At 37.5% G+C, this 144,179-nt stretch overlaps 4 protein-coding genes across 4 annotated transcripts; all 4 read left to right on the top strand.

The window, feature by feature from the left end:
- The first annotated feature begins 40,154 nt into the window (after positions 1-40,154).
- On the top strand, positions 40,155-40,850 carry LOC149934331 (uncharacterized). The gene has a single exon (XM_090153420.1). The coding sequence runs from the start codon at positions 40,155-40,157 to the stop codon at positions 40,848-40,850; it is 696 nt and encodes a 231-aa protein (XP_090009546.1).
- Positions 40,851-43,871: 3,021 nt separating this feature from the next.
- LOC149934329 (uncharacterized) lies at positions 43,872-123,456 on the top strand. The gene is made up of 5 exons (XM_090153419.1): positions 43,872-44,001; positions 122,430-122,551; positions 122,733-123,190; positions 123,253-123,372; positions 123,446-123,456. The coding sequence occupies exons 1-5, from the start codon at positions 43,930-43,932 to the stop codon at positions 123,454-123,456; spliced, it is 783 nt and encodes a 260-aa protein (XP_090009545.1). The 5' UTR covers positions 43,872-43,929.
- LOC149934330 (uncharacterized) lies at positions 58,302-60,298 on the top strand. Its single transcript, XM_090154363.1, has 6 exons — positions 58,302-58,352; positions 58,409-58,475; positions 58,569-58,734; positions 58,800-58,952; positions 59,220-59,658; positions 60,203-60,298. Exons 1-6 carry the CDS (start codon positions 58,302-58,304, stop codon positions 60,296-60,298), a joined length of 972 nt encoding a protein of 323 aa, XP_090010489.1.
- Positions 123,457-131,676: 8,220 nt separating the features above from the next.
- LOC149934328 (uncharacterized) lies at positions 131,677-132,222 on the top strand. The gene has a single exon (XM_090153416.1). It carries the CDS (start codon positions 131,677-131,679, stop codon positions 132,220-132,222), a length of 546 nt encoding a protein of 181 aa, XP_090009542.1.
- Positions 132,223-144,179: the final 11,957 nt, after the last annotated feature.

Here is a 144,179-nt window from a genome sequence, read left to right as displayed (position 1 = left end):
GCCCAAAATAAATTTTCCTCCCAGTATCAAACACCACCAAATGCACCAATTAGGCTTAACGAAAGGGTTTTTCATCAGTTAATTTGTTTAACAATCAGACATAAGCATATAATATTTTAATTAATTTCCAATATTCTGTCGTTAAAATTTAAAGTACTGGTAAGACATTCTAGAAGGGGAGGCTCGCTGATCTACCCTCCACGCATTCTACAGAGGTGCGACTTAAGAATTATTTAACGCTGAGGGTTAGATCACGGACTGTAAATTTTAGAGGACCGGTATTCCCGAGGTATTTTACGCCCCGTTCACCGATCAGGCTGACGGAAGTCGCTCAAGGCCATTAACTAAGCGCTTGTCTTTCGGTCGGCCAGATATCCAGATAACATGCGTGGGGGGGGGACTAGCTCTATGCGTGGTACAAATGACCTTGACGGACTCTCTCTCTCTCTCTATTTCGAAGTGATTGATGCACGGGGAAACCAAAATTCTACAGGGGAGGGCTACGCTTTACTCGTCCTCTAAAATTTACAGTCCGTGGTTAGAGATTTCGTTCTAAATTGAACGAAGGAAAGTTTGTAGAACGAACTGTCTCTCATTTCCTCCCTCGGCAACGGCTTCGTTCATTTTCAACAATTAGCTTTTAACGCCTTTTTTTAACAGTGTGGTCATTTTGCGGTTAAATCGCGCAATCCCGGACATTTTCTGGATCCATTCAATGACCGTGTCTGTCTCCTGATTGGCTCAACTGATTACGTAAAACGCCGAAAGGAACCACCCATCTTAGCCCCGGATGGTTGAAAGGGTAATGATATAGTTCGATATTCATGGTTGAAATGAATACATTCATGGAATTATGTATCACGTAAAATGAAAAGAATCATATTCGGATATGCTCTGGCAAGATTATTTGGAAGAAAAATTTGAATGTAATGGCATGACAGTGTACTCAACCGTCTTTTACAATGATAGTATCATATACACTATACTGTTATGATAGATAACTTTCTGAATATCGGCCGATATAAACGGCCACGAATAGCCGACCCATCGTCTGTACCCATAGACATAGAACTATGTATTTGCACCCCGCCGTTCCGCCTAAGCGCTACAGCGGCCTACGAGACTAATCAGGCCGGGACAACAGTGCACTTTGCGAAACAACGTTCGCCAGCTTTCGTGACTGCCACACAAATAGCAAACAAACGCCCTCATCACGGCCCGACAAAAGGAGACACCGTGGGCTGCCCGGAACCCACCCTCGCGCAGCTGAGGACTTTAGTGGCTTATTCGTCCACCGCAAACTACCTCCCCGGAAGGTTATAGGATGTCGAGTATGGATTGCACCTGGGGATCTAGTGACCCCATTAACGACCGCTCAAATAGAATAGGGACAGTGGGAATGTACCCATAGACATGTGAAATAAAATAGACCCCCAATTTTACACGGAGAGCGTGTGCCAGCAAGACCCATTCGTGAGGTAAAAACTGCGGAAAGCGCCTTCTATCGATGACCAGATTAAATAATAAATTAAATAATCTCACGTGATTTCTCGAAGGTCACGGGTGTCGAGAAAATGATTCTTTGGTAATCTGATAAAGGTGCAATTTAATTTAAATTATGCGAATAAATATATTAATTCGTACAAAATGAAAGTTAGACAAACCGTAAATTATTTTAAAATAAATAATGAAAATAATGTTAAAATATGAAATTAAAATAATTTTAAAATATTAAATTAAAATAATGTTAAATATTAATTTAAAATGTAAATAATATTTGACCGAGGCTTAAAAAGTAGGTTACTAGGTTATAGTAAAATGATATTTCAACTATAAGGTGGAATATCCCTTTAATTTCCCCATTGAAATATTAGATATATAAAATGCACTGCTTGTTACAGTAATTTCCGCAAGGTAGTAGTAGATTATTAATTTAATATTAATTCTTAAACCTACACGAATAGATTCGTGATCGGAGTATAGGTCTGTAGTTTGAGAGGCTTTAGTCCCATTCGACCGAAATCCCATTCGACCGAAGGCGGTTTTTGAGGTGTCCCATTCGACCGAATTCCGTTGAAACGTGCGGTTATTATGTGTCCCATTCGACCGAACGCTTTTATGTGTCCCATTCGACCGAACGCTGCTATATAAATTGGCTTTTGGAATGAGCATGAATTATATTTTTATCTTCACCTAGTCAAGAAAAGTAACTGAACCAAAACTGAAATAGTAAACTTAACCAACTCTAACCTAACCTAACCTAACCTAACCTAACCTAACCTAGCCTAACCTAAACATGGATCTTCGATAGTACATACCTTATAAATAAAATACCAAATCACCCCGCCAATTGGGATACATTTTAAAATTCTTTCGGTCGAATGGGATTCGGTCGAATGGGATTTCGGTCGAATGGGAATAAACGTTTGAGAGACCCAACTTTTTTGCGTCTCTTTTAAGCCTACGTCTAATTTTGAGATTGTTCTTTTCGAATGTTGTTTTTAACCATCAGTAGATGTCGCGAACTAAGTTTTGATAATTTCGAATTGTTATTTCCGGTGGCGCTTTTTACTGAATTTACCTCACGACTGTTAGTTTTTGCTTGCATGTTTATTTTTAGGCACTTCCTATTGTTCACATACAAAAGTTTTACAGAAAGCTATTCACAAGACAGACTGCATTACGGGCTTCGTCGCCGTTTTGCGTCCGCTTACTCCCGCGTCACACTAGCCTTGACAGCGCCTCGCTAGGGGGAGATTTTCATCTTGTGATAACGTTACTCCGTTACTAGCTCTCAGTAAAATATCCCCCAAAGTGACAAACTTATGGAAAAAAATTATAGACTTATGGTACCACAAATAAAATCGCATGTTCCTCAACAAGTAATTTTTTCTTCCCGCACCTGGTTGAAGGTGGAAGATTTAAATTTCATTAGTCGGCACGACCTCTATTGTAGATAATTGTAAAAATTAAACAATGGTGGACCGATTAATTATGAAAATAATTAAACAAGATTTATTTACTTTAGATCACGAGACAAAACACTGCACGAGCCTTGACTGCGTTCAGTAACTCATAATAAGCTCAACGCTGAGCTGAACGGGTCTTTTGACTTCCGGTTTTGACGTCAAGTTGCCCGTCCATTGAGCAGGTTTTTCCGTTGCTCAACGGTCACGTGACATCGCAGCGCGGAGTAAGGCTAGCTGCTGACGCCGCAACAGACGATATTTTACAAAATTGACAACCAGCGTAAAAAAGCGTTCAACAACGGTCTCAACGAAAATAATTTCAACATTGTATATTCCCTTTAAATGCTAATAAATAGTTTAAAATGTTTCATCTGTTGATTAACTTTTCTTATCTATTTGAAAAATGATTATTTCAATGAATAGAATGAAAAAATGCTTCGGGGAATCTCCATCCCGAAAAGCCCTTGAAGTCCAGCTTGTACTTGGAATGTAGGTTTGGTCTTCATGGAAATGTAAAACCGCGTTTATCAAACGTTATTTGTTTGTCTTTCACTCGAACTCTTTCGTTACTGCGCGATGAAAATACCAAAATGTTCGAGAAAATGAACTTTGACACTGTATTTTTAAGAATGGAAAGATTACAACGGACAAAATATAAATATAATAAAAATTATATTATTATAAAAATATAAAATTAATTAACAAGGGTTAAATAAGACCGTTTTAATTTAAATTTAATTTAATTTATTTGACGAGAATTATTCAAAATGGCAGTCTGATCTTCTGTAAAAGATAACTTACTTGTAGGTGTTTTCCGTTCCACGACAGACCACCATGTCCGAATTCGTTCTGTGCCATACTTATGTTTATTTTGTTAATTATGGTATAAATCAATGCATTCTTATTATCAAAGAAGGACTAAAATGGCAAACCCAATGCCATTTTTTTTTTTTTAGATATACACACATCGGTGTCGACCCGAGGCCTTAGACACCAGCACACACACAATAACTGATTAATCAGGGTGAGATATGTGTAACGGCCACGCCAACGGGGGGATACGTGGGGACAGGGGTGGGGACACCCGTGGCGGGAGTATCCCGACCACCCGTTGGGGGATTGGTATTCGTCCTCACACGGCCTTCCACAAACTCTGCCTCCCGGACGCCTGGGATTACAGGAGTGAGCCACTACTCCCGTACCCAATGCCAAATATTTTTATAAATCATATTTTCTAAAATCATCAAGTATTTTCTACTGTTTCGATTGCTAAAAATAAATTAGAGATTCTACTTAATGTAACTTTCTGTCATAGCAGAAAAAATGTACCTACACTAGTGCCATCTCTAAATTCTTTTATGATGCACTTTTTATCTAACATAAGCTATATTTTCAAGAAAATTAATACTTTAGCAATGAATCTGGAGATGGCACCACTAAGGCTGCTGTAATGAGCTCATCGTCGTGACAAGGTGAGATCGGCTTACTAAAGTTATCGTGTAATATGTTACTTTGAAGCTATGTTTAAGAACCTTAAATGACATGATTTCGGTCCTATTTTTATTTCGGTAGAAGTCGATGGCCACTTGAACATGTCAATGTATTTTTATATCATAAATTTGCTGTTGACTATAAAATAATACGAGGGCCGACTTCAAATCGACACATTTACGACTCCGAAATGACTTAAATAATATTAATAATAATAATAATCAGCTAGGCTAATACCCAAGGCACCACCTTAGGCCTAAGTCATCGAGCGACTTTTAAGGCATTAATTTAGGCTCTGGGGATATTTCGATAACCTTGCCTCTGAAGTGGAATATTTATAAAAAACAATTTTCCAAAGAGAGCCCAGCCCGGGGCTACATTAATAAAGTTGAACGAAATTGATCTTCAAAAGCGGAAAGTAGTCGGCACTTGAGCGCTAAACGCGAAGAGCGGGGTGAGCTCAGCTCGGATTCAACGTCAGCCGCCGTTTTGAGATGGTTCGTGGCTCACCTCCTCGCGGCACGAACTGCACGGGCCGTTTTCATTTAGAAGTCGCTAGATTGGAAGCACATTTCGCACAGTCTGCAGCAGAGGTCGTTGGCGGGCTTCTACGCAACGGCATCGCGTATTTCAAAGAATTATTTCAGAACCAACTCCTTTATATTTAATTATTAAGGAAACACATTTTTCCGACGTAAGGTTATGGAATATGATTTAAGCCAATATCAGTAGCGGTATAATTAATTGCTGTTTTACGCACGCCTGATTCTTCAAAACGCTCAGGGTGTTATTTTAGAATAAAGAAAACTACATGAAAATCAACGCCTGAATCTAGATTAAGTAATTTTTCCCATTTTATTTATTTATTTGTGTTTTATGTCACTTATTTGAATTACGTACAAATCAATCTAGTCTTCAATTTGGCTTGTTAATCTGTAAATCAATTAAAATTACAGCAGCATTTAAAGAAGGATAATTATTTATTTATTAAACTTTTTGCGAAGCCAGTAACGTGTGAAAATGACTTTTTTGTTTATTGGTTATAACACACACTCAAAGTAACTAAATTGGTATGGAATATATTAAAATATTTACATATTTTCATATATTTAAAAATTTATTATAAACTAGGCTTAGTTAAACTAGATATTGGACTAGATATATATACAAACATTATCAAAGTTGATATGATTCGTTTATTTGTAAATGTATTCTTTTCGTAAAAATTTTCGGCGTATGGTCCTCGTGGACCCCAGAAAAACTTTCTCGCGTCTGTGGTCCGCCAATTAGAAGGGAGCTCTCACTTTCGGGGGTGATAAGAAGCTATCATCTACTGAAACGAGAGGGGGGTGGATGGTGGTTCAAAGGGTTGCTGGCGCGGCAGATAAGGACTGTTAGCGGACGCGGTCTTCGTATAAAACCAAGTTCGAGAGGCTGGGAGGTCCGTGTTTCCGCATCTTACCATCTTCCAAGACGTCCTCTCGCTCTCTTCGGTCTTCGCCGCTCAACGAAGTTTCTCTTTCGCGACCATCATGGCTCCAGTTTTACACCTCGACCATCACGTGCGCAATCACTGCCCTCCAACAGCCGCTAATCTGCCCCGTCCAACTCCACGTCTTATGTCCGCCTACCCAAATATGACCGAGGACGACTTGCAAGCGGCCATTAATCTGTATTCCATCAGCCGGCAAGGCGCTGTGTCGCTAGTAATCAACGTCGAAACCTGTTCGCTGGATGAACAACTTGCCACAAGTGATACGAGTAACTATATTTATTACATTTATAGTCAATTTCCACTTATTAATTCGGAATGTCCATTTCAGCCTCGTCAACCATTCTGGTTTCCGCGGACAATGATACGTCATTCAGCAGTCCGACGGCACCACAGGGGGCAACATCCTCGAACGAGGTTAATACGCAGACTGAAATGAATAGCCCAAATTCTAAAACCGCGTCTGTGCCGGCTAGGGCTGATTTGAAGGATTTGTGTCGCGAACAAATTACTTGCGGTCATATCGACAAACTTACAAAAATCGTTTGCCGAAAACAATTCAACGACCAGAAAAGTTTCAAAACGCACAGTTTGCGCCACAAAAGTAAAGACGAACAAAAATACAGGTGTGATTTTTGCGGGAAAAGTTTTGTGCATCGTTCTTCGCTTAACACTCATTTACGTATCCATTCGGGGGCTAAGCCGTACGAGTGCACACACTGCGAACAGTGCTTCAGTGACAGCTCAACGCAGAAGAAGCATTCGCGAACCCACACCGGCGAGAAGCCGTATCCGTGTCGGTTTAAGTGCGGGAAGCATTTCAGCCAAAGTGGCAACCGCATAAGACATGAGTTGAACATTCACAAATCAAAGTGAAAAAGATTTAATTTAATTTATATAAAACCACTTTAACAAAACAAAATTTAATTAAAATAAGATACAAAATTATAAATTTATTCCAAATTTAAAAGTAATTTTTAAAATATTGTATTTCATAAATTTTTAAAATTAACTGTTTTTCAAGTATTTTTAATTTTTATTATCTTTTGTACGGTGACATAAATTATTTCCAAATTTTACTTTAAATTTACGACAATTTATAAAATTATACTTTACAGTGTAACTTTGAACCCCCAATGTCTTTCATTTGTACAAAATGCAAATAAAGTGATATTTAAAAATTATTTTTTTCCCTTCATGTTTTCCAAAAGAAAGGGGGGAAAATTCCATCTCGGCCAAATTTGAAATTTATCACAAGTAATAAGTTGCATTTCGTAGGACATTTGAAATAAGCGTGTTCACAATCGTCGATTCCTATTTAGAAAGTGTCATTGACAAATATGTTTACAGCCAGCCGTTGAGGAAAATAGGGTTTGAGCAACTTTCACCGTTTTAGGGTTGGCGTGTTGCGATTCGCAACTTGGGCGTCAGGAAATTGCGCTAAAGGTTTGGCAACACAGAAAAGGATTGCAAACTCTCTTAGAGTGGTCAGAGGTGAATATAGAATAGTAGCAGACCACTAACCTGCTTGACCTGTTTCTAGTGACCCAATGATCCCAAACCTATCTCTACGTTTGTTATTAATGATTATTAGTTTCTTTTGGTATATAATATCGTATTTCTTTGACCTGTTCAGAAACTACTCTTATTTCCCGTTCGGATCAAGTGACGTCATCGCTCCGTTGGAGAACCATTTTCGTAAGAACGTATCAGTGGGGGGCCAAGTGTTTACCACTCTCGCCCAGCAGCCAGAGGGGCCGGTTTTGATCTCAGTTTGTGGCACCGATTGAAAACTCGGAACCAATTTCAATCAACACTTGCTGTAGTTCAGGGTTTTAATTAGTGAAGGCTTTACAACAACCTCCTACGTAATATAACACGGCCACCGGCAATTGGCGTCACAAGTCACTAGTTCATTTAGGCCTTTGCTTTAGCTTAGCTGATTATTATTGCCAATTTTTTTCTGTAGAATTAACAAGATGTATCCGATGACACGATGCAGGCTACTTCGCGCGAAACTCTGTCACCACGTGTTCCATTCGAAATTTTCAAGATCATGAGTTCTGAACTGTCTAAACTGTTTTCTAGTAGAACCCAGGCGTTTGCTGACTACAAGCTGCTAATTATTAGAATTTATTTCTTTTCCGACGTGTTCCTTAAAATAATGCGAATCGACTCTTCAAAATCTCCATGAATCCCTTCCTGAGGAACTGGTCAAACCTGGTCACAATAAATCAATTGCTTAAAAACAGGTGGGGTGACATTTTCCAAATTGCGCCAAAATATAAAAACGGACAATAGATCACGTAATGCTGACCTCCTCCATCTTGGATTAAAGATGGCGGAATTATCGCTTGCTATAGTACAGCCGGTATAAGCTTCTATACGGTAGCTTTCTAATCATAAACAATTTACTGAGGTTAACGGAAGTGAGCTGTCTGCTCGCGTGGCATGAAGGGCTTGCCACCACCATCCTACGCATTGTAACTCAGCCACCGGTAATTTACTTTACCAGTCCCTAGTCGACTTAGGCCTATTTTGGTGCCTTGGGTTTTGGCCTAGCTGATTACTAAAACACCTTGGAAGTAATCTGAATAATTTTCCTTAAATAATTCCAGCCTTACTTGTCTAAAGGCATTTAAGTGTCAAAATAATTAATAATTAAACATATTACATAGGTTTTATGACCAATGTTTTCTTTGGGGATAAACTGCAGGGTTTTTTAAAATAGTATGCATTTCAGGTTGAACGATCAATAAAAAAAATGCGTTTTAACAATATTATTATCTTCTTATATATAATCCTCAATGTTTGTGTCTTTGTGGCTTCCGTGGACCGATCGACGACCGTCCCCTTACTTTTCTCCCCCCCCCTCGCTCTCGGTCTCTCTTCCTCATGGTCGAAGAGAGGCACGGAGCAAACTCAATTGAAATTCATGGCGCCTACACGATTGGTCAAAAAAGTATATGTCGTTACGCGAAATTTGAGTCATTTCAATACCCGTTTCACAAGAAGAGCGGCTAAACTGGATCGAGAATATGGTGTGGGTACGGAGAGAGACACCGCGACGTCAGAGAAACAGTGGAGTCTTCACGTTGCCCGTGATGTCGAGAGACACGCGGAGCTGAAGTGGCGTAATAAGGTGGCGGGACACGGGTCTCTTCAGGTGTATAGGAACAAAACCAAGCCGTGCACGGAGGATTTTTACGATGGCAGTTTCGCAAGTGGGCTTCTCTTTCAGGCAAGGACAGGTGCATTGCTAACTGGTGAACGATGTGCGCAGCTATTTGGTTGCTCACCTAAATGCTTACAGTGCGGAGAGGAGAGGGAAATCTTGCTACACGTTCTTTTGGGGTGTTCAGCGTTGAATGATATCGAAGGGGTTCCGACCTGGAGAGAATCCTGTTTCTACCTACATTTGGAAGATCTTCTTGGCTTTACCGATTCTACTTGGCACCCACCTTTTCTGAAGCACATGTTGACTAAGTGGTACTGGCAGAAACAACGAATATTAAAAGAGGAATAATTTTCAAAATTTTAATGTAGCTATTTAATAATTTTATATCTTAATCTCTGTAATTTCAATATATATTTGATTTTAAAAATGCTGGTTGAGCTCCCCCTGTTGTAAAAGGGTTCGGTTTTATACGAAAACCAAATAAAACCATTCATTCATTCATTTCCTCTGGGACCCGTTCCGGTTGCCCCCTACGTTTTCGCCCTCCCGCAGCCGGTAATTAGTCCCTGGCCAACAATTATTTTTCACCGTATTATTTTTCGGTATTCTTTCGCGTATTGAAAGTTAGCGAGTTTTGCTTTTCGCCCGTATTTTTCACCGTATTATTTTTCGGTATTCTTTCACGTATTGAAAGTAAGCGAGTTTTGCTTTTCGCACGTATTTTTCACCGTATTATTTTTCGGTATTCTTTCACGTATTGAAAGTTAGCGAGTTTTGCTTTTCGCACGTATTTTTCACCGTATTATTTTTCGGTATTCTTTCGCGTATTGAAAGTTAGCGAGTTTTGCTTTTCGCACGTATTTTTCACCGTATTATTTTTCGGTATTCTTTCGCGTATTGAAAGTTAGCGAGTTTTGCTTTTCGCACGTATTTTTCACCGTATTATTTTTCGGTATTCGTTCGCGTATTGAAAGTTAGCGAGTTTTGCTTTTCGCACGTATTTTTCACCGTATTATTTTTCGGTATTCTTTCACGTATTGAAAGTTAGCGAGTTTTGCTTTTCGCACGAATTTTTCACCGTATTATTTTTCGGTATTCGTTCGCGTATTGAAAGTTAGCGAGTTTTGCTTTTCGCACGTATTTTTCACCGTATTATTTTTCGGTATTCGTTCGCGTATTGAAAGTTAGCGAGGTTTGCTTTTCGCACGTATTTTTCACCGTATTATTTTTCGGTATTCGTTCGCGTATTGAAAGTTAGCGAGTTTGGCTTTTCGCACGTATTTTTCACCGTATTATTTTTCGGTATTCGTTCGCGTATTAAAAGTTAGCGAGTTTTGCTTTTCGCACGTATTTTTCACCGTATTATTTTTCGGTATTCTTTCACGTATTGAAAGTTAGCTAGTTTTGCTTTTCGCACGAATTTTTCACCGTATTATTTTTCGGTATTCTTTCGCGTATTGAAAGTTAGCGAGTTTTGCTTTTCGCTCGTATTTTTCACCGTATTATTTTTCGGTATTCTTTCGCGTATTGAAAGTTAGCGAGTTTTGCTTTTCGCACGTATTTTTCACCGTATTATTTTTCGGTATTCTTTCGCGTATTGAAAGTTAGCGAGTTTTGCTTTTCGCACGTATTTTTCACCATATTATTTTTCGGTATTCTTTCGCGTATTGAAAGTTAGCGAGTTTTGCTTTTCGCACGTATTTTTCACCGTATTATTTTTCGGTATTCGTTCGCGTATTGAAAGTTAGCGAGTTTTGCTTTTCGCACGTATTTTTCACCGTATTATTTTTCGGTATTCTTTCGCGTATTGAAAGTTAGCGAGTTTTGCTTTTCGCACGTATTTTTCACCGTATTATTTTTCGGTATTCTTTCGCGTATTGAAAGTTAGCGAGTTTTGCTTTTCGCACGTATTTTTCACCGTATTATTTTTCGGTTTTCTTTCGCGTATTGAAAGTTAGCGAGTTTTGCTTTTCGCACGTATTTTTCACCGTATTATTTTTCGGTATTCTTTCGCGTATTGAAAGTTAGCGAGTTTTGCTTTTCGCACGTATTTTTCACCGTATTATTTTTCGGTTTTCTTTCGCGTATTGAAAGTTAGCGAGTTTTGCTTTTCGCACGTATTTTTCACCGTATTATTTTTCGGTATTCTTTCGCGTATTGAAAGTTAGCGAGTTTTGCTTTTCGCACGTATTTTTCACCGTATTATTTTTCGGTTTTCTTTCGCGTATTGAAAGTTAGCGAGTTTTGCTTTTCGCACGTATTTTTCACCGTATTATTTTTCGGTTTTCTTTCGCGTATTGAAAGTTAGCGAGTTTTGCTTTTCGCACGTATTTTTCACCGCATTATTTTTCGGTTTTCTTTCGCGTATTGAAAGTTAGCGAGTTTTGCTTTTCGCACGTATTTTTCACCGTATTATTTTTCGGTATTCTTTCGCGTATTGAAAGTTAGCGAGTTTTGCTTTTCGCCCGTATTTTTCACCGTATTATTTTTCGGTATTCTTTCGCGTATTGAAAGTTAGCGAGTTTTGCTTTTCGCTCGTATTTTTCACCGTATTATTTTTCGGTTTTCTTTCGCGTATTGAAAGTTAGCGAGTTTTGCTTTTCGCACGTATTTTTCACCGTATTATTTTTCGGTATTCTTTCGCGTATTGAAAGTTAGCGAGTTTTGCTTTTCGCTCGTATTTTTCACCGTATTATTTTTCGGTTTTCTTTCGCGTATTGAAAGTTAGCGAGTTTTGCTTTTCGCACGTATTTTTCACCGTATTATTTTTCGGTATTCGTTCGCGTATTGAAAGTTAGCGAGTTTTGCTTTTCGCACGTATTTTTCACCGTATTATTTTTCGGTATTCTTTCGCGTATTGAAAGTTAGCGAGTTTTGCTTTTCGCCCGTATTTTTCACCGTATTATTTTTCGGTATTCTTTCGCGTATTGAAAGTTAGCGAGTTTTGCTTTTCGCTCGTATTTTTCACCGTATTATTTTTCGGGTTTCTTTCGCGTATTGAAAGTTAGCGAGTTTTGCTTTTCGCACGAATTTTTCACCGTATTATTTTTCGGTATTCTTTCGCGTATTGAAAGTTAGCGAGTTTTGCTTTTCGCACGTATTTTTCACCGTATTATTTTTCGGTATTCTTTCGCGTATTGAAAGTTAGCGAGTTTTGCTTTTCGCACGTATTTTTCACCGTATTATTTTTCGGTATTCTTTCGCGTATTGAAAGTTAGCGAGTTTTGCTTTTCGCTCGTATTTTTCACCGTATTATTTTTCGGTTTTCTTTCGCGTATTGAAAGTTAGCGAGTTTTGCTTTTCGCACGTATTTTTCACCGTATTATTTTTCGGTATTCGTTCGCGTATTGAAAGTTAGCGAGTTTTGCTTTTCGCACGTATTTTTCACCGTATTATTTTTCGGTATTCTTTCGCGTATTGAAAGTTAGCGAGTTTTGCTTTTCGCACGTATTTTTCACCGTATTATTTTTCGGTATTCTTTCGCGTATTGAAAGTTAGCGAGTTTTGCTTTTCGCACGTATTTTTCACCGTATTATTTTTCGGTTTTCTTTCGCGTATTGAAAGTTAGCGAGTTTTGCTTTTCGCACGTATTTTTCACCGTATTATTTTTCGGTATTCTTTCGCGTATTGAAAGTTAGCGAGTTTTGCTTTTCGCACGTATTTTTCACCGTATTATTTTTCGGTTTTCTTTCGCGTATTGAAAGTTAGCGAGTTTTGCTTTTCGCACGTATTTTTCACCGTATTATTTTTCGGTATTCTTTCGCGTATTGAAAGTTAGCGAGTTTTGCTTTTCGCACGTATTTTTCACCGTATTATTTTTCGGTTTTCTTTCGCGTATTGAAAGTTAGCGAGTTTTGCTTTTCGCACGTATTTTTCACCGTATTATTTTTCGGTATTCTTTCGCGTATTGAAAGTTAGCGAGTTTTGCTTTTCGCACGTATTTTTCACCGTATTATTTTTCGGTATTCTTTCGCGTATTGAAAGTTAGCGAGTTTTGCTTTTCGCCCGTATTTTTCACCTCATTATTTTTCGGTATTCTTTCGCGTTTTGAAAGTTAGCGAGTTTTGCTTTTCGCCCGTATTTTTCACCTCATTATTTTTCGGTATTCTTTCGCGTTTTGAAAGTTAGCGAGTTTTGCTTTTCGCACGTATTTTTCACCGTATTATTTTTCGGTATTCTTTCGCGTATTATAGAAAGAACAAACAAACTCAAAGTTAACTCTCGCAAAAGTTATTAGGAAGAATCGTCACAAGGAAATAAAAATACGAAGTTTTCTGAAGACGGTTTTGTTATGGTGCCGTACTTTTATTATGTAGAAATCAGAAAGACCCCGGGCAAAGCCGGGTATTAAAGCTAGTATGTTATAAAAGCACTTGTCAAGTTTTTGGCTACCTGTCCATAAAATCACTTATTGCAATTTCTTTAAAGACAATGGTGTTTATTGTACATTATATGTTACTCTGAAGATGGCCTAAATATGTTAGTTATATAATTGCTATTAAACATTGTACAATAATGTGCATTTTAAATCTTTTGGTGTAACTAAATGGTGCCCAATCGCTTGAACGTTTAGTGAATGTGGATTTCATATCGTTATACTATGCTTAAAATAGCAGTCTTACATGTAGGTTTGGAGTTTTTGTACTTGACGAAAAACGCCAACGAAATTCAGTTTCAAAATTTGGGGAGGAACCAAAAAGTTCGAGTAAAGGACAAATAAATTAAGTGTGATAAACGCTGTTTTAAATTTCCATGACAACGAAACCTTAATTCAATCTAACTTCAAGGAGCTTATCAACGCTGATGTCTTGTTTACTTTTCGCAATCGTTGATTTAAAATGAAAGAGTTCTGGGAATCTGAATCGACGTTTCTGGATGAAGATTCTCCAGGGGTTTTTACTGATGCCCGTTTCAAAATAAGTATTGAAATAATCATTTTGCAAATAGATGATAATAATAATTAGCTAGGCCCAAGACATCAAGAGGCTTTTAATGCCTTAATCAGGTGGCCGGGTTATAATACGTAGGAGGGTGGTGGAAAGCCATTCATGCCACGTGAGCAACAGCTCCTTACATTTACTATTTCCGTTAACCTCTACAAGCTTTTATAGAAAGGGGAAACCGGTTCCAGTTCTTAAAATTTTAATTTATCGGTTCCGGTTCTCAAAATTTAAAAGCGATCGGTTCCGGTTCCTATACGGTTCTAGTGTGTTTAGTCTTAATTAAAGATAAATACACAAGCAATTCAAATGAAGTTAAAGAGATATAAAATCCACCACATTTATTTATTTTTAATATAAAATTTGTTTTTGATAAATTATATTCTAAAAATATTAGCTTTCTCAGTGACGTAGCTATGGGTTCGGGGTCCAACCGCGAAACTGTTTTTGGGGTCCCTTATAATCATTAAGGCCGAGTCGCGATTATCGCCATCTGGAGTTAGGGCTAACATGTATCGCCTTCTACAATTAGATTTAATGCATGTCAAATATATAAAACGCTTAAAATGGCTTTAAGCCCTAAGTGAAACGATTAAGATAAATCACGGCAATCAGCGGCTGGAGCATTAAAAACAAAGGCTCTGGTAGAACTTGTAAGTCTGGAGTTCAAACTCCCAAGTCCGACCATTATATTTGTTTATTCAATAAAGTAGGGTAAAAATTAAATCTTCTGTTTGAAAATTAACACGGTTTCATCGATTCAAGATGGAGGGGGGGATGATGTACTTTCAAGTTTGGGCGAGACATTGCCTTCCCTTCCGCTCCTCATTTCAGGGGCGTAGGAACGTTTTAGAAGTCGGTGGGGGCAAGGAGAAACGAAACGGGGGTCTAGGAGCTTAGCCCCCGATGTAAAGTGAGTAATCGGTCGCGAATGTCATTAAGGCATTAACAGTAACAACAGTTATCATACAAAGTGTATTTTAGTCTTTAGAGTCGTTTATGAATTTAAGGTACACAAATCCACAATAATAAAATGAGAATGGTTTTTAATTTTTAAAGGAGTGTAGCTTCACCGAATGCATATGTTACTGTTTGACTACTATGCAAATTAGCGGGGAAAGACACAGTTGAGCTTCTATAAGCTTTAAATGCTTTTAATTGAAAATTTGAGCTTTTGAAGGGGCAATAACATTAGTTGCCCCTCCCAGCAAAATTCTAGAATTTTTACAGAATCAAATCTGTACAATAAACGAAGTTGTTGTAACAGTTACAACTTCGCATTTTTAATTTTAACAGATGTTGCTCTGCAGAAAAAACAAAACGTTTGTAAAATTTACTACACATGTTCTTTGAAAAGTACTATTAGTTTTTACTGTAAAAAATAAAACCCTTTTACTGTTATCCTAAAAAACCAAAATAAATGGTAAAATTTACAGAAATATTCTGGCATAAATGCTTCCAGAAAATTTCTGTAATTTTAACAGAACTTTTTTCTCTCAGTGTACTCAACTTGGGTGAAAATAGTGTGTGACAGTTCTCTAGGATCTTCTACAAATAACGTCAAACATTTGGTCAAATTTACTGCGTGTGTGGTCCTGAATGAACCAAAGCTTCGGATTTTGAGTATGTACTCGTAAGTCCGGATCCACTTCAATAACACATAGCTTCGAGGGTAACAAAAGTGGCGTAGTGGTTTTGGAATATTGAGTTGGGAATATATAACTAGAGATACGAATACGGAGTTTCAAGGGTCAAAATCTTCACTGACAACAATCTTTATCATTCGGCGGTGGCGCCTTCTATCTTTTAAAAAAAATGAATTTTTGAAAATATCGTCCGCTAATATACTTTTGTTGCGCGGATTCCCACGCATCTTAGTGGTGATTTGTACTTAGATATTTAAATTACTGGGAAAAACTAAAAATAACGTTTAATATTCTGATTATAATAAAAAGTAAATATTGTATTATTCTAAAATAACTCCAAGGTGTTAGAATGAAAATAACTATGGGCCTTTGAACAATATCAATTATCATTAATTAATTAATCGCTATTTTACTGAGTCTTAAGTCGGTGCAAATGTTAATTACTTTAGGGACGGGGAAATTTAAATGATATAGTTCGTCTTGGTCAAACATGTGGTCGTTCAAATCTGGGAAAGGTGTTTCATCACGGTTGAGGCACCTTCGAACAAGCAACTCAGTTGTTATGGTAAGAAGTTTATTTGAGGCCCCTTGATTTTCCAGATTAATGCTTCTTCCGCATTTTTCCTTAATTTGAAGAATTTCAACCACACAATTCCGTATTAAGAATTCGATTTTAAGCAATTATCATGTTGCCGATATTTATCCCTTCTTCCTGCACCAGCTCAAGCAACATTACCAATGAGCAAAATATATCCTTAAACACAAGCTTAATTTAGTTTCATTTTAATTTTTTATAGTGAAAATTACTTTGCCATTTCGGCCAACAGCATTACGATGTTCCCACAAATTGCGTTCAAGTTTCATTATACGGCAAACATTCATAATGAAGGCAACATTTATGTATACAATTTCTTCACTTAAGTGGTTAATTAGACCATTTGGTTTGGGTCTAAATCCATAATTGCCTCTGGTAATTGGCGCCATAACCGATCTCCCAAAATTATTAAGACAATATTTTGAAATTAAAGCTTTCAAAAAGGGCCAGAATGTTTAAGGTACTAAATAATAATTTAAGAATTTATCACAGAACTCTACTAATATTATCTAAATAAAATTTAAATATAAATTTTTGGTTCCTTTACTTTTTACAAATTCTTCCTCAATTTGACTACTGTATTGTGCCTCTATCTGGAGCCTGCGTTTAGAATCTAATAAATTTCAACTCTAAGAAAAACAAAATCGGTTCACAAAACTCACACTAAACTCGATAAACTTCCAGCCCCAGCCCGCTTCAAGTTCTTAATATTCAACTGGGACGCGTACTTGTTAATTCCCAGGTTTTGTAATTTGGTTCATATTTTAATTTTCATTGTGGGTTCCTTTGCCCCGTGCTTTACTATTTGTTTTAAATCTATTTGGCATTCTTTGTTGCAATTTATGCGTCAACATAATTTTTCAGTTTGATCTCATTTACGAATGAATTATTATGTTGCATCTTTTTGGAATGTCTGTACCCAAGCCGGGAACGTCTTCACGGACGAATTCATTTCTTCATTAAATAAATATTTTCCGTGATAAAACGTTCAAGCTTAAAAAGGACACTTTTGGTCCGAGAACTGGCGAAAAGAAAATACCTTTTATTAGTCGCTGTACGCGTTTGGATCACGCGCGATATTTTAGTGAAAGTGTGCGCGCGGGATTTGCAAAAATAAAAGATAAAAATTAACGTGTGATGATGTGGCTGGAAATAAAAGACTGTTGTATAAATATATTTTTCATGATTTTAACGCATTGTATAGATTAAGTGTTATTTTAAACTATCCATGGATTAATTAACTCGGGATAAAATCAAAACTTGTATCCGGTTGTATCGGTAAAAAGGTGATTAGCGCATGAGCGGCTAATATAATTTCGGAACAGTCGCTAACGCTCGCTATGACGAGATTTCTACGGCAAGGCGGTGGAACATCCCTAAGTTAATTAATCCCTGAATTATCCATTACTAGGCCCAGTTATTACGTATATATATTAACTGTTTTATGAAATTATTTAAAATCTTGGTAACCCTTAGTAAAGTTTGGTAATTTTAAAGTATTGTATAAAAATTACCCCTCGATAAAATCGTTTAGTTTATTTAATTTAAAATCCTTTAGACTTAATGTTAATGTTGGACGTGTACCCGGATATTTTCATTACATGTGGCTTGGATATTTATATATATAAATAAGTTACGCTTTCTTCACTACAGTATATTTCCTTTAAATTCTATTAAATAGTTTTAAATGTTCATCTATCGATTTACTTGTATAATCTAATGGGGGGGGCGGGGTGGTTAGCGCTTTCACCCCGCGGCCCACTCGTTTAAGGGGTTTCCCCCGAGTTCTTCGGTTTCCTTTTTCTTTAAAAGCTTGTAGAGGTTAACGGTAATAGTTAGTGTAGGGAGCTGTTGGCTCGCGTGGCATGAAGGGCTTTCCACCACCCTCCTAAGTATTCTAACCCGGCCACCTGACAAGGGCATTAAAAGCCGCTTGATGACTTGCGCCTAGCTGATTATTATTATCATCTTTTTGCAAAATGGTAATTTCAATAATTACTTTCAAACGGGCCTCTGGAAAAACCCTTTGAGAATCTCCATCCAGAAACGTTGATTCAGATTCCCAGAACTCTTTCATTTTAAATCAACAATTGCGAAAAGTAAACAAGACATCATCTTTGATAAGCTCCTTGAAGTTAGTTTGAATTAAGGTTTCGTTGTCATGGAAATTTAAAATAGCGTATATCACACGTTATTTATTTGTCCTTCACTCGAAGTTTTTGGTTCCTCCCCAAATTTTGAAAGTGAATTTCTTTGGGGGTTTTTCGTTAGTACAAAATCTCCAAACACAAACAATTTAAAGCATAGCATAGCGATATGAAATCTACATTCACAAAACGATCAAGCGATTGGGCACCATTGAGTTACACCAAAAGATTTAAATTGCACATTATTGTACAATGTTTAAAAGCAATTATATAACTAATATATTTAGACCATCTTCAGAGAAACATATAATGTGCAATAAACACCGTTGTTTTTAAAGAAATTATATTTAGTGATTTTATGGACAAGTAGCCAAAAAACTTAAAAGGTGCTTTTATAACATATAATATTGTTAAAATGCATTATTTTTTATTAATCGTTATCCCCAAAGAAAACATTGGTCTTATAACATATGTAATATTTATTGTTAATTATTCACACACTTAAATGACTTTATAATGCCTTTAGACAAGTGTGGCTGGAAATATTAAAGGAATAATATACAGATGAATTCCAAGGTGTTTTAGTAATCAGCTAGGCCAAAACCCAAGGCAGCAAAATAGCGCTAAGTCGACTAGCTACTTGTAAAGTCAATAACCGTTAGCTGGGTTACAACGCGTAGGAGGGTGGTGGCAAGCCTTTCGTGCCACACGAACCAACAGCTCACTACACTTGCTATTACCGTTAACCTCAGCAAGTTTTTTATGATTAGAAAGCTATTGAAAACTAGAGTCCGACGCCGCCGGTATACACTTTCTCGGCGCGCCGCCGCCGTAGGTTTTTTCGACTCGCCGCCATTTATTTTCCGATTTAACTCAAACTCAAGTTACTGCTTTTATCGTGAAATTTCTATTGGACTTTATGATACACAAACTATAATTTTTCAACATTTATCTATTTCCTCGATGTACTATTGCTCCTGACGGCGGCGCTACAGTAGCAAAGAAGAGTAAATAAAGACTGAGACCTGGTGAATTTTTGACTACACAGTACGCAAATATAATAATGAATGTTTGTATAAAAGTTTTATACTAAATTAAATAATCGATACTTCAATTGGGAAGATTTTTGAGTGTTATAATGTATATAGATTTAAAATAAAATGCCTTTTTGATATAATTTAATTTTAGGCAACGCCGACAAACGCCGCCGCCACCACTTGAAAAACACTAGCGCCGCCGCGGATAAATAAATGCCGACTAGTCCAAATTTGGGCAACGGCGTCCCCGCTCCAAAATTCGTCGGCGTCGTATTGCTTTCTACCGTATAAAAACTCATAAAAGTGTTTAAAAAGAATTACGTTTAGAATATATAAATTAAAATGGCAAATTACAGGTATTTTAAGGTTGATTTGTTTTAAACATTTCAAGAGATACGTCGCGTAAGTATAGCAAGTACAACTCGTAATTTGTTTACGAAAATAGCGGCCATTTTCGAAATACCGGTTGTGCTATAGCTAGCGATAATTCCGCCATCTTTAATTATGTGATCTATTGTACGTTTTTGTATTTGGGCGCAATTTGGATAATGTCAGCCCACCAGTTTTAGAACAACTGATATATTGTGACCAGGTTTGACCAGTTTCTCATGAAGGGATTCGTGGAGATGTTGAAGAGTCGATTCGCACCGTTTAAGGGAACACGTATCAAAAGAAATAAATTCTAATAATAATCAGCTTTGTATAGTCAGCCAACGCCTGGGCTCTACCAGGAAAGAGTTTTGACAGTTCAGAAGCAGGGCATAAGAACTCATGATCTTGAAAATGTATTAATGGAACACGCGGTGACAGAGTTTCGCGCGAAGTAGCCTGCATCGTGTCATCGGATACATCTTGTTAATTCTACAGAAAATGATTGAAAATGATAATCAGCTAAGATAATACAAAGGCCTAAATGAACTAGTGACTTGTGACGCCAATTGCCGGTGGAGGTGTTATATTACGTAGGAGGTTGATGTTAAGCCTTCACTAACTAATACCCTTAACTACAGTTTTTATTGAAATTGGAAACTGAAGAGCTCGGGGAATTAACAAACTCAACACAGGAAATAGTGGTTCCTAGTTTTCACTTGGTGCCACATGCTGAAATCGAACCAGGCTCATCTTGCTGCTGGGCGAGAGTGGTAACCACTTGGCCACCCCACTGATACGTTCTTACGAAAATGGTTCTCCAACGGAGCGATGACGTCACTTGATACGAACGGGAGTGGAGATTAGTTTCCGAACAGGCCAAAGAAATACGATATTAGACACCAAAAGAAAATAATAATCATAAATAACAAACGCAAAAATAGGTTTGGGATCATTGGGTCACTAGAAACAGATCAAGCTGTTTAGTGGTCTGCTACTGTTCTATATTCGGCTCTGAAGAGAGTTTGAAATCCTTCTCAGTGTTGTGAAACCTTTAGCGCAATTTCCAGACGCCCAAGTTGCGAATCGCAACGCGCCAACCCTAAATTGGTGAAAGTTGCTCAAACCCTATTTTGCTGAAAGCAATATCTCCTTAATGGTTGGCTGTAAACATATTTCATATTTGTTATTGATATTTTCTAAATAGGAATCGACGATTGTGAACACGCTTATTTCAATTTATTACTTTTGAAAAATTACCAATTGACAAGATGGAATTCTTTTTGCCTTTCTTTCGCAAAAAGCATTTTGTTACTTTCGACAAATTTGAATTTTTTTCCCCTTGTTTTAGCAAACATAATAACAAAACATATTTTTAAAAAATTACTTTATTTGCATTTTGTAAAAATGAAAGACATTGGGGTTAAAAGTTACACAATTAAGTAGAATTTTAAAACTTGACGTAAATTTGAAATAAAATTTGGAAAAAACGGTTTAAAAATATATATTACTGTCACAATATAGAATTAAAATTCAAAATACTAGGAAAACCGTTAATTTTAAAAAGTTTTTCAATACAATATTTTAAAATTTACTTTTAGATTTAGAATAAATTTATTATTTTTTTTTTAATTATACAATATTATTTTAAAAACCCAGCCTAGGTCTGCCTTATATTTATAGTGGTCCAATTGTCATCGCTAATTAAATTTTGTTTCGATTTAGTGGTCTTTAATAAATTAAATATGATGTTTTTAAGTTGATCTGTGAATGGTCATTTCATGTCTTATGCGGTTGCCACTTTGGGTGAAATTCTTCCCGCACTTAAACCGACACGGATACGGCTTCTCGCCGGTGTGGGTTCGCGAATGCTTCTTCTGCGTTGAGCTATCGCTGAAACACCGATCGCAATACACGCATTTGTACGGCTTGGCTCCCGAATGTATACGTAAATGCGTGTTAAGCGAAGAACGCTGCACAAAACATTTCCCGCAAAAATTACACTTATATTTCTCATCGTCTTTGCTTTTGTGGCGCAAGCTGTGCGCTTTGAATTTTTGATGGTCGTTGTATTGTTTGCCGCAACGGCTTTTCGTAAGATTGTCTGTATGACCACATGTAAATTGCACGCGACACAAAGCACTCAAATCAGCCGTAGGCTGTTCAGATGCGGTTTTGGAATTTGGGCTGTTCATTACAGTGTGCGAATTTGAATTGGCGGGAAACGTGAACTTGCACGCAATCTCGTTGGTGGATGTTGCCCCCTGTGGTGCCGTCAAACTACTCAATGACGTATCATTGTCCGCGGCTTCGGCGGCCGTCGACTGTTCGGAAACCGGAATTGTTGACGCGGCTGAAATGGACATTCCAAATAAGTAAGTGGAAATTGTCTTTAAATGTAATAAATATAGTTACTCGTATCACTTGTGGCGAATGGTTCATCCTGCGAACAGGTTTCGACGTCGATTACCGGCGACACAGCGCCTTGCCGGCTGATGGAAAACAGATAAATGGCCGCCTGGCAGTCATCTTCCGTCATATTTGGGTAGAAGGACATAAGACGTGGTGTTGGACGGGGCATCGTGAAAGACGTGTTTGGTTGGTAGTGCAACTTATAGAGCGATGAAGATAACTGGTATGGCGCTTGATGGTAGTTTCCGTCTAACACGCGCGACTGGTACCCCGTTGAAGGTTGGGGCAGCAAACACCGGTTGAAATATCTTGGGGAAAATACTTGGCCAGGAACGGAGGCTACTGAATATCCCGCACCAGGAAGGGAAGTCCTGGTCATGAATTCGCGTAGTAAGTCCGATCCGGCTTCGTGTGACGGTGGGTGATGTCCCATTGTTGCCTGCGTGGAACCTGTATTGTAACTGAGGAAGAGCCAGAAATAAGTCTTATCTCCATTTCACGTAAATTAACACATTCAATTGAAACTACCTCTAATGGTCTTCGGTTCATTTACCAATGGTGTTTACCATACCAAACAGAAGTCTTTTAACGCGTGAGATTTAAAAGTTGTTAATATACTCACGATTCCATTACGGCCGGGGGAAGATCTGGGGCCAATCGAAAAGGAGCATGACGTCCAAAAGTAACAAAAGCAGACTGCGCAGGTTCAGCAAGAGGGAGATGACTTGAATTCGAATTTTCCGCCTTAAAAACAAGTCAAATAACATTAATAAAAAAATTGATCTAAAAATACAAGGTTTGATTCCCAGAGGTGGACTGGACACTTAGGCAGGCAGGAAAAATCCAACGGGGCTGTAATCAAAATTTTGCTTTGAGGCTGTTCGCCGTACTACGGAGGCCTGTGGGGGAACTATACTCTAGTGACTAAGACGTGCCCAGTTCACCTACATTTGACCCCCAACACTACTTTCTTCCAACAATTCAGAGACGTTTGAAAAAAGTGAGCCACGAGAAAGTTTTTCAAAACCTATAGGTTTTCACAATTCGTACAATTCGGACCTACGGCTTGAAATAAACTACAGGCTACAGCACTTTTTGTAAACGAGTCGGTTTCAATTTACATGACTACCCAGTACACACTACCCAGATTACAATACGCTTTTCCAACGCGTTCTGTGAAGGCCTCATAATTTCTCATTATGGTAAATTATATTTACGGTCTGTTCGCAAATTATATAACGCAAAACCTATTATTTACCCGCGAAAAATGATTTCTGAAATTGTTTATTTTAGTTGGCGCTTTTTTTTATCTCTAACTATCCCTAATTATTTGGACTAAAAGACACGCTTACGGATCTCAGTCATAGAACTACGCCGACCACAATCAAATGAAAAGGGGTATCTTACCGAAGCCCGAATAGCGCCTGTTGGAGGACAGTGATTGCGCACGTGTTGGTCGTGGTGAAAAACTGGAGCCATGATGTTCGCGAAAGAGACACTTCGTTGAGCGGCGAAGACCGAAGAGAGCGAGAGGACGTCTTGGAAGATGGTAAGATGCGGAAACGTGGACTTCCCAACCTCTCGAACTCGGTTTTATACGAAGACCGCGTCCGCAAACAGTCCTTATCTGCCGCGCCAGCAACCCTTTGAAACCTCTCGTTTCAGCAGATTAAGTTTCTTATCACCCCCGAAAGTGAGAGCTCCCTTCTAATTGGCGGACCACAGACGCGAGAAAGTTTTTCTGGTGTCCACGAGGACCATACGCGGGCAATTTATACGAGAAGCATACAATTACAAATAAATGAATCATATCAACTCTGGTAATGTTTATATATATATATATATATATATATATATATATATATATATATATATATATATATATATATATATATATATATATATATATATATATATATATATATATATATTCCTATATCTTCCTATATCTAGTTTAGCTTAGCCTAGTTAATAATAAATTTTTAAACATTTGAAAATATGTAAATATGTAAATATATTACATACCATTTTAGTTACTTTGAGTGCGTGTTATAACCATTGAACTGTAATGTCATTTTCACGCGTTACTGGCTTCGCGAAAGGTTTATTAAATAAATAATTATCCTCCTTTCAATGCTGCTGTAATTTTAATCGATTTACAGTTTAACAAGCTACATTGAAGACTAGATTGATAAGTACCGTAATTAAAATAAATGACATAAAACACAAATAAATAAATAAAATGGGAAAAATTACTTAATCTATATTCAGGCGATGACTTTCATGTAGTTTTCGTTATTCTAAAATAACACCCTGAGCCTTTTTTAGAATCAAGCGTGCGTAAAGCAGCAATTCCTTTACCGCTACTGTTATTGGTTTATAACATATTCCATAACCTTACGTCGAAAAAATGTGTTTTCTTAATAAATAAATATATGCGCATTAACACTACGAGTTTGTTCGGAAATAATTATTTGAAATACGCGAAGCCGTTTCGTAGAAGCCCGCCAACGACCGCTGCTTCAGACTGTCCGAAATGTGCTTTCAAATCAAGTGACTTCTAAATGAAAACGGCCAGTGCAGTTCGTGCCGTGACTAGGTGAGCCAGGAACCATCTCAAAACGGCGGCTGACGTTAAATCCGAGCCGAGCTCTTCCCGCTGTTCGCATTTAGCGTTAAAATGCCAACTATTTTCCGCTTTTGAAGATCAATTTCGTTTGAACTTTATTAAAGTAGCCCCAGGTTGGGCTCTCATTGGAATTGTTTTTGATAAATATTCCACTTCAGAGGCAAGATTATCGAAATATCACAAACATCCACAGAAAATTGTTGATATAAAAATACATTTACGTGTTCGAGTGGCCATCGACTTCCACCGAAACAAAAATAGAACTGAAATCGTGTCATTTAAGGTTCTTAAACATAGCTTCAAAGTAATATATTACACTATGATTTTAGCCCATTACAGCAGCACAAGTGGTGCAATCTCCCGATTCATTGCTTAAATATTAATTTTATTGAAATTGTAGCTAAATAGTGCTTCAGTAAAGAATTCAGAGATATCGCTAGTGAACGTACAACATTTTGTCTGCTATGAGAGAAAGTTACATTAAGTTGAATCTCTAATTTATTTTTACCAATCTAAACAGTAGGAAATACTTGATACTTTGAGGAAATATGATTTTTAAAATATTTTGCATTGGGATTGCCATTTTAGTCCTTCATTTTTAATAAGAATGCATTTATTTATGCCATAAGTTACAAAATAAACATAAGTATGACACAGAACGAATTCGGACATGGTGGTCTGTCGTGGAGCGAAAAACACGTACAAGTAAATTATCTTTCCCTGAAGCCCAAACTGCCATTTTGAATAATTATCGCCTAATAAATTAAATTTAATTTAAATTAAAACGGTCGTATTTAACCCTTGGTCATTTATATTATATTTTTTATAATAATATAATTTTTATTATATTTATATTTTGACCGTTGGTGGCTTTCCATTGATATAAATACAGTGTCAAAGTTCATTTTCTGAAACATTTTGGTATTTTCATCGCGCAGTAACGAAAGAGTTCGAGTGAAAGACAAACAAATAACGTTTGATAAACGCAGTTTTAATTTTCCATGGAGACAAAACCTGGTTTCCAAGTACAAGCTGGACTTCAAGGAGCTTATCGACGATAGGGTACTTACTTCTTTACTAGCTGCAACAATTCCGGGAATGTTTAAGAGCTTTTCGGGATGCAGATTCCCCGAAGCATTTCTTCAATATAGTCATTGAAATTATCATTTTTCAAATTGATAAGAAAAGTAAATCAACAGATAAAACATTTTAAACTATATAATAGCATTTAAAGGGAATATACAAAGTTGAAATTATTTTCGTTGAGACCGTTGCTAACGTGACGTAGGATCTTGTAGAACACTTTTTACGCTTGTTGACAATTAAATCTTCCACCTTCAACCAGGTGCGGGAAGAAAAAATTACTTGTTGTGGAACACGCGATTTTATTTCTGGTACCATAAGTCAGTATTAGGGTTGTACTGGAATCGAGTTCGAGTTCAAGAACTCGGCTCGAAACTCGATAAGCCTTGCCGCGAAACTCGTCGAGCTTTCGAGTTCAAAGTTTGCCAAGGTCAAACTCGGTAAAACGTGTTAGGTAATTTTTAGAGTTTTTTGTTATCGAGTTTCAATGACATCACAATTCCTATTGTCAATTGGCTCCTTTAAAAATGACGTCATTTTTTCTGCCCACGCTATTGGTCCATGTGACGTATGTTTCACGTGTAGCTTTTAAACAGCTTAAAGTTTTAGTTTCAGCAAACTACAAAGACTTTTTAGATATTAACAGTCAGGCATAGAGCAGCTAACAAGTGTAGTTATTATGAAGTCATGGAAGAATCTGGCGATGAAAAAAAAAATGAAAAATTAAGGAAATAAAATAAGGTTCTGTAATTAAGAAAACAAAGAAATTTGTTTAATTTTTGAAGTTCATTTAATTAGAAAATGTTTAAGACTCGTTATTATTTTATAACTGATCTTTAACTCGAACTCGGTGCGAAAAACACGAGACTCACACACCACTAAGTCTATAATATTTTTCCATAAGTTTGTCACTTTGGGGAATATTTTACTGAGAGCTAGTAACGGAGTGACGTCATTACAAGTGGAAAATCTCCCCCTAGCGAGGCGCTGTCAAGGCTAGTGTGACGCGGGAGCAAGCGGACGCAAAACGGCGACGAAGCCCGTAATGCAGTCTGTCTTGTGAATAGCTCTCAGTAAAACTTTTGTATGCGAAGAATAGGAAGTGCCACACTTATGTAACAATTTTATACACTTATGCTGGTACACGCCGTATTTCAACCTCCTAAAAGTTGAATAACCCTGCTATAAGAATTTTTTATTTTCATACGTAAAATGATATGGAGTCGTATCATTTCTATTGTTCAACTGCTGAGATTGAAAATAAATAGGCTGATGGTACAAAAACTAGGGACAAATCGATATGGGTATAGCCATAGACATATGAAATAAAATAGACCCCCGGCGAAGAGGCTAAGCCTAAAAATAAACATGCAAGCAAGAACTAACACTCGCGAGGTAAATTCAGTAAAAAGCGCCATCTGAAATAACAATTTGAAATTATCAAAACTTAGTTCGCGACATCTACTAATGGTTTATTTTTTATCATCGCCAGATTCTTCCATGACTTACTAATAACTACACTTGTAAGCTGCTCTATGCCTGACTGTTAATATCTAAAAAGTCTTTGTAGTTTGCTGAAACTAAAACTTTAAGCTGTTTAAAAGCTACACGTGAAACATACGTCACATGGACCAATAGCGTGGGCAGAAAAAATGACGTCATTTTTAAAGGAGCCAATTGACAAAAGGAATTGTGATGTCATTTAAACTCGATAACAAAAAACTCTTAAAAATACCTAACACGTTTTACCGAGTTTGACCTTGGCAAACTTTGAACTCGAAAGCTCGACGAGTTTTGCGGCAAGGCTTATCGAGTTTCGAGCCGAGTTCTTGAACTCGAACTCGATTCCAGTACTCGCTTAAAACGAGTGTTCGCACGACCCTAATACTGATTTATGGTACCAGAAATAAAATCGTGTGTTCCACAACAAGTAATTTTTTCTTCCCGCACCTGGTTGAAGGTGGAAGATTTAATTTTCATTAGTCGATTAATTATGAAAATAATTTCTTAAGATTTATTTACTTTAGATTACGAGACAAAACACCGCACGAGCCTGGGCTGCGTTCAGTAACTCTAAATAAGCTCAACGCTGAGCTAAACGGGTATTTCCTACTGTTTAGATTGGTAAAAATAAATTAGAGATTCAACTTAATGTAACTTTCTCTCATAGCAGACAAAATGTTGTACATTCACTAGCGATATCTCTGAATTCTTTACTGAAGCACTATTTAGCTACAATTTCAAGAAAATTAATATTTTAAGCAATGAATCGGGAGATGGCACCACTTGTGCTGCTGTAATGGGCTCATCGCCGTGACAAGGTGCGATCGGCTTACTAAAATCATAGTGTAATATATTACTTTGAAGCTATGTTTAAGAACCTTAAATGACACGATTTCAGTTCTATTTTTGTTTCGGTGGAAGTCGATGGCCACTCGAACACGTAAATGTATTTTTATATCAACAATTTGCTGTGGATGTTTGTGATATTTCGATAATCTTTCCTCTGAAGTGGAATATTTATCAAAAACAATTTTCCAATGAGAGCCCAGCCTGGGGCTACTTTAATAAAGTTCAAACGAAATTGATCTTCAAGAGCGGGAAATAGTTGGCATTTTAACGCTAAACGCGAACAGCGGGAAGAGCTCGGCTCGGAATTAACGTCAGCCGCCGTTTTGAGATGGTTCCTGGCTCACCTAGTCACGGCATGAACTACACGGGCCGTTTTCATTTAGAAGTCCCTAGATTGAAAGCACATTTCGGACAGTACTCTGTAGCAGCGGTCGTTGGCGGGCTTCTACGCGTATTTCAAAGAATTATTTCCGAACAAACTCGAAGGGTTAATGCGCATATATTTATTTATTAAGAAAACACATTTTTTCGACGTAAGGTTACGGAATATGTTTTAAACCAATAACAGTATCGGTATAAGGAATTGCTGCTTTACGCACGCCTTTTTCTATATAACGATCAGGGCGATATTTTAGAATAACGAAAATTACATGAAAGTCATCGCCTGAATCAAGATTAAGTCATTTTTCCCATTTTATTTATTTATTTAAATCAATTATTTGAATTACGGTACTAATCAATCTAGTCTTCAATTTGGCTTGTTAATCTGTAAATCAATTAAATTTACAGCAGCATTGAAAGGAGGATAATTATTTTTTTTATTAAACTTTCGGCGAAGCCAGTAACGCGTGAAAATGACATTAAAGTTCAATGGTTATAACACGCACTCAAAGTAACTAAAATGGCATGAAATATATTTACATATCTACATATTTTCAAATGTTTAAAAATTTATTATTAACTAGGCTTAGCTAAACTAGATATAGGACCAGATATATATATATTAAATAAAAAATGCTTTTATCAAAGGTTGAATTAAGGGGGAGTAGTTGAGATCTATGAAGGCGCAGATATTGAAAATGTTTTAGGTTTAAAGAGTTTTGTTTTTGGAATTTTCAAAAGCGAAATATATTTCTAAAATAATTTCCATCGATTTTCCTCACCTTTTATAATCGAAATATTTAAACAAATTTTAAAATCACACGCATTTAGCCATGGATAAATTAATAGGGAGTGAGGTTCTCCTTCTATCTCCTCTCCATCAGAAGAGCTATTATCATCATTGTCATCATCCTTCGTTCAAAGATCCCAATTTTTAATACAAATTTTTCGAAGAACGCTACAGGCTAAGATGAATTTCGCTATGGTAACCAATTTGTGAAAATCATTTCGAACCAACTGACCTGCAAAGCGGTCAGAAGCATTATAAACATCACAGAGCAACTACCCAATGTCAATGGGATAGAGGTGTTTACTGACGGTTCATTGTCCGGTGGGGTGCCGGGGTGGCATTTGCTGTGTACAGAGATGGTGTGGAAGTGTATAACGAGGTCACTCGCATTAATGGTAAGGTGGATGCGTTTTCTCTTGAGCTCTTAGCAATACATGAGGGTATTTGCTGGTTAAGGACGCATGGTCAACGTCCTGGTGATGGTGCAACGGTTTTTACAGATTGTCTTTTTGCTATAAACGCAATAAGCAATCATAAAAACAATCATGGCTTATGCCATGATATCCGTAGGGTGTTAAAACGGATGGCGACTCAAGTCAACTTTACTTGGATAAAGTCGCACACTGGGTGTGCAGGGAATGAAAGGGCTGACTTTCTTGCAAAGTCAGCAACCGATCTTCCAGAGGAGAAGGAGATGAAGCCAACTAAGTTGGTGATTAAAAGGTGGCTCAATGAGGTGACGACTCAAAGGTGGCAGGAGTCGTGGGATGAGAGTGAGAAAGGAAAGGTAACTAAGAAGTACTTTCCTAAGGTCAATGGTAGCTTCAACACGAACTATTATTTGACGCAAATCCTAAGTGGACACGGTAAGTTCCCACTTTACTTGTACAACTTGGGTCATATTGCATCGCCCAAATGCATATGCGGTGCTCTGTTTTGTGTACGTGTTTTAGGAAGTGTTTCCTATTTTTGTATACAGGTCGACGGCTCGGCCAGTACAAATGATGACTAACCCCTTTAATGCTTTGGCAGTGCACGGGGTATATAAATACAACAATCTGATGTTTCCGTTGGCAAAATAGTTGGTTAGTTTAATGGCGAGAAATACGAGCGTACACGCGTTTGGGTTTTAAATTCGAAAAAAAAAATAACTTCTGTAATGGAACAAGTGTTTATTATAATTATTTATTTTCTGATCAATTCATTATCTTTCAAAGGTAATCTTAACTATTTACAATTTTGAAAAGATTTCAATTGTCAATTAGGCCTTGACTGGTCCGTCCTAAAGCTGCAGGTGGACCGCCGACGATTTTCCGGGCTTTGAAACGCCTCAAGAATTCTGTGCAATTATAGACGATATTTTGGCTCTGTGGAAACACGGAACCGAAAATCGAAATTATTTTTAGTTTATTTTTAGATAACATTAATGACCTAGACCCATGAAAAAATCATAACTTCAGTTTTTAAGAAAATCATTCTCGGTATCGTTACGCCCGCACGCTAAATATCAAATAACCACAGTTTTTCTCTCGTTTATTTTGAGAGCCCACAAAATGTGCCAAAACAAAAGCACTTTAATGAAAAAAAAATTTAATTTCATAACAGCCATTGCTAGAGATAGAGGGTATAAAAATAATTTGATAACACGAATCAGCTCAAAAGTAAAAAGTAAACATTTAATTAACTCCAACACAAATATTCCCAAAAAATAACATAAGAACTCGTCTTTCTCTCTAGTCCCACACCCCCCAATAAGGCACCCCTCCCCCTTTTTCCCATGCGAGAATTTTCGTGGTACCCTTTTCCACATACAGTGGCGCCGATCGCTTTTTTTCCAATGGGGGCCGAATCTCATAAACTTGGAATGAGGCTGCTGGCAACACTTTCTCGCTACGGATGGCGCTACCATAGATATATTAAAGAAATAGATACCTTACGCGGAGTGTTATTCGCCTGAAATGGACGGGAGCGATAACTGCCAGACAACCCCTATCAAGTTCTATAAACCTTGCCCCTATTACTGGTGTACTACGTGTATAGCGCCACCTAACGCTTAACCATATTTATCGAGTTTAAAATCATGCGATGATTTTTTATTATATCACCTACTCGACAGCCGTCGCTTAAACGTAGTATACCCCAGGAAGAAATTGATTGTCTTCTTGGCGTCGCTTCCGTTTTAACCACCCGTAGAATCGTGGGTCTAATTCTTTATTATGTCTATGGGCGCTACACGTTAAGGGGCCTCATTAGAAAGGAATACCAAATTTCACGTATTCTATAGATGTTTTTTAAGCTATTGATTGCCTACTCGAAAAACATAAAAGTCTAAGATCACTTGGTTTTTCATTATATTATTTATTTTTAAAAACAACTGGACTTTAACAAAAAATCAAAATATTTGTTCTATATTTTATAGAAAGTTTTTTTCCTAATTTCGTTGGTTTCTATAAAACAATTAGTAATAGTATCTAAGTCTAAGTTTTCGACTAACGTTTCATAAATGTTAAGTATAGCTAGATCATTTAATCTTTCTTGGCCTACTGTGTTTCTTAAGAAAGTTTTTAGTCGTTTTAAAGCTCTAAACGATCTTTCTGCCGTAGCAGAGCTAACCGGTATTGTCAGTAAAATTTTTAAAGTTTCGTCAGCTCTGGAATAAGAGATTTAAGACCGTGACACTGTCAGTACCTATACGACTGTCTAAAGCAGTTACTAGCCAAAAAATGATATACCTGGCCCTTGACGTAACATAAAGTTCCTTAAACAGGGCTACCACCCCTCGAATAAAGAATCAGAAAGTACAGTTCTAGTTACCTTCTGATTTTTATGACAAACTAATTTTAAAATAATTTTACACTAAATAATTTTATTAGTTTTAATGTTAAACCAAATCATATTAACACATTTTTATAATTATTAAATTAAATTCTTTACACGTTAGATTATAAAACAAAACATATACGCATTAATTACCACGATCGAATTATTCAAATATATATTATCTTCCGTCACTAACCCTACTTCATCGTAAAATTTATTTCTTCCACATTATAGAATTGTGGCAGTTTGATGCTGGTTGAAGTACAAGACTTAAATTCAATAAGGCATAGGATAATTAGGATTTGACTGCGAATGTCTCCGTTCTGGTATAATTATATAATTAATAAATTAAAAAAATGAATAATAATTTGACAACTAAACGGCTCACCTTACTCAGGTACTTCGAACACCAATGCTTAAAAGTAAACGGCCTTTAACATCGGCGGTTTTACCAATGGGGGCAGCGCGGAGTAAGGATAGCTGCAGACGCCGCAACAGACGATATTTTACAAAATTGACAACCAGCGTAAAAAAGCCTTCAACAACGGTCTCAACGAAAATAATTTCAACATTGTATATTCGCTTTAAATGCTAATAAATAGTTTAAAATGTTTCATCTGTTGATTAACTTTTCTTATCTATTTGAAAAATGATTATTTCAATGAATATAGTGAAGAAATGCTTCTGGGAATCTCCATCCCGAAAGCCCTTGAAGTCCAGCTTGTACTTGGAATGTAGGTTTGGTGTTCATGGAAATTTAAAACCGCGTTTATCAAACGTTATTTGTTTGTCTTTCACTCGAACTCTTTCGTTACTGCGCGATGAAAATACCAAAATGTTCGAGAAAATGAACTTTGACACTGTATTTTTAAGAATGGAAAGACTACAACGGACAAAATATAAATATAATAAAAATTATATTATTATAAAAATATAAAATTAATTAACAAGGGTTAAATAAGACCGTTTTAATTTAAATTAAATTTAATTTATTAGACGAGAATTATTCAAAATGGCAGTTTGGGCATCAGGGAAAGATAATTTACTTGTACGTGTTTTTCGCTCCACGACAGACCACCATGTCCGAATTCGTTCTGTGCCATACTTATGTTTATTTTGTTACTTATGGTATAAATAAATGCATTCTTATTAACAACGAAGGACTAAAATGGCAATCCCAATGCAAAATATTTTAAAAATAATATTTCCTCAAAGTATCAAGTATTTCCTACTGTTTAAATTGGTAAAAATAAATTAGAGATTCAACTTAATGTAACTTTCTCTCATAGCAGACAAAATGTTGTACCTTCACTAGCGATATCTCTGAATTCTTTACTGAAGCACTATTTAGCTACAATTTCAAGAAAATTAATATTTAAGCAATGAATCGGGAGATGGCACCACTTGTGCTGCTGTAATGGGCTCATCGCCGTGACAAGGTGAGATCGGCTTACTAAAATCATAGTGTAATATATTACTTTGAAGCTATGTTTAAGAACCTTAAATGACACGATTTCAGTTCTATTTTTGTTTCGGTGGAAGTCGATGGCCACTCGAACACGTAAATGTATTTTTATATCAACAATTTGCTGTGGATGTTTGTGATATTTCGATAATCTTTCCTCTGAAGTGGAATATTTATCAAAAACAATTTTCCAATGAGAGCCCAGCCTGGGGCTACTTTAATTAAGTTCAAACGAAATTAATCTTCAAAAGCGGAAAATAGTTGGCATTTTAACGCTAAACGCGAACAGCGGGAAGAGCTCGGCTCGGAATTAACGTCAGCCGCCGTTTTGAGATGGTTCCTGGCTCACCTAGTCACGGCATGAACTACACCGGCCGTTTTCATTTAGAAGCACATTTCGGACAGTACTCTGTAGCAGCGGTCGTTGGCGAGCTTCTACGCAACGGCTTCGCGTATTTCAAATAATTATTTCCGAACAAACTCGAAGGGTTAATGCGCATATATTTATCTATTAAGAAAACTCATTTTTTCGACGTAAGGTTACGGAATATGTTTTAAGCCAATAACAGTATCGGTATAAGGAATTGCTGCTTTACGCACGCCTTTTTCTATATAACGATCAGGGTGATATTTTAGAATAACGAAAATTACATGAAAGTCATCGCCTGAATCAAGATTAAGTCATTTTTCCCATTTTATTTATTTATTTAAATCAATTATTTGAATTACGGTACTAATCAATCTAGTCTTCAATTTGGCTTGTTAATCTGTAAATCAATTAAATTTACAGCAGCATTGAAAGGAGGATAATTATTTTTTTTTATTAAACTTTCGGCGAAGCCAGTAACGCGTGAAAATGACATTAAAGTTCAATGGTTATAACACGCACTCAAAGTAACTAAAATGGCATGAAATATATTTACATATCTACATATTTTCAAATGTTTAAAAATTTATTATTAACTAGGCTTAGCTAAACTAGATATAGGACCAGATATATATATATATTAAATAAAAAATGCTTTTATCAAAGGTTGAAATAAGGGGGAGTAGTTGAGATCTATGAAGGCGCAGATATTGAAAATGTTTTAGGTTTAAAGAGTTTTGTTTTTGGAATTTTCAAAAGCGAAATATATTTCTAAAATAATTTCCATCGATTTTCCTCACCTTTTATATATTTTAAAACCCTTCCCTTAAATTTGAGCCTTGAAACTGTAACAGTAAACTGAGAATTTTTTTTCTATTCTAATCGAAATATTTAAACCAATTTTAAAATCACACGCATTTAGCCATGGATAAATTAATAGGGCTGTATGACCAAATTCTAGAAAGAAAAAGACAAAAATACGAGGTAGGCTACATTGCTTGATAGTTGATACGGCACCATATTTTTCAAAGCTTATTTCTGGGCTTCTGGCGTTGATTTTCAATCCGATAGACGTCTGCTACGTTGTTGTAACTAGCTCGTGCAGATTTATTTTGCAAATTAGCACTCGTAATGAGTTATAACCTAATTAATTTACTTTTTATGTTAAATTAAAAATGTTGTATGAATATAAAATAAATTAACGGTTAAAGGAGTTGGCAACGTTTTATGTTAGCTAGTTATCTTGATGAATTAAATTGATGTTATATATGTCATATACTTATTTCTATCTATCATAGTCTGCATTTTTAAACTTTTCGTTTAAAGTAGAATCATGAATAGAGTAATATCGGCGTGACGTATGTCGACGTCACCCATGCTTTTTCCTATAGATAAAAAACTGTCCTAAAAATGGCGGCCATAGCCCAAAGCTACAGAGCGATACTACTCTATTTATTACCCTCATTAATCCATGGTAGAATTACACATAACAACACGGAGCTTTATACAGTTTTGGCATTCCTAATGAAAATCTGAAGCTCCACACAAGTCGAGTAAGCGCTGGTAGTAAAAAAAGAGACTTAAGAGTTACATTAAAACGCCACGTTTCTTTCAAGAAAGGCCTATTAGAATTTATTGTTATTGGAAGAAAAACAATGACTTATCTTTTCTAAACCACAGGGCAAGACACACGGCTCTCTTTGCACTTGCAGGCTCTCTATAGGAAGATAATGTCATCTGTTGATTGCGAAAATAGAAGCTATAATTACATCCAAATTTTCTCTGTTAACTTGAACACCGTCTTGATTAAAATTATTGCAAATATCTTTTATTTATGACTTTTTCTAGTTCAGTTTTTGTTATACAGGGTGTCTCAATTTGCTCGATGAGGCCATTTTTCTCAAAAAGTATTTATGCTAGGGTTCTGAAATTTTCAGGGTTTATTTGTTAGGTATAGAAGGCTTTGGTTACTAAATTTCAGAAAAATCAATCGATTTTGTGCCGTTTTGGAAAATTTATTTTTTCACCGGTAGGTGTCACACAAAATGTTTCAATAGAAAAGTTGTAGGGCATAGTCGAAAGTGTAAAAATAATTTTGGTTCGGTTGAAAAAGACCTATTTTTCACTGAGTTTTGAGGTCGGGGGAAAAACAAGTTGTACTAACAGGCAATAGCCTTTAACGTAAACAATCGTACATAATCACAACACACATGTACATTTATTTTAGGGAACTTACGCTTTCAGCTATGTAGTTAATAATCAGATCTGCAAAAAGTTATTGTTAAAGAAAATTATTACGTTCAACACATAATTAGACAAAGTAGACAAAGATCGCGTCTTCCATTTCGACGTGGTTACGAGTAAGATCATCAAACAAAGATTTGTAGACCAAAAATTACACTTATTCTTCTTTTGTTGTTTTTTAACGTGAAATATCAATTGTCCGAGTAGTATTTAAAGCGTTTACATTTCAAAGTTAAAACATTATCTCAGCTTGGCCGATTGTTGTCCAGTATGCCTCTTTACACTCGAGATCAGCGCGCTCATATGCTAGAATTATTTTACGGAGAAGGTCGTCGTAATGCTACTCTAGTAAGTCAGTTATTTAGACGAAGATTTCCCAATTGCAGACCAAGTCATAAGACGGTTCTTAGAGTGGTCCGTGACTTCGACAACTGGGGTAATATCAATCTGAGGTTTCGTGGTCGTGGTCTCCAGGACATCGACATGGAAAACACCATACTTGCCTACTTCGTCGCCTATCCTCGAGCGAGCGTCAGGACTGCCAGCTTTGACTTAGGGTTGGATCGAAACTACGTTTGGAGAACACTCAAAAGACACCATTTTCATCCTTATCGAGTGACACTTCACCAAGGACTGCATGACGGTGATAGACAGCGCCGACTCGACTTCTGCAATTGGTTTTGCCTCATGGCTGACGCACACCAGGATTTTCACGATCAACTACTGATGTCCGACGAATGTTCATTCGGAAGATATGGGCCTTTCAACCGTCAAAACCAACATATGTGGGACTACGAGAATCCACACTGGGGATTTCCTCACCGCCACCAAGTGCAGTTTCGCTTAAATGTGTGAGCTGGTCTGTTAGATGACAGAATTATTGGCCCGTTCTTCCTGCCAAATCGGCTAAACGGTCAAAACTACTTGGAGTTCCTTCAAAATGAAATATCCAACGTGTTGGACGACATTCCTCTGGCCGAGTACAGACGCATCTGGTTCCAGCAAGATGGGGCGCCACCTCACCAATATCGTGACGTGGTTGCATATCTAAACGACGAGTTTCCTGGAAGATGGATCGGAAGAACTGGCCCTGTTCGTTGGCCTGCAAGATCCCCTGATCTAACACCACTCGACTTTTTTCTTTGGGGATTCGTAAAGGACTACGTATACCAAACACCTGTGACGAGCGTTAAAGATTTGCGACAAAGAATCATCGAAGCATGTCGCCGGGTGACTCCAGAAATGGTTCGGGGAGCTTTTCGCAATATGCAATTCGTGCATTTTTGTGCATTGCATCAAAAGGTGGCATTTTTTAAAACATTTTGTAGAAGTCATTAAAAAACATTTGTCACTTGGGCTAATTATTATTTGTTTATTTTTCGAAATCTTATAACTGAAATGCATTTTACCTACAATTCGTTAAAGGCTTCTGCCTGCTAGTACAACTTGTTTTTCCCCCGACCTCCAAACTCAGTGAAAAATAGGTCTTTTTCAACCGAACCAAAATTATTTTTACACTTTCGACTATGCCCTACAACTTTTCTATTAGACATTTTGCGTGACACCTACCGGTGAAAAAATAAATTTTCCAAAACGGCACAAAATCGTTCGATTTTTCTGAGATTTAGTAACCAAAGCCTTCCATACCTAACAAATAAACCCTAAAAATTTCAGAACCCTAGCATAAATACATTTTGAGAAAAATGGCCTGATCGAGCAAATTGAGACATCCTGTATATGTATTTATACAGTGATTTCAGTGTCACGTGATACGATGTCACCCATGCTTTTTGAGTGAAACTACTCTATATGTGTATATAGAAGTTAAATGCTGTCATTTTACACGTAATCCTTCACAATTAAAAATTTTCTCAGTTTACTGTTACAGTTTCAAGGCTCAAATTTAAGGGAAGGGTTTTAAAATATATAAAAGGTGAGGAAAATCGATGGAAATAGGTGGGTTTACAGTGCGCCTGGAAAGAAACTTCCTTTACAGGGGTACAAAATATTCGGATTTTTTATAAGCACCGATCCGTAGATAGATGGCGCCAACGGTCGCGGAAATCTTTCCTCCCCCTCTGCCCAAAAGTTTTTTAGTTCATTAGCTCATGCAAGGTTATATTTTTATGAATTACACTTGTTTAATTTAATTAACATTTATGTGAGGGTTGTCTAGTCATTGTAAGTTATTTTCGATTAAAGACTATCTTAAAGTGTTTTTAAATTAATTATACCCATTTCAATTTACATAAACCTATAAGCCTTTGCTAGCCATGGGTAGGTTTTGTTGTGTACTGAATTGTAAACAGAGAGGTGCTGAAGAAAATGTAAGTGACTTTTTAAAGCTGGCTTTCTATTTTTTCCGTTGTTAAAAATAATTATTTTTTTGAAGGTATCTTATCATGAAGTTCCAAAAAAAAAAATTAAAGACTGTCTGGCTCAAAACAATACGCAGAAGGGACTACTTGTATAAAGATGTTAAAAGTATTTGCGTGTGCTCAAAACATTTTAAGGAAACTGACTTTGGAGAACTGACTCCCAACGGTAAACGTTATTTGAAGAAAAATGTCATTCCCTCTAAATTCCAGTGGAGATTTGCGAACAATGAAACAAGTAACGAAAATGATGCTCAGCACGAAGTTTCAATCTCACAAGAAGATGAAAATGTAGTGAAACAAGTAGAAGAAAACCAATCCACAGAAAATGCAGATGCAATTGTGGATAAAGTAATGGAAATTGAAAATGACACAGCGTTGCCAGGTCCCAAAACTGAAATTATAGTATCGAAGCTCAAAAATTATCGAATTTTCTAGAAAATTATAGTACACAAGTACGGCCAACTTTGATTAAAGCTATAGCGTGGTAGCAGTTTATCATAGTTGGCCGTTACTAACATATTTCGTTTTCGTTAGGCTACAACACGCTTGATTAGTCAAGTCGGCCGTATTTTCAAGTACTAACCAAACACTTCAAGGAGTATAATATTTCAATTCTTAGCCTACTAGGAGTAACATAAGAAACTGGAAACGCCGTTCTTATGTTAAAAGATAGGAACTTTCTAAAATTTCTTAAATTATCGCCCAAATATCGGAAATATAGTAAAATTATAGTACAATGATCGCAAAAAACGTACTATATAGTACGCGATTGAAATTATAGTACGGAAAAATTTTAAAGATAAAATTATCGAAATGTACTATAATTATAGTACGGTTGGCAACGCTGAAATGACACGACATATCGTCTGAATGAAGTGTTGACTGAAAACATGTTACTTAAAAATGAGATTTCTAATTTGAAAAAAAACTAAGCGAGCTAACGTTAACATCGTACATGAAAAGCATCAAATTGCAACAAGTGGAAAAGCATTTAGATGAAGAAATAAAAATAAGAAATAAACTTGAAAATAAAATCAAAAAGTTGATTCCCAGTATCGAAAATATCAAAACGGATGATGAAGCCGTTGCGTTCTACACCGGCTTACCAAACTATAAAAGAGTTATGCAGTTGTACGAGTTTCTTGATCCAGGAATTGATGGAAGCAATATTATATATTGGAAGGGATCGTCAAGCGCTAGCAATACTAATGCCTCCCCTGGACTTCGTAGTATAAAAATTAGTACAGTTGATCAGTTTTTCATGGTTCTAATGAGATTGAGGCTCGGTCTTTTTGTACATGATTTAGCCGACAGGTTTGGAATTTCAAAAGCTTCTGTTAGCAACATTTGTAATACATGGGTCAATTATATGTATTTGCAACTCAGCCAAATTAGTATCTGGCCTACGAGGGAACAAGTTGACGCCCACATGCCGGAAAAATTCAAAACCACATATCCTTCAACGCGTGTCATATTGGACGCAAGTGAGATCAAGTGTGAAGTACCAAGCTCGTTAGTGTTACAATCGGGTACATACTCCAATTACAAATCATGTAACACTTACAAAGCTCTAATCGGAATCAGTCCAAATGGTTTCGTAACGTTTGTGTCAAGCTTATACACCGGCTGCATATCGGATAAAGAACTTACTCAGAGAAGTGGCTTTTGTGAATTAGATTTCGATGAGAATGACAGTGTAATGGTCGACAAAGGCTTTTTAATAGATGATATGCTTAAGGAAAAGAATGTTCGACTCAATATACCACCTTTTCTTGGGCCACGAGATCAATTTGAAAAACACGAACTTGAAGAAACCCAAAAAATTGCAGCTGTTCGAATACATGTAGAGCGCCGAATACAAAGAATAAAAGGATGGCACATTTTTGACCGGCCGATACCGATAAGTTTATCTCCAGTGATAAATCAGTTGTTTACTGTTGCTGCACTTCTCACCAATTTTCAAAAAACAATTATAAAGAAGAAAAATAACAAAAACCCAGCAAATAATGAGAATGATGATTCATTTCAATTCGACGATACATTAGAGTGGCCAATAGATGTATGAAAATATTTGATTGTTTTTTAAAATATAATTTTTAATTCATGATTACGAAGAGTAATTTATTTGTTGTCAAATTTTACGCGTGACTAGAAATGAGCAATATTGAAATAAACATTGAGTAATTAACTAAAATTATTTCGCTACTTTAGTTATTACAAAATATAATTTTCATTCATAATTCATCTTATTAAAATAACGTAAAATATTACTACGGAGTAAGTCAATCAAAGATAATTGCTATGGCATAATAACATGATATCACCCGTTAAAAACTTCATTTAGTAGATAATTCTACTTTAGTAAAATAAAAATAGGAACTTAATTATCATATATCACAGATGATACTTATGAGATTGACTTAAGCAGAGTTTCTGTTTTCGACTAGTTTACACAACATGTTATTAAAAAAAAATCGATCTAATTTTTCTTCCATTACCCTCCACTCGATTGCGTGAAAATAAACTCTTTGAATGATAAGACCTTGAGCGACGTAAACAATATAGTCGCACCACGTGTATCTAGTCAACGCCATTTGACCCATTATTTGGTGGTAATGGTTGTGCATTTTATCGAATTTCAAATTACCATTTTTTAGTTTGATGTGATAATCGCTTGAATTCACTAGTTTCGATGGCTTTTTGTCTCGCAGCGATGAGGGGCATTTTATTTCGATAGTCCCGAAGGGGTTAGCTTCTCTTGGATCATATGCAAATCCATCGGGTGAGGTGCCAAGCCAAAATTTATTTGGGTTGATGACATATCCAGATGGAACTACAGTGACAGCGTGGCCTATGTTGTGCATTTCTTGAACGTACTTGCTTTTAGCTACTGGTTCAAACTTTTTCCCGTACTTTATTGCGTTTAGATGTCCGATATCCTTGGGGTTCACAACATTTTTCAGTCCAGCTTTATTCCATTCTTCCTTTCGTCTTTTACACACAGTTCCAAACGTAGAAGAATTTAGCCTCGTTGACCTCATCTTTTTCCATAAACTCGAATCCGACTGACTTTTTGAGTCTTTTTCTATGTCTTTCGAATCTTCATTAGTTACAAAATTTTTCTGAAAAGGAAATGTAGAAGAATCAGTAAACTTTACACCCTGACAAAAAGCTTGTAAATTACCAAAAAAATATCGTTTTCCTGAAAACCGAGAGGAAAATAAAGGCCAGTGATTTGTAGTATTGAAGAGTTCGTTGAAAAAGAAGGAATTTTAAAATCTATAGCTCTGCTGGACAGTGTCACCGCTGGGTACCTTGTCAGATTATGGACAACTTCAAATCCTGTTGTATTGAATGGCAGTTGAAAACTAAGCGGGGAATTCATGGAAGTGTCTCCCATTTTGGTGTGAACCCATTTTGATGAGTTCGGGAGTGGAATGCATGAGAACATATCATCCTCATCGTCAGATTTAGTACTTTCGAAAGCCGCTTTCAGTTTTAGCAGTGCCAATTCAACTTCTTCCGCAGTCCGAGGGTTTGCACTACTCTCGTAGATACGACAAGGTAGTGGCTTCGTACTTCCACCTTCCTTAGGTGACTGAAAATTTATATCAACAACCGCCAAAGGAGTTATAGTTGAGGTTCGTGGTCTATTCCACTTCTGCGGGAGATCTGTACAGGCAACTTGTTGGGGTGGATCAGATACATCCTTCTGTTTGAATAGCGATAACAACCGCAGTAGTGAAATCAGATGATTGCAAGTTCCAGATTGGCCAGCTTTGCATTCGCAGTAACATCCATCCTTTACTTCTACTTGAAATCCAGAAGTGGCCAATACTACCGCTACTAGATATGGTTTTTCATTTTTCCTTTGACTGCGAAAGCATTTTGCTTTTACAAATACTAGTCCATTTTCCCTAAAATAAATGGAGATTAATAAATATAATATAATTCGACTGTTTCAAAAATAACATAAACTTACTTCAAACCGTTAGAATTTGTCAAAATTGAATCCGAATTAACATATCCCTCGACAAGGTAGTTATAGCTTTATCGGTAATGCTTTGTTGTTGGATTTCTTGAATTGTAATACTTTTGAATAGTCTCCGAGGTTATAAAAGGCACATCTTTAATGGAACGTTTGTAGCCGGTTATGGGAAAAATTATTACACTATTATTTTAATTCATTGTAATTGGTAAAAACAAGCAACTATCACACGAGGCGTCGATGCACACGACAGAATCCCTAAAATGTATAACAGACGGAGTTTATAAGCAGACGACATAGCTTCCTACAACTACTAACGCCACCTCTTGACACCTTCTATCATTAAAAAAAATCCGAACAAATATTTGCCCCTTTGGATTACTTCCCTGCTGGACACTAGTAAACCCACCTATTATTTTAGAAATATATTTCGCTTTTGAAAATTCCAAAAACAAAACTCTTTAAACCTAAAACATTTTAAATATCTGCGCCTTCATAGATCTCAACTACTCCCCCTTAATTCAACCTTTCAACTGCTTTGATAAAAGCATTTTTTATTTAATAGATGTCCCTTTGCTCTGCCTCACAGGGCATATTTTGCCTAAAATTTATGTTTGTAAAAGAAAGCCATAAGTTGGAAAAAAAAGTTTAATTTATAAAAATATTTTAAATAGAACAGATCAATACTTTGCTGTGGGATATTTTACTATATTATTGGATGTAATTAACGGTATTTAAAATAGTTTTAAATATGTTATACTAAACAATGTAGGAATCGTGGAATCTTAATACAAACATTACCAGAGTTGAGATGATTATTTTATTTGTAATTGTATGCTTCTCGTAAAAATTTCCCGCGTATGGTCCTCGTGGACCCCAGAAAAACTTTCTCGCGTCTGTGGTCCGCCAATAAGAAGGGAGCTCTCACTTTCGGGGGTGATAAGAAACTATCATCTGCTGAAACGAGAGGGGGGTGGCTGAGGGTTCAAAGGGTTGCTGGCGCGGCAGATAAGGACTGTTTGCGGACGCGGTCTTCGTATAAAACCGAGTTCGAGAGGTTGGGAGGTCCACGTTTCCGCATCTTACCATCTTCCAAGACGTCCTCTCGCTCTCTTCGGTCTTCGCCGCTCAACGAAGTGTCTCTTTCGCGACCATCATGGCTCCAGTTTTTCACCACGACCAACACGTGCGCAATCACTGTCCTCCAACAGGCGCTATTCTGGCTTCGGTAAGATACCCCTTTTCATTTGACTGAGATCCGTAAGCGTGTCTTTTAGTCAAAATAATTAGGGATAGCTAGAGATAAAAAAAGCGCCAACTAAAATAAACAATTTCAGAAATCATTTTTTGCGGGTAAATAATAGGTTTTGCGTTATATAATTTGCGAACAGACCGTAAATATGATTTACCATAATCAGAAATTATGAGACCTTCACAGAACGCGTTGGAAATACGTATTGTAATCCGGGTAGTGGGTACTGGGTAGTCATGTAAATTAAAACCGACTCGTTTACAAAAAGTGCTGTAGCCTGTAGTTTATTTCAAGCCGTAGGTCCGAATTCTACGAATTGTGAAAAACTAGATTATGTCCAAACTCTATATTTAACTTATGACAGGGAGTTGATGGAAACATCTATTCCAGTACCTTTCAGCTCATTTTTCACGTTTGACCCGTGTTATTCCAATTGATTTAATTATGCTTAAAATTTAACTTGTCGCTTGTGAGAGCCGGTGCGATTGCAATTTGTGTAATTATTTGAAATAATTTTCAATGAAACTTTGTTAGAAATCTACATTTAATAAATTAATGTTATTTTAAATGACTGGTTTTGAAAACATTTCTCGCGGTTCACTATTTTCAAACGTCACTGAATTGTTGGAAGAAAGTAGTGTTGGGGGTCAAATGTAGGCGAACTGGGCACGTCTTAGTCACTAGGGCATAGTACCCCCGTGGCCCCAACGGCCTCCGTAGTACGGCGAACAGCCTCAAAGCAAAATTTTGATGGCAGCGCCGTTGGATTTTTCCTGCCTGCCTAAGTGTCCAGTCCACCTCTGGGAATCAAACCTTGTATTTTTATATCAATTTTTTATTTATGTTATTTGACTTGTTTTTAAGGCGGAAAATTCGAATTCAAGTCATCTCCCTCTTGCGGAACCTGCGCAGTCTGCTTTTGTTACTTTTGGACGTGATGCTCCTTTTCGATTGGCCCCAGTTCTTCCCCCGGCCGTAATGGAATCGTGAGTATATTAACAACTTTTAAATCTCACGCGTTAAAAGACCTCTGTTTGGTATGGTAAACCCCATTGGTAAATGAACTCGCGCACCGAAGACCATTAGAGGTAGTTTCAATTAAATGTGTTAATTTACGTGAATTGGAGATAATCCTTATTTCTGGCTCTTCCTCAGTTACAATACAGGTTCCACGCAGGCATCAATGGGACATCACCCAAATATGACCGAAGACGACTGGCAAGGGGCCATTAATCTGTTTTCTATCAGCCGGCATGGCGCTGTCTCGCCGGTTATCGACGTCGAAACCTGTTCGCTGGATGAACAAGTCGCCACAAGTGAAACGAGTAACTATATTTATTACATTTAAAGTCAATTTCCACTTACTAATTTGGAATGTCCATTTCAGCCTCGTCAACAATTCTGGTTTTCGAACAGTCGACGGCCATCGAAGCCACGGACAATGATACGTCATTGAGCAGTACGACTGCACCACAGGGGGCAACATCCACCAACGAGGTTACGCGCAAGTTCACGTTTCCCGCCGATTCAACTACGCAGACTGTATTGAACAGCCCAAATTCCATAACCGCGTCTGAACAGCCTAGGGCTGATTTGAGTGCTTTGTGTCGCGTACAATTTACATGCGATTATACAGACAATCTTACCAGAAATACATGAACCGAAATTATCAGCGACCTATCCCGCTTATACTAAAGGCGTTTTCCCCGTTTCCCCCTCTCTTTACTCGGTTGTAGTCCCCCCCTCCGCGGAATGCAATCCTCTACGGGTCCGTACAGATTTGAATACTCACCCTGGTGGCCGCCGTGAGAAACTTTAAAAAAACACGGACTAAAAAAATACTTAAAAAGTACCTTTTTTAGTCAGTGTAAAGAATTACAGCTACCATTATATCAGATATCAATTTAGTTCAAATTAAAACGTCAAAATGTCGATTAAGGAGGCTTTTACCCAGTGCAATATGTTTCTAATGAACAAGCCTAAAGTGAAGGATAAATCGGTGGTTTGTAATTTGATTAAAAGTAATATAAATTCAAAAGAATTTACAACATCACAAACTAAGACTGTTAAGCCTTTGACCAAAAGTTCAAATGCGGCAACTCAGTGCTATCTCATGCCTTTAAATTACAATAAAAAGATCAAAACTAATGATAAATTTACAAATACGGTTGCTATTAACCCACCCAAGATTTCAACCAAAGTCGCTTGCACACAAACAATAATTTACAGCTGGCCACCTTTATTCGAAGAAGTTATTAAAACATTAGAGCTTCAGTTTTTTTCAGAATTGTCTTATCAGGTAGGCTTTGATTTCTTAGCTAGTTATCTCAGTGATCTGATTTTTAAATAAAACTTTAATTTTACAATTATTAGATGAAAGAAGACCATAACAACACATCAGTAATCCAAATAACATTAAAATGTACTATTGGCTTACTATCGGAAGATTTTGTGGAAGAACCTATGAATTTATTCATATGGCCAAATGGACACTGCATTTTTAATATTCTTTTCAAAGAACCAGTCAAGTTCAACATTACTAAGGATGGTGAAATAGATTTAGGTACTTTAATTCATACATTTAAAATTATGACGGGTCAATTGGGCCATGTATTTTGTCCCGGTATTAACCCCATGAAGGTTGAAAATGTTAATTGTTTATTACCAAATTGCTTATCTGTAATGCATTATCCATTTAAACGGTGTCAATCACACAAATGCGAAGTATTTTACGAGCATCTGAGAGACCGTAATGCAACTGTTAGAAATTGCCAAAAGATACAATGCAAACACTGCAGGTATGCGAGTCATAGTATCGCCAAATCCAAGAAAAGAAAAGCTATGGAATCGCCGAATCTAAAAAACAAACGGCAAAGGCTTTCCAGCAACTTTCCTATTAAGTTCCTAACTCCAAAGAGCAAAACAGTTCGTGCATCTCGTATACGGAATAACAGATCTTTTTTGAAGCTCAAGGTATGTAAGTTAGAAACTGAATTAAAGATTAGAACGGTGAATTTGAATAGCGAGAACTCTACTGAAATGTCAAACATTATGGAAATTATCAATGAAAAATTTGCATCAACCCTCGAAGAAAGTTTTAACTCAACAAGTAGCCAAACTAAAGAGATTCTTAGGGCATCATGGGAGAAAGATTCCGCCCAAAAGCATTTATCAGACCAAAAAGATTTTTTCTCACAACAACAGAAGTCTCTTACCTCTACTCACATACGTGAGTGGAATGCTATCACATTAAGGATAGCATTAGCAGTTTGTAGCCGTAGCCCGGCAGCTTATGAGGCTTTACGAAGTTTTCAAATTTTAAACCTTCCTTCTGTTTCAACATTGAAAGAAAAAACCAGAAAACTTAACCACAAACCTGGAGTGAATGAAAATTATTTAGCCGAAGAGCAAACTAAGTATGAAAAATTTAAAACTGAAAAACAACGTAAGGGTGAGCTTGTGCCAACCGGATTTGGAATTATAATTTTTGATGAAGTTAAGGTCATTGATAAGATAATGTGGAACAGTAAAAATCATGAGTTTGTTGGATTTGCAATGGATCAAAATGACTGGCCGGAATTAACCGATATATATAAAGATGCAACACCCCAAGCGCCTTCTCCTACCAACTACATTCTACAATATTTATGGAGGGACTTAACTTCCGGAGTAGATGTGATTGGCCCATATTTTACTTCGGCTCATACATTTCAGCAAAAGAAAATAGTTACAACTCTTTACCAGACCATCGAGGCATTCGAACTTTACGATTTCAAATGCATTGGAATAGTATGTGATGGTGCCGCAGAAAACTTGGCTTTTATGAAACTAACAATGGGAGTGAATGGAGTTTTTGGGTTCAAAACTAGAAGTAATGGAGCGCATGATTTTTCAATCAACCCAAGTTTCTACAATCCATTTGTACTGACACCAAGACTTATACACTGGATAGTGTGCCCATCCCACCAACTAAAAAATTTAATAGGACAACTATATGCATCTCGGGAAGATGGACCAAAAGATTTCTTTAGAAATGGCGTCTCGTTTGGTTGGAAGGACATAGAAGACGTCTATAAAAGAGACGAGGAGCGAATGAAAAATGGACAAATGAGAGTAGCCCGAAAACTTTTAAAAAGTTACATAGACCGTGATGCTTGGACTCGGTTAAATGTAGCTCCAAGTAAAGTCCTCCAGCAGGAGGAGGTAATGAGTGAGCTATATGGATTCGCACATGGTGAAACTAGCTCTCAACAAAAGAGGAACAGCGCAACAGAAACGTACAATTACCTAAGAGCGTGTAATCAGTTGTTCGAAAATGGAGCACTTAGAGCGCAAAGGGTAGAAGATATGAATTCTAAAGTTCTAGAATCAATGGAAAAGGGCTATCTGTTTTTCGAGAACTGGGTAAAAGAAATTCTGAAAGAAGATCCTGACATAAATTTGAATAGTTCTAAACAGACTACATTCATTTCTTGGCAAACCTGGGACTTGCTGCGCGTAATGCATTATGGATTTAAAGGTTTAGCGGAAGAGTTTTTTAACCTTTGTCCAGGTTACTTCTTATCATGTATACGAATCACCAGAAGTGCAATTGAAAGTTTGTTCTCGCAAATAAAGTATGCAGCCGGTGGTAAAATTACAAGCGCGTCTTATGTAAGTGGACGAAAAGCTGTAACAATTAGAAGAAATGTCACGGGAAAGAACTCTTCAAATAAATATCACCGTGATCAGTTAATTTTAATTAATGAGGCTGATTTAACCATCAATAAAAAATAGAAACAACAAAATGTATATGACTTTTAGTAAATTTGTACTTTTTATTGTAAATTTTAAAAGTAAGCAGTTTATGAACTATTAATTTTGATTTAAAATAATGCTAATATTAATCCTAGTCATAAACAAAATCATTATTTTTCTTGTAAATTTTAAAAGTTAACAGTTAGCATTAAATGTTACGTGACTTAAAATAATACTAATGGTAATCTTAGTGATAAACAAAATCATTATTTAACCTTTTCTTCTTATTCCTAACAGATCTTTTGATTAATATATCACAAACTTCAAATTCTTTTATAGGCTTTTTTTTTAAATTTTGACTTTTAGGTTTCTGAAATTTTAATGACTGTCCTGCAATTGTGTTAGGTGACGTTTCTGATAAAACTAGTTTAGTGTGAGAATGTTTATCGCAAACTTCAAAATCATTTAGAAGCTTTCTTTTCTTCAAATCTTGACTCGTAGTTGCTACCCTGAATTTTGGTGACTCTTCTGTAACTTTAATAGGTGACTTTTCCGATAAAATTGCTTGTGTATTAGAATTGTTATCACAGTTAAATTGCACATTTGAGGAACTTGAAGGACTAGTTATTGTTGGTTCTACCATAGTTGAGGATGCCACTTGTTTTTTTTTTCTTTTTTCTTATCACAGACTTCTTAGTGGCAGATTTTTTGGCTGTTTTCATGTAGGCAGCCTTATTTTTCTTATTATTTGCCTTTTCACTTTTTTCTTTTAAGCTGAACAGCTGGTCTCTTAAGGTATGACCTCCTTTCCCTCGCTTTAAATGGCTTGATACAAACTCTTGAATCCTGGCGTGGATCATTTTTCTTGTCCATTCATAGTAGAAATTGTCTACTCCTTGTTTTTCCCACTCTATTCCGTCCGGCAACGCATTGTAGAAAAGCTTTTTCACGTCATTTTTTTCCAGCATAGAAAAGCTTTCTTTGGCAGATTTCTAAAATTAAATATTTTCATCAAATCTAGAAAGTCAAAAAAAAATGAAACTATGTAAGTGTTCCTAACCTTGATCATCTTCGATCCATACTGTATCAAAGAATTTCTATTGGCAAATTCACAAACCCTCTTGTTTACACAACGGATAAATGGTAGAAATATTTTCTTGGGAAAAATCATTTTTCCATTATCCCTTATCTTTAGATCTAAAGGCAAGTCTTGCTTATCAGAGTCAGTCATCCGAATGATTGCGGTACATTTGAGTAGGTTTCCGTCTATCATTCTCTTTTTAACCGAATGTTTTAGTTGGATACTCGTTAACCGAGTTCTATTCGATATTTCCCCCAGACAGCCACCACCAAGCTTAAGCAAAGCAGACTCAGTTTCATCGACAAGATTAATTAAACCCACATTACACTCGGCTTCATTTTCCATATCATTGACGCTTGGGTTTAATTTTTCTGGGAATTTCTCAAGAATTTTACAAAATGTTAGTGTTTCAGTCGTTACAATGTTCATTAACTTCAATTCATCATCTCGATTATGACTAGATGCATTTGGTATGTTTACCCGCAACATCCTAGCTTTATTGAAATAGTTAACGGTCAACTCAGCCATGGCTTTATTAGTCCGAATTTTTGATAGGTCTTGTTTAGCTTCGGGTTCCTCTGTTCTCTTTTGTTTCTTTGGTCTTCCACGTTTTTTGGGAGTTGCTGGCCTAAATTTGTCCTTAAGGCGTTGGAATAGCTCAAGAAGATCCACCAAGTATTTTTGTAAAGTAGGAGATTCTAATAGCGTTAAAAAAACCTGCTTTCTTGACGCAACAAACGGGCGGTTAAGGTTTTTTAAATATCCTATCAATTTATCACGTATTCTAAAGTTTTCTTCCATTATTTAAAAAGTTAAACTACTTTCCCACTGCATACTAAATGATACTACAACTTCACAATCTATCAACTAGTAAGCCTAGGTTCGCAGACTATAATACGTTCGATTATTTGACCTTCGTTCAACTGGAACTATTTCATTTTTCACTCACTAGATGGCATAATACTCTACCCGGCATGCATTCAAAAATATACCTTGGCCGCGGGTGGGTTGAAATATTTGAATGCTTCCTTGTCACCCTCCCCTAGCGCTGTGGGAAAACGCCTCAGAATAAAAAAGCAGTCGCTGATAATTTCGGTTCATGTATTTCTGATCTTACTAAAAGCCGTTGCGGCAAACAATACAACGACCATCAAAAATTCAAAGCGCACAGCTTGCGCCACAAAAGCAAAGACGATGAGAAATATAAGTGTAATTTTTGCGGGAAATGTTTTGTGCAGCGTTCTTCGCTTAACACGCATTTACGTATACATTCGGGAGCCAAGCCGTACAAATGCGCATTTTGCGATCGGTGTTTCAGCGATAGCTCAACGCAGAAGAAGCATTAGCGAACCCACACCGGCGAGAAGCCATACCCGTGTCGGTTTAAGTGCGGGAAGAATTTCACCCAAAGTGGCAACCGCATAAGACAAAATGACCATTCACAAATCAACTTAAAAACATTATATTTAATTTATTAAAGACCACAAACAAAATTTAATTAGCGATAACAATTGGACCACTATAAATATAAGGCAGACCTAGGTTGGGTTTTTAAAATTATTGTATATTTAAAAAAACAAGTTGGCAAGCCAAAATATACCTCTCCTCGGAAGCATTGTCCCTAGTGGTATTAATTTCTCGAGATGACCCTCTAAGTTATATCTCCCCAATTCAGAGTTATTTACTAATAACGTAATCCCGGTTCAATCCCGCCCGGTATAAAATTTTAATTTGAATTAAAATAATTGAAACGAAACAACCGATATTAATTTGTTCAGAATATTATAAATTAAAGTAGTTACAACAGTGAGTTAGACGTACTAAAACAATGCACAATTGACTTTAACCCTATTTACGGTACAAGTTTAGCAGTTAAATATAATACGAAGCCAATTTTAATGAAAGAAATATCTACAGAGGGTATTTGTATTTTTTTCGCTTACGAAATACTTGCCGCATAGTTAACGCTCATTTTATTTCAACGTTCGCCCGATCAAGATACCGTAGATATCTGGTAGTGGACGACTCGTAGACTGTCGGAACCATCCTGTTGACGTTGTGACACATACCGCATGAAAAAGACCAAAACCGTCCAATTTCCAATATCATATAATGACTCGCACACCCAGGATATCAATGACTGCATTAGGAATCGTAGATATCCAAATATCCACACCACCAAAAAACTTATTAACAAGAAGCGAAAAACTTACCATTCACAAAGCACAGAAAGCCACTTGACTAAACGTATATCAATAAATGACCGTAGAGGGAATAGTTAGGGTTCTTTATAAATAAACACAAACGAACCCAATTGATGAACTGCATTAAACATCTTAATCAGCCGAGAAAACGTTTAAAATAAATTACGACCGAGATGAAAACCAGACCAACTCGATATGTTGTTAATAAATGAATTATTAAGCTTAAAAACCAATACGCTAAACCTAATAGATAAGAATATACGACTGAAAAAACTAAATAAATTACAAAAAACTAACGGGTTCTACCCTTTATCTTAACTGCTGACTGCGCTAAAACAAGATTTGACCATTAAATATTTTGACAATGCGACGTATACACTTTGAAGGTTCCGTCAAAAATTATCCTTTCCCAAACGTAAAGGTTCTCAAAACATTAATACACAAAAAATAAGTAAAAAGGTTCCTCCAAAAAATGAACCATTTTGCGGAAGAAGTAAATAATTTTAAAAGAATAAAAGATAAAACAAATATACAACCGCAAAAATAAAACGTCAAATAATAGAAGAAAAAAATCTTTAACTCCATTCATTAAAAAAACCCTAAACAAAAGTACCAAATTGAAATAAAGCAACTTATTATATTAAACAAGATTAAGTCTTTATAATTTTTTCGTAAAAAAACCACATTAGGCCTTCACAATTTCATTCGTAAAAAAATTCAAGACTTTGTTAACTATTATGCTTACAATGAGTGTCTTATTTGCAGTATAGCTTGAAGTTATCGTTGGTTCTGTGGTAGAGCGCTCGACTGCCTAATTGAATGGCCCGGGTTCGAAACCTGGGTGACGCATTTGTTTTTAATCAAATGAGAAATCGCTAAATTAGAATTTCTTCGATGCAATAATTTAAATCTTCCACGAAATCTTGCTCTATTTCAATTAAACCAAAATTTCGTACTCTATTAAATACGCTTTCGATAAAGCTGAAGGTCTAATTTTCAATGAAACGTAATAAGTGTCGGTGATTCTGTGGTAGAACGTCCGCCTGTCAAACAGGCGGTCTCGGGTTCGAAACCCGCCCGATGCGATCGCAAATTGATACTAAGACGAATACCGTGAACAATTGGTGGAAACCCTGCCATTGGATGTTGAGAGGTAGCATTACACTCAGCACTCGGTCAATAAGAAAGAGTTGGAGAGTTACCACCCGTACATACACACCAAAAACTCAACACCCACAAACGTCATAACAATAACACAACATTACCACCCTACACATAAACATTACAATAGCGAAATATCCAAACTACTTAATTAAACCTGTCGTGACGGCGAGCGTTGACGAAAAAAAAACCACCAAACCAACCCCGACTGCAAATTAATCCGTTGACGCTCACCGTCCCACGGTGGTTTTGCAAACACGGTTTTTCGACTTTGTTCCCTAATTACTAGCAACTGCGAACGCAGAGATCTCGAGAAACTGCGTACGCAGTGATTACACTTTGCACCGAAAATGCGAACGCGTTCGCAGGCCTGACAGACACACAGACCCACCCACAGACCCACAGACAGACACGGTCGTTGTATAACCCCTCCTAGGGGACTTTGTCCCCTCGGAGAGGTAAAAATTATGAATTTATTCTTAATCTAAAAGTAAATTTTAAAATATTGTATTTAGAACATTTTTAAAATTAACGGTTTTCCAAGTATTTTGAATTTTAATTCTATATTGTGACAGTAATATTTATTTTAAACAGTATTTTCCAAATTTTATTTCAAATTTACGTCAATTTTTAAAATTCTACTTTACAGTGTAACTTTTAACCCCAAAGTCTTTCATTTTTACAAAATGCAAATAAAGTGATTTCAAAAAAAATATTTTTTGTTATAATGTTTGCACAAGGGAAAAAAATTCAAATTTGCCGAAAGTAACAAAATGCTTTTTGCGAAAGAAAGGCAAAAAGAATTCCATCTCGGCGGCCAAATTTGATATTTTTCGAAAGTAATAAATTGCATTTCGTAGGACATTTGAAATAAGCGTGTTCACAATCGTCGATTCCTATTTAGAAAGTATCATCATCAAATATGTTTACCGCCAACCGTTGAGGAAAATAGGGTTTGAACAACTTTCACCAATTTAGGTTTGGCGCGTTGCAAACTCTCTAAGAGTGTTCAGAGCCGAATATAGAACAGTAGCAGACAACTAACCTGCTTGACCTGTTTCTAGTGACCCAATGCTCCTAAGCTTATTTTTGCGTTTGTTATTTATGATTATTATTATCTTTTGGTATCTTTTATCGTATTTCTTTGGCTTGTTCGGAAACTAATCTCCACTCCCGTTCGTATCAAGTGACGTCATCGCTCCGTTGGAGAACCATTTTCGTAGGAACTTATCAGTGGGGTGGCGAAGTGGTTACCACTCTCGCCCAGCAGCAAGAGGAGCCGGGTTCGATCCCAACTTGTGGCACCGAGTGCAAACTCCCCGAGTTCCACAGTTTCCAATTTCAATAAACACTTGCTGAAGTTAGGGAAATAGTTAGTGAAGGCTTAACTTGCACTTCCTTCACAATCTAACACGGCCACCGGCAATTGGCGTCACAAGTCACTAGTTAAATTAAGCCTTTGTATAAGCTTAGCTGATCATTATTATTAGAATTTATTATGAAACGTGTTCCTTAAAATGGTGCGAATCGACTCTTCAAAATCTCCAAGAATCCTTTCATGATAAACTGGTCAAACCTGGTCACAATATATCAGTTGTTCTAAAACTGGTGGGGTGACATTTTCCAAATTGCGCCAAAACACAAAAACAGACAATAGACCCATGATGAAAGTTGGGGGGCCGAAAATTAACATTTGTACTTGGCAATTCAGCATTTGGACCGAACATCCGTTTCCTTACTTCCGCCTGTATATTTCAATGGCGGTCACGTGGTTCAAAACGTCACAAACAGGATGTTCCATCAAGAGGTCTTACTTAAGCCTCGTCTGCGGCCCCTCTTTTGTAATGGGTCTCTAGATCACGTAATACTGACCTCGGCCATCTTGGATTTAAGATAGCGGAACTATCGCTAGCTTTAGTACAGCCGGTATTTCGAAAATGGCCGCTATTTTCGTGGACAAATGAGGAGTGGTTGCTGCTATACTTATCCGACGTATCTCTTGTAATGTTCAAAACAAATCAACATTAAAATACCTGTAATTTTCCATTTTAAGTTATATATTCTAAACGTAATCCCTTTTGAAAACTATTATGAGTTTCTATACGGTAGCTTTCTAAACATAAGCAACTTGCTGAGGTTAACGATAATAGCAAGTGTAGTGACAAAATCGACACCCAATTCTTTTTCCCCCCTTTTTTTAGGTGGATAAATGAACATCGATTCATTAGTTAATGAAGAAAAATTCATTTTATATTTAGTTCAAATTAAGAAGGATAATTCTAGCTAATTTAAATCCGAAAAACGAAACTGAAGGCGCCACAACATGGTAGCCACATTGACTAGGTTTATGTTCACCCCCCCTTTACCTCCTTCCCGTTTGACCCTAGTTTTCCGATATTTCTTAACTATATGCCAGAGCGCACATTTAACAATCACCCGAAGCAAATATTCGGGAACGGGGTGTCCCTGTGTTAATTAGTCCATGCTACAATAATGTGCATTTTAAATCTTTTGGTGTAACTCAATGGTGCTCAAAGGCTTGAACGTTTTGTGAATGTGGATTTTTTTTTAATAATAAAAAAGCTCTAAGTATTGTAATTTCTACATTTCATATCATTATGCTATGCTTAAAATAACCGTCTTTGGTTTGGAGATTTTGTACTTGACGGAAAACGCCAACGAAATTAACTTTCAAAATTTGGGGAGGAACCAAAAAGTTCGAGTGAAGGACAAATAAATATCTTGCGATAAACGCGGTTCTAAATTTCCATGACAACGAAACCTTAATTCGGAATACGAACTGGAGGAGCTTATCAACGCTGATGTCTTGTTTACTTTGCGCAATCGTTGATTTAAAATGAAAGAGTTCTGGGAATCTGAATCGAAGTTTCGGGATGGAGATTATCAAGGGGTTTTTCCTGAGGCCCATTTCCAAATAATTATTGAAATAATGATTTTGCAAATAGATGATAATAATAATCAGCTACACTCTTAAAAACGTTGGGTTAAATGATTTTGGTTATTTCAATTTTAACTACTTTTTGAGTAAAAAATAACCCAAATGTAGTTGAAAATCTTGAAACGCAAAATTTGGTCTAAACAAAATTAGGTTGTTCTCAAGATAATATAATAGCAACCCAAAATTGGGTCATACTATCAAATTTAAAGTTCCCACGCGCCAAACACGATATGAGCTTCGAAAATGTGTCCATCGAACTTGTAGTCTTTGGAAGAGTGGAAATGAAAAAATTGCGCCATTCTTGCATCGTTTCCATGAAAGGATTATTAATTTTGGATTCTAAAGGTATATAGAATATTTTTAATTTAATTTATTATTGATAATTTAAATTTTTCCCATATTTTAATTTTTTTATTTTTGTTGTGTTGATATTTCAGCGGAAGAACGTAATGAGCTCCATTGTTTAAATTTATTGCAAATTGCCAAGGCCATACGATATTCTTTCCATTGTGACAGAGATGGGCGACGCTCAGTGCGAAGGGCTTGCCACCACCCTCCTACGCATTGTAACCCGGCCACCTGTTTAAAGGTATTATAAGTCGTTAGATGACTTAGGCCTAGGGTGGTGCCTTGGGTATTAGCGTAGCTGATTATTATTATTATTAAATATTTGGAATACCCCTATAAATTACTATAAAATAAATAATAATAAAAAATTACTATAAAATAAATTATAATAAATAAATTACTATAAATAAATTATAATAAATAAATTACTATAAAATTAATAAATTACTGTAAAATAAATTATAATAAATAAATTACTTTAAATAAATTATAATAAATAAATTACTTTAAATAAATTATAATAAATAAATTACTTTAAATAAATTATAATAAATAAATTACTATTAAATAAATTATAATCAATAAATTACTAAAAATATAAATTATAACAAATAAATTACTATAAATAAATTATAATAAATAAATTACTGTAAAATAAATTATTATAAATAAATTACTGTTAAATAAATAACTAAAAAATAAATTACTGTACAATAAATTATAATAAATAAATTACTGTAAAATAAATTATAATAAAATAAATTACTATAAAATCAATTTGTATAAAATAAATTTCTATAAAAGAAATTGTAATAAAATAAATTACTATAAAATCAATTTGTATAAAATAAATTTCTATAAAAGAAATTACCATAAAATAATTAAAATAAACAAACTATAAAATAATTAAAATAAATATACTATAAAATAATTAAAATAAATATACTATAAAATAAAAAAAATAAAAATACTATAAAATAATTAAAACAAAAATACTATCAAAATTATTGAATTCAAAAATCAAGGACCATCTAATTGAATCAAAATTTTCAATTTTTAAATGGCGTATATAACACTGCGAAAATAAATTCAAATCAAATATCTGTTTCTATAAATAAATAGTTTTTTTAGAAACTAAAATGATTTCATGTAGAATTACCAGGGAGTAGAACAATGTTGCTCTTCACATCACGAGACGAAGCTTTATATGAAGGTTTTTTTCACGCGTGATTTGCACGTGCGTTTGAGGCTTGGCCCTTGACATTAGCTCGCACTCGCAGACTTGTTGAAGGTGAGCTATGACGTAGAGGGCAATTTTTTATCGTTAAGCTCCTCCCTTCGTGCGTAGTTTGGTCATAAGTATCACCGCCTACCGACTGAGTTTTAAATTGAATATATGAAAGTTATCGCTGCTGAACAGCTCAATATACGCTGTTTACCACGAAAATTACAAGGAAGCGGCCATTACTTGACGCTAAATTTTTTTACACCGATACGTCGTCTGCTATAACGTCTTCGCGAGTGTGTAAAAGGTCGGATTCGGGTAACGAAGTTTTAGTTTATTTTTAGGGAAAGTTTTAATAAGATGGTGAAAAAGGCCCCTGTAATTCGATATTGTTCGGTAGTGAATTGTACAAGTACTGATAGATATTTAAAAGAGTGGAAAAGTGGTCTTTGCGATTTGAAAAACCGATGCTCAAGGCTTAGGAGTGCCAAGGAGAGATTGTCCATGCTGCGTTCCATATTACTTTCATCTATTCCCTACAAATGAAGCTGACAGGCTCAAATGGTTATATGCTCTTCAAAGAAAAGATTATTGCCCCGGAAAAGATCAGTGGTGGGTTTAAACGTATTTAAATATAGAATCAAATCATTTAAAATCTCTTTTGTTAGGTATGCTCTCTTCATTTCGTGGATGGGAGACCAACGAAGACTCATCCGTATCCTAGCATTAACCTAGGTCACAATTTCAAATGAACTCCGGGTAGACGGTTACTCAAAAGAAAAGCAGCTGTCTTAAGCATGTCCGAATGTACTAGCAAATCAACTTCAGATGTGTTTTTGAATTCTACTTTCAAGGAGAATGAAAGTGGCCAACCTAATTTAAGTTGTCAGGGGGAACTCAGTTTTAATTCAAGTCGGTCAGAAGAAACTAGTTTCAATACCAGCCTTGAAGTGCAAAGTAGTATGGATGTATCTGAGGAAATATTAACGAACGTGTTTTGCTCACAAGCGCTGAAAGTGTTACAAAGAAGAGCAATACTAATGAAGTAAAACCATGTAGCTGTGAGGAGAGAGTAGAGACTTCTAGTGTTGGAACACAATGGGAAGACTTGACTTTGTTAGATCATAGCTATATGAAGCAAAAAGACCCAAGTTTTTGCACTTCGAAACACAGCGTTGGAACACAGCTGAATATGCGCGACTGCGAAGAAAGGTGAACTACTAAGGATTGTAAATTCTTTACGAGTTTAGATATTCTGAAGTTCAACTATTTAGTAGCTATGATAATGAATTTTAATTTAGAATTAATATGTGGTTTGAAAATAGCGGATCAGTTACTTCTGAAGTTAAGGCTTAATTTGCTCTTCCAAGATTTAGGGCGACGGTTCCATATTTCGGGATCACTCGCTGGACGTATTTTTAAATTTTGGCTTGATGTCCTATATGAACGTATTACTGATGTGGTATGTTGGCTCCCTAGGGAAACTATTAGAGGTACACTTCCACACGCATTTAAAGTCAACTATCCTAACACTACTTGCATTATCGACTGCACTGATATATTTACACAAAGACCCAGAAAGTTAAGACCAAGGGCAATTACCTACAGTAACTATAAGAGCCACAATACTGCAAAGAAACTTATTACAATAGCTCCATCAGGTTACATAATGCATGTATCACGATGCTACGGTGGGCGAGCTAGTGATAATTTCATTACCCGGGACAGTGGATTATATAGCTTGCTCCGGCCAGGTGATGAAGTCATATCGGACCGAGGTTATACTAATCAAGAGGATCGAGATTTCTTGCAAGTGAAATTAAATATTCCAGCTTTCACCCGCAATGAACAACAGTTACAAGAAGAAGACATAACACGAACAAGAAGAATAGCCACCGTTAGAATAGAAGTAGAAAGGGTAATAAACAAACTAAAATGTTATAGAATATTGCAAGGTGTTTTACCTTTACATTTTTCCAAAAAAAATAGTCAAAATTGTATTAGTTTGCGCTGCAGTGTGTAATTTACAACCATCGATAAGTGGTAAAAAAAAACCCGAATATTTAAACAAAAACAAAGCATAACTGTACCTTCAATCAGATTTATTAAGAGTACTTAAAAATTTCTTTAAACTATGTAATGTTAATTTCCCTTTACCAAATGTATCTACCAAGTAAGGTAACATATCATTAAAATAAATCTTACGCATTCTCATTAATAATTCTATCATAAATGTTTCGTTGTAATTAACGAGCACCCGAACAGATTCATTAGTAGTATAAACAAAGAAATGGCACACTTTTCGTTTTGTACAAAATAATTGAGTTTGTACTTGAATGTAGTATCCATTTTTTCCCGTAGGATGCAAATACAGATCTCCATTAGGTTTTTTCCTAACATCATATTTATTGCTATCAACGAGCTTCTTTAATTCCTGCGTGGTAGGGCATTTGGTTTCGAAGATTTCATTGTCGCCAATTAAACCATCAGGACTAGCCGACAACCACGGATCTTCTCCGGATATCATCGTTCCAACTAGATCAATTTTAAGACCATGAATGTCCTGATAAATGTTTCTCGCTATCGGTTCCAAGGCAGTGCCATTCCTGGTAGCCTTGTTTCCATGAAAGTTGGAAAAAACATGGTTTTTTAGAAAGTTTTCGGTAGATGTAGTACTGCGCTTGGGAATGTTTTTAGCAGTTGAAGCGGTAATCCTAATTTTTCTGCATTCTTTCCATAGAAACTGTTTCATTTTCTAACATCATAGCTTGTGCCTGATCTAGCTCTACATATTTTTTATAAAATTCTCTGCAAGGCTCACAACTGATTGCGGATATAATAATTGGTTTATCACAGTTAACTTTATGACATCCGTGTTTAATATTTTGACTAGAACAATTTAAGACATTTTGGTTTTCCCTCAAGCCAGAAACAGTGGGTGGTGAAATAGTGGCATTTAACGTATCACAAATAATAGAGCCAGGAGAGTAAACCAAATCTCTTAATAGGGAAGCTAGAAATTTGGCTTTACAACTTTCCTGAGTTTCAAAATATGTGGGTTTTTTAAATATCTGTTTTAGCTGTGAGTTTGAATTTTCATTTTTAAAAGCTATCTCCGAAAACCTTTCAGGCTCAATTTTTCTTTTAGAAGTGTTGTTCCATGAATTCGGTAAACTCGTGCATGAAGGTCCTTTCAATCGTTCGCTGTTCCAAACCTCTACCTTGAACATAAGGGCAGCAACATGACTACAGACTCGATCCAAGCCTGCCATTCAGGAATATTTTCCAGTTAAAATTTCACCAGCGCTGGTACTAACAAACCAAGCCTTATGGTCACTTTTTGAATGACTTTGGGAGCGACCAACAGCTCCACGACAAACAACTAAATCATTGCTTAGCTTCACAGAAAATATTGTTCCAACAAGTTCACTCTCAAAATAGTTCATAGCATCCACACTTTTTCTGGCATTAGCTGGTTGATTATCACAGGCTACACTTTCTAATAGGTATTTTCTAATGCCGGGAATTGAAACATTTGGCCAGTGATCAGTTGATTCCACCCAGTCTTTATCCAATATCCTTTCTGGATTCTTAAAAGTCACACATCCTGTGAAAAATAATTTTTAAATGTCTAGTTTAAAAGTGACAAAAAAATATGGTCTTATTAATAACATATTAATCTATCATGATCATCCAATGAACAGTTAGATAGAAGCCTCGGACAAGGCTTAGAGAAGAAACGATTTTTAAAAAAATATTTACAAAGTTATAAAGATAATTAAACTTACCAAAATGTAGCTGATCTTGAGCCACAAAATCTATTTAAGTAGTTTTTCTAGGATAATTAATTAATGTTAAAAAGTATAGGAACGTATTTTATGAACGACTAAAATTGCCCGGCTATATTGATAATGCATGTAGATGAGCTTTATCGTCTGCTAGGGTAGCGTCAATCAATGGTGGTTTCAAACGTGCTTGTGACGTCGAAAAAAGGGGCGGTGACCTCGTAAAAAGCGTATAAGCTCAACCGAAATTCAAGTCGTCTGCTATTTCCTTACATATTTAGTTGACGGATATTAAGGCAGATGGCGCTATATTTCCATAGCTCGAAGCCTATTAAACAAAAAATAGAAGTAAAAATGTTTAGCTTACGTCACAAGACAGTTTTATTAGTAAAATCGTAGCACGTGCGATTTCCACGCGCACTAGAAAATCCTAAATTCCCCGCGACTCAGTTACGGGCTCGTAGAAATGTTAAAATAAGAGGCAGTGTTGTAAAAGAAACAATAAAACAAGAAGGCCAAGTTACTTTATAAAAAGACCTATTCTTCCAGCTTGCTTTTTAAGACTCAAATAAGTCGACTCTATATATAAAGCTCCAATAACAGTTCATTTTGTCTTGAATATAGTTTACAAATAAGTTTACAAGAAGTATAGTTTACAATAAATGAAAATAAACTGGATTTATTATACATTAAGAGATTATCTTAAAGGTACACCTCTTCAAATTCAACAACCTTTCTCCTCTCTGCATTAGCCCCTCTGCGCAATTCCCGCAGCAAAAAATATGCCTGCAGGGTCTGGCCATTCGACTTCGTTCTTCTACGAGACAAATACGGCAGCGTAGAAGTTCACCCATATTTGTTGCTACGGTCGCATTTGGGCTGCTAGGTGGAGTTGGAGCACGAGTATCCATAAGTTCATCTGGAATCCAATAAGGATCATTAATTTCTAAAAGAAACTGTGGCGTACGCAAAACGTTATTAGCGGTGGCAGCAGCTGGTCCGTGGTTAGAGTTAAAAGTGGCAGGAGCTTGGCCAGATGTTGCGGCAGCAGCTGGTCCGTGGTCAAAGTTTGAAATGACAGGAACTTGTGCAGAGGTAGAAGGGGCAGGAATATCGTCCAAGGTAGATGGGGCAGGAATTTGGTCAGAAGTTGAATTTGCTGGAAGTTGGCCAGAGGTTGAGGTGGAAGCGGAAAGAACTTGCCCAGGGGTGGCGGCAGTATTGGAATCATGAATTTCAAAGACCATGGAAGCGGCGGCTGTACCACGAACGGCGATGGCATCTGCAACGCGAACGTGGCCGGCGCCTTTATCTTGGGCGGCAGAAGCATGGACGGATACGGTAGGAACTTGGGCTGCCACGACAACGTTAGCAGGTGACGGCTTCCACAGCGAATGCATCTGCAGTTGGAAATTGAACGGCGATAGCATCTGCAGGCGGAACGATAAAGGCATCAGGAATATGGACATCAAGAGCATCTGCTAAAGGAACTTGGACATCAAAGACATCTTCTAAAGGAATTTGGGCATCCTGGGAATCTGCTAAAGGAACTTGGGCATAATGCGCATCTCCAACAGGTGGAGCGATAGGGAATTCTGGCCTAGCAAAAGCCGGAGGGCCACGATAGCACATTTGTATTAGAAAGTTTTCTATGGAAATTGATCCAGCAACCATCCTCTGAGTTGCGACATTTATCGCTTGGTCATTTATAATATAGATGCCCTTTTTTCGCCTTCTTATTCGAGTTCCCGGAATCGCTAAAGAAAAATCCGCTGCTTAGCTACCATCTATAGCTTTAAGTTTCTCTAGAAACAAAATATTTCCAGTGGACTTTTTTATTAATAGCTAGCTTAAAGGGAGTATAACCCATGCAGGCCCTGATTTGCTTGCGAATCCTCTACGGTCGTGGCGTGCTACTCTTTTTCCACGCGCGAGACAGAAGAGAGCGTGACGAGTTTTGAAGATTTAAGTGTAAATGAGCTCTGCGGGGGATTTTATAGAAGCTCGACCTTCCCTGCAGGGGTTCTACTCTCTTCAAGACGATTTCAATTACCTAAAAAGAAAAAAAATGTTTGGATGAACAGTTCCAATTATTTGACGAATTCGGTTGTGAAATGACTCCATGTTGTTGTTAGTTCTTCGGAACTGACCAAAAACTGAAAATATTTCAGGAGTATACCCTTCCATCCATGTATTCATAAAATACAAATGTAGTTGAATTAAACTAAGAAGGTCGTTATTTTGAAGTATTATGCCATCAATTTTTCTTCGTATCATAGCTACTGCTCCGGCCATTTCAAACACCGGTAAAAGTGCAGTGGCCATAAGCATCCTTACTATTCGGAATACACGGACATCTCGGACGTAGGAGTTTTGAAGTCCAAGGGTTTGCACCTTTCGCCATATAGCCTATTGAATAATTATTAAACTCTTAGCTGGTCATTAATTAGTAACATTCCGCGGAAACAAACACTAAATAGTGGGTTAACCAAAAACGTTTATGAGGCTCGTTTTTAGTTCCACATGATATATATATATATATATATATATATATATATATATATATATATATATATATATATATATATATATATATATATATAGTTGACTTGTGAACTGTCGTTGTTGGCGTCCACATTTGCAACACTTTCCATATCTTTTAATCCAGTAAACAAATCAATACCATTTTTAAATTCCGTTTCATTTTCCATTTATATTACTGCTATACATCTACACTGTGTACACGTTTTACGCACGCTTATAATTTCGGATCCGTTTTACTTTTAAATTTCGATTCTTTTTAATCTTTATTACTGCTATACCTCTACATTGTGTTAAAGTTTCAGCTCTGTCAGGTAAATACGGGGCGCAACATCCCCCTTTTCCGATTGTGGGCGTTGATTTACGCACTCTAATTATTACCCAACTGAGTGACTTAAAAATTTTATTTATTTTTTAAAGTACGTATTTACGTAATCCCTAATGGTGTGCCAGGTTTCGGTGCCCTAGAAAAATTAGGGATCCTATGGGCGCCGCTTAAACCACATTACCGCTGACGTTCGTTTTTGCCTTACGTAGAGACTTTAGAGTATGAAACTTCCCAAAAAATCTCCCATAGCAACTAATAAATTAGTTTCTATTGGATTTGAGTTACGGAACTTAAACTTTGAATATAGGTAAAGATGGTAACGTTTTGCACTAGGCTCAAACATATTAACACGCGCCAAGGCTTATAGAGCCTACCTCATCGATGTGGAACTAATATCACGGCCTTGGACGGCTTGTTTGTTATTGTTAAGGAAGTAGAAGATTTATCCCAAACTTCCGACGAAGGTTATACTGACTTTAAAATCGTCAATTTTTATTTAAACGTTTTAAGGGGATGGGGGGGGGGGGAGGGTAGTGACATCTTGAATTATTTATAAAAACTACCTCGGAAGCAATCTTAAAAATCTGGCGAGTCACATGATGTCCAATGGACGAGATGCCAAAAATCTTAAATATTATCTGGATACAACTTAGCTAATACTGGGGAAGAGTCGACGATGCAAAGATCTAAACGGTTAAGGTAAAAAAGGTATATAACGTGCCAATTCAGTCAATTGTTTACAGTGGCAAAAAATGGTTACGCGTTTTTAACTTAGGTGGAATAGGGACAAGGAAATTATTATAGAACTTCGGTTTGCATAAAATTTGCGATTTTAAATGAGTATTTTTAATAATAAAAAGTGAAAGAAAATTTTGATGTTTTTACCTGACAAAAATGAAAGTAGCAACCGGAGACGGTCAAATTTTCACCAAAAACAGTTTGAAAACTCGTCAATATTGCTCTTTCAAAATCCGAAATAACAAGAGTTGGTCGTAAAGTGGGAAACCTTTCCCTGAAAAACCTCAGAAGGGCTGTATATGTCTCCACTGTTTTCATTGTGCATAAAGAATATATCACAGGGAATAGCTGTTGGTTAAAAATATTATTATATTTAGCACTAAAAATTATCCAGAGCTAAAGTTCTAAGTCTGTGTTTTTAGAAATTTTTAAATTAGCAGGCCATTCAAAATTTATCTCGAGAACCGTTAGATTTAGAAAACTGCTTTCAATTATAAAAGTATGTGCATCCCCCCCTATTTTCCCAAGGCCCTCAAAACACTTATCGGTGTAATATACACTTTATCTTTTATGGTGGATCAATGAATTTCACATAATTTTTGATTTTGTTGTCACTACATTTGATACCAATAGTCCATTCTATAAATTCTCATTTGGTCATTTGATCGTTCGGACCAAGTGAAGAACAGCGTTTCTTCAACACAGCTCGAAATTAAAACAACAAAAGGAATAACTTCAATTGATCTTCAATATGTTTGAGGCCCCTTAATCTTCGAAGGCCTGCTATTTACGCCACTGTCTGGATTTAATTTAAACTTTGATAAATGAAATCCGAAAAAAATCGCCATTTGCATACGCCTTATATTAAAACAATATAAACTAGCTTCACTTTTTAACATTTTGACTTAACAACGCAGTTAGAAACAAGTTGGCCAGCCAAAATATACCTATACTCGGAAGAATTGTCCCTAGTGGTATTAATTTCTCGAGATGACCCTTAAAGATATATTTCCGCTATTCAGAGTTATTTACTAAAAACGTAATCCCGGTTCAATCCCGGCCGGTATAAAATTTTAAAATAAATGAGACGAAACAACCGAGTTTAATTTATTCGGAATATTATAAATTAAGTAGTTACAACAGTGAGTTAGACGTACTAAAACAATGCATAATTGAATTTAACCCTATTTACGGTACAAGTTTATCAGTTAAATATATTACGAAGCCAATTTTAATGAAAGAAATATCTACAGAGGGGTATTGGATTTTTTCTCGCTTACGAAATACTTGCCGCATCTTTAACGCTCATTTTATTTCAACACTCGCCCTTGATGAAGATACCGTAGAATAGCTATATTCGATATCTGGTAATGGACGACTCGTAGACTTCCTGTTGACGTTGTGACACAAACCGCATGAAAAAGACCAATACCGTCCAATTTCCAATATAATATAATGACTCGAACACCCAGGAAATCAATGACTGCATTAGGAATCGTAGATGTCCAAATATCCACACCAACAAAAAAATTATTAACAAGAAGCGAAAAACTTACCAGTCACAAAGCCAGTGGCGTAGCTGATGGTCCGCAGGGCCCGCGGTGCGGGGGGCCTCGAGCTTCAGGGGGGGGGGCTGCTAACGATAAAGAAAATTAGAAAGGGGGGCCACATAGAGATTTTTGCGGATGGGGGGGCTCTGAGTTCTCAGCTACGCCACTGCACAAAGCACAGAAAGCCACTTGACTAAACGACAGCTCTTATATCAATAAATGACCGTAGACGGAATAGTTAAGGCTCTTTATAAATAAAAAACTAATAGAAAAATATTATAACGCAGTCAAGCAATCAGACTTCAGTATCAATATAATTCATAGAAAAATATTATAACGCAGTCAAGCAATAAATTAGTTCAAATATTTAGAAATCCAGCAATAGAAAATATAATATTAAGAAGCGCAACACCTTACCATTCACATATACGAATTTTCACGGTTCGAATGCTTGTCCGCTTTTAAATGTTTTTATTTTATATAATGCCAAATAAAATTTTTATTATAACCAGTCATGAAATATCGTGTCTTATCATTAAATAAATTTTTTAAATATCTTAAAAATAACCACGATTAAAAGTTTTAAAATTAATAATCGATGATTAAACAGTTAGCAAAAAGTCATTGTATAAATATTTGAGGTTTTTTATACAGCGTAACAGGAATCAATGCCTTGGCGGCAGAATATCAAAGTCCCAAAACCGGGTCCCGATTTATTTCCCGACAGATAAAACCAAATATAATAAAAATAAAACAAGAAATAGGTTCTCCTCTGACGCTATCGCGCGATTCTTACAGAATTAGAGGTAACACTGCCCGTTTGCCTTTGAAACGAACGAAAAAATAGTTCTCTCGGTACCCCGGCCTTATCGAGAAACCAGTATGACGTCATCCTCTTCGCTTTTGCCGCTCGCCGTTCGGATTCGCAACTTCGAAACGCGTCTGAGAATGGAGAATACATGGTATTTCGAAAGTTGCGTGTGACGAATTGCTCTCCGTAAAGTATACGTCCTGCCTTCCACAGGCCTTATCTCCTTACGTAGACTCGTGTATATACCTCGCCTAATATTGAAAAAACCCAAAAAGTAACGGTGCAATCAATGGCTCAACGGTAAAATGTCCGTTAACTAACCGTTCGATCCGGGTTGGATTCCCGTCCACGGCAGATTAATACTAAAATAAATAATTTTACGTTTAATATGAAATGTCGTTCTATTTAAATATAAATCAATATTTATTACTCTATGAAGCGTATATTACTCTATTAATTAGTAATATACGCTTCCGATAAAGCTGAGCTTATTATTTTCTTTGAACCGTAACACGTATCGGTGGTTCTGTGGTAGAACACTCGCCTGTAATGCAGGAGGGCTCAGGTTCGAATCCCGCCCGATGCGATCGCAAATTGATACTAAGACGATTACCGTAAACAATTGGTGGAAACCCTGCCATTGGAAGTTGAGAGGTTGCATAACACTCAGATCACGGTTTGTCCTAAAGTCAATTAAAAGAAGTAAGAGCTAAGACATACACACTCAACGCCCATAACCGCAATAGCACAAACTCAACATTCCCACACTACACATAAACCTTACAATAACGAAATTTACAATATAACTGAGTTGAAACCGTCGTTACGGTGAGCGTTAGCGAAAATCACAAAACATACACACACACACACACACACACACACACATACACACACACACATATACACACACACACACAATATAAGCCTTAAAGACTTAGTAGGTATTACAACAAAACCCGGTCGATGCTTTTTACTTTAATGTAATTTTTTCGATGACGGTGTATGGGACAGAAAGTTTAAACATTTAAACCTTTTTAAAACCACGCAATTGGCCCAAAACCGACCTAAAGGGTTTAAATTTCTTGCCTAACCCAGTTTGAAACCCAAAGCAAACCATATTAAACCCCAAGAAAACCCTTTTTTCAAACCGTGAAATTATTTTAAAAATATGAAATAGCTCTATTTTGGGAAACATACAAACAAAATGACTCACATAATCTCCATAAGCCAAATGGATGCTGACTAGTTGTCTGAATGGGTGCGGGCAAACTTTAAACGTCCCATCCATATGGATTTCCTCCACTCTACTTACGTTCTCGTCCGAAAATCCAGGGGACACGAAGACTAAAAGGTCACCTCCCCTTTCTGCTTGCAAATGACCAGCGTAAAAAGGCACGTTTTGGGACTTCCATCCATAAGATGGAAACTCCCGCAACATATGCACCACTTCTACCACCGTACGAGGTATTGCAGGCTGGGATGAGCGCCTTCGTTTTGTATAAAGTGTTTTCAATTTCAGCGAACCCAACAGCTGCATTTGGAAATCTGAACAAAAAACGTCTTACCACTCTCCAGTTCCAAAAATAAATTCTTCGATTAAAGACATTACCTAACACGTTCCTCATCAAATATTTCTCTTAAGTGTTTGATCGGCTCTCTTTCCACTAAATCATCGGAAGGCGAATGCGCTACGCTACCGAAAATCATATTTTGACCTTGAAATTTCGCTGAAGCTTTGCATTGAAACCTTTTATTGGCGTAACATTTTAAATATAAAATTTGGTTATCTCCTAAAGACCCTCGGCCCTTTTGGTAAGCGAAATTTCCACTTATATATACTGTGGAGCCAGCTCTAACCCCTTCTATGGATTCCATAAGAGCTTCTTATACAAAAATCTGAAATAAAAGCCTTTAACGTAAAAATAAATTAAAAATCTTAAATCACTCATGAGCCAAAACACGCATATTGTATCACGGCAAACCTCAATTGATGCACGTAAAAGATATTCAAACTAAACCAAAATTTAATAAGTTCAAAGTATCAGAAAATTAATGAAAATCATTAATATTAACGACATTAATAATGGGATACACGTCGCTTTTCGCTCCGCGTTTTCTTGCACTTTTCACTGGTTTTTCTCGATGTACAGTACCGTATTTCATATCTTTCGAGAGAAGAAACTTCCGTGCTTTCGGAGAGTGCATTTTGCGTCGTGTTTCATTGTACTTTGAGCAAGTATCATCAACTTTAAAGTTGTGAGTTTTTCCATTTTTCCCTTATTTAGGGCCGACCGCTTTTGAAAAGTCGGTTTATTTTTATTTCGCGAGCGCGCGGGACCGCCGAATTGTTTTTTTAATTCTCGCGCTGTCGTCGTTTTATTTTCAAAGTACGCGTTTTTAATTTCTAAAAGTGGTATTGGATATGTGACGGCGTATATATCTACTCTGGACTGTAGTAAGTGTCTGGAAGTAATATGGCTAAACGAGAGACACTGGCTAAATTATGATGACATTCAACAAACCGCCACTTCTGGCGGACTTGGATTACAAACCCTCTCTCGTCAATGGAAAAATTTCGCCTTAAAGAAATTCCAATCCTTGCTCAATGGAACGTGCCATCCAGTAGAAGAAGCCTTTACAAATTACTATATTAAATCAACTAATGTATATAGCTTTGGTTTAGAAGTTTTCGGTTTTCCTAAGATTGACCTATCGTATGAATACATACCGAAGTACTACACAAACCTGTTTGATTTCTGGAAAACCGTCCCCATCCGATTGAAAAAACCATATAAATTAGAAAACATTTTAAAATTACCCATTTTATATAATCCATTTATAGAAATAGATTTTTACCATCCGAAATGGAAAACCCCGGGATATCGTTTCGTTTCAGACATTTACTCCAAAGAAGAACTGCGCTTTAGGAATCCGTTTTTAGAAAAAGGACTGAGAGCACCAACTGAGCGCTCCTTAACAAACCAATTCAAAAAAATCGTGCAAATTTGTAAAGAACAATTTTAATTCAGTTTATTGAATAATAGTGGTAATAAAACTAATGAAAGTGCCAGCTTTGAACTAGAAATAGCTGTTAACAATGTATACTTTCCAGTTAAAATAACATCTAAAACCTGTTTTAAAACTTTAACTTTGTCAGAGTCGGAAATTTTAAAATCACGTATCCTAAAACATTTCGATACAACTGAAAATCTTAATATTAATTTAAAACCAGCCTGGAGCCCTTGTTTTTTTTTCAAAAGAAAATAATATCCTTTGGAAAATAGCTTCAAGTGCAATAACAACTCCCATTCTAGCTCAAAAGTTGTTTGGACTAAACTATGTGTGCCCCCTCTGTGAAAGTGCGCCTGGTGATATTGTACATATTTTTTTTAACTGTGACATTACACAATGTTTTTTAAATGATATTGAAAAATATATAGTGAATTCCATCCGAGATTTCAAATTTAGGAACAAAATGTATTGGGTTTATTCATCTCAAGATGTCAGGTTCTTTAAAACTATCACGATTTTAATCAATGCTGCCAAATTGTCGCTTAACTTTACGTATCAAAATAGAATGAATGTCAAAGATAAACCACCACTAGAAATGTTGAAAACATATTTTAACAAAAAAATGTTACTGTGTTGTTTAACTGAATATGAATTCTTTAAAAGAAACGAAACCTTTGTTTTTAACGAGTTACTCAGCACCGGAGTCTGTAAACTTGAAGAGCAAGCTGTTGTTGTAAATTTACTTTTATTAAATTGATTGTACTTTTTAACCGTTAAATAAACGTCAACCCCTTTGTTGGGGTAGACTTAAAAAAAAAATATGTAAGTAAGTAAATAAATAAGTAAATTAATAAACAAGTAAATAAATAAATGAGTAAACAAATAAGTAAATAAATAAATTATTTATTAAATAAGTAAATAAATTAATATGTAAGTAAGTAAATAAGTAAGTAAATAAATAAATAAATAAGTAAATTAATAAACAAGTAAATAAATAAATAAATAAGTAAGTAAGTAAATAAATAAATAAGTAAATAAATAACAGAGCTTAAGATAATGTTTTGTTTAAATACATTAACTCTTCAACTGAATATAAAATTAATGGTATTGGCATAGGCGAGTGAACTTTGACAATTTGGCGAAACGGCACTTCACCGCGCCTTCCCTTTCGAACGTTTCCCGCGGATTAATACACCTAGAGAGGCAGCTAAACGTAACGGTTTTTAACGCCTAGTAGTGGTACCTCGTCTGTGTCTCCGATGTATCCGAGGCGTACGAATTAGCTAACGGTCAAATAACATATTTAAGATCTATCTCTAACTAAATAACTTAATTTCTTCGGGAAAGAAAAGTAGGCTTCACAAAATTAAACTGTTTTCTAAAAAATGAAAACATTTTTTTAGTTCTCTCTCGAATTATCGAATACAGCGCCGACTCCTGTCCCATGGATGAAGGATATGACTGGAAGGCGATACAGTCATAAGGATACGCGACTCTATAGGAAATTTAGCAGACCGGATTTTGAAGCGCCACCTGTGAGCCAGCGCTGGTACTGCGAAAATATATATATATATATATATATATCTTTTTTTTTCGATTGACTAGAGCTTTAAAATGGCCGACGGTGGAGAAAGTTTTAGTTGGAATTCCCAAAGTTGCGCGGCCTATAAATGTGAAAATTCGAGGGCAAATAGTCCAGAATTATCATTTTTTTTTATTTTCTAAGGATAGAGAAAGGTAATTATCATAAAATTCGTCCGTCGAAATATCATTAAAACGTGCATTTTATACACTCATAATGTAGGTGTCAGAAATGGATTGAGAATACTGGAAGGCTAGATTTTTTAGAGTGGTCAGACTCGAACAAAACTGGTGTCGTTTTATGCGCAAATCATTTTGAAGAAAATGTCTTTGCAGATGTCAAAAAGAGGTTAGTGATAAAATTACATATTTTAAGCATGTAACCTTTATTGAAAATGAAAAATTTTACAGGAACAGTTGGTTTAAAAACGCTGTACCAACTATTTTCCAAAAACTTCCAGAAATTGTCCTGTTTGAAAGTCAGCCACTTACGAGGAGACGACCCGAGGTGGTTCTCACCGATTTTGTTCAAACTTGGGGTATAATTAGACCTATATGTAAGATGAAGACAGCTACAGGGAAAAGTTACGCTGGGCTTCCGTTTTGCCATGGCAACCAAAAATGTTTTTGACAACTTAAAACAGAAAAAATCCAATGGAAAATAACATAGGAAAATGACAAATTCTAAGGGTCCCCCCTGTGCAAAATTTAAAAAAATTTAAATATATATTTTTTTAAAAATTAGAAAATTGTTAATTTTACGTTTGTGGAGTACTATGCACTAATGAAGGGGGGTAAAAACTATTTTAGGTGAGCTCCGGCTAAATTGAATTAATACGTCGTAATTTTAAGAATAATACAGAATATTGGTAAAATGTATGCTGTAATAACTTCCATATATTTTCGCCGAGAAATCTAAAAAATTATACATAACAATGTCGGAGCCATATCAACAAGCTTTTTATATTTTGATAGAAATCCGTCGCCATTTTGCAAAATGGCGGATATGAAAACATGGTGCGATAAGTTCCGTAATTATTCGTCTATTAATTTGAAATTGTTTACGTTTCATGATCTGCCCGAAATAAATAGTTCTATAGCTTTTCCATAATAATCCGACACCATTTTGAATTATGGCGGATATAATTATAACCTAAGCTGTCATAAATACCTATATTATTCACAGATTGACGTTAAACTTTCTACGTTACATTATCAGACCTAATAAATAAGCCCTTTATAGTTATTTGCAGTGTAATTTAAATTTCTTACTTTACCTGCCCCTCCCCCAGAGGTCCTCCTATAATTTAACCAATCATCTTATAAGTCTTATATTTTTGCTTAAACATATTTTCTCTGATATATATTCATACCTACATTAACCTATATTATTAACCGATTTACATTATCAGACCTAATAAATAAGCCCTTTATATTTATTTGTATAATAATAATTTCCCCACTTACCAATATTTTATTGAATTTCTAATTTCCAGATATACCAATTATTTCCAGAAATACCAATTATTTCCCGAATCACCAAGAATTGCCCGAATCACCAAGAATTTCCCAAATACCAATAATTTCCCAATTACCAATAATTTCCTAATTACCAATAATTTCCCAATTACAAATAATTTCCCAATTACCAATAATTTCCGAATTACCAATAATTTCCCAATTACCAATAATTTCCAATTACCAATAATATAGGTAGTTATGACAGCTTAAGTTATAATTGTATCCGCCATATTTCATAATGGTGTCTGATTATTATGGAAAAGCTGTAGAACTTCAGAATATGCCAACCATGCTGCAGTTTTCATGTTGTCAGGTTTAACTCATTTTTGGAAACAACCTATCTCGTATTATTTTGTGAAAGACTCTATGAAAAAAGACACGCTTCATGACATTTTGGTTGAAACAGTAGAAATGTTAATTGAAATTGGCTTTAAAGTAAAAATAGTGATATGTGACCAGGGTACGAACAATCAGGCAGTATTCAAAAGACTTAACATTTCTGAAGAGACCCCAGCAATTTGAAATCAGAGAAAGATTCAAGAAAACCACTGGTAAAAGACTGTGCAAGCTTATCATTTTTGAAAGGAAAACAAGAATGGTTTACAAAGATAAAAGTATTGGATTGCAAAAGAGAGCCACCATGCATTAAGGGATGGCGAATGGCCATCTCAGGTTTATTGAAATTAAGCCATGATCTCTTTGAAAACCATGAACTAAAATTTATTTTGACGTCTAATCTTAATCAAGATGTGTTTGAAAATTTCTTCTCAAAAGCGCGGTCCTTAGAAGATAAATACATTGTAAAATTGACAGAATTGATGAGCATTAATTTAAATGAAGCTCCGGTTGAAGATGAAGAAATAAATTTCTGCGACAGTTTAAATGTAATGCCTCCACCTACATCAGTTACCCATCTTCCACTTGTACATAGAAAAGTTCTAACGCATGTTGCTGGTTATAGAGATGGAAACTCACCCACATTGTAACAAATGCCAAAATGCCATACTAAAAGATTCAACAAAAATAGACAATGACAATGAGATGCTAATCATACTGCGTTCCTACATAAACGGTTCGGATAAAGAGTTTGGAAACTTAAAAGTGCCTACTACCACATTTTCGGAAGCTATAATGAAATTTGACGTTTTTTTGATCAGTTTTTCAGTCGCACAATGCATAAGAAAAATCTCATGGCAAAACTGGTTTACAAAATGAGAGAAATTGAACTTCCCGAGTCAATATGTAAAGAAATACAAATAAAAGTCCGACAGTTTTTCATCAGATGTAGGATTCTTCGTTCCCTTACAGTACATAATGAAGATCACGCAGTAGCTAAAGCTGCAGTGCTTCCACTTCCAAAAGATCATTTTACCCAGACATAAGCTGAAAAATACCCACTTTTACCCTTTCCAAATTTCCAAAATACCCTTAAAATTCCCACAAGAATCAAACAATAAAATACCCACTTATACCCATTTTTAATTTAAAAATATCATTAAAATTCCCATAAAAAACACCGATTTAAAAAATGTTGTTTAATTATCACAGTTTTTTTCTTTAATTTTTACAAAGAAAAAGACACTAATATTAATGGTAGGAATGCAATTCGCTATATTAGGGACGAAAACAATATTTTTGTCTGCTCCAATTGGCAAAGCTGACAACCATAGATATAAGAAATGTATCTAAAGGTCTAGATAAAATATTTCAAAGGCAGTGAATACGGAGGTGACAGCTAGCAGAAACGCGTAAATTCTGCAGGCTATCCTTATAAGGCGCTATCTATCGGTAAGAAAGCTCGTGCTATCGTCGCGAGAGCCATTGTCTCCTGCTTAAAAATTATACTAAATGTCACCAACAGATGGTGTCTAAAGACTACGGCCTGCGGAAAGGTCAAGCACTTAGTACTAAAATGCTAAGAGAGCTCGCGCTCTTGGTCACGTGCCTTCCTCACGTGCCTTATATACGTTTCTTATATCTATGCTGACAACAGAGAAAGAACCTAAAAAGGTCTCGACATAAGCAAAACCAGTGTTTTACTTACGGCCAACTTAGTTACACTTTGTCAAAAAGGGAAATTATATTTCATGGTAGATTATTTTCAAAATTTTTAAATACCCTTAAATTTCCCATGAAATGTTCAAAATACCCTCATTTTACCCATTACCCTCAATCTCGAAAAAAAATCCCTCTCTAGGTCCATTTTACGCGAAAAAGGGTAAAATACCCTCAAAGTGGAAGCACTGTAAAGCTGCCATAGGAATAAGTCAAAGTATGAAAGAAAATATAGATGTGAATGAAAGAAAGAATCGCAAACTTGCAAAGGTTCTACACTTGTAGACGTACTATTACAAGATACCAATTTGGGTTATACATGAATATGTAGTTTGCTATTTTGAAATATATGAAAGTTACCATTTTCTATTTAGAATTCTAAATAGAAAATGGTAACTTTCATATATTTAAAAAATGCCGTTAAAGGGGTTTAAAGGGTTTTGATTTGAATTTTTTTTTAAACCCTTAAGGGTGCACAATCGAACCCTTTTTTCTAAGCGTGAACAGTATGCAAATTTTTTCTACCTGATTTCAATGCAGTCTTACGTTACTTTAATCCAAACTGATTTTTGAATTTATCATACACGTATTACTAATTATTAAACAGTTTAATAACTACAATTAGTAAGTTTAATTTAAACTTATTAGTTGTAAATGAGTGACAAAGGCCTAGTAATTTCAGTAAAATAAAATGCACGGTTTAATGATATTTCGACGAATTTTATAATAATTACCTTTCTCTATCCTTAGGAAACCGAAAAAAATTATACTTCTTGGACTAATTGCATTCGCATTTTCACATTTATAGGCCTCGCAACTTTGTGAATTCCAACTAAAAACTTCTCTCTAGTCGATCGGGAAATATATATATATATATATATATATATATATATATTTATATTTATTTTCGCAGTACCAGCGCTGACTCACAGGCGGCGCTTCAAAATCCAGTCTGCTAAATTTCCTATAGAGTCGCGTAACCTTACGACTGTATCGCCTTCCAGTCATATCCTTCATCCATGCTTGTCCCCTGAAGATCGACAAGCAAGCGCACCCGGCCAGCTTCTTTAAAGTATCTTATGATAGGTTGAATTCAAAAGTTAACGTTTTTCTATCGCCCAGTGGAAAACAGCTCACTTTACGACTTGTACTCGCGAAAGCTACAAAAGAACATTTACACCATTTCCCTTCTGTTACAAATTAATTAAATTGTTTCAAATATAATTGTACTTGAAACAATTAAAATAAAATTGAAATAATTAATCTAAACGTTTTATAATACGTGCTTTGGATTTTACTCGATACACAGTAAAACGATAAATTAAAAAAATGGTACCTACCAACTTTAGTTGTCGATTTTTATCAGGAACTTGAAAACTGTAGTCAACAGAGAACCGCTGTACCGTATCTAAACCTTGCAGATAACCACGCCAAAAACTCGCCAAAAATTAAATTGAGTTAAAAGTTTCTCGTATTTGAAGCTACATTTAAGTACGAGCCGTAGTTTTATTAAGGGAACTTTAAACACACGGTAAGACAATGACTAGTTGACAGTTGCCAACTTGCCACTAAAAAGGGTAACGTTTGATCACAGAGTTGCCAACATGCGGAAACCAATTCCCGCGGACAAAGGTGGTAAACCCGCGCAATCAAAAACAATTCTTCGTCATTTTATAGTTCTGTTGGTCTGTCGCTTCTGTGAACTCCTAATTTCTAAGTTATTGGTTGACAAAATCACCAATTATACGATAGATTTCAATTTATCTTAAAGACAGGGGCATGCCAAGCACTGGGGCGAATTGCCCCCGCTTCTATTTCACCACAGGGGCGCCTTGTCAACCTGACAAGTTGACTAAACATGCGACATCTTTGCGTTTTGTTTCTTATCTCTCGGCATTTTTTTGGACGTAGCCTATTTAACAATGTGGTTTTTGCCCCGCTATCGTTGAAACGTTGGCACATCCCTGCTTAAAGGGAGTGTATCTTCTTAAACCCAAAATCAATCCCTCAATAGCATAATAATAGTTTTGTTCTGACATAAAATTATCTTACTGAAAAAGATAATGGCAGCATTAAGTTAATTGCTCAACTCCCAATTTCAATCATAGAAGTGTTGAGTGTGCGTATTGGTTTTGTTTCCTAGATTTACGTTTTAGTTTCTATAACCAAAGAAACACCAGGTTACGTGTGAAGTCCTGACAACAGGAGCAAGCAGGGGAACGGAACGAGTTCTAGACTCCAGGAACCCGACAGTCCGAGCAATGTATTCATTATTGTTATTATTTATTTATTGCAATAATCTGCAACAAAAATAAAATAATAATAAGAATAAATTTTAAAATTTTTATGTTAAATGTGTAGGGAAGAAAATAAATATAAATATGGATACCTTTGTGGGCAAAATTGGATCAAACATTTTGTGTTAAAAATTGGATTAGCAGTGGACTGTGATTTGAGAGGCGGAATGACGTCATTCTGTTGTTCACAGGAATATTTTTTAATACTTTAAATGAATTTGACATATTAATCAACAATAAAAATAATATATGTCCCTTTAATGCTGCATATTTAACGAGCTCTAAACTGTTTTTTCAGTTCGAAGAACTGTTTTTGTTATAATATATGCCCATTTATGAGACGTGGTGCTTTACAAGAATTACATCCCAATTTTATAATTTGTTAAAAAATTAGTGCTTTCTAAAATTAAAAATTAAATGTTTGTAGTGTCTCTAATAAAAGTGCCGAACTAAGGCCTGCATAGAAAAATAATTTAAAACTCAAAAAATATTGTTATATTAGTCCAACCACATAAACCTTATTACCTTTGCTTCGCAAATACTCAGCCCGTCGTTTTGCCTCCTTGGCATTTCAAATTTTAAAGCTCGAAAATTTTTGGTGGTCAAACTTAACAGCCGTTAAAAATTAAACATTCAAAAATACTGAGAGTTTAGTTCAACCAAAGATAATACGTATCCTTTATTCGATATCTCGGTGCTTTTACATTGACAATACGCCATGAAGCTGTTACCGAATTCCAGGCGAAATTCCGAAAAGTCGGGCTGCTAAATTATGGCAGTGATAATACCCAAGGCCCAAAATTTTAACTTAACTTTTATTTAAATCGATTTAGAATTACCAAATACCGTAAAGTGACAAAACTTAGGTTGAAATGAAAGCCAACTATATTATTTACCTTTTATCATCGAAGATTTGTTCGTTCTAAATCATTATGTTTAAACATGTTAGAATATGAAAATTAACATTTCACGCGGGCAGCCGGGCACGCGGCAGCGGCGGCATTAAACCCGCCGTCAAAACGAAGCCGTGTCGGCAAGTTGGCAACTTTTTTCCGACTTCCACCCGTTTCCGTTGCGCATGCGCGCCAATCTGAAACTTAAAAGGGAAAATGGATGCCTCGAAACCGTAATTTCCTGGCTTCAAAAACTTATATTTTCTCGGCGTTATTGATTAAATTATAAATCGTGAAAAGACGGGCTTATGAAGTGAAACACGCTGATTTTAAATTCGTTTACAGAATTAAAATATGAGAAGTGGTTGAGGTTAGAGCGCGACCCAAAAAAGGCCTGAAAGTCACTCAAGCTGAGTTGACGTCTTACACGACCAAACCGGTAAATTGCCAATATACGCGCAGCAGAGGTGGAAATGGGGAAAAAAGATGAGCTCTAAATATACTGCGCTGCCGCGGAGTATAATTCGGATACCATTTTGACGAATTCTAACAGTTTAAAGTAAGTTGTACTATTTATTTAACTGGATTAACTGGGCAAGTTAATGAAATAATTTATAAATTTATATTATAGGGAAAATTGCCTTTTTTTGTCAAGGCGAAATGTTTTCGCAGCTAGCGTAAGAATGAGAAGCCATATTTAGTGGCTGCTGCATTTCAAATTAGTAATGGCCATAAAAGTCAAATTAAAGGCTGCTACTGCGAATGTAAAGTCGGGAAATGTGGTACATGCAACCATTTGATGTCACTCTTAAGACTACTAGTGATTCTGAAGGAAAAAGAGATTTATGATCCACCTCAACAGGTATCATGCACGGAACTACCGCAGAAATTTAACCGTCCTCGAACATCAACAATAATACCAATGGCCCTATTGGATGTACACTTTCAATCACCGAGGGAAGGTGGGAGTGTAAATCCTTTGCATTGCCGATTATACGAAAGCCGAGCGAAGCCCCGCACTGCTGAACAAGTTGAAGCTGCCCTGTTGAAACTACACGCTTCATTCCAATCGACAAAATCAGATGATGAGGATGATATGTTTTCATGTATTCCCCTTCCCAACTCAGCTAAATGGGTAGAAACCAAAATGGGAAATGCATCTCAAAACTCACCAATGAGTTACCAGCTGAGTTTAAATAATGCGGGGTACGATGTAGTACATACACTAGTGAGATACCTAGCTATGAAATTATCCACCAGGAACGTAGATCTTGAAATTCCTGCTTTTGCTACAACCTTAATACAATTACAAATTGTAGGAGTTTATTTCCCTCTTCAATTTGAAGAAAATATCATGTTTTTGTTATGTGGTAGTTTGCATATTTTACATTTAAGACCAATCTTTAAATAATCATTTTGGTATTTGAATTTCAGAAAAATGTAATTTCTATTGAGGATGCGAAAGATATAGAAAGAGACACTAAAAGTCAATCTTATTCAACACTTTGGAAGAAGATCTACTAGACTAAGTTCCTCAAACTTCGGAACTGTCTGCAAGAGGCGTAGGGAAGAATGGAGTAAAACTGGGGTAAAAAATATAGTAGAACCCAAAGATATAGGCCAATTAAATTCAATTAAATATGGAAAAAAATTCGAATCAATTGCGAGAAACAAATATATCCAAGAAATGAACAATTTGGGTCATGATGTAAGTTTCTCCAGCTGGTTATGTAATAAATCCACAGAAATACTGGCTCGGAACATCACCAGATGGCTTTGTTTATGATCCAAGAGAAGCTAATCCCTTTGGGATCATCGAAATGTAGGCCCCTTCTTCCTTACGTGATGAAAACGCATCTAAATTAGTGATTAGTGATGGCTACCATGTAAAGCTACAAGATGGTGACTTACAAATGGATAAAACCCACAACCACTACCACCAAATAAAGGGACAAATGGCGCTATCTGGATACTCCTGGTGTGACTATATTGTTTACCTATCGCATGGCTTGATTATTAAAAGAGTATTTTAATGCAATGGAGTGGAAACAAATGGAAGAAAGTCATTTGTGATATTTAACATGGTTTCTATTTAAATTGGCAAAGTACAAACTACTAAATTATTTGTTTTTTAAAAACTGTGATAATTAGTTGTTTATTTTAGAAACTGAGTAACGGCAATAATGAGTTACTATTTTAATAATTTCGCACAAAATATATCGTAGAAATCAAATATGAAATGGGTTAACATTTTACTATCAACTATGAAATGGTTATCCAAACTGTTTGGTCTGGAATTAAATATAAGTTGTTCTGTGACAAGCTACATATTTATTTTATTATTTAATTATTAATAGGCCATTCTAAAGAATCGTCTTACTCAAAGGGTTGCTCAATTTCATTAATCGTGGTATTTTTAGCTGATTTTTTCTTCTTGATGATAGTTTTCTGAAAATTAGTTAGCAGCGCTGCTACTGTAAATAATTGGTTTATGACAGGGGAAAGGCTTATTGGTATTGGTCTGTCAAATATGTGCCACGCTTTAATTCTCTGTATTCGGCGCTCCACATGAATACGTAGAGCTGCAATCTTCTGGGTTTCTTCTAATTCTTTCTTTTCAAATTGATCTCGTGCTCCAAGAAATGGAAGGATGTTGAGGGTAACCTTTTTTTCGTTGAACATTTCCTCAATTAAGAACCCTTTATCGGCCATTACACTGTCATTCTCATCAAAGTCTAACTCACAAAAACCACTTCGTTGCGTTAGTTCTTTATCGGATATACTGCCAGTGTACAAACCTGATACGAATGTCACAAATCCATTTGGGCTGATTCCAATTAACGCTTTATATGTGTTGCATGATTTGTAGTTAGAGAAAGTACCCGATTGCAAAACTAATGAACTCGGCACTTCACACTTAATTTCAGATGCATCTAAAATCACGCGAGTGGTACACTCTAAGAAATTACCGTACACGAACGGTTATATCACAGTAAACTATACAGTCATACGACCGTTGAACATTTTGCTATATAATTAACGGTCAGAAACCTGTTACGTGACTTAACGGTAATATAACATTAAAGTTTACGTTAAAACATTATTCCCCATTTTTGACCGTTAAAAAAACGGGTAAAAAACATTTATTTTCCTACGGTGGCGCCACATTAAATAAAATGGTTGAACGTATGAAAAAAATTATTTGACTGTAAAAACGAATGTCACATAATACTTATTTATTAAGTAAAACAAGTTAAAAAATAAAGTGAAGAACAAAATATTTTTTGCAAATATTCCTCAGTGTTAAAAAACATGAAAATAATAATTAAAACTTGAGATTAATATTTTTTTAACATCTATTTTGTAACAGAATTACAGAATAGAGTAATGGAGTAATGGAAGTGTGAAAACCAATGTAAGAACCCCCCCCCCCCCAAGTTATAAGGAGACGAGGGGTAATCAGGACCCCAAATTTTAATTAAAAAATTGTATACAATTTCCAAATATAATTATTTATTTATAATTTACAATTTAAATGTCCCACATTTTACAGCGTTATTTATAATATTTGCCAAATGTGTAAAACGATACTTTAATGGTGCCGTAGCTAGGCAGGAGCGGCGGAGGGGCGATGCCCGGGGTTCCAAAATCTGATTTTCTTGCAAAAAATACCACAATTTTGCATCAGTACTATATTCGTCCTATTTTTATATATGTTTACATTATTTCTACTACTAAAATATTTAATTACGCTGTTAATATCTAGTCCAAATGTGTAAAACAGTAGGAAAGCTGCAGGCTTCAGGCGTTGTCTTTGGAATGTTATGATTATTAAGACGACCTTAAAGTGCTGCCAGATTACTCGATAGTCGATACTGACCATACTGACTACATCCACTCCACAATAGAAACGACGCACGAAAACAGATATCTGCATGTTTTGGAACGAACACTTGGTATCATAATTTCTATTGTTGTACTAAAATCATTACCCTTTGAACAATAATTCGGGCAGAAAAATCTGGCAACGCTGCTTGCAGTTTTTAAACCTTTTCGGTACATCTGGTTACTTCTGGTAGTCCAGTTTCCCGCCATTTCTCTCCGGTGTCTATGCTTAGACTCATCTAAGCCTATTTTTGTACCGCGTTGGACAGTCACAGTGAATGCAGCGAACCTAGCATAGTCAGTTTTTTTTAAATCTGTAAGTATTATTTATAAATATAAATTAATTTTATTAAAAACTACAAGACTGTTGGTAATTCAATCGATTTTCGCAGGTTTGAAATTGTTTGTTGCCAGTTACAAAGGTAATTATTAAGAAACGCTGGTTTGATGTCCAGAAATAGGACTCGGTGAGTAAAATTTATGGTTTTGTGCCTATTACAGATATAAACGCGTGAATAATTTACATACTACTTTTAAGAAGCCTAATGAAATAGCATACGAATTAACATTAAGACACACTAAAATTTGTAAGCCTATTATAATTTTGGACTCTTAATGGTTATCAACTATAGTTAATAAGGTCTGTCGAGTGTCTATACCTAAATAAATATAGCCTTCCAGAAGTATAATATGTAGCCAGATGCTAGCGAGTACACTCCTTTTGATAATTTGTAGGTGGTTCTTTGCCAATGTCGCATGCCAGGTACATTTTTTTGCTTTATACTCTGAGAGAAAAGCCTTTTTTGAGTTCTTCCAAGAGATGTGCTAGCGAGTACGCTCCTTAGAATTTGTGGGTGCTGCTTTGCCAATGTCACATTCCAAGACATTATTTGTTTTTGGGTTTTTCTCTGAAAGAATGACCTTTTTAAGCTCTTTTTCCAAGAGAGGTGCTAGCGAGTACGCTCCTTTTTAGAATTTGTAGGTTGTGCCAAGATAGTTTTTTGGGTTTTTCTCTGAAAGAATGAGTATTTTTTTGAGCTCTTCTTTAAGAGGTGGTAGCGAGTACGCTCCTTTTTTGAATTTGTAGGTGGTTCTTTGCCAATGTCGCATGCCAGGTATATTTTTTTGCCTTATACTCTGAGAGAAAAGCCTTTTTTTGAGTTCTTCCAAGAGATGTGCTAGCGAGTACGCTCCTTAGAATTTGTGGGTGCTGCTTTGCCAATGTCACATTCCAAGACATTATTTGTTTTTGGGTTTTTCTCTGAATGACTTTTTTAAGCTCTTCTTCCAAGAGAGGTGCTAGCGAGTACGCTCCTTTTTAGAATTTGTAGGTATTGCATTGCCAATGTTGCATGCCAAGATAGTTTTTTGAGCTCTTCTTTAAGAGGTGGTAGCGAGTACGCTCCTTTTTAGAATTTGTCGGTGGTGCTTTGCCAATGTCCGCATGCCAAGACATTTTTTGGCTTTTCCTCTGCGAGACTGACTTGTTTGAGCTCTTCTTTCAAGAGGTGCTAGCGAGTACGCTCCTTTTTAGAATTTGTAGGTGGTGCTTTAAAAATATTGCATAGATGTTGAAAATTAAGTTGAATTCACAGTTTTTTCAAATATTTTGGATTTTCTTAGGTGGATATTAGGATTAATCCACCAGGATCTTTTCGAGTTTGGATCTGCCAAAGTTGTCGTGACTATTATAAATATTATTTACTATAATTTTAAAGTATTTTCATTTGCTTATCTAAAATCGAACTTTTGTGAAACTTAAATGGAGTGAATTTTCATCATCTTCAGAACAAAATGACTTAACTTTACATTAAATTGTGATCATATTCATACGTGCTCAATGTGTTTAAAAGCTTTCTCATCTCAGAACAGTCTGTTATCCCACTACATGTGCCACAGGAATACTCCTAATGTCAGTTTTATGTGTACTGTGAAGAACTGTAAGAGAAGCTTCAGTGCCGTGTCTAGTGTAACTAGTCATATAAGCAGAGACCACTCTGCAAAAGCTGTGTCGTTAACTACCGTTACTAATAGTCACTTATTTAAATGTTCCATTTCCCTTTGTAAGAAACTTTTTTCTTCGCCGAAAGAGCTTAGGGATCATATGAGATGGCATTTAAGAAATAAAAGAAGTATTTAGTTGTCCTTTCTGTGATGATAAAAGTACTCGTCTTTTTAAACTAAAGAGCACATTTACAGCTCATGTTTCAAGGAGTCATCAATTCAGTGAAGTTGCTGAGCTTGGTCCTGAATCATTAAATAGTTCTATAAGGGAAGTAGAACCTAGTTGTAGTAATATAGATATAGTTTCCTCATCCGATTGTGTTTTTGATGAAAGTGTTCCAAATAAAGACGGGCTATCTGAAATATTAGGACAATTTCTCCTTAAACTAGAGGCCAAAAATTTAATTCCATCTATTACAGTTCAAGAAATAGTTAATGAACTGAATATAATTTGTGATATTGAGAAGAAAGCTATTTTGAATTCTGTTAATGATATTTTCAGAGAGGTTGGTATTAATGCCACTGATGACCAAATTGAGAATTTTAAAACTCTTCTTTCTCAAAATTTCATCGCTGGTTCTGTTTTAAGTTCAACTTTAAAAACTGAATACTTGAGAAAAACCTATTTTAAAGAAACATTTAGCTATGTAAGTCCAGTAACAATTAATCTTGGCATCGATGAATGGAAAAAACCTTGCAATATGGAATATGTTCCAATAATTGAATCTTTAAAGTCTCTACTATCAAATCCTTCAGTTTACAAAAACCTTAACAATGACAGAGTCACCGAAAGTAATATCTTAAGTGATATTGGTGATGGTGCTTCCTTCAAAAGGAACAAACTGATTCTTGAAAATAACTCAAAAGAGGTCATACAGATAATATTGTTTCAAGATGGATTTGAAATTGCCAATCCATTAGGCTCAAGGAAATCTATTCACAAACTAATTGGGGTTTACTATACCATTGGTAATTTAAAAAATTACCGCCGGTCAACAGTGGACCATATGCAATTAGTATGTCTTGTTAAGGAATCACACTTAAAGTTATTTGGGTGGAGTTCGGTATCAAGAAACCTGATAGATGATCTTAAAAAACTGGAATTAGGGGTGTATGTCTATTCCAGGATTTCCCGAAATAGTAAAAGGGTTTTTACATTGTATAGTAGGAGATAATCTTGGGTCCCATGGTGTTGGTGGACTTGTTGAAAGTTTTAGGAGTGGTTATTTATGTAGATTTTGTGAAATATGTTCAACAGGGAATAACTTGTTGGAAATTGGTCAGCTTCGTACTAAAGTGTCTTATGAAACAGCTCTTAGTAGTTTACCTTTAGTAGTTGCAGAAAATAAAAAAATAAACCCATTTAACTGGAGTAAAACTAAATTCTGTTTTCAATGAATTGTCTTATTTTCATGTTTGTGATTCTGGCCTTCCCAGTTGCATTGGCCATGATATGCTGGAGGGTGTAGTAAGTTATGACTTAGTGCTGTACATGAAAAACTTAGCTGCTAAGGGGTGGTTTTCATTTTTACAAATTAACGCCCTCTTTAAAAACTTTAAATTCTACGGTTCTGATTCAACAAGTGCACCGGCACCATTAAAAGAAAATTCTCTAAATCTCTCTGGAAATGCGTCCCAGAATTGGTGTTTAATGAGATTTTTGACTATCATGGTTCATGATTATATCATAGATAGAGATGATGAAGTGTGGAATTTAATTCTTTTACTTAAGGAAATTTGTGAGTTAGTTTTTGCTCCATCCATTTCGAAAGATCAAATTGGAATATTAAATTTCAAAATTCGGGAGTATTTGTTTCTAAGAGTTGAACTCTTTAAGGAAGTGCCATTAAGACCAAAACACCATTATTTAATGCACTACCCACTACAAATTTTGGAACATGGGCCATTGATATGGCTATGGACTTTAAGATTTGAAAGTTTCCATTTATATTTTAAAAAGGTAGCACGCAAAACTGGAAATTTTCGAAATATTACCAAAAGTCTGGCAACACTACACCAAAGTTTGCAAACTTATTATAGTACTGGATCAGTATTTAGAGAAGAAATTAATTTGGCAAGCAATCGTTGTTTTGATTATGATCCAAATTCTTTAAGCTCTGAAATTCAGAGTGCACTGAGTGATATTGTTATATGTGATGGTAAAACTCCAACTTGCACCACCAAAATTTCTATCAGAGATACAACGTACGTGAAAGATCAATTTCTCTTTCTCAGTGAGGACAGTAATTGTGGAATGTTTAATGTTGGCCAAATCTCTTTTGTTATGATAACTAGCTCAAAGATTTATTTTATTATGAAGTTATTGAAAGTATCACATGTGGCACATATTCATGCTTACGAACTTATGGGCACTGACCGTGTATTATTTTGTTGTAAAGCTGGAAACATAAATGTACTTAACCTTAAACATTCAATTGTTTTTCATAAAAATAGTTTTGAGGCTTAACCGTACATCTTTGTTAGTTACTGTAAGCATTTCACATTAACAACCCTAATTAAAAGTTTAAACTTTTCTGTATATCAATTAATTACATTTTAAATTTTGTGCGTATCTATATGTATAACTTATCAAACCCTAATTTGATTAAAGTTTCAAATTTGCTAAATTTTTGTTATTATTAAGATTAATATAAATTTTGTTTAATCCAAGCTTTTTTTTAATAGGCAAATTTTGGTGATTTAATATTTTTTAGGTAGCAAAATATCTTACACCAAGATCAAGCAATGGAAAAACACATCAAAAATGTCTTCCCAAACTACAGTGAAGAAGAAACAAAAAAGGTATTGGATGGCCCGGTGGATTTAGGTGTAGATTCACTTGATGATTTAAAGACTCAAGTAGAAGAATCAGATCTCAGAGAAATTCTAAAACCAATACACGCTCGAAAACTTCTGGCGTTTAAAAAAAGTAAGTGGTTTTTTAAAAAGATGCTAATGACCCTTGAATGGATTTTGCTAAATTTTACTGTCAAATTTGAAATAATTAAACTTGTTGTATTTTTTAATTACAGGTGATGTCATTGTTCCTAATTTTGAGGACATTGATGTATGCCACTATTCAGTACAGAGTAGCGATCATTCAAGCTTCCATAAAATCTCATCTGAAATTGACTCAAGCTATTCCAGGCCTTCTACCTCAGGTCAAAATCAAAGGGTTACTCGTAGTTTTGTGACTAGCACTACCTCCCCTACAACGTGCAATATTGCATCGTGGAACTTGGATACGAAAGAATTGCCCATTGAAGTGCAAAATGCACTTCATCTTAAGGTTTTTTTAGAAAAGCCAGAAAGAAATGCTCTAGTTAAGCATGTTATCAATTCAGTAACTAAGGTTCTTTCAAGACCAGTGAGGGCTGATTTAAAATTAGTGGCCCAGAAAATTGTTTCAACATACCCTCAATCCCTTCAGGATCGTGCTGCTGATAATGTGCTAGGTTGTGGGTATGCAAGTTTCTTAAATCAACTTGTAAATCGTACTGAAAATTCATTAAGAAATTCACATGTTAAAGTTCGACGACGTTCAAGTTTAGAACTTGAAAGTTTGGAAGAGGATGTTGCTCCAAAACGGTTTCTTTGTGCTGATAGCTATGGCTGTGTTGAATTTTCCCTCCTCCTTTCAATTCCGCAAAAAGAGAGTATGATGGAAGAAAACAAAGTTTTGAAGAGAATGTTTAAAGAAAGAAAATATGATGATGAAGTCCGCAAATTATTTAAAAAGATATACGCATTGCAACGTCTTGAAATTAATGATAATAAAGGGACTAAATATTTAAAAGTGGAACATCCATACCTATTCACTGAGCTAGGACTTTTGGATCATGCTGAAAGACTTCTTGGTTTCCATATGAAAGATAAGTTGGTCAGTTCCTTAGAAAAAGAACTAGAGATGCACATAACCTTCTTCAAGCACCAAAAGAAGAAATCTACTGGCTTAAAGAACATATTAAGTGAATTGGCCAATACTTCAGAATGCGACTCTGAAATTAGAGCCTTGTTTTGTTTCATAGCGGAATATTTTAAAGAACAATCTGACAAGCTGTTCATCATGAGCCCTGTAAGTACTTTTTAAAAGTGATACCTTTCTAACTACCCATGGACGTCAGATAGTCAGAAAAGAGCAGTGGCGCATCCAAGGGGTTATAGGTCCTTACCCCCCCCTCCCCCTCCCCTGAAGGTCTGATTTAGTCTTATTTTTTTTACTAAACTTTTGTGGCTCCCCCTTCTACAATACTTTAGGCTCCCCGTTAGTAAAATATCTGGGTCGCCTACTGGAAACGTAACATGCATGACTTAATATCTTTGTGGGCAACTATAGCAAACTGAACTTTCAGTTCATTTTCTTACACCCCGTTTAAGTTTTAAAAACTGTATGTACAGATTTAATTTTAGTCAATGATTTATTCATGCGAGAGGGTACTAATAATTATGTGCCCCTCGCTGAAAATGGAAATTCACAGATGTGCCAATTAGAAAGTTGTCTAGATTCAGCTTAAATTTTTTTATTTGTTGTGGTGGGGTTGCACTTGTCCGAAACACCCCGTGAACTACCTAACTTTCACTTAAAACTGCCTCATGCTGGGTATTTTTTAAATTTTTTCATCCATAATGGGTTTGTCTCGCATTTTATCTGGTTTTATTCATTAGCCATATATAGTTTAATTACTTATTATTAATTGGCTATTAAGTTTGGTTCTTATATAAAAATAGGAACCATCTTTAAGGGACCAAATAGTGTATGGGATTTTTAGATTTATTATAAATCTTGAATTATATAAACACCTCATTCTATTATAATTTAAATTTTTATCTTAGTGTTGCTCGTACTTTATACAAAAATATTCATATATTTTATCTGAAATGGTCGTAGTCATATTATTTGTAAGTGTTAACTATATTTATGTACTTTTCATTTAGGAAACTGAAACATTCGCCGAAATTGAAGCTAAACCGACATTTCCAATCTATCCTTGTATTGTTGTCTTTGGTATGGTTCTTTTCAACTTAGATTATTATAACAGAACTATTTTCGAATCAAGGAAAGCTCTGGACATGCGCTGCAGGCCAGAGGGTGAAAAATCACATACCCGAGGTCTGCAACTAGAACCTGTGACCTTTGGTTGACCGTCCCAATGTCTCTTCCATTTTACTACTGATGGAATGTAATAACAGACCTTGGATATACAATTTTAGAAGGACTCAGTAGGTTTCTATTAGTCTCTAGGGCATATATCTCTAGTGACAAATCAAACCCAACTGAGTCCTTCTAAAATTCAATACGTGTCATCACTCAGTAGTCCAATGGAAGAGATGTTGGGACAACGATTCAAAGGTCGCAGGTTTGAGTAGCATATCCTGGGTGTGTGATTTTTCACCCTCTGGGTTGTCACCCATGCGCAGAGCTTTCCTTAATTCGAAAACAATTCTGTTAAAATAATTATTTGTGTACTAAATTCAAATTCATTTTATTCTGTTTAATTTATTGAAGCTAATAAGTTTTTATGATTATAGGTTCCTCGCTTTTAACAGCAAATGAGTTTGCTGTAGGAATCGATAGCACCATTGTTATAAATGGTATTACAAGTTTTTTGCCGGCAATTGTGACGATGTTTAGTTCGTATTATGTATTCAACATTAAGTACCCTCCCGAACTGGCAATATCATTAGAATATATTCAGAGGTTTGTTGAAAAGCACTTGACCTTATGCATTTTAACATTTGAGTATAATTTAATTTAATTTTTTTAGGAGCCTAATGTCAATTGACCCAGTTAATGGGAGTAAAGGAAAGAAAAGTGGAATAAATAGAAAAATATTTACTCTGCGAAATGCTTTTTCGGCTTTTGATCGAATTAATGTAGATCCTGATAAAGTGTAGGATTTACCTAATGATTTTTCTTATGTATATGACCTGTAACTTCCCAAAAATCGAATTAAATGTTTTTTAACCACTTTAAGAATACTCTATTTATGCAGTTAGTTAAAACCATTTCAATTTGCAATATCTTATAAGTTAATGTAACCAAAGCAAATACTTTGAGGAGTAATTCTATAAGTAATTGCAGTATTTCTTGCAATTACGCTTAAATAAATGATTTTATTTAAGTGTAGCGCAAGATATTTTCAGTTTTGACTGTTAATTTTGAGGTGAAAAAATTTGTTGCCTTTATACAAACCTTTATAAAGCATAAATGAAAAAAGGCTGGGCTATGTATGTATGTAACATTTTGTTTGTCACCTTTAATTGTTACTTAATTGCAAAATAGGTTTTTTAAACAATTTATTATTTGGGCTGTTTCAAAAATGCTTCAAACAGGTAAATTTAACGGTTTCATTACATTTAACTTTACGGCGAATACTAAATCCGAATGTGTCACTGTACTTATACGTACAATATAACCGTTGTTTACACAGCAGCAGAGTAAAATTTGCAGTTGTATGAATGTTAACTCTACGGTTAAACTTCGGTTGATTTTATAAATTCACCGTAATTTTAATAACCTTTTTACCGTAAATCCGAATGTATCATAGTACTTATATATACAATATAAACGTTGTTTACTCAATAACAGCACCGTAAAATTTGCAGTTATGTGAATGTTAGCTCTACGGCCAAATTTATGTTGATTTTACTATACTCCCGTAATTTTAATAAGCTCTTTACCGTTCATTTTACTGTAATAAAGCATTGAATTTTACTGATAAATTTGACATTTTTTTTACGGTCAAATTACTGGCAGGTAGCTGCCAGTAATTTGACCGTAAAAATTACGGTAATTTTTTAGAGTGTCGGGTACGTAGATTTGAACTCTTCTGGCATATTTGCCTCTACTTGCTCTCGTGTAGGCCAGATACTAATTTGACTAAGTTGTAAATACATGAAGTTGATCCATGTATTGAAAATATTACTGACTGACGCTTTAGAAATTCCAAATCTGTCAGCTAGGTCTGACAAAAAGGCCTAAGCGTAACCTCATCAGTACCATATAAAACTGATCAACCACACTAATTTTTTTACTACGTAGTCCCGGAGACACATTGGTGTTGTTAGCACTTTGAGATCCTTTCCAATAAATGATGTTTTCTCCGTCTGGTCCAGGATCAAGAAAAACATATAGCTGCATAACTTTTTAGTAGTTCGGCAATCCGGTTTAAAAGGCAACCGCTTCATCATCAGTTTTGATACTTTCTAAACTGGGAGTTAACTTCTTTAGTTGTTGTTCAAGGGTCTTTACATTCTTCGATTTCGCTTCTAATCGCTTTTCTACATGCAATAATTTAAAGTTTTTTATCTGCAATGCTAACCTTAAATCATTCACCTGCAGTTTCAAGTTTGAAACCTCACCTTTTAGTGCAGCATTTTCACGCCTCACATCTTCATCATTGTTTGCAGCTTCCATTACTGCAACGTTAACAATATTATTTTCTGTGGACGGTTCAGTACATGGAAACACTTCTTTTGCGGTTGGAACTTGGTTGGAAGTAATGTCTCTTAAAACAATTGGGTTTCTAAAATTCCCTAAAAAATTAGAAGGGATTGCAGTCTTCTTCAGGTATCGTTTACCATTAGGTGTCGGAGCTGCAAAGTCAGTCTCTTCAAAATGATTGGAGCATACACATATACTTTTTATATCATTGAGCCATAGTGTTCTTATTTCTTTTTTTCTCGGAACTTCATGATATGATACCGTTAAAATAAAATCAAAATTAAAATTGGAAAAAATAAGGTAAGTTTAAAATCTTACTTTATCTCCAAGACCTCTCGGTTTACAATCCAGTACACAGCAAAATCTACCCATAGAAAGCCAAGGCTTGAGCTAAAATTTAGGATCTGTGGTCTAATTAGTTACTTATAACCGAAATTTGTGGATAACTTTTAAAGCACACGTTTCTACCTAACTTATACTACAAAAATTAAAGTAAAAAGCGAAATATCTCTAAAGAAAGTACTATATAAAACCGTAGAAAACAAGACAATGTGGATAATTAAAAAATCGCCAACGAACTAAATAATTTTCTCCAGAAGGGGAGGAATTCAATTTCATGACCGATGGCTCCATCTCTGGATAGAAAATTGCATTAAAATCAATCCGAATTTCCTTCACAGTAAACCCACCTATTAGATTTACAATGAAACTAATGTGGTCTAAAGTACGCGAGATTTCCGGCTAAACCGACATATCTGGTTTCAGATAGATAGGCGGAATATCATTTTTTTTATGTTACTTATGGTTATACTTAGTGAAAAAATTTATTTTATTTTTGAATAGCTTCCCTTAATTTAAATTAACTTGATTACTAAATAAACTAAGAGATAAGTAGTAAACATTTTTCATAATAATCAAGATAAACCCTGTTGGAACGCGCTGATTAATACCTTACTAAACGATTCGCTATCTATCTATATTATAAGGAGCGCTTGGTACGTTGGTCGTCGTCGTACGTCCGAGCTTTCAGGAATGTTTGCTTAGGCTGTCACGACTCAAGAAGCCAAAGGCGGGCCGGCGAAGAGAAGGCCAGCGCGGGACGGTGAGAGAAGCTGCTGCCTTTCGCTTTGTTAGTGGCTCAACTATAGCCTTTTCTGTGTTTTTGTTCAGTCAGTAAGGGTACCGAAGGCGGGGCGGCGAACCGGGCGAAGGCAGGCGGCACGGTTCGACTAGCCTATAGGCAGAGATAGCGAGGCGCCAACGACGTTCCCACCCCCACCCCCCCGCCTCCCACGCTGAAATAATTATAGTCGACCTTGAACCAACGAGTTCGGGCTTTGGATTAGACACTAAGCAAATGGGGACTGCCTTACCCCATGGACTGTAAATGTTAGAGGACGAGTAAAGCGTTGCCTTCCCCTGTAGAATTTTGGTTTCCCCGCGCATCAATCACTTCGAAATAGAGAGAGAGAGAGTCCGTCAAGGTCATTTGTACCACGCATAGAGCTAGTCCCCCCCCCCCACGCATGTTATCTGGAAATCTGGCCGACCGAAAGACAAGCGCTTAGTTAATGGCCTTGAGCGACTTCCGTCAGCCTGATCGGTGAATGGGGCGTAAAATACCTCGGGAATACCGGTCCTCTAAAATTTACAGTCCGTGCTTACCCTGTTAAGCCGGTCGAGTGGTAAAATTTGCGCGTATAGGTAGTGCCTCCTCTTTTTCCACTCCATTCTGTGGTCGAGAAAACCTATTAGCTCAGTTTCTCGGAGTCCTTTTACTCAGTGAGGGCAGCAGTATGTAACATTGTCCAAGCTGGGAGGAGGAATGCGGCAACCTTTTGGGGACGAGCGTACTGGGTTGGAGTGCCTCGAAACACACAACTAGCTGAGGGCCCACCTGTAAGGCGGGCTTCTTGGCTAGTGCATTAGATAAAGTACCGAAATCTGGAATTCTCAGGGTAGGTGTATTTCTGTTGAAGAAAATTGGAAGTGATATAGATATGTGATGTGTAAACAAAGAAAAAAAATATTTTATTGTGTAAATATATTTTTTAAAGCATATTCTATTTGTCGCACCGATAACGTTTTTTTTTTAATGGTAAAATTTTCAGTATAAAAACAGTCACGCAAAATGTATTATGTTTCATCTTAAATAAACTTGATTTTATTGATTTAAAATGTTTACTCCGTCTTAATTCAGTTTCGTCTGGTGTGGAAGCTGCTTTTATCATTGAAGCGTAAAAACTTCAATAGGTTATGGGCCCAGAACGCTCCCACTGCGCCACCAAGATGTCGATGTTCCACTGAGGGTCTTTTCTCAACTGGTTCATGCTTCCTGGTCCACTGAATCCGGATGATGGACAGTCTCCTGCGCCAAGACATAGACAGACTGTCTGGTCCCGAGAACTGGCGTAGCTGGAAGAGACAAGTCAGCGATGTCCTGATAATCCGAGATGTCTACGATATTATCCCAGGCGATTGGACAAAACCGATCAGAACCACGTCAATAGAAGAAACGTATGCGGCTGATTTCAAGAAATATCAAGTAGCGGTCAGCGTAAGCCGTTCAGTCATTTGGTTAGTGTAATCCCATAAAGTCCAGAACATGATTGCTGACTGCGAGACGCCCAAAGAGGTATGGGACAAGCTCCTCGAGATTTTCGAGCAGAAGTCATCGAACCGGCTCCGGAAGCTTCTAGCTAAATTAATTCGAACCATAAAGTCCCCTGAAGTTGATATGGCAACACACCTTGCTCAAAGGCTTTTGTTGTGGGCTGACATCCTGACCACTGCTAAGAGAGAGAAGGATATCTCACTTTCGCCTCGCAGCAAGTGGAGCCGGGTTCGATCCCAGCTTGTGGCACTGGGTGAAAACTCGGAATAACTCCTTCTGCGTTGAGTTTGCAAGTTCTCTCCCCACTGGTTTAAGGGGTTTTCCCCCGAGATCTTCGGTTTCCCCTTCCATAAAAACTTGTTGAGGTTAACGGTAATAGTTAGTGTAGGGAGCTGTTGGCTCGATCGCGTGGCATGCAGGGCTTGCCACCACCCTCCTACGCATTGTAACCCGGCCACCTGAATTAAAGGCTTCAAAAGTCGCTTGACGAGTTAGGCCTAAGGTGGTGCCTTGGGTATTAGCCTAGCTGATTATTATTATTATTATTATTATTTTTGATGACTGCATTCTGGTTGCTTGCATTTTTGAGTCCTTTCCGCGTGATAAAAACCGAGAGTTCAGCATGCTGTGGGATACACTGCCAGACGAAAAGCAGACTGTCGCTGAGCTTGAGCGCCTTCTAATTGGTCGCGCAACACGAGATGGCAACGCTTCAGCAGATTCATCTCGGCGAATAGCTCGTCGAGAAGGCAACGGAAACTCCGGACATGCAACGAACCGGAACCCTCGGAAGAAATTGCCAAGGTGCTACAACTGTAATCAGCCACGTCATTTTTCAAAAGATTGTAAGAAGCCCAGGAAACCTGTCAGAGGCAGCCGCAACACCTCAGAGGTCAATAGTAACGACGGTTACCTCGCAGTAAATGGCCTGATGGCTGGGTCATCCACCGAAAGCCGCTGGTACTTTGACTCAGGAATGATGTGACCAAGTATGTCAACTTCCGTCCTTTCGATAGCCCAGCTTCGCTGCAAGTTGGTAACAAGGCGCACATGACAGCAGACTGAGAAAGGGACATCCGAATACGTTACAAAGACGGCAATATCGTTCATTGCGACGTTATCCATGAGTCTGGCATATTAGTGACTTTGCGTGCAATGTATTTTCACTCAAGGCTTCCATAAGACGTAATCCGAAGCTGGAGTTCCGAGCGTCATCAACTACCCGTGGGCTATACGACGTGAAGAGAGGCAAGCGTCAACTATGTCTTCCTGGGAAAATCGAATCTTTGTACCGTTTGGATATCACGGTAGACCAGCCGCAAACTCGGGTCTACCTTGCCGTAGATCCAAGGAACGACAAGAAAGCTGATCTCCAAGTATGGCATGAACGCTTGGGTCACCAAGACAAACGCCATGTTGCTGCTACGTTGAAAAAGCTTGGATATGAAGTCACTGATTCGAAGGATACGCTATGCGAGGGCTGCGTCTATGGGAAGATGTCTCGTCAAAATTTCGGTACCCGTATTGTCAAGGCCACGAAACCTGGAGAAAGAGTCCATTCAGATCTCTGGGGACCATCACCGACGCCATCGCTGGGAGGAAAGCACTAATACCTCCTCTTTAAAGACGAGTATTCCGGTTAACGAATGACAGATTTCCTGTCGAAGAAATCTGAAGTGGTTGACTATCTCAAGGAGTTTCTCTCAAGGAGCGAACTGATCACCGATAATGGGACTAAATATGTCAACGATGAATTTCGCCGTATCACTACTGAAGAGATTGGCCTAACTCATCGAAGGTCAATGCCATACACTCCGGAGCAAAATGGCGTCATGAAATCCTTAAGAGCCATGCTCCATTCCAGACCTGATCTGCCGCCGAATCTCTGGGCCGAGGCTGTTAACACCACGACTTACATTCTCAACCCCGAGCAATGTTCCATCGAAACTTTTATTCCTAAATGTGATGTTGCCACCAGACAGGGCGAGCACTTGCCCGACGATTCGGATTGCGGAGACGAGACTACCAGATCCGTCAATGCCCAAGAAGACGAGACTACCAGATCCGTCAATGCCCAAGAAGACGAGACTACCATATACGTCAATGCCCAAGAAGACGAGACTACCAGATCCGTCAGTGCCCAAGAAGACGGAGACTACCAGATCCGTCAGTGCCCAAGAAGACGGAGACTACCAGATCCGTCAGTGCCCAAGAAGACGGAGACTACCAGATCCGTCAGTGCCCAAGAAGACGGAGACTACCAGATCCGTCAGTGCCCAAGAAGACGGAGACTACCAGATCCGTCAGTGCCCAAGAAGACGGAGACTACCAGATCCGTCAGTGCCCAAGAAGACGGAGACTTCCAGATCCGTCAGTGCCCAAGAAGACGGAGACTACCAGATCCGTCAGTGCCCACGAAGACGGAGACTTCCAGATCCGTCAGTGCCCAAGAAGACGGAGACTACCAGATCCGTCAGTGCCCAAGAAGACGGAGACTACCAGATCCGTCAGTGCCCAAGAAGACGGAGACTACCAGATCCGTCAGTGCCCAAGAAGACGGAGACTACCAGATCCGTCAGTGCCCAAGAAGACGGAGACTACCAGATCCGTCAGTGCCCAAGAAGACGGAGACTACCAGATCCGTCAGTGCCCAAGAAGACGGAGACTACCAGATCCGTCAGTGCCCAAGAAGACGGAGACTACCAGATCCGTCAGTGCCCAAGAAGACGGAGACTACCAGATCCGTCAGTGCCCAAGAAGACGGAGACTACCAGATCCGTCAGTGCCCAAGAAGACGGAGACTACCAGATCCGTCAGTGCCCAAGAAGACGGAGACTACCAGATCCGTCAGTGCCCAAGAAGACGGAGACTACCAGATCCGTCAGTGCCCAAGAAGACGGAGACTACCAGATCCGTCAGTGCCCAAGAAGACGGAGACTACCAGATCCGTCAGTGCCCAAGAAGACGGAGACTACCAGATCCGTCAGTGCCCAAGAAGACGGAGACTACCAGATCCGTCAGTGCCCAAGAAGACGGAGACTACCAGATCCGTCAGTGCCCAAGAAGACGGAGACTACCAGATCCGTCAGTGCCCAAGAAGACGGAGACTACCAGATCCGTCAGTGCCCAAGAAGACGGAGACTACCAGATCCGTCAGTGCCCAAGAAGACGGAGACTACCAGATCCGTCAGTGCCCAAGAAGACGGAGACTACCAGATCCGTCAGTGCCCAAGAAGACGGAGACTACCAGATCCGTCAGTGCCCAAGAAGACGGAGACTACCAGATCCGTCAGTGCCCAAGAAGACGGAGACTACCAGATCCGTCAGTGCCCAAGAAGACGGAGACTACCAGATCCGTCAGTGCCCAAGAAGACGGAGACTAGCAGATCCGTCAGTGCCCAAGAAGACGGAGACTAGCAGATCCGTCAGTGCCCAAGAAGACGGAGACTAGCAGATCCGTCAGTGCCCAAGAAGACTGAGACTAGCAGATCCGTCAGTGCCCAAGAAGACGGAGACTACCAGATCCGTCAGTGCCCAAGAAGACGGAGACTACCAGATCCGTCAATGCCCAAGAAGACGGAGACTACCAGATTCGTCAATGCCCAAGAAGACGGAGACTACCAGATCCGTCAGTGCCCAAGAAGACGGAGACTACCAGATCCGTCAATGCCCAAGAAGACGGAGACTACCAGATCCGTCAATGCCCAAGAAGACGGAGACTACCAGATCCGTCGATGCCCAAGAAGACGGAGACTACCAGATCCGTCGATGCCCAAGAAGACGGAGACTACCAGATCCGTCGATGCCCAAGAAGACGGAGACTACCAGATCCGTCGATGCCCAAGAAGACGGAGACTACCAGATCCGTCGATGCCCAAGAAGACGGAGACTACCAGATCCGTCGATGCCCAAGAAGACGAAGACTACCAGATCCGTCGATGCCCAAGAAGACGAAGACTACCAGATCCGTCGATGCCCAAGAAGACGAAGACTACCAGATCCGTCGATGCCCAAGAAGACGAAGACTACCAGATCCGTCGATGCCCAAGAAGACGAAGACTACCAGATCCGTCGATGCCCAAGAAGACGAAGACTACCAGATCCGTCGATGCCCAAGAAGACGAAGACTACCAGATCCGTCGATGCCCAAGAAGACGAAGACTACCAGATCCGTCGATGCCCAAGAAGACGAAGTCTACCAGATACGTCGATGCCCAAGAAGACGAAGTCTACCAGATCCGTCGATGCCCAAGAAGACGAAGACTACCAGATCCGTCGATGCCCAAGAAGACGAAGACTACCAGATCCGTCGATGCCCAAGAAGACGAAGACTACCAGATCCGTCGATGCCCAAGAAGACGAAGACTACCAGATCCGTCGATGCCCAAGAAGACGAAGACTACCAGATCCGTCGATGCCCAAGAAGACGAAGACTACCAGATCCGTCGATGCCCAAGAAGACGAAGACTACCAGATCCGTCGATGCCCAAGAAGACGAAGACTACCAGATCCGTCGATGCCCAAGAAGACGAAGACTACCAGATCCGTCGATGCCCAAGAAGACGAAGACTACCAGATCCGTCGATGCCCAAGAAGACGAAGACTACCAGATCCGTCGATGCCCAAGAAGACGAAGACTACCAGATCCGTCGATGCCCAAGAAGACGAAGACTTCCAGATCCGTCGATGCCCAAGAAGACGAAGACTACCAGATCCGTCGATGCCCAAGAAGACGAAGACTACCAGATCCGTCGATGCCCAAGAAGACGAAGACTACCAGATCCGTCGATGCCCAAGAAGACGAAGACTACCAGATCCGTCGATGCCCAAGAAGACGAAGACTACCAGATCCGTCGATGCCCAAGAAGACGAAGACTACCAGATCCGTCGATGCCCAAGAAGACGAAGACTTCCAGATCCGTCGATGCCCAAGAAGACGAAGACTACCAGATCCGTCGATGCCCAAGAAGACGAAGACTACCAGATCCGTCGATGCCCAAGAAGACGAAGACTACCAGATCCGTCAATGCCCAAGAAGACGAAGACTACCAGATCCGTCAATGCCCAAGAAGACGAAGACTACCAGATCCGTCAATGCCCAAGAAGACGAAGACTACCAGATCCGTCAATGCCCAAGAAGACGAAGACTACCAGATCCGGCAATGCCCAAGAAGACGAAGACTACCAGATCCGGCAATGCCCAAGAAGACGAAGACTACCAGATCCGTCGGAACGCACACTGAAGTCACTGGTCCTGTCCTTCGAGATCGATCGAGAAGGAAAAATGTCTGCTGTACCTGTACACCAGTGGGCAAGGTCTTTCTTATCTGCGATGAACTTCCGAAGACTGCCGAAGAGGCACGTTCCAGTCACGACTCTGAAGAATGGAAGCAAGCTATGGACGAAGAGCTATCAGCCATGGCGGAGCACGAAGTCTACGATTTGGTTAATCAACCACTGAATTAAAGCATCATTGGGAATCGCTGGGTTTTCCGTACGAAGAATGAGGCAGATGGTACGGTCATCCGACACAAAGCTCGTCTTGTAGCAAAGCGTGAAGGGATTGATTACGATGAAACTTTCGTGCCTGTTGCCCGCTAAGAAACGATTCGTATCTTCTTGAATATAGTCGCTCAGAAGAATCTCAAGATCAAGCAGTTTGACGTAAAGACTGCATTCCTGTATGAAGATCTGACTGTAGAACTCTATTTGCGTCAACCGGAGGGTTTCGACGACGGTAGTTGAAAGGTATGGAGACTTTGCAAGGGAATATATGGTTTAAAGCAATCACCACGTTGCTGGAATCAACGAATTGATCAAGTATTACGAGACTATGGTTTCAGTCAGGCAGACGGTGATCGTCGTCTATACGTGCTATCGACTGGATATATATATTTTAAAAAAATCACTTTATTTACATTTTGTAAAAATGAAAAACATTGGGGTTAAAAGTTACACTGTAGAATAGAATTTTAAAAATTGTTGTAAATTTGAAATAAAATTTGGAAATTACTGTGTAAAAACAAAATATTTATGTCACCGTACAAATAAGAATAAAAATTAAAAATACTTGGAAAACCAATAATTTAAAAAAATCTTAAATACACTATTTTAAAATTTACTTTTAAATTAAGAATAAATTTATAATTTCTTTTTACCTCTCCGAGGGGACAAAGTCCCCTAGGAGGGGTTATACAACGACCGTGTCTGTCTGTGGGTCTGTGGGTGGGTCTGTGGGTGGGTCTGTGGGTGTGTCTGTCTGTCAGGACTGCGAACGCGTTCGCATTTTCGGTGCAAAGTGTAATCACTGCGTACGCAGTTTCTCAAAGTGTTGGCAAAACCACCGTGTGACGGTGAGCGTTAACGGATGCATTTGCGGTTTGGTTTGGATGGTGTTTTTTCGCTCACCGTCGTGACGGTTTGGTGTATTACGTTTTTGTAATGTTTATGCGTAGGTTGTGAGTGTTGAATTTGTTGTGTTTGTGTTCTGATGGATGTGCATGTTGAGTCTGTTGTGTTTATATGGGCGTTTTCTCTCCAACTTCTTCTTAATGACTTTGGGACGGACCGAGTGCTGAGTGTAATGCTACCTCTCAACGTCCAATGGCAGGGTTTCCACCAGTTGTACACGGTATTCGTCTTAGTATCAATTTGCGATCGCATCGGGCGGGATTTGAACCCGAGACCTCCTGATTGACAGGCGGACGTTCTACCACAGAACCACCGACACTTGTTACGCCTTATTGAAAATTAGACCTTCAGCTTTATCGGAAGCGTATTTAATAGAGTACGAAATTTTGGTTTAATTGAAATAGAATTGAAATTGAAATTATTGCATCGAAGAAATTCTAATTTAGCGTTTCTCTATTGATTAAAAACAAATGCGCCACCCAGGTTTCGAACCCAGACCATTCGGCTTGGCAGTCGAGCGCTCTACCACAGAACCACCGATAGCTGCTTAGATTCACTGAAATTAAGACAGGCATCGTAAGCATAATAGGTAATAAAGTCTTTTTTTATTAATGAATTTATGAAGGCCTAATCTGGTATTTTTTAAAGGTTAAATCTTGTTTTAGCGCAGTCAGCCGAGATTAGAGGGTTAAAGGGTAGACCCTGTGGGTGGTCCACTTTCTTAACGACCTATATATAGTTCTGTTAATTCAAAGGAGATAATTTAACGTTAATTGCTTTAAAAGCTGGCGGTTAGTCAAGTGGCTCTCTGTGCTTTGTTGATGGTAAGGTTTTTGCTTCTTGTAAATACATTTGGTGTGGATATTTGGATATCTACGATTTCTAACGCAGTCAATGATTTCTTGGGTGTGCGAGTCATTATATGATATTGGAAATTGGACGGCATTGGTCTTTTTCATGTGGTATGCGTCACAACGTCAACAGGAAGTGAACGAGTCGTCCACTACCAGATATCTACGGTATCTTCATCAAGGGCGAGTGTTGAAATAAAATGAGCGTTAAAGATGCGGCAAGTATTTCGTAAGCGAGTAATTCCAAAAAGCCTCTGTAGATATTTCATTAAAATTTGCTTCGTATTATATTTAACTGATAAACCTGTTCTGTAAAAGGGTTTAATTCAATTGTGCATTGTTATAGTACGTCTAACTTACTGTTGTAACTACTTAACTTATGATATTCTGAATAAATTAAAATTGGTCGTTTCGTCTCAATTATTTTAATTATAATTAAAATTTTATACCGGGCGGGATAGAAATGGGTTAATATTTTTAACAAATAACTCTAAATTGCGGAGATATATCTTTAAGGGTTATCTCGAGAAATTAATACCACTAGGGACAATTCTTCCGAGGAGAGGTATATTTTGGCTTGCCAACTTGTTAAATATACAATATCATTTTAAAAACCCTAGTTTTATCGAAATACAATTTTTTTAAATTTACTTTTAAATTAAGATTATTTATAAAACAAAATTTTAAACATATAATATAATTTTAAAATTCCGGCCTAGATCTGCTTTATATCTGTATTTATCCAATTGTTAAAGTGAGCAATTTAACAAATTGTACCTTATTTCAAAACTTTTTTTGATTAAAAAATTTTTTATAAATGAAATTAAATCTCTTATTTTGAACTGTGAATGGTCAACTCATGTCTTATGCAGTTGCCACTTTGGCTGAAATTCTTCCCGCAATTAAACCGACACGGATAAGGCTTCTCTCCGGTATGCATTCGCGAATGTTTTTTTTTTGTGTTGAGCTGTCACTAAAACACCGATCACAGTGCGCGCATTTGGACGGCTTGGCCCCCGAATGGATCCGTAAATGCGTGTTATGCGAAGAACGCTGCACAAAACTGTGCGTTTTGAATCTTTGTTGATCGGTGAATTTTTTTTTGGCAACGGATTTTAGTAATTTTGTCTAAATGACTGCATGTAATTTGTACGCCACTCAAAGCCTTCAAATCCAAGGTTGGTAAAATACTGCGTATAATAAGGTTAGCTCTTTCGACGGGGTCTGTAGAGAAGCGCTTCAGCGGGTACGTTGGGGGGGCTTGGCAACTACCGGCCCCCCTTTCAGTGACGTCGCTGGTTGACAGGAAACCAGAAACAAGCCGCGGGGAGGGTAGTAGAGCGCGAAGAGAGAGAGACCAGAGAAAATAAATACGTGCGGTCGTTTTCGCTTCAATTTTACATTTTTTGGCACTTCATATAAATTTCAGTAAGTATTATATTCTCTAAATTATTAAAACTTCCAGTATTAGCTGACATAAAACCCAGAACCTTTATAAGCTTATTTAATAAATTCGATTCCATAAGCCTTAGCATAGGGCCTAGGCCTAATATTATTATAAATTAATAGTGAAATTGTAAAAGTGATACACTCTTTTTCGTGGTCTTTTCGACCCCTCTTTTTGGCCCCCCGCTAGTCGGCCATTACCTGGAACCACCGGTGGGGGGTCTAGGCTCGGGTCTTTGGTCACAGGATATGGAGAATGGGGATTAATGGGGGTAAACTCAACATGAACGCGCCCAGCAAAATTCCCAAAAAAATAGTGTATAGTTTTAAGGTAAAGTTGGAAAGGAAATTAAGATTTAAATTTTTATCAATAACCTAACTAATGAACTTATGCCATTATTTTCAAAATATCCAAGAGAGATTGTTTTTTGTTATTTAAAAATGAGAACTAGAATTAAATATTTAAATTCAAAAATTATTACTGAGGCCCAAGACAGGAAAAAAGGTAAGAAAACTAAAAAATTAAGTAGTTAGTTTTAAAAATAAGCTGCCTTTTTGTTCAGTTGACTGATTTAAACGGAACAAAATGTTCCTTTTCTAATGAATTTAAAATGTGCCTTTTCAATATTAAAATGTTCCTATTTTTTATTTTAATAAAAGTTTTGTTAAAATATATAGTTCTTTCTTCTGACCACGTCCAACCACAATAATTGAAAATCCCAAAAATAATTCCAACGTATTTATATTCTTTCACATTATCCCAAGATTATGCAATTTCACCACATGTTTGCAAAGTTTTTCTTTACCCATGACAGACAAACTACACGGTACTTATAGGACACCCTACTCTCCGTGTCTACGGGAAAACCGTCAACCAGCTACGTCACTCGCGCGGTAAAAAGAGAGCTAGCAAGTTTTCTCAAAAGGAATGCCGGGCAAAAATGCGAATGCGCTCCCCTTGCTTCAAATCAACCATAGCCTGGACAGACGCATTTTTGGAATTTGGGCTGTTCATAACCGTCTGCGTATTTGACTCGGCGGGAGAAGTGAACTTGCGCGGCACCTCGTTGGAGGATGTTGCCCCCTGTGGTGCCGTCGGACTGCTGAATGACGTATCATTGTCCACGGCTTCGACGGCCGTCGACTGTTCAGAGACTGGAATTGTTGACGAGGCTGAAATGGACATTCCAAATTAGTAAGTGGAAATTGACTTTAAATGTAATAAATATAGTTACTCGTATCACTTGTGGCAAGTTGTTCATCCAGCGAACAGGTTTCGACGTTGATTACCGGCGACACAGCGCCTTGCCGGCTGATGGAATACAGATTAATGGCCGCTTGCAAGTCGTCCTCGGTCATATTTGGGTAGGCGGACATAAGACGTGGAGTTGGACGGGGCAGATTAGCGGCTGTTGGAGGGCAGTGAATGCGCACGTGATGGTCGAGGTGTAAAACTGGAGCCATGATGGTCGCGAAAGAGAAACTTCGTTTGGCGGCGAAGACCGAAGAGAGCGAGAGGACGTCTTGGCCGATGGTAAGATGCGGAAACACGGACCTCCCAGCCTCTCGAACTTGGTTTTATACGAAGACCGCGTCCGCTTACAGTCCTTATCTGCCGCGCCAGCAACCCTTTGAACCACCATCCACCCCCCTCTCGTTTCAGTAGATGATAGCTTCTTATCACCCCCGAATGTGAGAGCTCCCTTCTAATTGGCGGACCACAGACGCGAGAAAGTTTTTCTGGGGTCCACGAGGACCATACGCCGAAACTTTTTACGAAAAGAATACATTTACAAATAAACGAATCATATCAACTTTGATAATGTTTGTATATATATCTAGTCCAATATCTAGTTTAACTAAGCCTAGTTTATAATAAATTTTTAAATATATGAAAATATGTAAATATTTTAATATATTCCATACCAATTTAGTTACTTTGAGTGTGTGTTATAACCAATAAACAAAAAAGTCATTTTCACACGTTACTGGCTTCGCAAAAAGTTTAATAAATAAATAATTATCCTTCTTTAAATGCTGCTGTAATTTTAATTGATTTACAGATTAACAAGCCAAATTGAAGACTAGATTGATTTGTACGTAATTCAAATAAGTGACATAAAACACAAATAAATAAATAAAATGGGAAAAATTACTTAATCTAGATTCAGGCGTTGATTTTCATGTAGTTTTCTTTATTCTAAAATAACACCCTGAGCGTTTTGAAGAATCAGGCGTGCGTAAAACAGCAATTAATTATACCGCTACTGATATTGGCTTAAATCATATTCCATAACCTTACGTCGGAAAAATGTGTTTCCTTAATAATTAAATATAAAGGAGTTGGTTCTGAAATAATTCTTTGAAATACGCGATGCCGTTGCGTAGAAGCCCGCCAACGACCTCTGCTGCAGACTGTGCGAAATGTGCTTCCAATCTAGCGACTTCTAAATGAAAACGGCCCGTGCAGTTCGTGCCGTGAGGAGGAGGTGAGCCACGAACCATCTCAAAACGGCGGCTGACGTTGAATCCGAGCTGAGCTCACCCCGCTCTTCGCGTTTAGCGCTCAAGTGCCGACTACTTTCCGCTTTTGAAGATCAATTTCGTTTCAACTTTATTAATGTAGCCCCGGGCTGGGCTCTCTATGGAAAATTGTTTTTTATAAATATTCCACTTCAGAGGCAAGGTTATCGAAATATCCCCAGAGCCTGAATTAATGCCTTAAAAGTCGCTCGATGACTTAGGCCTAAGGTAGTGCCTTGGGTATTAGCCTAGCTGATTATTATTATTATTAATATTATTTAAGTCATTTCGGAGTCGTAAATGTGTCGATTTGAAGTCGGCCCACGTATTATTTTATAGTCAACAGCAAATTTATGATATAAAAATACATTGACATGTTCAAGTGGCCATCGACTTCTACCGAAATAAAAATAGGACCGAAATCGTGTCATTTAAGGTTCTTAAACATAGCTTCAAAGTAACATATTACACGATAACTTTAGTAAGCCGATCTCACCTTGTCACGACGATGAGTTCATTACAGCAGCCCTAGTGGTGCCATCTCCAGATTCATTGCTAAAGTATTAATTTTCTTGAAAATATAGCTTATGTTAGATAAAGAGTGCATCATAAAAGAATTTAGAGATGGCGCTAGTGTAGGTACATTTTTTTCTGCTATGACAGAAAGTTACATTAAGTTGAATCTCTAATTTATTTTTAGCAATCTAAACAGTAGAAAATACTTGATAATTTTAGAAAATATGATTTATAAAAATATTTGGCATTGGGTGTGCCATTTTAGTCCTTTGTTGATAATAAGAATGCATTTATTTATACCATAAGTAACAAAATAAACCTAATTATGGCACAGAACGAATTCGGTTAATGATGGTCTGTCGTGGAACGGAAAACACCTACAAGTAAGTTATCTTTTAATGAAGATCAGACTGCCATTTTGAATAATTCTCGTCTAATAAATTAAATTAAATTTAAATTAAAACGGTCTTATTTAACCCTTGTTAATTAATTTTATATTTTTATAATAATATATTTTTTATTATATTTATATTTTGTCCGTTGTAGTCATTCTTAAAAATACAGTGTCAAAGTTCATTTTCTTGAACATTTTGGTATTTTCATCGCGCAGTAACGAAAGAGTTCGAGTGAAAGACAAACAAATAACGTTTGATAAACTTGGTTTTAAATTTCCATGAAGACCAAACCTATATTCCAAGTACAAGCTGGACTTCAAGGGAAGAAAAGTTAATCAACCGATGAAACATTTTAAACTATTTATTAGCATTTAAAGGGAATATACAATGTTGAAATTATTTTCGTTGAGACCGTTGTTGAACGCTTTTTTTACGCTGCTTGTCAATTTTGTAAAATATCGTCTGTTGCGGCGTCTGCAGCTAGCCTTACTCCACGCTGCGATGTCACGTGACCGTTGAGCAACGGAAAAACCTGCTCAATGGACGGGCAACGTGACGTGAAAACCGGAAGTCAAAAAACACGTTCAGCTCAGCGTTGAGCTTATTATGAGTTACTGAACGCAGTCAAGGTTCGTGCAGTGTTTTGTTTCGTGATCTAAAGTAAATAAATCGTGTTTAATTATTTTCTTAATTAATCGGCCTACCATTGTTTAATTTTTACAATTATCTACAATAGAGGGCGTTGCCGACTTATAAAAATTAAATCTTCCATTTTCAACATGCGATTTTATTAGTTGTACCATAAGTCTATAATTTTTTTCCATAAGTTCGTCACTTTGGGGAATATTTTACTGAGAGCTAGTAACGGAGTGACGTCATTACAAGTGGAAAATCTCCCCCTAGCGAGGCGCTGGCAAGGCTAGTTTGACGCGGGAGCGAGCGGACGCAAAACGGCGACGAAGCTCGTAATGCAGTTTGTCTTGTGAATAGCTTTCTGTAAATCTTTTGTATGTAAAGAATAGGAAGTGCCTAAAAAAACATGCAAGCAAGAACTAACAATCGCGAGGTAAATTCAGTAAAAAGCGCCATCTGAAATAACAATTTGAAATTATCAAAACTTAGTTCGCGACATCTACTGATGGTTAAAAACAAGAAACGAAAAGAACAATAGCAGAATTAGACGTAGGCTTAAAAGAGATCCCAAAAGGTTTGCTCTCTCAAACTACAGACCTATACTTCGATCACGAATCTATTCGTGTAGGTTTAAGAATAAATATTAAATTAATAATCTAGTACTACCTTGCGGAAATTACAGTTACATATCTAATATTTCAATGGGGGAATTAAACGGATATTCCACCTTATAGTTGAAATATCATTTTACTATAACCTAGTATGCTACTTCTTAATCTTCGGTCAAATATTTTTTACATTTTAAAATATATTTTAATATTTATTTTAAATTTCATTATTTATTTTAAAATAATTTAAGATTTGTCTACCTTTCATTTTGTACGAATTAATATATTTATTTGCATAATTAAAATTAAATAGCATCTTCATCAGATTACCAAAGAATCATTGGTGAAATCACGTGATATTATTTAATTTATTATTTAATATGGTCATCGATAGAAGGCGCCTTTTCTGAAGTTTTTACCACACGACCGGGTCTTGCTGGCACACGCTCTCCGTGTAAAATCGGGGGTCTATTTTCTTTCATTTGTCTATGGGTACATTCCCACTGACCCTATCTGAACTGTCCTTAATTCTATAACCTTTCGGGGAGGATAGTTTGCAGTGGAAGAATAAGTCACTCTAGTCAGGTCAGCTGCGCGAGGGTGGGTTCAGTGCAGCCTATGGTGTCGCCTTTAGTCGGGCCGTGATGAGGGCGTTTGTTTGCTATATGTGTGGCAGAAACGAAGGCTGTCTCACTGGCGAACGTTGAGCGCAATGTTGTCCCCAGGGCCGGATTAACCAATAGGCCGAATAGGCCTGGGCGGCGGCCTAGGGCACCAAGCCTACAAGGGGCACCAAGAGGGTTCGAAAAAAATAAAAGTACAAAACTTTAATCATTTGCGTTTCCCAAAATATTTTCCGGAGTAATTTTAGTAAATGCGTCCACCCCTATGAACCGAAAACCTTTGATTGTCACATTATCTGACGGAGTGCCGTCTTGCCCCTGACGACATACTAAATCTGGCAGCAAAATGATTTTTCCTTCCATTTCCCAGTTATAAATTGAGAAAGCGCCTAGCTCGAGATTCGCTCCGAATCTTTCTCTGACGTCATAGACCTCGCAACGATCGACTAAAGTAAAACCGCAAATGGAACATTCCATGAACTTCTTTACGCGTTTTTTGGTTTTTCGTCTGCTTGTAATTTAAATTTTCGCGTCTTATTGATTGAATATTTTTTGGGGGGATTTTACCCCCAAATTTATTCTATTTAAACCCCAATGGCGTGTTAGGCTAATGACCTTCGAACGTTTTTTTTATTAAAAGGTTGCTCTTAGATGAAAATAACCGACCAATGATGCTAGAAGGTGGAATGATTATGCGCAATGTTATTGAAAATGGTAATCTTTTAGACTTATAAGGGTGTGTTTTATTTAAGATGTTAATGTTATTCCTCTTTTAAACTCATAGGATTTAAAACCATATTACCATTTCATGGAAATATATTAATTGAAAGTGGACTTACTATGAAAGAAGCTCAAATGTGGATAAAACCCAATGTTCAGATGGAAAATGGACCTCCGAAGAAAGCACGTTCTGCTCGATAAGTATAGCGAGTATATTTCTGTCGTTGGACCACGAAAAATCATCCCAATTAAAAGAGCAATGTGGAAAGAATTTCTGAAGATCTATTAATAATAATAATCAGCTACGCTAATACCCAAGGCACAACCTTAGGCTAAAGTCATCAAGCGACTTTTGAAGCCATTAATTCAGGTGGCCGGGTTGCAATGCGTATGAAGGTGGTGACAAGCCCTGCATGCCACGCGTTCGAGCCAACAGCTCCCTATCACCAACTATTGCCGTTAACCTCAACAAGTTTTTATGGAAGTTGAAACAGAAGAGCTCGGAGGACAACCCCTTAAACAGCGGGGGAGAACTTGCAAACGCAACGCGAAAGGAGTTGTTACGAGTTTTCACCCAATGCCACAAAGTTGGGATCGAACCCGGGTCCTCTTGCTGCGAGTTGAAGGTGCAAACCACTTCGCCACCCCACAATTATCAATCTATGCTAATAAAGATTACATTCAATGCCAAATCCGCTTTAGATAGTTATCTTGATATGAAACTAGTTCGCCAAAAAGGCGATAATATTATTTCGTTGCCCGTATTCCACTTAAACAGGCAGCATAAAATCGTTTGGATATAGAAACGACCCATTAATCGCCGACCATTTCACAAATATCTAAAAATTTTAGGAATCTGTATACGTAGGCGCCGATCCGAAAGTGACCCAATAAACTTTTGAGCGAGCAAATTTACCAAGAAGCTAGTTTTTTGGAGAGAGCGATCTTAACTGAGTGTGCCTACCAAGCTCGTTTTCTTCGAGTACTCACTTTCGGGAGAGCGATATTAAGTGAGTGTGCCCACCGACCAGTAAGATTCCTTGCGGATGGGGGCGGCAGCGGCAAATCATGTGCCATTTCGATTCCCCCCCCCTGTGTGGGGGGCAACGAAATAAAAAGGAGACCGAAAAAATAACAAGATTTCAGCCTCTGCAAACAAAAAGATGTAGAATACAGAGAAGAACTCGCAAAGATAGTGGATAAGGATGATAGTCGAGAGCCAGAAGTGCAACAAGGAGTCGGCCAAATTATTATCTCAAAGAAAAAACATTCCGAATCATCAGCTAAGAAACGTCGCGTCGTAACAAACCGACGCCAGAGAGTATGAATGAAACCTTACTCCACGTTCGTAAATTAAAAGAAGAGGCTAAGAACAAGAGACGCGAAGAGAAATTGGCCCTCATTCGAGATATCCTTACACCACTTTCTTCAAATATGTGGTTGAAGCTATTATGTGCTAAGTGATATTTCGTGTTTAAAACATTCCTTAACCTTTAAAGTGGGTTTTCACTCTAATAGAAACATGGTGAGAGTATTTTGAAGTCTACTCACTGAAATAGTGAAAACTAGCCTTAGCCTTTAAGGCGTTCCAATATTTAACCTAAGAGTTCAAAGTAAAAATATTTTGTTTTGAATATGTAATATTTTGATATACCTAAATGCATTTATTACAATATTAATTTCTTGAAAGTTAATAAACAAAACACAAGAATGTGTTTTACTCATTAGCAAACATTGCGCAAATGTGATTCCTCTGGTTTCCCCTTAATAATTCATATCTTCTATTTCGTCGAAAGTGGGGTCCTCCTTCTATCTCCTCTCCATCAGAAGAGCTATTATCATTATTGTCATCATCCTTCGTTCAAAGATCCCAATTTTTAATACAAATTTTACGAAGAACGCTACAGGCTAAGATGAATTTCGCTATGGTAACCAATTTGTGAAAATCATTTCGAACCAACTGACCACACTGTTAAAAATAAAGGTTTATAAAACGTCCAGAATTGGACTTTTAATTTATTTCAAACCATTTGGTTACTGAAAACGGTCTAATCAATTATTTTAGACCCATTTTACTCTTTAATGTTTATTACAATACCTTTTGGGGTATTGAAAGGGAACGAGCCCTAAGAATAAACCTTTTCCAGTCCTGGTGGTAAAGGTATAATAATGTTATGTTCTAACATTTAGTCCTTTTGAATACAAATTTAATTCCCTTAAGCGAAGAAAAAAGTTATATGGACCAATTTCGAGACTAGTATTTGAATACTACGTTATTTCTTTTTTAATATTTTCTTTAAAATAACATAAAATGCAAAGAAATTCCAATCACCTGGAATATTAAACGAAGGTTAAGTCTTTAAAAATTTGATAACAGATTTAAATATAGGGGATATTGATTATGGCGTCAAACATTATAACCCAAATATTGGCAGCACAGAGTTCTTGCTACGTGTATATGAAAAACTTGAAGTACATGATACTTTACGTGATCAACTCCCTTCGTTCAACGACTAATTCCCCCTAGCGAAAACCAGCTTAATCTGGCCATGTTAATGGTTAATCTATTGAGTCGTATTGAATAAAAATAAAAAGTATTAATTAAGGGCCTATAAAGGACTGAAAATAAAGTTAAAAAGGATTAACTTATCACTGTTTATGAAGTAAAATGAATAAAAGAGTGTAAAATAAGTACTTAAACCCTCCACAAAAGGACTGAATTTGGGGAGCAGAAGGTTTAAATATGTTCTATGATAAAACCCTGAATGGTCTGAAATATTGGAAAATGTTTTAAGCACTTTAGAAGTCTAAAATAAGACCTTTATTTTTAACAGTGCAAAGCGGTCAGAAGCATTATAAACATCACAGAGCAACTACCCAATGGCAATGGGATAGAGGTGTTTACTGACGGTTCGTTGTCCGGTGGGGTGCCGGGGTGGCATTTGCTGTGTACAGATATGGTGTGGAAGTGTATAACGAGATCACTCGCATTAATGGTAAGGTGGATGCGTTTTCTCTTGAGCTCTTAGCAATACATGAGGGTATTTGCTGGTTAAGGACGCATGGTCAACGTCCTGGTGATGGTGCAACGGTTTTTACAGATTGTCTTTTTGCTATAAACGCAATAAGCAATCATAAAAACAATCATGGCTTATGCCATGATATCCGTAGGGTGTTAAAACGGATGGAGACTAGAGTCAACTTTACTTGGATAAAGTCGCACACTGGGTGTGCAGGGAATGAGAGGGCTGACTTTCTTGCAATGCAGCAACCGATCTTCCAGAGGAAAAGGAGATGAAGCCAACTAAGTTGGTGATTAAAAGGTGGCTCAATGAGGTGACGACTCAAAGGTGGCAGGAGTCGTGGGATGAGAGTGAGAAAGGAAAGGTAACTAAGAAGTACTTCCTAAGGTCAATGGTAGCTTCAACACGAACTATTATTTGACGCAAATCCTAAGTGGACACGGTAAGTTCCCCCTTTTTCCCATGCGAGAATTTTCGTGGTACCCTTTTCCACATAGTCGAACCACCCTAGTAAGGTACTCCTTCCCCCTTTCCCCATGCCAGAATTACCATCACTTAAACTTTTAAAGAACCAATTTTCAAAATCAAAGGTTCAAAACATACTAAGTCTCATCATTTAACCGACAACAACGGCACCATTTGGTTAAAATTGAACGTGAACAATCCAGCTTCTCTACGAATCTACGCCGGAAATTGATTTTCCTACATCTATTCTAAGTACTAACGCGTTTGGAGCACGCGCGATATTCGTAGTGAAAGTGTGGGGGGATTTGCCAAAATAAAAGATAAAAATTAACGTGTGATGATGTGGCTAAATTAATCCATTAATTATCCATTACTAGGCCTAGTTATTAGGTTATTAATTACTGTTTTATTAAATAGTCTTAGTCGATAATTCAAAATAACGGTCAAAAACGCCGCCGCTCCGTTTAGTAAAATATTTTCGGGGGCGTAATCGTCGGCCATTTTCGGTATGGAGATACAGGCCGGAAGGCAGGCAAGGCTGCCAGATTTCGATAGACCGAAAACGACCAACTCTCTCAAATGTTTTCGTTTTCAAAACAAAATTTTTCCGGCGTAGCTATCGACTAAGACTAATATTTAAAGGTTACATTTAAGGAAGACGTGTTTCCCCGCAATACAAGCTTTTATCTCTCGCCTCTCTCAAAACGCGGAAAAAGGGGGATAGGAATGGGGCTAGCACTTCTACGTCACTTGGTGGATTACCTTTCTCGGCGTCGGGTGTTATAGAGTCCATCGTGTTTTCTTTAACCCTTTGCAGCGTAATTCGCTTATTTAGAAGTATTTTATATTAGGTAAGCGTTTAAATTAACTAGAAAAAAGTTAAAATAGATCATGGTTAAGTTTTGTAGCGCGTATGGTTGTAAATCGTCCAGCAATTATGGTAATAAGATTCTTCACGTTTCCGCTTGAAAACCCAACGCTATTAAAAAAATGAGTGGCTAAAGTGAAAAGAAAGAACTTTAAACCTAGCAAATACTCTATTTTATGTCAAAAACACTTTGAAAGTAATTGTTTCGAGTTCAGTTCAAATGCGGAATTTCTTCAGTCTATTGGTGTAGCAAGCTCATCTAGACGTAAAGCAAGACTGACTAAAGGTGCAATTCCAACAATATTTTCATATGAAAACAAAATAATAAACAAACCAACAAGGAGCCTTATTCGAAAAAGGCAAAGGAAACAGGTAATAATGAGTTTGGTTCATATAATCTAGACAAATTTAAACACTCATTGAATTATTTAGGAACTTCAAAACATTTTTGCTGCGAGCGAGACATTTGCAGAGATATCAACAGATATTATTGAAGAGGTTTCAACTTGGGATTCTACTGAAAACTCCGTATTAGTCGAGACTGAAAATAATGTCGTAGATGCTTTTACTAATACGGATCAACAATTTAAATCCAAAAAAGTCCAAACCGTTAGATTTTCTAAGCAGTTCCGTTCAAAAGCACGCAAACCAACCAAGAGAAGCGAGTAGAAAGCAACCTACATTTAGTGGATGAACTGAAGCCGAGTTGTAATTGCCATTGTAAGAATTACACAGATTCCAGTACTCAGTACGTCCCTAATGATGTCCGAACTGAGGATTGGGTTCCTGATGACCATAATACTTCATTCTACGAACCATCTTCAGAATCAGAGTAACTATAGCTTTAATGTAATCATGATATAATTGGGTATAAATAATACTTTTTTTTATAATAGGAATGATTCTGACATTGATGAGAGTAATGAAGAATTTGTGGAAGGTCCAGCTGAAAAAAAAACTCTTGGTGTTTATGAGTTGCTTAATGCAAATTTTTGCATTTTGTAGAAACTGCTTTGGAGCAGCGGCTGCGAATGTTAAATATTTAAAGGGGTCAATGGTTTGCGTTGAATCTCTTTGCGTTGATGGACACGTACACTGCTGGTACAGTCAGCCTTTCGATGGAAAATTGCCTATTGGAAATTTATTATTAGCAGCTGGCATGCTGTTTAATGGAAACCACCCGACCAATATCATACAAATGTTAAAAACTCTAAATATTCAATGTTTCTCTTTGTCAAATTATTTTTTAATAATAATAATAATAATAATCAGCTAGGCTAATACCCAAGGCACCACCTTAGGCCTAAGTCATCAAGCGACTTTTGAAGCCTTTAATTTAGGTGGTTGGGTTACAATGCGTAGGAGGGTGGGGGCAAGCCCTGCATGCCACGCGATCGAGCCAACAGCTCCCTACACTAACTATTACCGTTAACCTCAACAAGTTTTTATGGAAGGGGAAACCGAAGACCTCGGGGGAAAACCCCTTAAACCAATGGAGAGAGAGAACTTGCAAACTCAACGCAGAAGGAGTTGTTCCGAATTTCCACCCAGTGCCACAAGCTGGGATCGAACCCGGCTCCTCTTGCTGCGAGGTGAAAGTGCTAACCACTCCGCCAACCCACCTTCAAAAACATTATCTTTATCCATCTATTAAGGAAGTGTGGAAAAAACAAGAAGCTGATAACATCACTGAGTGTTTAACATTGGATGATGATGATATTAATCTTGGAGGAGATTCGAGATACGAGAGCCCTGGTGACTAGTTTTTTTACTTTGGTCCTAATTAAAAACAGCCTATAACATGCTATAATTTTAGCAAAATCCCCAAAAAGTCCTATAATTTTGAAAAATAGTCCTATAAAGTCTTATATTTTTAGAATTATAATCCTATTTTTCCTATAAAAAAACTAAAATTTGAGGGGGGGGGGGGCTGGTATATTCTCATAGGTCACAATGCAAAATATGGAAGCTACTCCATGATGAACCTCAAAACTAATAAAATAATAACATTCCAGTTAGTTCAGGTGAGAAAATATTCATTACGAACTAGCATTTGGAGGACTAATGTAACTAAGTATTTTTAGTCTAACGAAGTGGCAAATTGCAATGCAATGGAGTTCGAAGGTTTGAAGAGGTGTTTAAAAGTCATTGGATCTCGTGGAGTGAAAATAAGAAGGTTGATAACTGACCGGCACCTTCAAATAACCAAGTACATGAGAGAAACAAGATCTGACATAATTCACGAATTTGATCCTTGGCATGTTTCAAAAAGTAAAATAGTTGATAAATATTCTGGGGCTGGAAATACATTTTTATCATTACCATTTCAGCCTTGAAGAAAAAACTAGCTGTGGCAAGTAGAATTAAAGATTGTGCCTTAATAGCAAATAGGACTCAAAGTATTACGAACCATTTATATTTCTGCGCTGCCAGTGACACTAAAGCTGAGAAACGAGATAAGTGGCTTAGCCTTCCGAATCACATTTCTAATGTGCATAAAGGTCACCCAGGAAGTTCTTTCCCCAAATGTTTACACGCACCGCTGGATAAACGAGTGGAAAGAAAAAAATCTTGGATTAAAGATGGTACTTTTAATAGCTAGTAAAGCTTTGGGAAATGACATCAAACCCCCTCCCCTTTCATTCTCCTACAATCATCCACTTAAAGAAAGTTAATTGCCAAGTTTAGTAGTAGATTTTATAAGAAAATTTAATTGACAGTGACTCGCCAATAACATTTAAAAATTTCAATAATTGTAAAACATTTTAAAATGAGATCTGTTTATTAAACTTTTGAGTGGCCCCACCGGCCTCCGTAGTACAGCGAACAGCCTCAAAGCAAAATTTTGGTGGCAGCCCCGTTGGATTTTTCCTGCCTGCCCACATGTCCAGCCGCCTCTGGGAATCAAAAAATTGGTATTTTTAGATCAATTTTTTTATTTATGTTATTTAACTGTTAGCGCGCAAATACTATAAGATATAGATGGCGATAGCGTCACTACTTTGGTTAAATAGCTCAACTTTCTCTCGAGCGACCCGTTCGACGGTCAAGGGGATGACCCCCCCCCCCGCCCCTTTGACCGGCGACGGGAGAGGAAAGGTGAGAACCACTGTCTTGTTTTTTACGCCCGTAATGTACGGCCGTGAGTGGCCAACGCTCTTACTTATGTTTGCTATTAAACTTATATTACCTTAATCTAACGAACGAGTTATCCTTTAATAAGCCATCAGACACTAAGCTAAATACGTACTAACACATCAGAAGTGGGATACTGGACGCTAAGACCAAAAATTTAAAGAATGAAATCAGATTGAAAGTAGCAATCGACATACAGCTAAATTAAATTATAACGAGGGGTCACGAATTAAACCCAACGATAATTTAGCTGTACGCAACTACGAAGTAAATTTAACTGAATTATTCGACGAATCGAATATTTCAACCGAAATATACGATCCCAACGAACAGAACATTTCCAGCAGAAGATATCGCTCTCACGATTTTGAGTCACATCTGAGTGGAATTTTCAACATGAACGGAAACGGCGAAGGCGCAGCTCCACCAGGCTTTATTTCACTAACTGATTTTGAAATCATTATGATCGCAAATACGATTAAAGAAACAATGTTGGCGGTCAATCAAAATTCTGCTACTCAAACAGAGCATCATCACTGGGGACAAGGGCCGCAAGGTAGTCAAATAATTCCAGATTTCGACCCGGAGAAAGCCACGCATCAAACGGCTAGGATGTGGACTCAAAAGGTGGACGAAATCGCGACCGCGTACGGATGGTCAGAACGACTCACGATAAATAATGCCTTACCGAAGCTAAAAGGAACTGCTAGAATTTGGTTCGATGGTTTGGACTCCGCTGTACGTACCTGGGACGAGTGGAAGGCGGAACTAACGACGTGGTTTCCGTCTACAAGGAGCACGCAGCAGCTGTACCGAGAGATGGAAAATCGGAGGCGTAAGCCCGGCGAAGCAGTTGAGCGTTATTACCATGATAAAGTGGCCAAGGCCAGAATGTGTGGTCTGTCCGAAACAACCATGATAGAATACTTAATAACGGGATTAAATGACGACTCTCTGATCACCGCTCTCAGTGTACGTGAATTTTCGTCACCACCAGCACTGCTACAATGCATAACTCAGTTGGAATCCAGATTGAAAACATCCAATGAGCATTCCGACAAATTGTAAACACCCAACGGCATTCTGACTACGTCAAAAAGAAAGTCTCATTCGACCGCAATAGGGAAAATCCGAACAAGCGTAATTATGGCCATTTCGGGAAGGATTGCCCAAAGCCACCACGCAAGTCAAGGTGTGAAATCTGTAAGCGTACCATACACGACACCAAAGATTGTAAAGAAGTAACTACGAGAACCGATCAAAAGACAACCCCTAAACACACCCTTCACGTTGACGACCGAAAAACAAGTCAAGATGACAATCAAAAGTACTTCAAGGACGCTGTTCTCAACGGACATCCAATCAAATCGTATATTGATTTGGGGAGCAAGTGCGTTCTTATACGAAAGCAAGAAGCCCTACGATTAGGGCTGACATACGAAGACGTTGAGGAAGATTTCCGAATTGGGGGCTATGGCGTCGGTCAAACGAAACCGGAAGGAATAATCCGAGGAGCAAAGGTTAAGGTAGACGAGGCGGAAGCCAACGTTGATGTTTTAGTCGTCAACAACGAAATCCAACGCATACCGTTGATTATTGGGCAACCCTTAACCGAGCGACCGTACGTCACGGTTGTGAAGCGACAAAATACAATTCGGTTATTTGAGGAAAATCACAAGTCCAACGACGAGGATAATTGTCTGAAGAATCTTAAAGTTCCCGAACTAAAACCCCAAAATGTAAACTTATGGGCTAAAGACGCGACTGTAATACCGGCAAATTACGTAGGATTCATTGAGCTCACTTCGAGAGAAAACCCGGATTACGACCAAGATATTTACCTTGAAGGACACATCCGACTATTCCCGGGCAAAGAATATTGCGTCCCGAGAGGAATTTACACGTTGGACAAGAAAGGACAAACCTGTATACCCGTTGTTAACGTCTCAGAGTCCGATATTACTATTGACTGTGGGCAACGGATGGTACGAGCTGAGCCTTGCGAAGCAAAAAACGAGCGAACATCAGAGGATGTATTACATGTCGAACCAAGAAAGCGACGACGGTTTGATGTCGATGAATTTAACGTAGGCCAAAATGTATCACTCGAAAGCCAGAAACGTATATGCGAGCTCATTAACGGCGAATTCAGAGATTGTTTTGCCGATAATTTGTACGAATTGGGAAAAACGGACTATGTCACCATGGAAATCAAGGTGTCAGACGACGAACCGGTTGCTTATAGACCATATCGTCTATCATACGCAGAAAGAGGGAGAGTACGAGAACAGATGTCTGCCCTATTGGACGCAGGTATCATAGTAGAGTCAAATTCGCCATACGCAAGTCCAATATTAATAGTGAAGAAAAAAAAACGGAGAGGAGCGTATATGTATCGATTTCCGAGGAGTCAACCGAAAAACCAAGAAAAACGCATCTCCACTTCCACTCATTGACGACCAATTAGAGCGACTCCTAGGCAATAGATTCTTCACGAGTTTGGACCTTGCTTCAGGTTATTACCAGATACCTATGGGGAAGGACTCGCAAGAGAAAACAGCGTTCGTAACGCCAGATGGGCACTATGAATTTACAAGCCTACCATTTGGATTGGTCAATGGTCCCGATGTCTTCCAGCGCTTAATGAACACAGTGTTGGGTCCATAACGATACGCATTTGCACTGTCATACATGGATGATATACTTATACCTTCGACCACGGTGGATCAAGGCATAGATCATCTCGTCGACGTTCTTAAGGTCATACGAAGAGCGAAACTTACACTCAACTTAAAGAAATTCCATTTTCTGCAGAATGATATCTCCTATCTTGGATTTGAAATCAACGCACACGGTATACGACCAGGATCCATCAAAATACAGAGCGTGGAGGAGTTTCCTATACCTACGAACGTACATGAGGTTCGCCAATTCCTGGGACTCGCAAGTTATTTCCGCCGTTTTGTGAAAGGGTTCGCAGTCATAGCAGATCCACTTTCAGGACTTATGCGAAAAGATTCCGAATGGAAATGGACGGTGGAACGGCAACAAGCCTTCGAAAGCTTGAAATCGCACTTAACGCAACGACCAGTGTTGAGGCTCTACGATCCAGCAGCCGTCACGGAAGTCCACACAGATGCCAGTCAGGTGGGCATCGCTGGCATTCTTATGCAGCAGGATACTGACAAGACAATGCACCCAGTAATTTACGCCAGCAGAAAGACAACGAAGGAAGAAGCTAGGTACCACTCCAGCGAGTTAGAAACACTGGCCGTGGTGTGGACCCTGGAGAAATTCAGAGCCGCCGTGGTGTGGACCCTGGAGAAATTCAGAGCCTTCCTAATCGGGTTAGAGTTTACCGTTGTTACGGACTGTAGCTCGGTACGATCAACTTTAGCAAAGAAACACATCGTACCAAGAGTTGGTAGATGGTGGTTAAAACTGCAGGAATTTACCTTCCAGGTTATCCATCGACCAGGCACAGCCATGGCTCACGTAGACGCCCTGAGTCGAGCACCAGCAAACGAACCGGAAGAAATGGGTATAGTCAATGGAGTTCTTGTACTACACACCCAGGTGTTCACTGAAGACTGGTTAGCAGCCGCCCAATACAGTGATCCGAAATTAAGAGCGATTAAAGAGCAACTAACGAAAAGTGGGAAGCTGACGAAAGACGAAAAACAACGAAGACAAACTTTTATGGGTAGTACCAGACCAAGCGAGGTGGCGTATTGTAAAAAACTGCCACGACGACATAGGACACGTAGGAGTAGAGAAGACATGCCTCAAGATTTCTGAAAAAAACTGGTTCCCAAGACTTCGCCGTTACGTACGGAGGTATATCTCGGGATGCTTGGAGTGCCTTTTTCATAAGCGCCCTGCTGGAAAAAAAACTGGATTCTTGCACTCAATAGACAAAGTGGGCGTACCATTCCACACGGTACACGTCGATCATCTGGGCCCGTTCGTCTGTAGCGTAAGAGGAAATACATACCTCATAGCAGCCATAGATGCATTTACGAAATTCACGATTTTACGGGCAGTGAGGGACACAGGAATGGCCGCCACGAGACGCTTCTTGGAAGACATTATAGGAATGTTTGGAGCCCCGCAACGGTTGATCACAGACCAGGGGACATCTTACTCCGGAAAAGCTATAACAGACCTTTGCCGTTTAGCAAATGTCAAACACATCACGAACGCCACTGCGACGCCACGCGGGAATGGTCAAATCGAAAGAGTAAATAGACAACTAACTCCAGCGATAGCGAGTATGAGCAGCCGACCGGACGAAAAAGATTGGGATACCCATATACACCAGATACAGTGGGGAATTAATAATACGATCCATAGCGCGATTAAATGCACCCCATTTTCACTTTTGCGGAACTTCAAGTCTCGCAATCCGACCGACGATTTCGTAGCTATTGCCGTTGACGAAACTTTCGACGAAGAGGTGATAAAACGGAGAGATGAAGCCATCTCAAATATTAGAGCTGATCAAGAGAAACAGCGTTTTCGGTACAACGCTAAAAGAGCTAAAGCTCAAACGTTTGAGCCAGGAGATTTAGTGGTCGTGGAAAGAAACCCTCAAGCGACCGGACAACCCTTGAAAACAGCGGTCAAGTACAGAGGTCCATACGTAGTTTCTGAAAAACTGAAATACGATAGATACCTCATCGAGGATTTGCCAGAAAATCAGCGCACGAACAAGTTTTATAGGAATACGGCGCCAGTCGACCAACTCAAAAGGTTTCCGATCAAAGATAACACAGAAGATTACGCCTCCGGTGAATCTTCTGAAGAAGACGAATCTGAAGCGGCACCGCTTCAGATGTCGCCAATAAGCGTTCCTGTAGACAACGATGAAGACGAAGTTCAGGTACGCCGAAGCAAGCGCAACAATAAAAGACCCAGCTTCTTAAAAGACTATATTTTAGACTAGGGTTAATTCATTTGAGTTATATGTTATTTTAGAAGTGTTACTTTGCGTTGTTTCAATCAAGTTAATATGACTGCATTGTTTTTTTTCCTGTTAATTTTAACGAATATTACCATTAACGATTGTATCAGGAGATTCAATATAGGCAGGATAAGCTGAATGTTAGCGCGCAAATACTATAAGATATAGATGGCGATAGCGTCACTACTTTTGTTAAATAGCTCAACTTTCTCTCGAGCGACCCGCTCGACGGTCAAGGGGATGACCCCCCCCCCTTTGACCGGCGACAGGAGAGGAAAGGCGAGAACCACTGTCTTGTTTTTTACGCCCGTAATGTACGGCCGCGAGTGGCCAACGCTCTTACTTATGTATGCTATTAAACTTATATTTCCTTAATCTAACGAACGAGTAATCCTTTAATAAGCCATCAGACACTAAGCTAAATAAGTACTAACATAACTTGTTTTTAAGGCGGATAATTCGATTACAAATCATCTCCCTCTTGCTGAACCTCCGCAATCTGCTTTTCTAACATTTGGACGTGATGCACCTTTTAGATTCGCCCCAGTTCTTCCCCCGACCGTAATGGAAACGTGAGTATATTAATAACTTCCAAATATCACGCGTGAAAAGACCTCTATTTAGTATGGTCAACACAATTTGGTTAATACACTCGCGCACTTAAGACCATTTGTGGTAGTTTCAATTATGTATAATTAACTGTGTTAAACTACACGATATTGGAGATAATCCTTATTTCTGGCTCTTCCTCAGTTACAATACAGATTCCGCGCAGGCAACAAGGGGACATCAACCACCGTCACACGAAGCCGGATCGGACATACTACGAGAACTCATGACCAGGACTTCACTTCCTGGCGCGGGATATTCAGTAGCCTCCGTTCCTGGCCAAGTATTTTACTCTGGATATTTCAACCGGTGTTTGCTGCCCCAACCTTCAACAGGGTACCAGTGGCGCGTGTTAGTCGGAAACAACCACCAAGCGCCATTCCAGATATCTTCATCGCTCTATGAGTTGCACTACCAACAAAACACGTCATTCACGATGCCGAGTCCAACACCACGTCTTATGTCCACCTACCCCAATATGACTGAAGACGACTGGCAAGCGGCCATTAATCTGTATTCCATCAGCCGGCAAGGCGCTGTGTCGCCGGTAATCGACGTCGAAACCTGTTCGCTGGATGAACAAGGCGCCACAAGTGATACGAGTAACTATATTTATTACATTTATCGTCAATTTCCACTTACTAATTTGGAATGTCCATTTCAGCCTCGTCAACAATTCCAGTCTCTGAACAGTCGACGGCCGTCGATCCGTGGACAATGATACGTCATTCAGCAGTCCGACGGCACCACAGGGGGCAACATCCTTCAACGAGGTGCCGCGCAAGTTCACTTCTCCCGCCGAGTCAAATACGCAGACGGTTATGAACAGCCCAAATTCCAAAAATGCGTCTGTCCAGGCTATGATTGATTTGAAGGCTTTCAGTGGCGTACAAAAAATTACATGCAGTCATTTAGACAAAATTACTAAAATCCGTTGCCAAAAAAAAATTCACCGATCAACAAAGATTCAAAACGCACAGCTTGCGCCACCAAAGCAAAGACGAACAAAAATATCGGTGTAATTTTTGCGGGAAAAGTTTTGTGCAGCGTTCTTCGCATAACACGCATTTACGGATCCATTCGGGGGCCAAGCCGTCCAAATGCGCGCACTGTGATCGGTGTTTTAGTGACAGCTCAACACAAAAAAAATTCGCGAATCCATACCGGAGAGAAGCCTTATCCGTGTCGGTTTAATTGCGGGAAGAATTTCAGCCAAAGTGGCAACTGCATAAGACATGAGTTGACCATTCACAGTTCAAAATAAGAGATTTTATTTCATTTATAAAAAATCTTTTAATCAAAAAAAGTTTTGAAATAAGGTACAATTTGTTAAATTGCTCACTTTAACAATTGGATAAATACAGATATAAAGCAGATCTAGGCCGGAATTTTAAAATTATATTATATGTTTAAAATTTTGTTTTATAAATAATCTTAATTTAAAAGTAAATTTAAAAAAATTGTATTTCGAAAAAACTAGGCCGGGTTTTTAAAATGATATTGTATATTTAAAAAAAATTATAAATTTATTCTTAATTTAAAAGTAAATTTTAAAATAGTGTATTTAAGATTTTTTTAAATTATTGGTTTTCCAAGTATTTTTAATTTTTATTCTAATTTGTACGGTGACATAAATATTTACCCAGCGATTCGCAATGATGCTTTAATTCAGTGGTTGATTAACCAAATCGTAGACTGCGTGCTCCGCCATGGCTGATAGCTCTTCGTCCATACCTTGCTTCCATTCTTCAGAGTCGTGACTGGAACGTGCCTCTTCGGCAGTCTTCGGAAGTTCATCGCAGATAAGAAAGACCTTGCCCACTAGTGTACAGGTACAGAAGACATTTTTCCTTCTCTTCAGTGTCGATCGATCTCGAAGGACAGGACCAGTGACTTCAGTGTGCGTTCCGACGGGTGTGGAGGCCACGTCTCGGGATACTTGACGGATCTGGTCGTCTCGTCTTCTTGGGCATTGACGGATCTGGTCGTCTCGTCTTCTTGGGCATTGACGGATCTGGTCGTCTCGTCTTCTTGGGCATTGACGGATCTGGTCGTCTCGTCTTCTTGGGCATTGACGGATCTGGTCGTCTCGTCTTCTTGGGCATTGACGGATCTGGTCGTCTCGTCTTCTTGGGCATTGACGGATCTGGTCGTCTCGTCTTCTTGGGCATTGACGGATCTGGTCGTCTCGTCTTCTTGGGCATTGACGGATCTGGTCGTCTCGTCTTCTTGGGCATTGACGGATCTGGTCGTCTCGTCTTCTTGGGCATTGACGGATCTGGTCGTCTCGTCTTCTTGGGCATTGACGGATCTGGTCGTCTCGTCTTCTTGGGCATTGACGGATCTGGTCGTCTCGTCTTCTTGGGCATTGACGGATCTGGTCGTCTCGTCTTCTTGGGCATTAACGGATCTGGTCGTCTCGTCTTCTTGGGCATTGACGGATCTGGTCGTCTCGTCTTCTTGGGCATTGACGGATCTGGTCGTCTCGTCTTCTTGGGCATTGACGGATCTGGTCGTCTCGTCTTCTTGGGCATTGACGGATCTGGTCGTCTCGTCTTCTTGGGCATTGACGGATCTGGTCGTCTCGTCTTCTTGGGCATTGACGGATCTGGTCGTCTCGTCTTCTTGGGCATTGACGGATCTGGTCGTCTCGTCTTCTTGGGCATTGACGGATCTGGTCGTCTCGTCTTCTTGGGCATTGACGGATCTGGTCGTCTCGTCTTCTTGGGCATTGACGGATCTGGTCGTCTCGTCTTCTTGGGCATTGACGGATCTGGTCGTCTCGTCTTCTTGGGCATTGACGGATCTGGTCGTCTCGTCTTCTTGGGCATTGACGGATCTGGTCGTCTCGTCTTCTTGGGCATTGACGGATCTGGTCGTCTCGTCTTCTTGGGCATTAACGGATCTGGTCGTCTCGTCTTCTTGGGCATTGACGGATCTGGTCGTCTCGTCTTCTTGGGCATTGACGGATCTGGTCGTCTCGTCTTCTTGGGCATTGACGGATCTGGTCGTCTCGTCTTCTTGGGCATTGACGGATCTGGTCGTCTCGTCTTCTTGGGCATTGACGGATCTGGTAGTCTCGTCTTCTTGGGCATTGACGGATCTGGTAGTCTCGTCTTCTTGGGCATTGACGGATCTGGTAGTCTCGTCTCCGCAATCCGAATCGTCGGACAAGTGCTCGCCCTGTCTGGTGGCAACATCACATTTAGGAATAAAAGTTTCGATGGAACATTGCTCGGGGTTGAATTTTACGTCTCGGGACCGGATAACTTTTCTTAGCTCTGGAACGTAGATCCGGTATCCATCTGCATCTCATTCATATCCAACCAGAAAACCCTTGTAAGCCTTCTTGGATAGTTTCTTACGATTCACCTTTGGGATATGGACATAGCAGTCGGTTCCGAAAACTCTCAGATGCTTGATTGACGGTGTAATTTTCTCAGACCATAATTTAAGCGGAGTCTTCCCAGCGATACGAGTCGGTGCTGATCGGTTGAGAATGTAAGTCGTGGTGTTAACAGCCTCGGCCCAGAGATTCGGCGGCTGATCAGGTGTGGAATGGAGCATGGCTCTTAAGGATTTCATGACGCCATTTTGCTCCGGAGTGTATGGCATTGACCTTCGATGAGGTAGGCCAATCTCTTCAGTAGTGATACGGCGAAATTCTTCGTTGACATATTTAGTCCCATTATCGGTGATCAGTTCGCTGACAATATGTTCGTAATTCTTGCAGACAGCGAGAAACTCCTTGAGATAGTCAACCACTTCAGATTTCTTCGACAGGAAATCTGTCATTCGTTAACCGGAATACTCGTCTTTGAAGAGGAGGTATTAGTGCTTTCCTCCTAGCGATGGCGTCGGTGATGGCCCCCAGAGATCTGAATGGACTCTTTCTCCAGGTTTCGTGGCCTTGACAATACGGGTACCGAAGTTTTGACGAGACATCTTCCCATAGACGCAGCCCTCGCATAGAGTATCCTTCGAATCAGTGACTTCATATCCAAGCTTTTTCAACGTAGCAGCAACATGGCGTTTGTCTTGGTGACCCAAGCGTTCATGCCATACTTGGAGATCAGCTTTCTTGTCGTTCCTGGATCTGCGGCAAGGTAGACCCGAGTTTGCGGCTGGTCTACCGTGATATCCAAACGGTACAAAGATTCGAATTTCCCAGGAAGACATAGTTGACGCTTGCCTCTCTTCACGTCGTATAGCCCACGGGTAGTTGATGACGCTCGGAACTCCAGCTTCGGATTACGTCTTATGGAAGCCTTGAGTGAAAATACGTTGCACGCAAAGTCACTAATATGCCAGACTCATGGATAACGTCGCAATGAACGATATTGCCGTCTTTGTAACGTATTCGGATGTCCCTTTCTCAGTCTGCTCTCATGCGCGCCTTGTTACCAACTTGCAGCGAAGCTGGGCTATCGAAAGGACGGAAGTTGACATACTTGGTCACATCATTCGCAAACATGCTGTGTTGCTCCTGAGTCAAAGTACCAGCGGCTTTCGGTGGATGACCCAGCCATCGGGCCATTTACTGCGAGGTAACCGTCGTTACTATTGACCTCTGAGGTGTTGCGGCTGCCTCTGACAGGTTTCCTGGGCTTCTTACAATCTTTTGAAAAATGACCTGGCTGATTACAGTTGTAGCACCTTGGCAATTTCTTCCGAGGGTTCCGGTTCGTTGCCTGTCCGGAGTTCCCGTTGCCTTCTCGACGAGCTATTCGCCGAGATGAATCTGCTGAAGCGTTGTCATCTCGTGTTGCGCGACCAATTAGAAGGCGACAGTCTGCTTTTCGTCCGGCAGTGTATCCCACAGCATGCTGAACTCTCGGTATTCATCACGCGGAAAGGACTCGAAAATGCAAGCAACCAGAATGCAGTCATCAAAAGAGATATCCTTCTCTCTCTTAGCGGTGGTCAGGATGTCAGCCCACAACAAACGCCTTTGAGCAAGGTGTGTTGCCATATCAACTTCAGGGGACTTTGTGGTTCGAATTAATTTAGCTAGAAGCTTCCGGAGCCAGTTCGATGACTTCTGCTCGAAAATCTCGAGGAGCTTGTCCCATACCTCTTTGGGCGTCTCGCAGTCAGCAATCATGTTCTGGACTTTATGGAATAACGCTGACCAAATGACTATACGGCTTACGCTGACCGCTACTTGATATTTCTTGAAATCAGCCGCATACGTTTCTTCTTTTGACGTGGTTCTGATCGGTTTTGTCCAATCGCCTGTGATAATACCGTAGACATCTCGGATTATCAGGACATCGCTGACTTGTCTCTTCCAGCTACGCCAGTTCTCGGGACCAGACAGTCTGTCTATGTCTTGGCGCAGGAGACTGTCCATCGTCCGGATTCAGTGGACCAGGAAGCATGAACCAGTTGAGAAAAGACCCTCAGTGGAACATCGACATCTTGGTGGCGCAGTGGGAGCGTTCTGGGCCCATAACCTATTGAAGTTTTTACGCTTCAATGATAAAAGCAGCTTCCACACCAGACGAAACTAAATTAAGACGGAGTAAACATTTTAAATCAATAAAATCAAGTTTATTTAAGATGAAACATAATACGAACTGGAGCAAGGTTACATTTTGCGTGACTGTTTTTTTACTGAAAATTTAACCATTAAAAAACATGGAAGAAAAAACGTTATCGGTGCGACAAATAGAATATGCTTTAAAAAATATATTTACACAATAAAATATTTTTTTTCTTTGTTTACACATCGCATATCTATATCACTTCCAATTTTCTTCAACAGAAATACACCCACCCTGAGAATTCCAGATTTCGGTACTTTATCTGATACACTAGCCAAGAAGCCCGCCTTTCAGGCGGGCCCTCAGCTAGTTGTGTGTTTCGAGGCACTCCACACCAGTACGCTCGTCCCCAAAAATTTGAAGAGACTGAGAGACCGCCTCTCCTCGCAGAACGTCGGAAAGGACGGGAGTGTAGAAACGCTTGCGGCATTCCTCCTCCCAGCTTTGACAATGTTACCTACTGCTGCCCTGACTGAGTATAAGGACTCTGAGAAACCGAGCTAATAGGTTTTCTCGACCACAGAATAGCGTGGAAAAAGAGGAGCCACTACCCATACGCGCAGATTTTAGCACTCGACCGGGTTAACAGGGTAAGGCAGTCCCGATTTCGTTAGTGACTAATCTAAAGCCCGAACGTCGGTGATTCAAGGTCACTATAAATACCATAGCGTGGGAGGCGGGGGAGACGTCGTTGGCGCCTCGCCATCTCTGCCTATAGGCTAGTCGAACCACGACCAGTAACAAAGTTAAAGGCAATCCCGGTTTATCTCTGTCCCGTGCCGCCTTTGTCTTCGCCCGGTTCGCCCCCCGCCTTTGGCACCCTTACTGACTAAGCAAAAACACTAAAATGGCTATAGTTGAGCCACTAACGAAGCGAAATGCAGTAGCTTCTCTCACCGTCCCGCGCTGGCTTTCCGGCCTTTGGCTTCATGACAGACTAAGAAAACATTCCTGAAAGCTCGGACGTACGACCAACGTACCAAGCGCTCCTTATAATATAGACTAGCCGAGAAGCTCACCCTACGGTTGGGCCCTCAGCTAGTTGTGTGTTTCGAGGCACTCCACCCCAGTAAGGCCCCCCCTGCCCCTTTTCCTCATGCCATAATTACCGGGGTACCCTTTCTACCCCGCAAAAATAACATAAAAACTCGTCTTTCTCCCGTGACCCAAACCCCCCAATGAGGCACCCCGTCCCCCTTTTCCCATGCCTGAATTACCGGGGTACCCTTTTACCCTCGCCAAAATTATTTAAAAACTCGCCTTTCTCTCTCGTTACAACCCCCCAGTAAAGCACCCCTCCCCCTTTTCCTCATGCCATAATTACCGGGGTTCCCTTTTTTCCGCAAAAATAACAAAAAACTCGGCTTTCTCTCTCGTCGCAAACCCCCTGTACCCCTGTAAACGCCCTGTACCTCTGTAAACCCCCTGTTCGCCTGTAAACCCCCATTACCCAATGGCATATTTGCTCCCCCCTCATGACGAACAGAAACAAATAAGAGACCGCCTCGCCTCGCAGAACGGCGGAAAGGCCGGGAGTGTCGAAAAGGTTGCCGCATTCCTCCTCCGAGCTTGGACAATGTTACATACTGCTGCCCTCACTGAGTAAAAGGAATCCGAGAAACTGAGCTAATAGGTTTTCTCGACCACAGAATGGAGTGGAAAAAGAGGAGGAACTACCTATACCCGCAAATTTTACCACTCGACCGGCTTAACAGGGTAAGCACGGACTGTAAATTTTAGAGGACCGGTATTCCCGAGGTATACGTTGGCGCCTCGCTATCTCTGCCTATAGGCTAGTCGAACCGTGCCGCCTGCCTTCGCCCGGTTCGCCGCCCCGCCTTCGGTACCCTTACTGACTGAACAAAAACACAGAAAAGGCTATAGTTGAGCCACTAACAAAGCGAAAGGCAGCAGCTTCTCTCACCGTCCCGCGCTGGCCTTCTCTTCGCCGGCCCGCCTTTGGCTTCTTGAGTCGTGACAGCCTAAGCAAACATTCCTGAAAGCTCGGACGTACGACGACGACCAACGTACCAAACGCTATTTATAATATAGATAGATAGCGAATCGTTTAGTAAGGTATTAATCAGCGCGTTCCAACAGGGTTTATCTTGATTATTATGAAAAATGTTTACTACTTATCTCTTAGTTTATTTAGTAATCAAGTTAATTTAAATTAAGGCAAGCTATTCAAAAATTAAATAAATTTTTTCACTAAGTATAACCATAAGTAACATTAAAAATACATGATATTCCGCCTATCTTTCTGAAACCAGATATGTCGGTTTAGGCGGAATTCTCGCGTACTTTAGACCACATTAGTTTCATTGTAAATCTAATAGGTGGGTTTACTGTGAAGGAAATTCGGATTGATTTTAATGCAATTTTCTATCCAGAGATGGAGCCATCGGTCATGAAATTGAATTCCTCCCCTTCTGGAGAAAATTATTTAGTTCGTTGGCGATTTTTTAATTATCCACATTGTCTTGTTTTTTACGGTTTTATATAGTACTTTCTTTAGAGATATTTCGCTTTTTACTTTAATTTTTGTAGTATAAGTTAGGTAGAAACGTGTGCTTTAAAAGTTATCCACAAATTTCGGTTATAAGTAACTAATTAGACCACAGATCCTAAATTTTAGCTCAAGCCTTGGCTTTCTATGGGTAGATTTTGCTGTGTACTGGATTGTAAACCGAGAGGTCTTGGAGATAAAGTAAGATTTTAAACTTACCTTATTTTTTCCAATTTTAATTTTGATTTTATTTTAACGGTATCATATCATGAAGTTCCGAGAAAAAAAGAAATATGTGTATGTTCCAATCATTTTGAAGAGACTGACTTTGCAGCTCCGACACCTAATGGTAAACGATACCTGAAGAAGACTGCAATCCCTTCTAATTTTTTATGGAATTTTAGAAACCCAATTGTTTTAAGAGACATTACTTCCAACCAAGTTCCAACCGCAAAAGAAGTGTTTCCATGTACTGAACCGTCCACATAAAATAATATTCTTAACGTTGCAGTAATGGAAGCTGCAAACAATGATGAAGATGTGAGGCGTGAAAATGCTGCACTAAAAGGTGAGGTTTCAAACTTGAAACTGCAGGTGAATGATTTAAGGTTAGCATTGCAGATAAAAAACTTTAAATTATTGCACGTAGAAAAGCGATTAGAAGCTAAATCGAAGAATGTAAAGACCCTTGAACAACAACTAAAGAAGTTAACTCCCAGTTTAGAAAGTATCAAAACTGATGATGAAGCGGTTGCCTTTTACACCGGATTGCTGAACTACTAAAAAGTTATGCAGCTATATGTTTTTCTTGATCCTGGACCAGACGGAGAAAACATCATTTATTGGAAAGGATCTCAAAGTGCTAACAACACCAATGTGTCTCCGGGACTACGTAGTAAAAAAATTAGTGTGGTTGATCAGTTTTATATGGTACTGATGAGGTTACGCTTAGGCCTTTTTGTGAGACCTAGCTGACAGATTTGGAATTTCTAAAGCGTCAGTCAGTAATATTTTCAATACATGGATCAACTTCATGTATTTACAACTTAGTCAAATTAGTATCTGGCCTACACGAGAGCAAGTAGAGGCAAATATGCCAGAAGAGTTCAAATCTACGTACCCTACCACTCGCGTGATTTTAGATGCATCTGAAATTAAGTGTGAAGTGCCGAGTTCATTAGTTTTGCAATCGGGTACTTTCTCTAACTACAAATCATGCAACACATATAAAGCGTTAATTGGAATCAGCCCAAATGGATTTGTGACATTCGTATCAGGTTTGTACACTGGCAGTATATCCGATAAAGAACTAACGCAACGAAGTGGTTTTTGTGAGTTAGACTTTGATGAGAATGACAGTGTAATGGCCGATAAAGGGTTCTTAATTGAGGAAATGTTAAACGAAAAAAAGGTTACCCTCAACATCCTTCCATTTCTTGGAGCACGAGATCAATTTGAAAAGAAAGAATTAGAAGAAACCCAGAAGATTGCAGCTCTACGTATTCATGTGGAGCGCCGAATACAGAGAATTAAAGGGTGGCACATATTTGACAGACCAATACCAATAAGCGATAGGTAAACAATATAGTCACACCAGGAGTAGCCAGATAGCGCCATTTGTCCCTTTATTTGGTGGTAGTGGTTGTGGGTTTTATCCATTTGTAAGTCACCATCTTGTAGCTTTACATGGTAGCCATCACTAATCACTAATTTAGATGAGTTTTCATCACGTAAGGAAGAAGGGGCCTTTATTTCGATGATCCCAAAGGGATTAGCTTCTCTTGGATCATAAACAAAGCCATCTGGTGATGTTCCGAGCCAGTATTTCTGTGGATTTATTACATAACCAGCTGGAGAAACTTACATCATGACCCAAATTGTTCATTTCTTGGATATATTTGTTTCTCGCAATTGGTTCGAATTTTTTTCCATATTTAATTGAATTTAATTGGCCTATATCTTTGGGTTCTACTATATTTTTTACCCCAGTTTTACTCCATTCTTCCCTACGCCTCTTGCAGACAGTTCCGAAGTTTGAGGAACTTAGTCTAGTAGATCTTCTTCCAAAGTGTTGAATCAGATTGACTTTTAGTGTCTCTTTCTATATCTTTTGCATCCTCAATAGAAATTACATTTTTCTGAAATTCAAATACCAAAATGATTATTTAAAGATTGGTCTTAAATGTAAAATATGCAAACAACCACATACCAAAAACATGATATTTTCTTCAAATTGAAGAGGGAAATAAACTCCTTCAATTGGTAATTATATTAAGGTTGTAGCAAAAGCAGGAATTTCAAGATCTACGTTCCTGGTGGATAATTTCATATCTCACTAGTGTATGTACTACATCTTACCCCGCAGTATTTAAACTCAGTTGGTAACTCATTGGTGAGTTTTGAGATGCATTTCCCATTTTGGTTTCTACCCATTTAGCTGAGTTGGGAAGGGGAATACATGAAAACATATCATCCTCATCATCTGATTTTGTCGATTGGAATGAAGCGTGTAGTTTCAACAGGGCAGCTTCAACTTGTTCAGCAGTGCGGGGCTTCGCTCGGCTTTCGTATAATCGGCAATGCAAAGGTTTTACACTCCCACCTTCCCTCGGTGATTGAAAGTTTACATCCAATAGGGCCATTGGTATTATTGTTGATGTTCGAGGACGGTTAAATTTCTGCGGTAGTTCCGTGCATGATACCTGTTGAGGTGGATCTTAAATCTCTTTTTCCTTCAGAATCACTAGTAGTCTTAAGAGTGACATCAAATGGTTGCATGTACCACATTTCCCGGCTTTACATTCGCAGTAGCAGCGTTTAATTTGACTTTTATGGCCATTACTAATTTGAAATGCAGCAGTCACTAAATATGGCTTCTCATTCTTACGCTAGCTGCGAAAACATTTGGCCTTGACAAAAAAAAGGCAATTTTCCCTATAATATAAATTTATAAATTATTTCATTAACTTGCCCAGTTAATCCAGTTAAATAAATACTACAACTTACTTTAAACTGTTAGAATTCGTCAAAATGGTATCCGAATTATACTCCGCGGCAGCGGAGTATATTTAGAGCTCATCTTTTTTCCCCATTTCCACCTCTGCTGCGCGTATATTCGCAATTTACCGGTTTGGTCGTGGAAGACGTCAACTCAGCTTGAGTGACTTTTAGGCCTTTTTTGGGTCGCGCTCTAACCTCAACCACTTCTCATATTTTAATTCTGTAAACGAATTTAAAATCAGTGTGTTTCACTTCATAAGCCCGTCTTTTCACGATTTATAATTTAATCAATAACGCCGAGAAAATATAAGTTTTTGAAGCCAGGAAATTACGGATTCGAGGCATCCATTTTCCCTTTTAAGTTTCAGATTGGCGCGCATGCGCAACGGAAACGGGTGGAAGTCGGAAAAAAGTTGCCAACTTGCCGACACGGCTTCGTTTTGACGGCGGGTTTAATGCCGCCGCTGCCGCGTGCCCGGCTGCCCGCGTGAAATATTAATTTTCATATTCTAACATGTTTAAACATAATGATTTAAAACGAACAAATCTTCGATGATAAAAGGTAAATAATATAGTTGGCTTTCATTTCAACCTAAGTTTTGTCACTTTACGGTATTTGGTAATTCTAAATCGATTTAAATAAAAGTTAGGTTAAAATTTTGGGCCTTGGGTATTATCACTGCCATAATTTAGCAGCCCGACTTTTCGGAATTTCGCCTGGAATTCGGTAACAGCTTTATGGCGTATTGTCAATGTAAAAGCACCGAGATATCGAATAAAGGATACGTATTATCTTTGGTTGAACTAAACTCTCAGTATTTTTTAATGTTTAATTTTTGACGGGTGTTAAGTTTGACCCCTAAAAATTTTCGAACTTTAAAATTTGAAATGCCAAGGAGGCAAAACGACGGGCTGAGTATTTGCGCAGCAAAGGTAATAAGGTTTATGGGGTTGGACTAATATAACAATATTTTTTGAGTTTTAAATTATTTTTCTATGCAGGCCTTAGTTCGGCACTTTTATTAGAGACACTACCAACATTTAATTTTTAATTTTAGAAAGCAGTAATTTTTTAACAAATTATAAAATTGGGATGTAATTCTTGTAAAGCACCACGTCTCATAAATGGGCATATATTATAACAAAAACAGTTCTTCGAACTGAAAAAACAGTTTAGAGCTCGTTAAATATGCAGCCTTAAAGGGACATATATTATTTTTATTGTTGATTAATATGTCAAATTCATTTAAAGTATTAAAAAATATTCCTGTGAATAACAGAATGACGTCATTCCGCCTTTCAAATCACAGTCCACTGCTCCTCCAATTTTAAACACAATATCTTTGATCCAATTTTGCCCACAAAGGCATCCATATTTATATTTATTTTCTTCCCTACACATTTAACATAAAAATTTTAAAATTTATTATTTATTTATTGCAATAATCTGCAACAAAAATAAAATAATAATAAGAATAAATTTTTTGCTTACTTCCCATTAATACATAAGTAAACCCACCTATTGTCATACTTGTTCTTATGCTATAGCACAAGACTAAAGCTTCGAAAATTATCACCTCTTTTTTCCCGTTAATGAGATTTACGTAAAATTCAGCGAAAAATTACATATTTAACCTATAATTTTTATTTAGTTATTTTTATTTATTTATTGATTTATTTTTATTTATTTATTTATTTATTTATTTATTTATTTATTTATTTATTTATTTAGAAGTAAAATAGGTACAATAAGCCACAGAACGGGCTTGTACAAGATAAAATTTATCACGAACCAAATTAAACCCCATTTAAAAATTTACCGAATTACTTATACAAGATAAAATTAATCACTGAAATATTATACTTCATTTAATAGTTTACCGAATTATAAGTTTCCTTTGTTTTTACTAAACCTAAACAAAGGGAATTTCTGATTTGTCAACCATTAAAGGGTGAAAAAATATTGAAATTCGAAATTCGCGCCCTTTCGATGCGCGCCACGGAAATGCAAAGAGCGGAATCGAGAGGGACGAGGGAGACGCTGAATAACGTGGAAAATATCAGGTCACTGGAATAACGTGCAACCGGAATAACGTGGAAACTGAATAATTTGCTTAATGTTAAAACTGGAATAACGTGGAATCTGAATAACGTGAAAAATGTTAAAACTGGAATAAAGTGGAATCGGAATAACTTGGAAACTTAATAATGTGGATAATGTTAAAATTAAGATTTTTAAACATCGAAATTACGAAGAGAAAAGAAAGGAAGGCGCTCCGTAGCCGGGTAACGGCCGCGTTTCTCTCTGTCTCTTTCCGACATTTGGGGACGTGTTTCTCACTTTCTCTAAAACTTAACCTCGACACATTGGCGTAACGGTTTTGTTATGTTATAGCACTTGTAATTGACAGAATGTTAAGTATTTAATTTTTAACGATAGTATTAACCTTTCAAATTTTATTTACTTCTTTAAAACACATTTTGCATATTACATACATGGAAACAAACATTTAGAAACCTCCATCGAGTATAAAATTTTAATATCGTATTTCTACACTAGATGACGCCAGCGTGCATATTTTGGCGCAAAATTTGAAAATATAATTTTAAATTATTATATTTATTAAATAACTATAATTATTAAGTGCTATTTCAAGCTGGAAGTTTATATAAAAATAACCACAATTTAAATTAGAATTTCGTGGGTTTTATCATTTTTGAAATTTCTGATTGTGAACTAATGGCGCCATCTAGTATTAAGTAGATTATTAAAAATTTATACACCATGGCGGTACCCCTGTAAAAAAACTTATCCCTTCTTATATTCGTATTGGTGTATTGTATTTTCATTAGGGGTGTGCAAATACCTTTTTTTGGGGACCAAATCAAATATCAAATATATTTTTTAAGATCATCAAATACCAAATCAAATATTTGAAAAGTCAAATAATTTGGTCAAATAGTATTTGGTTAAAAATATTTGATCAAATACCAAATAGTATTCAAATATCAAATACTAGATCAAATATGAAATAATTTGGTTTTCAAATAGTGTCAAATAGTTGTCTACAACCAGTTTCAATTTAAATAAGTAAAATAACTTAACCTCCATTTCATTTATATTTAGCAATAAGTCAATTACTCAATGAAACTATCTTAATTATCATTAATCAATTAATCATCAAACTATTCAATTTAACTATTTATAATTATAGATATTAAAATTACGATCCATGGTTTTAAAATTTAAGTAATAGAATTTAAAATGACAGATACTTTATTACCAAGTCATAAAAAAGGTTTTTTTCGGCCCAAATGTTAACAATACTAGCACTTACAATATTTACAATTACATCGCTGACAATAAAAAATAATATCATCCCTTTTTTTATATATTTTTTTATACAACCTATTTATAGTTTGTTAATTATAAAGTGATGCCATTGTAATATCCAATAACTACTTTTATAGGTTTAATTTCCTCCAACCAAATATGTTAACCGTGCCTTTATCTAGATTTATAAGTATTAAGTGACAATTAAGTCTAATAGAAATGGAATTTTAAATTGTTTCTTACCATCAGTGAAAGTTGTTCAAGTCTTAATATGGAACTTTTCTAATTAACTAAAGTCTCAAACTATTTAAATAAAAGCATTTATTAATGCCGGTTTAACATAAATAAATTTAAATAATAATAAATCTAACTAAAACAATAGACTAACTAGTAGTAAAGAACCAAGTTTCTTTTACACTGGTCCAGCTTATAATGCTTCTTGCTTTGTGTTTTAGTTTCGCTTTCATATTTCCATTGTTCAGCCAATGGACAAAGCGCGCGAGCTTTAAAATTTTTGGCAACTTCTAGCGGTTAATTGATTATTTGACTAATTTATCTAATATTTGAAATCAACAAATTCTATTTGAAGACACCAAATTATTTGATTTTTGAACTATTTGACCAAATACCAAACTATTTGATATTATCAAATACTTTTTATAGCTATTTTCAAATATCAAATTATTTGGTCAAGAAATAAAATATTTGACAAATAGTTTTAAACACTATTTGATTTGGCAAACCGGTTATTTGATTTGGTATTTGGTCCAAATAATTTGGTAGTACCAAATATTTTGCACACCCCAAATTTTCATTGTTTTGACCTCGGCCTTGAGACGGCCACGCGGTGCACGAAAACAATTTCGAGGTTTGACGACTTGGGGTTTTCGGAATTAATTTTTATTTTTTACGATAGTTTTAACCTTAAAAACTTTACTTATTTCTCTAGAACATATTTTATAGTATGGATTGTATTCTCTTAGAAAAACCTTCTATATAGTTTTGACCTCGACCTTGACACGAAGCACGAAAAAAAATTAGAATCGAAATTAATTTTTCTATTTTGAATCTTGTTGGAATAGTTTTGGGCATACTTTCCACGTAGTCTTGGCTGTTGGTTTCAGCTCGGAGCAACAAACACAAGGAGAACGCAGCTAGCCTTTAAACACGCTAACGAAGGGTTGTGTACGAATTTCATTGTACGAGCGTCACGAGCCCTTACAATGAACGTTTTACGGGCGGGGGGGGGGAGACAATTTCCGAATTCTCCCCTTCCGACGGCAGCAGCAGCTAAAGCGTGTAGCCAATGAAAAACGTACACAAGAAAATCCACGACTTTTGACGGGTTGCGTTCTCCTTGTGTGGGGTGTTGTGTTTGTTGCTCCTAGGTTTCAGTCAGGCAGTGCAACAGAAAAATGGCTTTTGCGAGGGGGTAGTCACTCGTCAATATTTTATAAAAAAATTTAAAATATGAAATATTCGGTTATTCAATTAAAAACCCTTGATTAAATTGTCTGGTCTTGTCCGCCTTGTTATCTTATTTTGTTTTAATTATATCCCCGAGTGAACTTCATTAATCCGGTCAACAAAAATACAAAAAAATTTACAAAGTCACAATGTAACCGCTCAAAATGGACCCTATTTTATTAAAAGTAATGAGCATTAAAGATAATATAACCTCAGGTATTTGGTGTGGAACACCAACGTTTGCAGCTCTGGCCGCTCTTGCCTTTGGCTTTAGAAATGTTTGGCGCCAATGTACAGGGAAGTCGGAAAAATTGAAGGGGTCTTCCATAAAAATTGCTTTGCAGGTTATATTGACTTTAACATTAACCTTTTAAACTTCAATAACTTTATAATTAGTAATTGGAAATTAATGAAACTTATGGCATATTTCATTAAGTCAGGCCTCGTTTTTCAGTATATAATATAGTTAAATAATTAAACTATTCTCTTAATTAAGTTATCAAAGAAATCCCTGCCTTCTTCAAAAGCTGGAATTAATCATTTTACACTACGACCCCAAAAAAATCATTTTACACTACGACCCCAAATAAATCGTTTTACTAAAAGTAACGACATACAAAAAATATTTAAAGGAAAGTGCTCCAGAAATCACGAAGTTTTGTCATAACAAAAGACATAACCAACGGCAAGTACTCAGCATATGCGTTCCCATGAATACATTGCTCGGACTGTCGGGTTCCTGGAGTCTAGAACTCGTTCCGTTCCCCTGCTTGCTCCTGTTGTCAGGACTTCACACGTCACCTGGTGTTTCTTTGGTTATAGAAACTAAAACGTAAATCTAGGAAACAAAACCAATACGCACACTTAAAACTTCTATGATTGAAATTGGGAGTTGAGCAATTAACTTAATGCTGCCATTATCTTTTTCAGTAAGATAATTTTATGTCAGACCAAAACTATTATTATGCTATTGAGGGATTGATTTTGGGTTTAAGAAGATACACTCCCTTTAAGCAGGGATGTGCCAACGTTTCAACGATAGCGGGGCAAAAACCACCTTGTTAAAGAGGCTGCGTCCAAAAAAATGCCGAGAGATGAGAAACAAAACGCAAAGATGTCGCATGTTTAGTCAACTTGTCAGGTTGACAAGGCGCCCCTGTGGTGAAATAGAAGCGGGGGCAATTCGCCCCAGTGCTTGGCATGCCCCTGTCTTTAAGATAAATTAAAATCTATTGTATAATTGGTAATTTTGTCAACCAATAACTTAGAAATTAGGAGTTCACAGAAGCGACAGACCAACAGAACTATAAAATGACGAAGAATTGTTTTTGATTGCGCGGGTTTACCACCTTTGTCCACGGGAATTGGTTTCCGCATGTTGGCAACTCTGTGATCAAACGTTACCCTTTTTAGTGGCAAGTTGGCAACTGTCAACTAGTCATCGTCTTACCGTGTGTTTAAAGTTCCCTTAATAAAACTACGGCTCGTACTTAAATGTAGCTTCAAATACGAGAAACTTTTAACTCAATTTAATTTTTGGCGAGTTTTTGACGTGGTTATCTGCAAGGTTTAGATACGGTACATCGGTTCTCTGTTGACTACAGTTTTCAAGTTCCTGATAAAAATCGACAACTAAAGTTGGTAGGTACCAATTTTTTTAATTTATCGTTTTACTGTGTATCGAGTAAAATCCAAAGAACGTATTATAAAACGTTTAGATTAATTATTTCAATTTTATTTTAATTGTTTCAAGTACAATTATATTTGAAACAATTTAATTAATTTGTAACAGAAGGAAAATGGTGTAAATGTTCTTTTGTAGCTTTCGCGAGTACAAGTCGTAAAGTGAGCTGTTTTCCACTGGGCGATAGAAAAACGTTAACTTTTGAATTCAACCAATCATAAGATACTTTAAGTTAGAAGAGACCACCTATGGACTGTGAGAAGATACTTTAAAGAAGCTGGCCGGGTGCGCTTGCTTGTCGATCTTCAGGGGACAAGCATGGATGAAGGATATGACTGGAAGGCGATACAGTCATAAGGATACGCGACTCTATAGGAAATTTAGCAGACTGGATTTTGAAGCACCGCCTGTGAGTCAGCGCTGGTACTGCGAAAATAAATATATATATATATTTTTTTCCCGATCGACTAGAGCTTTATAATGGCCGACGGCGGAGAAGTTTTTAGTTGGAATTCACAAAGTTGCGAGGCCTATAAATGTGAAAATGCGAATGCAATTAGTCCAAGAAGTATAATTTTTTTCGGTTTCCTAAGGATAGAGAATAGGTAATTATTATAAAATTCGTTGAAATATCATTAAACCGTGCATTTTATCTTACTGAAATTACTAGGCCTTTGTCACTCATTTACAACTAATAAGTTTAAATTAAACTTACTAATTGTAGTTATTGAACTGTTTAATAATTAGTAATACGTTTATGATAAATTCAAAAATCAGTATGGACTAAAGTAACGTATGACTGCATTGAAATCAGGTAGAAAAAATTTGCATACTGTTCACGCTTAGAAAAAAGGGTTTGATTGTGCACCCTTAAGGGTTTAAAAAAATTTCAAATCAAAACCCTTTAAACCCCTTTAACGGCATTTTTTAAATATATGAAAGTTACCATTTTCTATTCAGAATTCTAAATAGAAAATGGTAACTTTCATATTTTTCAAAATAGCAAACTACATATTCATGTATAACCCAAATTGGTATCTTGTAATAGTACGTCTACAAGTGTAGAACCTTTGCAAGTTTGCGATTCTTTCTTTCATTCACATCTATATTTTCTTTAATACTTTGACTTTTTCCTATGGCAGCTTTAGCTACTGCTTGATCTTCATTATGTACTGTAAGGGAACGAAGAATCCTACATCTGATGAAAAACTGTCGGGCTTTTATTTGTATTTCTTTACATATTGACTTGGGAAGTTCAATTTATCTCATTTTGTAATCCAGTTTTGCCATGAAATTTTTCTTATGCATTGTGCGACTGAAAAGCTGTTAAAAAAACGTCAAATTTCATTATAGCTTCCGAAAATGTGGTAGTAGGCACTTTTAAGTTTCCAAACTCTTTATCCGAACCGTTTATGTAGGAACGCAGTATGATTAGCATCTCATTGTCATTGTCTATTTTTGTTGAATCTTTTAGTATGGAATTTTGGCATTTGTTACAATGTGGGTGAGTTTCCATCATTTTTTTCCTATATAACCAGCAACATGCGTTAGAACATTTCTATGTACAAGTGGAATATGGGTAACTGATGTAGGTGGAGGCATTACATTTAAACTGTCGCAGAAATTTATTTCTTCATCTGCAACTGGAGCTTCATTTAAATTAATGCTCATCAATTCTGTCAATTTTACAATGTATTTCTCTTCTAAGGACCGCGCTTTTGAGAAGAAATTTTCAAGCACATCTTGATTAAGATTAGACGTCAAAATAAATTTAAGTTCATGGTTTTCAAAGAGATCATGGCTTAATTTCAATAAACCTGAGATGGCCATTCGCCATCCCTTAATGCATGGTGGCTCTCTTTTGCAATCCAATACTTTTATCTTTGTAAACCATTCTTGTTTTCCTTTCAAAAATGATAAGCTTGCACAGTCTTTTACCAGTGGTTTTCTTGAATCTTTCTCTGATTTCAAATTGCTGGGGTCTCTTCCGAGATGTTAAGTCTTTTGAATACTGCCTGATTGTTCGTACCCTGGTCGCATATCACTATTTTTACTTTAAAGCCAATTTCAATTAACATTTCTACTGTTTCAACCAAAATGTCATGAAGCGTGTCTTTTTTCATAGAGTCTTTCACAAAATAATACGAGATAGGTTGTTTCCAAAAATGAGTTAAACCTGACAACATGAAAACTGCAGCATGGTTGGCATATTCTGAAGTTCTACATTTATCGAAATCTTCAAAGCCATCAACAGCATCATTTTTCGTGTCATATTGAAGGGCTTCTTTAAACGACATTTCATCAACTGTAACAACTGTTAATTTTTCTTCACAGTCATAGTTTCAAGTTTTAATTTCAGTAAATCAATAAAATCTTTTTGAAATCCGGTTCTGCAAGGTAAGTTTTTAAGCCAAGAGTTAAGGGTTCGAGGTGCTGGTAAGTGAAACATTTTACGTAGCTGTCTGTATACTTTGGGCCCTTGAAAATGTAATGCAAGACACATTTGTTTTTCATAATTTGAAAATCTCCTACCCCTAGCAGACTTTTTATTACGCCGTAATTGCATTTTCAAAAAGAGTTTGCCCTTTTCAGGTAAATTTGAAAAATGAATGTCACTTGGATCCAATTTGTGCTCTCTCTCCAGTTTACAAACCTTCTTAGTGAGATGTTGGTATACATTATATTGAGTTTTAAGCAATCGTCTAGCTTTTACAAATTTTCGTTGGTAATTAACATTATAATTAAGATTTTCTAAATTGACTTCATTCACTTCCAGTAGTTCAACATTTGCATTATCAGATTGATTTCCATTAATCACCATAGAATCACCGGCATTTGGGGACTTGCATTCTCTTTCATCAATCTCCATTAAATCTTCAGAAATATCATTGGCTGGTCCAGATTCACTAAGTGGCTGACTTTCAAACAGGACAATTTCTGGTAGTTTTTGGAAAATAGTTGGTACAGCGTTTTTAAACCAACTGTTCCTGTAAAATTTTTCATTTTCAATAAAGGTTACATACTTAAAATATGTAATTTTAACACTAACCTCTTTTTGACATCTGCAAAGACATTTTCTTCAAAATGATTTGCGCATAACACGACACCAGTTTTGTTCGAGTCTGACCACTCTAAAAAATCTAGCCTTCCAGTATTCTCAATCCATTTCTGACACCTACATTATGAGTGTATAAAATGCACGTTTTAATGATATTTCGACGGACGAATTTTATGATAATTACCTTTCTCTATCCTTAGGAAATAAAAAAATGATAATTCTGGACTATTTGCCCTCGAATTTTAACATTTATAGGCCGCGCAACTTTGCGAATTCCAACTAAAACTTTCTCCACCGTCGGCCATTTTAAAGCTCTAGTCGATCGAAAAAAAAGATATATATATATATATATATATATATATATATATATATAGATATATATATATATATATATATATATATATATATATATATATATATATATATATATATATATATATATATATATATATATATATATATTTATTTTCGCAGTACCAGCGCTGGCTCACAGGTGGCGCTTCAAAATCCGGTCTGCTAAATTTCCTATAGAGTCGCGTATCCTTATGACTGTATCGCCTTCCAGTCATATCCTTCATCCATGGGACAGGAGTCGGCGCTGTATTCGATAATTCGAGAGAGAACTAAAGTTGTTATGTTTTCATTTTTTAGAAAACAGTTTAATTTTGTGAAGCCTACTTTTCTTTCCCGAAGAAATTAAGTTATTTAGTTAGAGATAGATCTTAAATATGTTATTTGACCGTTAGCTAATTCGTACGCCTCGGATACATCGGAGACACAGACGAGGTACCACTACTAGGCGTTAATAACCGTTACGTTTAGCTGCCTCTCTAGGTGTATTAATGCGCGGGAAACGTTCGAAAGGGAAGGCGCGGTGAAGTGCCGTTTCGCCTATGCCAATACCATTAATTTTATATTCAGTTGAAGAGTTAATGTATTTAAACAAAACATTATCTTAAGCTCTGTTATTTATTTACTTATTTATTTATTTAC

The sequence above is a fragment of the Leiobunum rupestre genome, chromosome 7 (assembly GCF_980474605.1).
Source record: "Leiobunum rupestre chromosome 7, qqLeiRupe1.1.hap1, whole genome shotgun sequence".
Lineage (NCBI taxonomy): Eukaryota > Metazoa > Arthropoda > Arachnida > Opiliones > Sclerosomatidae > Leiobunum > Leiobunum rupestre.
Note: the sequence above shows the minus strand (reverse complement) of the source record. Positions and strands in the feature narration are given on the sequence as shown.

Excerpts from the sequence above, each read along its gene's own strand:
- LOC149934331 (XM_090153420.1), top strand. The coding sequence starts at position 40,155 with ATGTATTTGCAACTCAGCCAAATTAGTATCTGGCCTACGAGGGAACAA.
- LOC149934329 (XM_090153419.1), top strand. The coding sequence starts at position 43,930 with ATGGCTCCAGTTTTTCACCACGACCAACACGTGCGCAATCACTGTCCT. Across the intron at positions 44,002-122,429 it reads CAGGCGCTATTCTGGCTTCG|GCGGATAATTCGATTACAAA; the intron begins GTAAGATACCCC and ends CTTGTTTTTAAG. Across the intron at positions 123,191-123,252 it reads AGGCGCCACAAGTGATACGA|CCTCGTCAACAATTCCAGTC; the intron begins GTAACTATATTT and ends TGTCCATTTCAG.
- LOC149934330 (XM_090154363.1), top strand. The coding sequence starts at position 58,302 with ATGGTTATATGCTCTTCAAAGAAAAGATTATTGCCCCGGAAAAGATCA. Across the intron at positions 58,476-58,568 it reads GTATCCTAGCATTAACCTAG|ATGTGTTTTTGAATTCTACT; the intron begins GTCACAATTTCA and ends AATCAACTTCAG. Across the intron at positions 58,953-59,219 it reads ATGCGCGACTGCGAAGAAAG|GGAAACTATTAGAGGTACAC; the intron begins GTGAACTACTAA and ends TTGGCTCCCTAG.
- LOC149934328 (XM_090153416.1), top strand. The coding sequence starts at position 131,677 with ATGTATTTACAACTTAGTCAAATTAGTATCTGGCCTACACGAGAGCAA.